The sequence below is a fragment of the Vulpes lagopus genome, chromosome 1 (assembly GCF_018345385.1).
Source record: "Vulpes lagopus strain Blue_001 chromosome 1, ASM1834538v1, whole genome shotgun sequence".
Classification (NCBI taxonomy): domain Eukaryota; kingdom Metazoa; phylum Chordata; class Mammalia; order Carnivora; family Canidae; genus Vulpes; species Vulpes lagopus.
Genome location: NC_054824.1, coordinates 172691682 through 172835860, shown reverse-complemented (window position 1 = coordinate 172835860; position 144179 = coordinate 172691682). Strand labels below are relative to the sequence as shown.

At 39.1% G+C, this 144179-nt stretch overlaps 4 protein-coding genes across 10 annotated transcripts; 2 read left to right on the top strand and 2 right to left on the bottom strand.

Moving 5' to 3' along the window:
- Positions 1 to 46467: 46467 nt before the first annotated feature.
- LOC121471401 (small ubiquitin-related modifier 2-like) lies at positions 46468 to 46809 on the top strand. Its single transcript, XM_041722145.1, is given in 1 exon segment — positions 46468 to 46809. A coding segment is annotated over 1 exon segment (288 nt). The 3' UTR covers positions 46756 to 46809.
- Positions 46810 to 59109: 12300 nt separating this feature from the next.
- On the bottom strand, positions 59110 to 95668 carry LOC121491472 (torsin-1A-interacting protein 2-like). 3 transcript variants are annotated; one of them, XM_041756439.1, is made up of 6 exons: positions 95547 to 95579; positions 82077 to 82183; positions 70669 to 70838; positions 68119 to 68637; positions 65685 to 65786; positions 59110 to 62800 (listed from the first exon to the last, which is right to left on the bottom strand). In XM_041756439.1, the coding sequence occupies exons 3-6, from the start codon at positions 70691 to 70693 to the stop codon at positions 62040 to 62042; spliced, it is 1407 nt and encodes a 468-aa protein (XP_041612373.1). In that variant the 5' UTR covers positions 70694 to 70838; positions 82077 to 82183; positions 95547 to 95579; the 3' UTR covers positions 59110 to 62039. The 3 variants fall into 3 exon arrangements, with proteins under 3 accessions (XP_041612373.1, XP_041612365.1, XP_041612354.1); XM_041756431.1 differs by lacking the exon at positions 82077 to 82183 and having other exon boundaries at positions 95547 to 95668; XM_041756420.1 differs by lacking the exons at positions 82077 to 82183; positions 95547 to 95579 and adding an exon at positions 81131 to 81259.
- LOC121491485 (torsin-1A-interacting protein 2) lies at positions 78831 to 81133 on the bottom strand. The gene has a single exon (XM_041756451.1). The coding sequence runs from the start codon at positions 80639 to 80641 to the stop codon at positions 80246 to 80248; it is 396 nt and encodes a 131-aa protein (XP_041612385.1). The 5' UTR covers positions 80642 to 81133; the 3' UTR covers positions 78831 to 80245.
- A 3761-nt stretch (positions 95669 to 99429) lies between the features above and the next one.
- TOR1AIP1 (torsin 1A interacting protein 1) lies at positions 99430 to 142490 on the top strand. 5 transcript variants are annotated; one of them, XM_041756375.1, is made up of 12 exons: positions 99435 to 100395; positions 102092 to 102169; positions 108005 to 108064; positions 108977 to 109021; positions 118440 to 118481; positions 119282 to 119368; positions 122053 to 122106; positions 125488 to 125529; positions 126122 to 126190; positions 136562 to 136606; positions 136971 to 137027; positions 140076 to 142490. In XM_041756375.1, exons 1-12 carry the CDS (start codon positions 99906 to 99908, stop codon positions 140861 to 140863), a joined length of 1857 nt encoding a protein of 618 aa, XP_041612309.1. In that variant the 5' UTR covers positions 99435 to 99905; the 3' UTR covers positions 140864 to 142490. The 5 variants fall into 5 exon arrangements, with proteins under 5 accessions (XP_041612335.1, XP_041612326.1, XP_041612345.1 ...); XM_041756392.1 differs by lacking the exon at positions 136562 to 136606 and having other exon boundaries at positions 99432 to 100395; XM_041756383.1 differs by lacking the exon at positions 108977 to 109021 and having other exon boundaries at positions 99433 to 100395.
- Positions 142491 to 144179: the final 1689 nt, after the last annotated feature.

Here is a 144179-nt window from a genome sequence, read left to right as displayed (position 1 = left end):
CTCAGATCACTCCTTCCATCCAAATATGCCTGCACTAGCTGCATCCCTTTCTCCTGCCACTGGAGGCAAAGTAATCCATTTTATTCCATGATCCTCTCATCCTTTGGGTACTGAAAATATCACTGAATTTGGAGGCAAAATGCCTTGTGCTGTAGTTTAAGAGTATAAGTTTTGGATCAGACCTCAGTTAGTGACCAAGCTTACTCCTTAAGTTGCAAAACAGGAATAAAAATATCTACCCTCTCAAAGTTTTGTCAGTACCAGGATTATTTGTATAAAGAATTTCTCATGACACCTAGCATGTAGCAAAGGCTAACAGGATTTTTTTTTTAATTCGTAACCTATGCTGGAACATCTGATAAAATAACTTCACAATCAACCAGCATTTATTATTTCACTCTATCAAGGAACGTTCCACAGTTGGGTTTCCATTACTGTTTACTTGTGCCTGTGTCTATTCCTACACTAGAGTGTGTATGTTCCTTGAAACTAAACTACAAGCATTTAGATTTTATGCCTGGTACTTGACACTCTGTGTCTGAAAAAAAAGTAGATGCTCAATAAATGTATATTGAGAGCGTGAGCAACAGGGTCTTACAGATTTTCACAAGTTGCTCCAGAGCCAGATAAATGTAGGTGGTCCTCCACCATCCTTTCCTTACAAAGCAAAGTGGGACACAGCTGCTTCACCTTCTCTACCCCACTAAGGTATGTCTAGATTGGGCTTCCTGAGAAAGTCAGTCTTCTAGATGCTTTACCCTCTCACAAACCCATACATCTTCCTGTCCACTATCTATTCCTCTTCCACAGACTGCATTCAGAGTCTCTCTTAGGAAAAAAATTGAACTACTCCTAAGCAACCTGGATGGGGGCCTTGTGGGTCATATCCACACTCCATGGATTCCATTCATTTGACTACAACAAGATCCCCAATTCATATTATCGGTTGCCTAGGTTCATCTCTTCTCAGGTAAGGCTAGAATTTTGTTTCTGTTCCTGCTAAGTCATTCAGTCAACATCTCAAGTTAGAGCATATTAGGGCAATGTACCTCTGGGAACCAAGTTTGCTGGTCAGTATGCTAGGTTGGGTGGGGAATATTATTTAATTAGTGTGCCGGACTCTGCAATTTTGCACTTCCACTACTAAGCTGCTTTGTGCACACATGCACATAGGCAAGCACACACACTATCACACAATCAAGAGCAAGAGGCTACAGTATTTTCTGAATTGATTTTTCAATATCAAGACTTTTTACTTTCAGTTGTTTGGGATTACGATGTTAATATTTATGAAACTTTGTAGTGAATTATTAATATACTTAGGAACATATAAGAAACTACAATCAATTCCCCAGGAATAACATGACACTGCATTTTATAAAACACAATTTACTGAGAAAATTTGAAATGAAAAGTCTTACATAAGGAAGGAGTGCCACAGTGTGGTTATAGCAGCTAATGTCATATAGACTTTTGTCCAAAGATTTTTTTTAAGCTAAGATAAAATTAGTTTGTTGCTATTAAAACTTCTCCTATATGCTATAAATTTAAGTCAACTATTAAAACCTGTTCATTGCTTAAAGATTCCCCTAAAATATACACATATAATTGCTAATATTATTATTAATAACAGGTCAGATGTCATGCTATTGGTAAATGGCTGAGCAGTATTAAAATTTATTTTTATCTGATTTCAGGTCCCATGTTTTAACAGTCGATAATCTAAGCTAAGCCCTCTATTACCTAAAAGACATCCCCTCTCCCAATAATTAATGATTCTGGATTCACAGGTCTATAGGATCAATTATAGTACATGCATATGTTTTTTTGAGGGATCGCACTAATACCTCACACAGGACTTACTAGTTTTCATGTACTTCAGTGACCTTATCACATAGAAGAGACGTATTTACAGTCATCTTCAAACAAGGAAAATGAAGCTCAAAATATTTAGGCACTAATGTTTATATGGAACTTAAGTGATTGAAATGGAACTAACCCCCTCGGCTTCCAGCTCCAGGCCAGGGCACCTGGATGATTAGGAGGACATGAGGGGTCAGAGGTCAAGAGGTCAGGAGACCAGGGCTGCCTGTCACATAACTAACTGTATAATGTGAAGCAAGTCCCTTATATTATTCCGTGAGTTTCTGGTTCCTTTTTTCTAAATAAAGAAATTATATTCACCTTGCCTATCTTTGGAAACTCTTGTCTCAACCAAATGAAATACAGCACATAAGAGTTTTCTACAGACTGTGAAGTACTACACATGTTAGTTGTTGGTTTTTTTTAATTTTCTTGTCACCACCAAAATATAAAGTGTAACTTTGTAATTTAACTTAAGCTAAAATGTCTACTTAAATTATTCATTCAAAATTAGGATTTTTATGCTAGTCTGAAAATACATAATCATCAAATCCTTATTGCTTTCCTCTCACTTAGGGCCTGGTGAAGACTCTGCACTACATACAACATATGTATTACAAACAGTAAACAGAATCTGTAGTTATAGGAGATAAGTTTTAAATACAATTTTATGGTAATTCTGATATTGGATAAACTTCCCAAAAATCCAAATGCAGTGCACAAATGAGATCAACATAGCTTACTTCTCACAGAACCTAACGTTATTTTTTTCAAGAGTATGAGCTGTTGAGGACAGCAGACACATCCTTTTTTATTTATTTGAGAGAGAGAAAGAGCAAGAGTATGAGGGAGAAGCAGCCCCTCTGCTGGAGCAGGGAGCCCAACGTGAGGCCCGATCCCATGACCCTGAGATCATGACCTGAACTGAAATCAAGAGTCTGCTGCTTAACCTACTGAGCCACCCAGGTACCCCAACATTATAATAAGTTTAGATTAGTTTCCCTTCTTAAAAGGCTAGAAGAGAAGAAGCCTATCTCTTTGGGAAAAGGTAACAACACTATTTCCTAAAAGGCTCTTGGTTGTAATGCCAAGGGATCTATTTCCTATACATTGTTCAGATCCCCTTCAATTTTTTAACAAGAAGCATTTGGTTTCATTCATAACATTAGTTATTAATTATAAAATGAGTTCAAGAAAGTTCTGCAATAAGATACATCTTTTTATGTTCATCATTGCCATAAAATACAGTGACTTTAAAACTAAAGAGGTTTTTCACATTCACAAAAAACATAAGAATTTCTAGGGGTCTGAAACTCTGTCATTAAGTTTTGCTTCAGCACTTGAATCTATGTGGGTATGGCCGGTATTGGAAATGTATGGAGAAAATAAGAAGACGATTTGATGGAATTTTTTTTTTTTTTTTTTGGCCAAATAACGTCTCATACAATGGACAGCAGAGTTTACACACAGCTAGGTAAGTTTAGCATTCATTCAGCAACAATCATTGGTTCCCTGCATGTGCCAGGCTCAGAAGTTCACAGTGAAGGGAGAGACAGATGAAATAAATAAACCCCTGGACGATGGGAAGGTACTATACTGGAGGTACAGGGAAGTGCAGGAGAGATGGTCTTCTCTGCCCTCAGGATGAAGGAGAGGGTGAAGTGTGAGAGCAGATAACACCTGAAAAAGCTAGGATTTTGAAGAAATTCCAGGTCCCAGGACAGCTATATAAAAGCACGGTTGAGAAAGTGTTGGAAATTGGGAGGGGATTTTTATCTAGTGTGTTAGGTAGATCATTCACGTCTCAGTTTTCATGATGACTTTCTCATTACTCCAATTTATTCCTGTGTATCTTTCAATTGCTTTGCAGCAGAAAACAAAAAGAATGCTTGAATCACTTTTTTTAAAAATATGTTACATTACTATAATTACATAATTTTATATGTGTGTTCCTAAGTGCAAGATGTGTCCTGAAGCTAACGTCATTGGAGAAATAGAACTGTATTTGCATTAAAAGACCGAGAAGTGTTGCTGTTGAACAATTTCTGGAGGAATGCTTCCACCTAGTGGTCAAATTGAGAAATTCACATACATATGAATATATTCATCAATAGACCATATAATACGGAGGAAATCACAGCACCTGTCACTAATATACCTATTGGGTGACCAAAGGAAAGAGCATGTTACATCAAATTTTTAAAATCATATGATGCCTCTATAAAAATTTCAGGTATAAAGGGATGCCTGGTGGCTCAGTGGTTGAGCATCTGCTTTTGGCTCAGGGTGTGTTTCCAGGGTCCTGGGGTTGAGTCCTGCATCAGGCTCCCTCTGCCTATGTCTTCTCCCTTCTCCCTCTGCCTGTGTCTCTGCCTCTGTCTGTCTTTTTCTGTCTCTAATGAATAAATACATTATTTATTTATTTATTCAGAGAGAGAGAGAGAGGCAGAGACACAGGCAGAGGGAGAAGCAGGCTCCATGCAGGAAGCCCAATGTGGGACTTGATCCCGGGTCCCCAGGATCACACCCCGGGCTGCAAGCAGCACTAGACCACTGCACCATCGGGGCTGCCCTGAATAAATAAATTCTTAAAAAACATTTCAGGTATGAAGACCACCACCATCAACACTAGATGATGCCTCATCTTTAGCCCACCATGATGCGGGGTGATCATGCTTGGGGAAATACTGACAATAATGGCCATAACAACAACGGATTTCCTTGAGTAGCAAAAACAAGAAAGAATTTTAAACTTATAGGACATTATCTTTATATTGCAGGTAAAAATTTGCTATGCATTTTTCAAGAGTACTACGTGGGTCAGTGCGGAGTCCTGCCTGCTGCCCAAGCCGTTTTGCCCACTGCTCACTACTGGTTACATACACACTCATTGCAGGTACGGATACTCCTTTGACAGTAACAACACTGCACCACTGTTCCAAAGTGGAACGCCACTTTCTGGTCCCAAGGTAAGTGACATCCTCTGCTTCCTTCACAGGTCACCAATCTGCTCACCTTATTGCAAATGAGGACTCATCAACATCACCACATCACCAAGCCCAATCCCTCCACTCCACCCCTTTTTTATCAGCATGATCTGCTCGCAGGAAACCTTCAACCAATGGAGAAACCAAATACTTAGGGAGCTGATAAAGCAACAGAAACCTCCACTTTGATCTCCACAAGAATCAACAATGATCATGAACAACACTCCCTAATAGATAAAGATTGGGCTGAGCTGCTAACTGGCTCTTGGGAGTATAACCCAGCATAGATACCAAGAAAGTAGGCACTGATTTTTACTTTTCCCGTATCCTACTGACAAGTGCAGCATTGGACACATGGCCGAGTCTCTGTGAAAATAACCTCAATTTAATTCCTGATTCACTTTGTATGCCAGCATTTTATCATAAAAGAGCAACAGCTGAATATGCAAAATGGGCAATTATTTCTTTAAATAGAAATAGGCAAAAAAGAATATTCATTTACTACACTCCTCATGTACTGCTTGATCCATATTCACCTTTAAGAAAAATAACAGTAGATCCATGGACATTATGTCCAGGCTTCAAAAGAACAGGAACACTTTGTAAGGCATATAAAGGACAAATAGGAAACTTAACATAGAACACATTTCATTATCATAGTGCATACCTCAGGCTTCATCTCACACCACAGATTTCTACCCAAGAATATGGGAGCCTACGTTAATAAAACCTCTCCCAGGCATGGTAACCCACAACAGTAGCCTGTGTCTTGAATTTTAATGTACAGGACCTTCCAGTCAGATATAGATCCTCAAATTCTGATCAGTTTTATCCACCTTCACTTATGCCCCATTTATAGCCTATGCCAAAAACAGATTGACTAAGAGGAAGGAGACCCTTACAGTTCTTTGTTGGAGTGAAAAGAGGTTTAATTGAAGAACCATGGCAGCCACTTTTTCTCAATTCTAAATCAATCAAATCACATTACCTTTTAAAAATCTTGAAACCAAACAATCTCAATTTAACACACAGCAATGCAGATTTGTCATCATTATGTACACAGATGGATAAAATTAGCAATTTATTACTACACATATTTCATGTGGAAGCAAATAGAGCAATGTGAATTTGGGTGCCCTTGTTTCCTAGCAATGTGCTCTAGCAACACGGGACTTTTACTTTTGCCCTGGCACCTGGACTTTAGCTCCCAGCTGGCTAAGCCACGTCTCCCAAGTACCAGCTCCTCTACGGTACACCTAACTGTATCTGGACTTAGTCCTTTCATCCCCGCTTGCCAAGTACAATAGTATGATTTAATCTAACTTCGATTTGGAGTATATTACTTCTTTATTGGCTAATTAAAAGACAGTATCCTGTATGCAAATAGCATGCGAAATCCACAGACTGCATCAGTGTTAAATATACTATTGCAAAGAAAATCTCTGAGCAATACTCGCTTGCCTAAACCAAACAGCCATCAGAGGTGACATGTATCTTTGTGTAAATTAAACCTTGTAATTAGGCAGATGTCAGGTATTCCCCTGAGCAGGCTCCTATGACCTGGCCTCACTCAACCTTGCCTTGTTCCAGGTCCCTGGCTACCCTGACCTGCACCACCTGGCACTGACAATCGACACCCGGTCAGGCACCGTGGCCAGTAGGGGCATTCCAGGCCTGTGAAGCTAGGGCGCATGCCCAACCACCAGTATTGCCTCCAGCATGGAAGAAGCCCACCCCACTCCCATGAGTACTCTGAGGAGGCCGCTGAAATGGGTAACAGTCAGTCCCCGTGTGTACTTACTGTTTGCTGGGGTCTCGGGCTTCTGCAGCAATGAAGACTCCCAACTGTCTCTTTTTAGAAGATAATGAAACGCAGCTCATGAAATCCAACCCCAGCAAGGCAATACAGATGCCCCCAGCTCTGCCTTTAAGGGAATATAGTTTACGTGTAGGTTAGGGGTGGGATTAGATAGACCTGAGGTACCTCCAAGACCCTCACCTGTGACCTGGCCTCACCCAACATTGCCCAGTTGCAGGTCCCTGGCTACACAGACCTGAGCCAGGGGTGCATGCACAGTTCTCACCTTGACAGCTGGCCTTCAGCTCTGAGGGGTCCTGCGGGCCCATGGAGCTCAGGCTATTCCCGACTACCTGCTTAGCCTCCAGGGTGAGCAGATCCCATCACCTGAAAATCTTTTTGAGGCAGCAAACAGTCCTCATTCTTCTCCAGCATTCAAGGTTCCCAGGTATCTGTTATCCAACGATACCCCAGCCAATCCTCCCAGCCCTGCCCTGGCATAGCAGTCCAGATTCTTCTAGCATTACTTTCAATAAAGAAGTATGTGCCTTAGTGTAGGTTGGGGCTTGGAATTAGTTTGATGCCATGGACACCAAGAGTCCAACTTGAGACCTGGATTCTCCGGATTTCGCCCATTTCCAGGTCTCTGACTTCCCTGAATTGAGCAGCCCACGCATGTGCATTAAGCACCCCATCGGCCCTCCTTGGGCTACCTGGATCCTCCAGGCCTGTGGAGCTCATGCAGGTCCCCAAGCAATGGCATAGCCTCCAGGGTGAAGGAAGACCAGCCACGAATATCATTCTGCAGTGGCAGCTTTTAAGAGAGAAAGAGTCCAAATTTAGACTGGCTACCTGCTGGGGTCCCAGCTCACCAGCTCCAGTGAGGCAGTCCTAGCAAGGCAATCCAGAAACCCCAGCTTTACCTCCAGGGGGAATGTGCATACTGCTGTGGGCACAGGCTGTGGGCCTCTAAGAACCCGCCCGGACCTCCAACCTTTCCCAACGCTTGCCCTATTTTAGGTCCCTCCCTAGCCTGACCTGCCTGGCACACACATTTGCAGTTTCCCTCATCAGCTAGCCTTGGGCTATGGGGGCACACCAGGCCTAAGGAGCTCCAGCTGACTCCAACCAACCTCCATCTAGAGCAAGCTCTCTCCAGAAAATCTTTCTGAGACAGCAACTTTAAATGGCCAATAGTCAATCCCCATTCAGAGAAGCTGCCTGATGGGCTCCCAGGCTTCTCCAGCAATCAGGGCTCCCCGGTCTTGTTCTCCAGCCATCCCACCCTGCCCGCCCAGACAAACCAGCGCAGATTCTCCAGCTCTGAATTCAGGGGAAATGTGCACATTTGTGTAGGTTAAGGCTTAACCATGAAACCCCAATAGGGTACTCCTGTGACCTGGCTATCCTGACACTTGCCTTTCCAGATCCCTTACTACCCTGACCTGCATGTGCAGTATAGTCCCTGAAGCTGCCCTTTGGTAGACCTGACCAGACACCAATTACCTGGATAGCCTCCAGTGTGGAGGGAACCCACCTTCCAAACTTTGCTGAGGCAACTACAAATGTGTGACAGCCAGCCCCACGTGGACTTGCTATCTGATGGTGTCCCAAGCTCCTCCAGGAACCAGGACTTTTGGAGCACCTGGGTGGCTCAGTCGGTGAAGCATCTGCCTTGGGCTCAAGTCATGATCCCAGGGTTCTGGGATCAAGTCCCATATCAGGCTCCGTGCTCAGCGTGGATCTGCTTCTCTCTTCCTCTCCCCCTTCCCCCTGCTTGTGATTTCTCTCTCTCTCTCTCTCTCTCTCTCTCTCTCTCTCAAATAAATAAATTAAATTTAAAAATGAACCAGGGTTTCTGATGTCTCCTAGTGGAGGATACCCTGTCCTGCCCACCTGGCCCCTGCCTAGAAAAGGAGTTTAAAAAACCTGCAATCAATCAATCAATCAATCAATCAATAACCGGCAGTACTTCCCGCAGGAAGCATATTCCACAGTGGGTCAGTAGGCCTTGAGACTAGGTGGACATGTGGTAACCCCCAAAAGCTCCTTCCTGTGACCCAGCCTTTCCCAATACTCAAACTTGTGAATGAAGATTCCAAAGTGCAGTTAGCATTGCTAAGAGAGTCAATCCAAACAGGGTCTGGGGGCCACTGAGGAAGGAGGTCCTATGCCCATCTCCTGTTTCAAATCTCAGAACACCATGAACCTTTAACTTTGGTCAATTGCAACTAGTCAGTTGCAACTCCATACCTTCTGGATCTCACCTTTTTGCTTTGGACTGAAATAGAGAAAATGTAACACTTGTTAGCTGAGGAGCCAACTGTGTATTAGTTTAACTCTGAAGACATCAGTCATTCTCTCAAAACAAACTATACTCCCTACACCTAGTTGGTGGCAATCTTTCAATATGGTCAATTCGTTGCCTCCCAGATTGCAATCCCTAAGACCCCAGATAAAAGTTTTGGTTGAGGGGCAGCCTGGGTGGCTCAGTGGTTTAGTGCTGCCTTTAGCCCAGGACACGATCCTGGAGACCTAGGATTGAGTCCCATGTCGGGCTCCCTGCATGGGGCCTGTTCTCCCTCTGCCTCTCTCTCATGAATAAATAAAGTTTTGGTTGTTTCACACCCTCTTCTTGGTCAACACCCTGTCCTAGGAATCTGCTACCCAAATCTCCAGCCGAGCATGTGCAGTACCCAACCCTTCAGCTGCTCTTGGCCTGCCAGGGCCCATCCCCACCAACCTACGTTACCTCAAGGGTGGAAGGAGCCCAACCCTGAACAATGAACATGGGTCAGAGGCACCAGCTGGATGGGCAATCATCTGCCTCCATGTGGAGTTGCTGTTTGCTGGGTTCCAAGGTGACTCCGGGGTCCGGGGTATCTCTGACCTGGTCCTACAAGGTATTAGATTACTCCAACTCTGTCTTTAGTGGTGATATGCACCATGGTATAGGTTAAGGTGTGAGATTGGGCAGATGCCAGGTACTCCTATAAAAATGAGTAAAGGAAACCTCATTAAAAACAGAATCAGAGGGGCAAACAGTCGGTTAAGTGCCCAACTCTTGATTTCAGCTTAGGTCATGATCTCAGGGTCATGAGATGGAACCCCTCATCAGGCTTTGCCTGAGCATGGAACCTGCTTAGAATTGTCTTTCTCCCTCTCCCTTTGCCCCTAACTGCAGCCACCCCCACTCCCACCTCTGTCTCTCTCTCTCTCTCTCTCAATCTCTCTCTCTCAAGAAAAAAAAAAAAAGGCAGAATCAGAAGCCCTGATGAGGGAGCCACCGTGTTCTTACAGATAAAAGGAAGGTAATTCTTGACAAGAGAGAACACTTGTCACATAGAAATTTATCTCCTCCTAAAAAAAAAAAAAAAAGAAAAAGAAATTTATCTCCTACTTTTAAGAAAAAAAGATCCCTCCCTGCCCCAGCAACAAGGCACTGACCACCATTTGCAGCCAATGGGACACCACACCTCAAATTCTTCTTCTCCAGTGAACTGTTATTTTAAAAACCTTCCACAATTTCTCCTAAAACAAAAGCTGACCTTCCTTTTGTCTCTTCATACTTGCCTGTGGTTGGCCATGGTTTGCTTGTCCCAAATTGCAGTTCCTCTGCTATTCCCAAATAAACTCAATTAGCTAGGAAAATAACTGGCTATTTTTTTTTTAAGATTTTATTTATTTATTTATTCATGAGAGACAGAGAGAGAGAGAGAGAGGCAGGGACACAGGCAGAGGGAGAAGCAGGCTCCATGCAGGGAGCCTGACATGGGACTTGATCCCCGGTCTCCAGGATCACACCCTGGGCTGAAGGCAGGTGCCAAACCGCTCAGCCACCCAGGCTGCCCTGGCTAGTTTATATTTAGGGTTGACATTAAATGGTGTATTCGAAATGAGATCCAGAGGAAACCCCCAACTCCAATGCTGGTGAGCAAACAGGTGCCCACAGAGATACCCACAGAGCCTGTTTGACTCACTGCTTGGAGTGTGAGGGCAAGTGAGCTTTTTAAGCTCTCAGGCTTTATTCAGGATGTTTCTTATGAATGTGTTCCCTCTTTTGTTTCTGTTTGTTGAAGCTGGCTGGTAAGTCACCCATCCCGTTCAAAAGGCAAGGGCGGGGAGGGGCAGGGGGCACATAATTCCCAGGGCTTTTGCATAGCTGTTGGGAAACAGGGCCCCCCATAGTTAAAGACATTTTAGGGACTCCAAAGGCAAAATGGGTTCCACCTGTTCCTGGACCAGGCTCTGGTGCTTTTCCGGAAAAATGGGTGAACTTCTGGATATTTAGAAATTATAATGACCCTTCTGGGGACCCCTTGTTTTAGATAAATTCATCCTAAGGAGCACTCTTAAGAGAGAGCATTCCAGACTTCTTAGAGACAATGAAATGCATTTTTTGATTGATATGTAGAATCTTCTAAAAGACAAAATGACTCTAACAGTTCTAAAAGAATCCTTAAAGCATGCAAACTTTGACCACAGAGCCCATAACCTTAACTTAGTCCATCTGCCAGAAATACAATTTAGATCCAACTTTTTTTTTCCTTTTGATTTATATACCTGAGACATGGTAAATGATGTGGGAAACAAAGGCAAAGAAAAATTAAATTTCCTTACCTACAGCCTATTGACAAGTCCTTGAAACAGAGTGACATTCCTCTAGGGACTCAGCGGCCTGGATGTTAATACTTTGCTAAGGGCAAGACAGTCTTAGCTGACCCTCCAGGATCCTGTAAGTGTTCCTTAACATATAAAAATTCCTTTGGAAACTTTCTCCCTAACCCCCCCCCCTCACCCCAAGACACATGTTAGCAAATATCCCCCAAGCGTCTCCTGACTGAGGGTTTACTAAACTAATACGATCTTTTCCTAACAAGACCTAACCCCCTCAGGATCCTGAAAACCTTGTTTCCAAAATATCTGGGAGGCTTATGCTCCCTAACCCCCTCTCAACTTGAGAATATATAATGGGCCACTCCTCATGACCCCAGTGCAGCTCTTTCTGCCCCGGAAGAAGTCCTGTCCCCGGTGCCTTAATAAAACCCCCATTTTGCTCCAAAGACATCTCAAGAATTCTTTCTTGGCCATCAGCTTCAAATCCTAGCATCCTTCCCACATCAGTTAACGTTTCTTTTTTTTTTTTTTTAATTTAAGATTTTATCTATTCATTTGAGAGAGAGCACAAGCTGAGGGAGGGGCAGAGGGACAAAAAGACTCCTCACTGAACACGGAACCCAATACAGGGCTTGATCCCAGGACCCTGAGATCAGGATGTGAGCCAGAATCAAGAGTCAGCCACTTAACCTACTGAACCACCCAGATGCCCCAACATAGTTAATAGTTTTAAACAAAAGCTATAAGATCTCTATGCCTACCTACATGTTGCATGTCTATACTATGTATGTTATAGGTACACAATATTTTTCTACCTCTAGATGATACGAAGTTTAATTATTAAATTAAATAAAATTGTAAGGAGCTCTAAGTAATTGTCTTAAAAAAAATTAAGACTTTATAGAAGTCAGGGCACCAGGGTGATTCAATCGGTTAAGAACTGCCTTAGGCTCAGGTCATGATCCCAGGGGCCCAGGCCTGACTCCCTTCTCAGTTGGGGCTCTGTTTCTGCCTCTCCCTCTGCCAATCCCCCCAGCTCGTGCTCATTCTCTGTCTCTTTCTCTCCCACAAAAATAAATAAATAAAATCTAAAAAAAAAAAAAATATATATATATATATATGTATATATATATATATATATAGGGATGCCTGGGTGCCTCAGTGGCTGAGCATCTGCCTTTGACTCAGGTCGTGATCTTGGAGTCCTGGAATCCAGTCCTGCATCAGGCTCCCTGCAGGGAGCCTGCTTCTCCCTCTGCCTATGTCTCTGCCTCTCTCTGTGTCTCTCATGAATAAATAAATAAAATCATTTTATAAATAAATAAATAAATAAATAAATAAATAAATCCTAAAAAAGAATTAAGAGAAATCAAATATACTCTAAAGAAATATAGAAACAAACCCAAATGTTTTTCAAGTTCATATGATCATAGACAATCTTTCATAAATAAACCTAAATTTTAAATGGTTGGTCTAATAAAAACAGGCATGTTTTCAGGGTTATTATATTAAGTTTATTACACTTAATGTAGATAAACAACTTTTTCTACCTGGGTTTACAAATCAAAGCTCATACTATATGTTACAAACTTTGTCAGTAAGAGAAATAAGGTGATGGTTAGCTGTTTAATGTATAATCCAAATATAATGATTAAAAGCAAATAATTTAAATAAATGTAAGTAAGATCACTGTTTATACTAAATTAAACTAAATAAAGGATATTTGTTAAATATCTAATTTATTTCCAAATAAGACAAACATTAAAGATTAACATAAGTTTATCTACTTTTGGCTTTGTCATGAGCACCCTATAAAGGCACACACACGAGTTGTGTCTTTCCACAATGTCAGCTTTCTTCATTCATAAAGCAAAGTTAATCACAATTGTAAAGCAGGTTCAGGAATCTGAAGTCAATGGCATTTCACCATGTGGGTAAACTTGGCTCCTTACCCGGCACACAGAGCAGAACCTAAGACAAGCCACACAACAAACAAGGCAACAGAAGGGTGTAGGAAGTTAATGAACCAAACGTGAAGTCCATCTGTGAGCTCACAGTCGAGGTGAGGCCTCAGTCTGGTCCGGGTCAGCTCTGGGCACTTACTGCTTCTAATGTACAAGTAGTGAAGGATCTCAGCTCTGTTCAGAGATCAATGGTGCAGAGCCTTTGGCCACAGCTGCCTTTTGTAAGTGGCCATAGAGGGGTCATGTCTGAGGATTCTGACAGTTTGCCATAAAAATCTTCCCCCTTTTAAAGGGATTGAATCAGTCTGGGACCCCCACAGGCCTCCTCTTTTTGTTCTGCTCGTTGTCAGTTCTGGGGTGTCACCAGCTGGTGCTGGTCTCTGTGATATCTCGTGGCAGCAGTGTCCCCATAACTGCTTGGGTCATTGCTTGACACAGGCTCCTGCTTGAACAGGCTCCTGCTTGACATGGGACACTCCATTTTGCTCTCTACAGGCATTTTAATTTTTACAGAGACCAAAAGAATTTGGATCTACTAATAAATATGTTTTGTGCCACACTAAAGAAAATTTGTTACAAGGAAAAAAAGTTTCAAAAAAATGTTTTAATTCCCTTATAAGTTTGCTAATGTATACTAATACATTATATAGGATGCTTATATATGGTAGTTCATAACTGCCTGCTTCCTAATTTTCACTTAAAAATAAAGATTAGAAATAGTTTTTAAAGTTAGAACAGTTGTGGTATGCCTGGGTGGCTCAGTGGTTGAGCATCTGCCTTCAGCTCAGGGCGTAATCCTGGGATTGAGTTCCAGGCTTCCTGCAGGGAGCCTGCTTCTCTCTCTGCCTGTCTCCACCTCTCTCTGTCTCTCATGAATAAATAAATAAAATATTTTTAAATTAATTAATTAATTTAATTAGCACAACTGAGAATACAAAATGAACCTTAAAAAATTGTCAGAACACTTAGAGTATTAAGCATAAGTTAACCCTGCACAAACTCTGCATTAATGCTGAAATAAAGTAAGCAAAGCAGCAGGTACCCCCTTGGAGAATGAGAAATGGTGGAACTCCTAGGAGAACTTTCTTCTGTTATGGAAAGATTTACTGTAACCTCTTATTTTGCAGACTGTAATCACAGACCATTGATGAATTATGGTATTTTTAAAAATAGAAAATACATGTATATGTAGATTATGAATAAAATATATCTTCAGTTTTATCTATTATAAATGGGTTTATTATCTATATATAAATTAAAGGGAATGGTTTCATATTACGCAAAATAGAATATACCTGTTTGTTAAGCTTTTGTTTCAATGTTGTTACGCATATGGTTTTACATATGTAGGTATATGATGGATCATAATATACTTTATGTTCTTACTGTGTAATGATTTAAGGCATTTGAAAGCCACTACTCTTATATCATAATCAATTAAGCAACAAAAGGATCTGTGTGGCCAGCTGAAATGGGGAATGCAAAGCAACCACCCTATCTGCCTTGTAGGTGCACAGTGATAAGAACTCAAGGTCAAGATATAATCATTCTGCTAGGCTCATACTTAGTTGCCTTGTCTTCAGATTTGCAGCCAGGAAACAAACATTACCTAAAAGAACTTTCCACATTTCTCACAACAACTTGCAAGGCTGAGAATTCTGGTGGCAGCTCTCCAGACACATATAGCTCTGCAATCAGCATAAAAGTTGTCCCATTTTGCAAATTTTTATTGAAGAGCAACCTCTTCAATAATAATGTGGGGATTCTATTGCCCCTGCCTGTTCTATCATTCCCAGTCCAATAGAACAAAGTGAGGATGAGACTATAAACAAAGTGAATCTCATAAGTAATTTCCATAAGCCATATGGTTTATCATAACTAGATTATGTTAAAGGAATTTATATTCATTTAATGTAATGCATAAGCAATTTTGCTGACCTTTAAGAGTAAATCAGTAATGACACTATAAAAACTGCCTCACATCATTTCTAGATATGCATCACAAGATATTGGACATGACATTTAAACTGATAAAAATGAAATTGTCAGCAGAAAGAGGAGAGAATCTTTTTTTAATGTGTAGTGGGGTGGGTTTTTTTTTTTCATTCATTTTTATTGGAGTTTGATTTGCCAACATTTAGTATAACACCCAGTGCTCATCCCATCAAGTGCCCTCCTCAGTGCCCATCACCCAGTCACCCCATCCCCTCACCCTCCTCCCCTTCTGTAACCCTTTGTTCGTTTCCCAGAGTTAGGAATCTCTCATGGTTTGTCTCCCTCTCTAATTTTTCCCACTCAGTTCCCCTCCCTTCCCTTATAATACCTTTCACTATTTCTTATATTCCCCGTATGAGTGAAACCATATGATGATTGTCCTCTGACTTACTTCACTCAGCATAATACCCTCCAGTTCCATCCACGTCGATGTAAAGGGTAGGTATTTGTCCTTTCTAATGGCTGAGTAATATTCCATTGCATATATAGACCACATAGAAAGACATCGTGGCTCCTTCCACAGTTTGGCTGTTGTGGACATTGCTGCTATGAACTTTGGGGTGCAGGTGTCCTGGTGCTTCACTACATCAGTATCTTTGGGGTAAATACCCAGTAGTACAATTGCTAGGTCATAGGGTAGCTCTATTTTTAACTCTTTGAGGAACCCACACACAGTTTTCCAGAGTGGCTGCACCAGTTTGCATCCCCTTGCACTGTTCCCCCTTCTCCACATCCTCTCCAACATTTGTTGTTTCCTGTCTTATTAATTTTCACCATTCTCACTGGTATAAAGTATCATTGTGGGATCATTGTGGTTTTAATCTGTATTTGCCTGATGGCAAGTGATGCAGAGCATTTTCTCATGTGCTTATTGGCCATGTGGATGCCTTCTTTGGTGAAATTTCTGTTCGTGTCTTCTGTGTAGTGGGGGTTTTATTTATATATTTATTTGTTTCTTTTATTTCTTTATATTTCTTTTTTTAAGATTTTATTTATTTATTCATGAGAGACACAGAGAGGGGCAGAGACATAGGCAGAGGGAGAAAAAGGCTTCATGCAGGAAGCCCGATGTGGGACTCGATCCCGGATCCTAGGATCACGCCCTGAGCCAAAGGCAGACGCTCAACTGCTGAGCCACCCAGGCATCCCTAGAACTGCACTTTCTAGGCATTCGCAGTTCAGCCCCTTTAGCATACAACTGGAGAGCTGGTGTCTGGCATCAGCCACTTACACAGACTCCAGTGTTGAGTGGGCCAACCATGAAACTCATCCTGAAGCCACATGGGCAAATTATGGAGAGTACATGTTTATAGCTAATTCCTGAGGGATCTGGGGCTTCTGCAATCTGGGGTCCCAGAAGCCTCTTATGAGATGATACCATGCCAGCCCTCCCTGCCACTTCAGCTCATTAATTCTAACTCTGCATTCAAGAAGAATATTGTCCATTGGTCAGGTTGGGGCTTAAGAATACTTATCTGCCTTGTCCCCTTGGGACATTCCTCTGACCCAGCCTCTCAAGACCATTGCCAGATTCTAGGTCCCTTCTACCCTGAACTGTGCCATACCTGCAAGGGCAGTTATCACCTTCAGCTTGCCTGAGTAGCAAAGGCGCTATAGGCAGTTAGAGCTGAGGCCTGTTCCCAACCTCCTGTTTAACCTCTAGGAAGGATGGAGGGTGGAGCCAACCCTCTGTAAATCTGAGATGGCAGCACTCAACTGGCAACAGTCAACCCCTATCTAGACTTGTGACTTGATGGGGTCTTGATTACTGGGTAAACCCAAGTTTCTCAGGTGTCTCTAAATGAAGAATACCAGCCAGCCACCCCACCCAGCCTCATCCTGTCAAAGCAGTCCAGATTCCTCCAGCTTTACATTTGTTGTATGTTCGTTGATATGATTTCAAATCTACTTATTTATGACAAAGACAAAGAAAAGGTTTTAGAAGTCGTTTTTGTAGAAGAATGAAGTAAGTTGTGCCAGGATGTCATCATCTCATTGTTCTCACCAATGAGAACTCAGTAGCTTAGCTGCTAGAGACCCCTAGGAGGGACTTATCAATAAAAACCTATGAAGAAACAAATGTGGCAAGACACTCATACTACAAATACTGAGAGTTGGTGAGAACTATCCAAGAGAGTTCACTGTGAGCAAGGCTGCCCTTTGCTGATTGAAAATAGCCCTCTAAGTTCTGGTCCAAGATGGCAACTCAGGAGGACCTTGATGTACCTCTTCCACAGACACACTGATCTATGCCTCCTCATAGAGTGATTCCTGAAGAACTGAGGGATGGCTGAAGAACTTGTGCCAACAAAAGGGAAAGAGACTGCATAAAGAACAGCAAGAGAGACAGAGAAATGATAATGAAGGGAACCCACACCCCGGATGCTGCAAACTACGGTGGGGAGGGATAGTACTAAGGGACCATAAGCAGATTGACCTCGCCAAGGGCACACAGAAAAAGGCATGGTTTAGAAGAGCAACTAGGTTATAAAGGATCCAGCCTTAGAATTCTGCCAAATGGTAGGAGAGCTACTGGGACTCTCTCAAGGTTGTAGGGGCCGGTGGACCCCACCCCACCTTGATAGTGTGCCCTAGCCAGCCTATCACCTCAGTGAGTCCTGGACCTTTAGCACACACCAGCCCAGCCAAGACGGCCCCAGCATGGCACACCCAGGACACTTCTGGTCAATGCTCACTACAGCTCCAGCCATCTTATCTAGGCAACAGAGGCACCGCAGAACACTCCAAGCATGTACCACTTTGGCTCCAGATGAAAGAATAAGACATAGTAAGAATAAGACATAATAAGAATAAAACCTAAGAAAAAAAAGTAAATGAAATGGAGCTAAGCAATGTACCTGATAAAGAGTTTAAAGTAATGATCATAAAGATACTCACTGGACTGGAGAGAAAAATGGGAGAATGCAGAACTTCAACAAAAAGATCAAAAATAGGGCAGCCTGGGTGATTCAGCAGTTTAGCACCTGCCTTCAGCCCAGGGCATGATCCTGGAGTCCCAGGATCGAGTCCCACATCAGGTTCCCAGCATGGAGCCTGCTTCTCCCTCTGCCTGTGTCTCTGACTCTCTCTCTCTCTCTCTCAAGAATAAATAAATAAAATCTTTAAAAAAAATCAAAAAATATAAAAAAGAACCAATTAGAATTGAAAAATAACTGAAATGAAAAATACACTAGAAGGAATCAACAGATTACCAGATGCAGAATGGAAATGCAATGGTAATGAAAAACACCCAAGCTGAAAAGCAAAAAAAAAAAAGGTAAAAATGAAGATAGGTTAAGGGATCTCTTGCACAATATCAAGCAAACAAACATTCACATTATGGAGGTCCCATAAGGAGAAGAGGAAGAGAATGGGACAAAAAAACGTATTTGAAGGAATAACAACTGAAAACTTCCTTAACCTGGGTGAAGGAAATAGACATCCCGGGTCAATAAGCACAAAGAGTTTCAAACAAGGTGAACCCAACGAGATCCAAACCACGACACCATAATATCAATTAAAATGTCAAAGATTAGAATGAATTTTAATCTTTAAAAAGCCCCTGAGTGGCTCAGTTGATTAGGCATCTGCCTTCAGCTCAGCTCATGATCTCAGGGTCCTAGGATTGGGCCCCACATCAGGCTCCCTGTTCAGCAGGGAGTCCACTTCTCCTTCTCTCTCTGCCCCTCCCCTGCTCCTTGTCTCTCTCAAATGAATAAATAAAATCTTTAAAAAGAAAAAAAAAAACTAAAGACAGACTAAAAAGAAAAAGCATGGGAAAAAAATTCCATGCAAATGAAGTGGAAAAAAGTCAGGGTAGCAATACTTATATCAAATAGAATTTTTTTTTAAGATTTATTTATTTACTTTGAGAGAGAGAGATCATGAGTGAGGAGGGGCAGAGAGAGAGAGGGAGAGAGAGAGAATCTCAAGAAGACTCTCTTCTGAGCAGGAAGCCTGTTGTGGGGCTTAATCTTATGACCCTGAGAGATCATGACCTGAACCAAAATCAAGAGATAGGCACTTAACCCACTGAGCCACCCAGGCACCCCTCAAATAGACTTTAAAACAAAGAGCATTACATAATGATAAAGGGATCAATCCAACAAGAGGCTATAACAATTGCAAACATGCCTCCAACATCAGAGCATCTAAATACATAAAACAAATATTAATAGATATAAAGAGAGAAATTAACAATAATACAATAATAGTAGGTGACTTTAATACCCACTAATGTCAACAGATAGATCATCCAGGCAGAAAATCAATAAAGAAATTGTGTCTTTAAATGACACATTAGACAAGATGGACTTAATAGGTATGTACAGAACATTCTGCCAAAAAACAGAATACACATTCAAGTGCACATGGAATGTTCTCTAAGATAAATCACATTAGACCACAAAAAAAGTCTCAATAAATTAAAGACTGAAATTATATCATGCATCTTATATAACCACCAACTGTATGAAACTAGAAACTAGAAAACAATCTCAAGAAAAAACTGTAAAAACACACTGGGAAGCAAAACCAACCAATGAGTCAACTAAGAATTTAAAGAGTAAATTAAAAAAAAATACCTTGAGACAAATTAAAATGAAAATACAATGTTCCAAAATCTTTAGGATGCAGTAAAAGCAGATCTAAAAGGGAAATTTATAGTGATATGGAGCTACCTTAGGAAATAAGAAAAACCTCAATTAAACAATCTAGCCTTATACCCAAAGGAAATAGAAAAAGAATAAAGAAAGTTCCAGTATGGTAAACAAAAGGAAATAATAAAGATCAGAGCAGAAATAAATGAAATAGAGAATAATAATAGTAATAGTAGTAGATCAATGAAACCAAGAGGTGGTTCATTGCAACAATAAACAAAATTGATAAGCTTTAGCCAGACTGATCAAGAAGAGAGGGGACCCAAATAAAATCAGAAATGAAAAAGAAGGGATGCATGGGTGGCTCAGTGGTTGAGCATCTGCCTTTGGCTCACAGTATGGTCTTGGAGTCCTGGGATCGAGTTTCATGCCCGGCTCCCTGCATGGAGCCTGCTTCTTCCTCTGCCTGTGTCTCTGCCTCTCTCTCTCTCTCTCTCTCTCTCTCTCTTTCTGTGTATGTCTCTCATGAACAAATAAATAAAATCTTTAAATGATTTTTATTTTTTAATTATTTATTTATTTATTCATGAGAAACAGAGAGAGAGAGAGGCAGAGACACAGGCAGAGGGAGAAGCAGGTTCCATGCAGGGAGCCCAACGTGGGACTCTATCCTGGGTCTCCAGGATCACGGCCTGGGCCCAAGGCAGGTGCTAAACCGCTGAGCCACCCGGGCCACCCTAAATAAAATCTTTAAAAAAAAAAGAAATGAAAGAGAAGTAACAATACCACAGAAATACAAAGGATTATAAAAGACTAGTGTAAAAAATTGTATGCTAGCAAATTAGACAACAAAGAAGAAATTGATAAATTCTTAGAAACATACAATCTTTTAAAACTGAATCAAGAATAGGGATGCCTGGCTGGCTCAGTCAGAAGAGCATACAATTCTTGGTCTCAGAGTCATGAGTTTGAGCCCCACATTGGGTGTAGAGATTACATAAATAAACAAATATTAAGACTGAATCAAGAAGAAATAGAAAATCTAAACAGACCAATTACTAGTAACAAAATTGAATCAGTAATCAAAAACTTCCCAACAAACAAAAGTTCAGGACAAGATGGATTCACAAATTCTACTAGACATTTAAAGAAGAGTTAATACCTATTCTTTTCAGACTATTGGAAGAAAAGCTTCCAAATACAGTCTACAAGGCCAGTGTTACCCTGAAACCAAAACCCAATAAAGACACTACATAAAAGAAAACTACAGGGATCCCTGGGTGGCGCAGTGGTTTAGTGCCTGCCTTTGGCCCAGGGCGCGTTCCTGGAGACTCGGGATCGAATCCCACGTCGGGCTCCCAATGCATGGAGCCTGCTTCTCCCTCTGCCTATGTCTCTGCCTCTCTCTCTCTCTCTGTGTGACTATCATAACTAAATTTAAAAATTTAAAGAAAAGAAAAAAGAAAACTACAGACCAACATCCCTAATGAACAGAGATGCGAAAATCCTCAACAAAACATTAACAAGGATCATTCATCACAATCACTTGGGACTTATTCCAAGCATACAAGAATGGTTCAGTATTTGCAAGTCAATCAGTATGATATACTGCATTAACAAAATGAAGGATAAAAACCATATGATTGGGACGCCTGGGTGGCTCAGCTGTTGAGCACTTGCCTTGAGCCCAGGGCGTGATCCTGGGGTCCCTGGATCCCAGGATCAAGTCCCGCATTGGGCTCCCTGCATGGAGCCTGCTTCTCCCTCTACCTATGTCTCTGCCTCTGTGTGTGTGTGTCTCTCATGAATAAATACATAAAATCTTTAAAAAACAAAAACAAAAACAAAAAAAACATGATCATTTAGGGGCACCTGGGTGGCTCAGTTAAGTATCTCAACTCTTGATTTTGGCTCAGGTCATGATCTCAGGATCAGGAGATATAGCTAACCCAAGTCAGGGTCTGCTTTCAGCATGGAGTCTGCTTGAGATTCTTTCTTCTTCTCCCTTTGCCCCTCCCCCCACTCATGCATGCTCTCAAATAAATAAATAAATAAATAAATAAATAAATAAATTTTTTTAAATCAAAAAAAAAAGACCACCCATATGATCATTTCAATATATGCAGAAAAACCATTTGACAAAGTACAACATCTATTCATGATAAAAACTCCCAACAATATAGCGTCAGAGGGAACATACCTCAACATATTAAATACCATATATGACAAACCTACAGCTAATGTCCTACTCAATGATGAAAAACTGAAAGCTTTTCCTCTAAGATCAAGAACAAGCAAGGATGTTCATTCTTGGTAATTTTGTTCCACATAGTACTAGAAATCCTAGCTACAACAATCATACAAGAAAAGGAAATAAAAGGCATCCAAATTGGTAAGGGAGAAGTTAAACTGTTGCTATTTGTAGATGACATAATACTATATATCAAAAGCCCTAAAGACACCACCAAAAAACCATTAGAAATAATACATGAATTAAGTAAAATTGCAGGAGTCAAAATTAATACACAAAAGTCAGTTGCATTTCCATACACTAATGAAGTAGCAGAAAGAGAAATTAAGAATACAATTCCATTTATGATTTCACCAAAGTAAAATACCGAAGAATAAACTTAACCAAGGAGGTGAAAGACCTGTACTCTGAAAACTATAAAATATGGATGAAAGAAATTGAAGACAACATAAATAAATGAAAAGATAAACCTGCTCATGGATGAGAAAAATACTGTTAAAATCTCCATAGTACCAAAAGTAATCTATAGCTTGCAATCTATATCAAAATACCAATAGCATTTTTCACAGAACTAGAACAAATAATCTTAAAATTGTATGGGACCAGAAAAGACCACAATAGCCAAAGCAATCTTAAAAAAGAAGAACAAAACTGGAGGTATCACAATAATCCCAGATTACAAGATATACCAGAGAACTGTAGTGATCAAAATAGTGTGGTACTGGCACAAAAACAAACACATGGATCAACAGAATAGGATAAACAGCCCAGAAATAAGCCCATGGTCATATGATCAGTTAATCTATGATAAAAGGAGGCAATAATATACATTGAAGAAATGACAGTCTTATCAATATATGATGCTGAGAAAATTGGACAACTACATCCAAAAAGGGAAATGGAATACTTATACCACACATAAAACAAACTCAAAATGAAAAAAAAAAAAAAAAACTCAAAATGGATTAAAGACATAAATGTATGAGGCCTGGGACTATAAAAATCTAAGAAGAAAATATAGGCAGTAATCTCTTTGACATCAACCTTAGCAAGATTTTTCTACATATGTGTCCTCAGGTAAGACAAACAAAAGCAAAAATAAACTATTGGAACTATATCAAAAAAAAAAAAAAAAAGCTCTTACACAGTGAAGGAAATCATCAACAAAACAAAAAGACAACCTAGTGAATGGCAGAAGATAGTTACAAATGATATCCGATAAGGGGTTAATATCCATAATATATAAAGAACTCATACAAATCAACACCAAAAAAATAAATAAACAACCTAATTAAAAAATGGGCAGAGACCTGAACAGACATTTTTCCAAAGAAGACTGTAGATGGCCAGCAGATCCATGAAAAGTTGTTCAACATCGCTAATTATCAGGAAAGTACAAATCAAAAGCACAATGAGATATATCACCGTACACCTGTCAGAATGACTAGAATCATAAAGACAAGTGTTGGCAAGGATGTGGAGAAAAAGCAACCCTCATTGCACTGTTGGTGGAAATATTAGGTTGGTATAAGTCCTGTGGAAAACAGTATGGAGGTCCCTCAAGAAATTAAAAATAGAAATACCATATGATCCAGTAATTCCACTACTTGGTATTTACACAAAGAAAACAAAACACTAATTCAAAAAGATAAAAAAAAAAAGATATGTGCACCCTTCATTTATTGCAGCATTGTTTACAGTAGCCAAGATATGGAAGCAACCCAAGTGTCCATCAATAGATGAATGAATAAAGAAGAGGAGATATATATACAATGTAACATCACTCAGCTATAAAAATGAATGAGATCTTGCCATTTGCAATGACATGGATGGACCTAGAGAGCGTTATGCTAAGTGAGATAAGACAGAGAATGACAAATACCATGTGACTTCCCTTGTATATGGAATCTAAAAAGAACAAATGCACAAAAACAACAACAACAAAATAGAAACAAACCTATAATTACAGAGAATTGATGGTTGCCAGAGCAGGGGAAAACAAATTTCTAGTTATACACTGAATAAACCATGGAGATGAAAGGTCCAGTATAGGGAATATAGTCAATGGAATTGGAATAGCATATGGTAACGATGGTGACTACACTCACAGTAAGCATAGTATGACTACAGATTGGTCAAATCAGTATGTGTACACCTAAAACTAATATAACATTGTGTATCAACTCTACTTCAACAAAAAAAAAAATAATAATAAATTAAAAATAAAATAGAAAATAGCTCTCCAAAATCCTTGGGGCACTTAGTATCTGCAGAGTAAAAGACAATTCTTTTACCAGCAATGGCAAAAACCATGCACTGTCCCTGTGAGGATCATCTTCCTTGTCAACACCAGTACCCTCATTCCCTAGCAATGTGTTCTAGCAACATGAGACTTTTTCACTGGCAGCGGGACTTCAACTCTCAGTTAGCTAATCCCTCTTTCCCAAGTACCAACTCATATAAAGTGATTTTTAAAAACACAAAATTTAGTCTTTTGTCCCCCAAGATATGACCAAGACTAAATTACAGTTTTAAGCTATCCCAAGAATGTGACTTTTTTTCAACTTGGCGCTTGCACTCACAACCCTGAGATCAAGACCTGAGCTGATATCTAGAGCCCAAACTGAGCCACCTAGGCACCCCAAGAATTGACCTTTTAAATGTCAGTCTGAAATTTGCTTATCAGCACCCAGTGAGGTACTCTGCATGAAAGTAAACTCTGCTGTTCCCTTTCCCACCAAAGATGTCCTGACCTGGCCTGAACATTCTTTTCTTTTGTTAATAGCTTCCTTAAACTCCTTCTTCCTATTTAAAAAAACAAAACAAAAAACTCATATTTTATACAACTCCTCCCAGCATCTCTCCTCTAGTTGCTAGATGGGATGTTGTCTGTACATGAATCACTTAATATAGACAATTAGATCTTCAAGTTTACTCAATTTAATTTTGTTTAACAAAAGATACAGCTCAACTGAATTTGGACTTTATTCTTTTCATTTCCCTTGCCTGAAACAATAGAGTAATTAATCTGTCATTCATTTGGAATATGTTATTTCTTTGTTGGCTTATTAAAAGGCATTATCCTTAATGCTATCGGCTTGTGAAATTCCACAGCAAACCTGTGTTGACTACATTTCTGGCAAAGACAAAATCTGAGCATTAATTTGCCTCCCAAAACAAAACATTTGGTGTTATCAGCAACCTAACCCAATGTAAATAATCAACATTGGTCAGTGCTGTGGGATATATCATACTTCATGCCAGGTATGAAATTATAAATATGAATGATAAATTATCTTAAATTTGTAATTGACCAAAACCTGCTAAAGCCCATTACTAGTTTGACAAACATTAAATTTAATATACTGTTTGCCATCTATAGCAACCTACTGAAATTATAAACAGCTTTTGAATAGATAAAACTAATAGAACTGTTATATAGTTTGGATGCTAACATTGGCCACAATAATTATCTTTTTTTAAATAAGACTAAATCAAATTTAAAGGCATACATACAGGGATCCCTGGGTGGCGCAGCGGTTTGGCGCCTGTCTTTGGCCCAGGGCGCGATCCTGGAGACCCGGGATCGAATCGGGCTCCCGGTGCATGGAGCCTGCTTCTCCCTCTGCCTGTGTCTCTGCCTCTCTCTCTCTCTCTCTCTCTGTGACTATCATAAATAAAAAAAAAAAAATTAAAAAAAAATAAATAAAGGCATACATACAGGAAATACACACGGACATGGAAATTCCAAAGACAGGCAAAATGAAGTATATATGTCATCTTGCATTAAGGAGAAGGGGTTAGGGGTCTGTGTCTTCAAAGGTCAGGAATGCAATCCTCAGAAAGAATTAAAGAGTAAATGGTAAATAAATGTTTGCTGGGTGACTCAGGAACAATGGAACAAAGGACCTTGATCAAACAGGCCTTGCCAGGACCCTCCCTGTCTACCACACCTACTTCATAATGTAATCTACAGTGATAGCTCTCTTCCTGAAGTAGGTCCTATATCTAATTTCTTTTCAGGCAGTCGTGGAAGTGATAGAGCTTTTCCTGAATCTGCTGGGATTTGGGATTTGATTGCTTTTTAACTCAAAATAATCTTCATGCCAAAGTGGCTCTCTTGGGTCAGCATACACTTGGGCCCTATAGTCCCTATTCCAAAACATCTTTGAAGTTTCATAAATAACCAATTGAGCTAATAGATTGCTTCATCTAGTTGAACCCAGAAATTGTCTTAATACTGCTTTACTGTATTAAAAACTATTTGGAACTTTCTATTAAGCATCTCTGAAGGAGTGCCAACTATACTGACTCCATCTTTGGCCCTCCATCTTGCTCGTGTTCACATGATGACCTTTCTTTGGGTTGTATGTTCTGGGCCCCTTGGAGATTAGTATACATACCTTAGAAACGTCCACCAAGGCCAGGATGAGAAAGCTTGCTTTGGCCTCCCATGAACTTGTTAGAGTTAACATAGTCTTCTCCCTTCCTGATGCACAGATGGTGCCACAAGATCTAATTAAAAGTTAGCTGTCAATTAGGTACATGCAAACCCTTTAATCTCACTACAATGCCCTTCTGCATGTCCCCTCCCTCTGTAAAATTGTTACTGAATGATCTATCACAGCCACTAACTTAGGAAACAAATGATAAGTCCTGGCATGTTGCCCTAGCCAACTGCTCCATCCTGGAGAATCCCAAAATTCTGGACAAATCAAAAGCATAGCTCCTGAATGAGTTTGCCAACAATGTTACTGAACAAACTCAGAAAAACTATCACAACAGAAGCCATTAACTCAAGAGACGAGGGTTTGGAAAAGAGAAAGGAAGAAATTTATTTTAGGTGCCAGCCACCAGGGCAGGTGTCAGGCTCAAGCCTTAACAACCAATGTCTCCACCAGCAAGATGGACACCTTGAGTTTTATAGAGAAAGGTTTGAGCAGGGGGGCTAGTATATGTAAGACAGCAGGTAGAGAGCATGTGATCATGAGTGGGGGTCAATGTACGTTTAGCCCATAATTGTGGGCAGGGAAGGGATCAGTCAGGGTGTGGTCTTCTAGGCATTCAACCATTGTTATCAGGGATTTTGTGGTCTGGTGGTTGGAATGAACCAGTCACTGCAAAACATCTTCATCAATGTCTTAAGAAAGTGTAATATGAAATATGCACAAGTGTAACATGAAATATGCACAATGGGCATGAGTTAAATAGTCTTCTCTATTTGTGGCTCTAATTATTAGGATCTATAGTTTAGCAAGAGGGCTCACTGACAAAATCTGTGGACTAAGGTCTGGACTTTGCTGAGAATAACTATGCAGCTGCCATGGATAGCCATCTGCCTGATTCCTTGTCAATAAGTTACCCTGAGTAAAACTCTGTGTAAACTCTATGGAGTCACCTGCTTTGTTTTCTGGTCTCAAAGTGCCTTCTCAGTTTAGGAGATCCATTACTTTCTCTCTTCTAACAATCTTCATTAGAAAACATATTTGGAATACTATTGTAAAAGGCAGGAGGGCAATACCAAATATGCCTCGCTCACTAATCCTACAAAATTACCCAAGAGGTGATTAGAGGTAGAAAAGACTATCTACGGAGCATCCCTGGGGATGCTTAGATTGGGGAAGATTAAAAGACTTCTGAGCATCCCTGGGGTCTAAAATGTACAAAGCACATACCTTCAATATTCTTTCAGTATCAAGTTCATTATTGGGCCTTCATGCCCATGTAATCAAAATGTGGGGGTTCTTCCTCCTATTAATCTGTCTCATGTCAATTTCCTAGACCAACTAGAAGAGCCGTGAAAAGTAGAGGAAAATTTGTCATCCCCCAAACCTGTAATCTGTGCTCCCCCAGCTTAATGAAGAGTACCCCAGCTAGCCCACCTGGCCCTGCCCTGGCAAGGCAGTTCAGATTCCTCCAACTTTGCCTTCAAGGGGACTACACATACTTGTCCAAATGCCATGAACCCCCATGATCCATTTGTGAGATTTAGCCTCTCCCTAAACTTGACCTGTTCCATGCCCCTGCCTACTATGACCTTCATGGTCCATGTATGCACCCTACTCACCCTATCAGCTGACCTTTGGCTGCCGTGGTACATGTGTGCATTTGCAGATCTGCAGAGCTCAAGCTGGTCCCCTACCAGCTGCATAGTCTTGTATGCCCACCCATGAAAATCACCGAGGCTGCAGCTTAAAACTGACAACAGTCCTAAATCCCAAAACTCCAACTTCCCTGGAAGAACCCTTCAACAACCAGCTGCCTGTTGTCACTTCCCTTTCCTCACAAGATCTGCAGAGAGCTCTTCAGTGAGATCTCCAGGACTGGGGAATACAAGTTATTTGTGTCAATGCTGAGTGTCAGGAAGTAAATCTGGCAGAACTGGGGTGGGGCAGTAAGGCTCATTTTGCTTTATCTTATAACTCCCCATTTTCCAGAGCTTTGTAATCAAGCTCTGCCACTTTCAGGCATTCCTATGTAATGTCCTTTGCACATGTATCCTGGACCCCTACTGCAAAGAATTCATGTCCTCTGGACTGCAGATCTTTTAAATAATAAAGCCCTTTTACCTCTGCTGTTAGACGATCCTACCGAATTTAGAGAAATTAGAAAGAGTGGTAGATAGTCACAACCCCACTCACAGATACTTAGATTGGCTGTTCAAAGGATGTCTTTCTCCCCTTAAAGCTTGATGATTTTACTCTGGTTATCATGCTGGCCCTGGAGAAAATTCCTTTCACAGAGGAAACATGACCAGAGCCTCTCCTCTCCCAGGCCATCTTCTGGAGAAATGAGATTGAGATTCCTCAATCTATCCATCAATCAATATCCAAAACAGTGTGGTTGGGTGGGTGGGGCAACCACTGAGTTCTTGGAAAATAGCTTGCAGGAAAGGGAGAAAAAAAAAAAGAATTAATAGCAACAATTGCTGCTTCGAATCTTTGGAAAGGCAAAAGCATGACTCTTGAGAGTAATTCAAGGCTCTCCCATAGCTCTCCCTACTTACCTCCAGACAAATGCAGATATTACAAGAATCCAGGTGACTGAAAGAGAGGTTGTCCTATGCCTTTTTAAAACAGAAAGTCTGGGCACCTGGGTGGCTCAGTGGTTGAGTGTCTGCCTTTGGCTCAGGTTGTGATCCCAGGGTCCTGAGATCAAGTCCCACACACAGAGTTCCCCACAGGGAATCTGCTTCTCCCTCTGCCTATGTCTCTGCCTCTCTCTGCTGTCTTTCATGAGTAAATAAATAAATAAATAAATAAATAAAGTAGGTAGGTAAATAAATAAATAAAAGTTCAAAAAGAAATTTCCCTAAACTTGGTCACCCTCAGAAAATTCATTTTTCTCCTGAGAGACAATTTCCCCTGAAATGACAATGTCAGCCCATCCTCAACTGCACTCTGGAACCCCCCCATTAACCTTAAAGTAGAGGATCAGGAATGGGATTTCTTAATTGACACAGATATAACTTTCTCTATCATCCTCTTGGAAAATTTATCTCTCTACCTGCTCCCTCTGATTCTATTCAAACTATTACAGTTTCCGGACAATCTTATTACCCCTGTCTCAACCCACCCCAACATCCTTAGGCCCCCTTAACACTCACCATGCCTTTCTAGTTTCCACCTGTTTATCAGCAAACCTTCCTGGCAGAGATTTGTTGTGCAAATTTAATGCCACTATAAATTGCAATGAGAAGAGTGTTATTTCCTTGCCATCAGACCAGGTTTTTACTGTGTTAAAAAGAAAACTGGCCTAAAATGACATAACTCAAGCCAAGTCCAAAAACCAAGACTTACTACCTAATTGAACTGCAGGTTCACACCCCAAGAATGTGAAACTTCTCGTCCATCAGCATGGAATTTCTCAGTCAATATCAGCATAGACCACATTCACTCTGCTCAAGGAGGACAACCTTTCCTAAACAATGCATTCTTTGCTATAAATTTCTTTCTTTCTTTCTTTCTTTCTTTCTTTCTTTCTTTCTTTCTTTCTTTCTTCTTTCTTTCTTTCTTTCTTTCTTTCTTTCTTTCTTTCTCTCTTTCTTTCTCTCTCTCTTTCTTTCTTTCTTTCTTTCTTTCTTTCTTTCTTTCTTTCTCTTTAAATGCCCTCTACAAAAAACAAACTTTCTTTTGTTTAACTCAATGGAGTGTCTCTCTGCTTACCAGATAGGATGCTGCCCAGTTCATGAGTTGATTAATAAAGCCAATTAGATCCTCAAATTTACTTTGTTGAATTTTTGTTATTTAACAACTGGAAGCTCACCCTAATCTAAAATCCTCTGAAGAGGATGAATCTTTAAAAGATATTCCAATTAGCCTCTGGGTACACATACAAATGGTGTTGGACTGCTAGTGAGACTTGGAAACAAATAAACCATTTCCATCCTTTGCTCAATACCCTGTCTCCAGAGATGCAAGGAATCAACCCAATAGATTCTATCTTGAAACAGGGGATCCTGTGTTGTGCCCAAGATTGTGAATCTGAGAAACCACCAAGGAGCCGACACCAATGCAAACACACGAGGGTTTATTTATAAGCTCGAGCTTGGGTCCAAGTATACCCGACACAGCAGACCAGGGACTTGGACCCCGAGGTGGGTTTCCGCTTGGTTTTTATAGGCTGGTCTAGGGGATCTTCAGAAGGGCTGGAGGAATTTCTCAAGTTCTGTTTACATTTTGATATGGGGCTTTCAAGGGCGTTGAGCTCTGTTCTTATTCTAATAGGGGCTTCCTGCCCTTGGCTTGGGCTCTGTTCTCATTCTAATAGGGGCTTCCTGCTCTTGGCTTGGGCTCTGTTCTCAATCTAATACGGGCTTTCTAGGACGTTAAGCTGCAAGCTCTTTTCTTCCTGTAACTGAAGTAAGGTAAAGTTCAGCTCTTATTCACAGGGGCCTGGGATGGCTGCACTTGTGATAATGCTGAACTCAAAGTGGAATGGCCTTAATTTTCTCAGCCTCCACATCCTGGTCTTTACTATCTCACCTTGTAATACCCCAATCCTTTTTTTTTTTTCCTAAATTTATTTATTTATTTATTTATTTATTTATTTATTTATTTATTTTTTATTTATTTGAGAGAGAGCAAGAGAGAGAGTGGTGAGCATGTGGAGGCCGAGAAAAATTAAGGCCATCCCACCTAAAGTTTAGCATTAGCACAAGTACAGCCATCTTAGACCCCTGTGAATAAGAGCTGAACTTTATGGGAAAAACTGCAGAATGTCCTCAATGTCCTCGGCAGGTAATCCCATATCAGAAAGACAACAGAGCTCAGAATTGCCCTCAGCAGAGAATCCCGTATCAGAAAGACAACAGAGCCCAAGCCCGTGGTAGAAAGTCCCATATTAGAATGAGAACAGAGCTCAATGTCCTTGAAAGCCCCACATCAGAATGTAAAACAGAACTTGAGAAATTCCTCCACTCCTTCTGAAAATCCCCTAGACCAGCCTATAAAAAACCCAGCTGTAAACCACTTCGGGGTCCAAGTCCCTGCTCCGCTGTGTAGGGTATACTTGGACCCAAGCTCGAGCTTGCTAATAAACCCTCATGCGCTTGCATCGGTGTTGACTCCTTGGCGGTTTCTCGGATTCACAATCTTGGGCACAACAAGCAAACTCCCAGCTGGGCAGGGAGCCTGATACAAGGCTCAATCCCAGGACCCCAAGATCATGACCTGAGCCAAAAGCAGACACTTAACCAACTGAGCCACCCAGGTGCCCCTGTAATACTGTAATCTTGCCAGTAAAGAAAGAAGGCAAATTTGTCTCCGGGGGGGGGGGGGGGGGGGGGGGGGGGGAACCAAATTTATCAATTTGTACAGGACGTAAGGGCCATATGCCCTTTGTAATTCCTCAGCACCCTGGGGTCCCAAATCTAGCTGTTATTCTTAGGTCAAGTCCTGTAATGCAGCCTGGTTTACTGTGAGTGACCTCTGCTCAGCTTTCTTCTCAATCCCATTGCACCCTGACTCACAGTTTCCTTTCACATTTCCATTTAAAGGGAGGTAATTGGGATGCCTGGGTGGCACAGTGGTTGAGCATCTGCCTTTGATTCAGGGTGTGATCCCAGAGTCACAGGATTGAGTCCGGCATCTGCCTCCTTGCATGGAGCCTGCTTCTCTCTCTGCCTATGTCTCTGCCTCTCTGTGTGTGTCTCTCATGAATAAATAAAATATTTTTTTTAAATAAATAAAAAATAAATAAAGGGAAGAAATTAACATGGACTTGAACACCTCAAGAATATTGTGAGTCTCCCTCAATATTTTCCCAAGTCCTTAAAGCCAACCCAGAGTTTGGGTCAACCTTTACCCAAGGCTCCATGTGGGTTCAATATGTTGATGACTTTTTGCTCTGTAATCAAACTAAGGAGAGAGCCCTTATAGTCCCTTCATCCTCTCAAGGGCACTCGGTAAATAAGGCCATAAAAGCTCCAGATCTAAACTTCCAGGGTGCAAAGAACTGTTAAGTACTTGGACATGAGACAGTCTCAGGGCATTTAAAAGCTGATTCCAAAACACCTTGAGTCGATGAGGTCCATCCCTCTTCCCAAAACAAAGAAAGCTACATAAAATTTTTAGGGACAACTGATTATTGTGGCCAAAGGATTCCTGATTTTGTAGTTCTGTATGCTCTTCTCCCAGATATCAGCCTGAAGCTATTTCCCGGCCCTGGGAGACATTAGCCTCCTTTGAAGCCTTAAAATCAATTCTGTCCACACCCCAGCTCTTGGCCTCCCTAATTTTGATAAGCCATTTCATGTATTCTGACCTGAAAAGAATCAAATTGCTGTCGGCCTTCTAGGACAAACTTTTGCCCCTCAGATATGACCTGTGGCATGTTTCTCATGCCAGTTAGACCCTGTGGCATCAGGTATGTCCCCACCCTTACACGTGGTGGACACAGCTGCTGATGCCCTGGGATAAAAGTAGAAAAATGTTCACCTTTAGCCCAGAAGGCTGATCTATGTCCTGCCTAGTTCCAGTAAGGATCAAATAGGTGCTGGCTGCTACCTTCTTAAAGGGTCTCATGACTGCCTGTGCATCTCACCAATACTTAATATCTGTCGTGCCCAAGATTACGAATCCGAGAAACCACCGAGGAGCCGACACCGATGCAAACAGCAAACACAGGAGGGTTTGTTTACAAGCTCGAGCTTGGGTCCAAGTATACCCGACACAGCGGAGCAGGGACTGGACCCCCAGGTGGGTTTCAGCTTAGTTTTTATAGGCTGGTCTAGGGGATCTTCAGAAGGGGTGGAGGAATTTCTCAAGTTCTGTTTACATTTTGATATGGGGCTTTCAAGGGCATTGAGCTCTGTTCTTATTCTAATAGGGGCTTTCTAGGACGTTAAGCTGTAAGCTGTTTTCTTCCTGTAACTGAAGTAAGGTAAAGTTCAGCTCTTATTCACAGGGGCCTGGGATGGCTGTACTTGTGATAACGCTGAACTTAAAGTGGAATGGCCTTAATTTTCTCGGCCTCCACAATATCGAGCTTAATGATAAGCACCAGAGAAATCTTGTGAAAGTAGTTTTATGAGTAGAAATTCAAGGAAGACACTTATGATCCAATACTCCCTGCTAATCCCCTCTCCCTTGAGCACTAAGCATATAACCACCAGCCTCACGCAAAGTTCAGCTCTTTCTGCCCATGATCCTAGCCCCAAGCTATAATAAAAGGCCTTTTTTTTTTTTTTAACCAAAAAGTTCTCAAGAATTCTTTCTTGACCCTTCACTTCCAGCCTGACTTCAGTTGCCACCTTGATTGACAAAGCCAGGACTCTTACATTTATGCTCCCTCATCTCCAGTTAAATTCCCCATACTGTGTCTGCTCACTTATAAGCTCACAAGACATAGCACCCCTCTACACAGTATTAGAAAGAAAACCACAATACCCAAATGCCATCTCTTAAGGCAAATCCCCAAATCAGGAGACTTGCATAATCTAATTGCAATTTCAATCTTCCCCCAGAAATGTAAGCTTAACAGGTCAATCAAGAATTCCTCCAGCAGCACCAGTGAGTCTGCCACATGGGCCCTTTCCATCCCCCAAAGGAAGACAAAGCAATCTGCTGAAGACCCCTTGTTCTTCCCCCTAAGGGAAAGCAACCATGCCTGGAACATTTCTTTTAGTAACTTTCTTGTCCCGCACTTTTTCTAAAAAAACCTTCCATCTTGTACCATTCCTCAGAGCTCTCTTCTGCTTGCTAGATGGGATGTGCCAAATTCATAAATCATATAATAAAGACAATTAGGTCTTCAAATTTACTCAGCTGCATTTTGCCCTTTTAACAGATTTGGTGACAGCATCGAGACCTGAGGCGAACTTCTGATGGCATTCGGGGATAATGAGAGACACATAAGAAGCACCCCCAAAACCCTTGTGAGTCCACTGTCTTCTCGCCCTTTCCAACAACGCCTCTCTGATTCAGCTCCGTTTTTGGCAATTAATCTATCTATCTAATTGGCTTTCCAGTCCAGGGTTAATGGGTCAGTCTAGATTGACAGGGGCTGTAAGAGAGCACCAGTCCTTAGCCCCTTGGTTCAGTCCACAGTTCCACTTTGGAATCTTTTGTCCAATTTCCCATCTGCAGTCTCCCAGAAGGGAGTCTGCTGATTTAGTCCGAATTGGGAATTGCTGGTGGTCCCCATGGCCTTCTCTTGGCCAGTCCGCAGTCACCTGTTTTGATTACTGCTGGTATGCTGGTATGTTTGTATGGTTTTGTGTAAACAAAGGCTATTACTAGCTGGGATCTTGGAAGCCAAAAAGCCACAAAAATGGGTTGGACACAGGTTAAACATGTAGGAGCTCTTTGACGGCTTGCCACCTCAAGAAAAGTCTCATGTTAGATTGAGTTTGTCACAGGAGGATTAGATTGACACTAGGTCATCCACCAACCTCAAGAAAACTTCCATACGACAAGGTACACTGTAAACCATGCACAATCCCCAGCTTCACAGCAGCTGTTTTAGTTTTAGTTTGGCTCCAAGAAAGCCAAAGACCTAGCTAAAGGAAATGGGAATCTTTATATCCGGAAGTGAGCATACTACCTTCTGGCACACCTGTTTGTTTTATGTCTAAGAACTACAGCCCTGGAACCTGCAGATAACCAGCAAAATAGAAAAATTGTACTTAACATGGCATTGCAATGGCCATTATGGGGAACATTCCAATTAGATAAGATAATTTAAAAAGTGCCCTTGAAAGCCAAGATTCCCAAATTAAGCAGAATGGGATATGTTTTAACTGGCAAGCAGAAGCCTCCAAAAGGTTTCAAAATCCCAGAACAGTTTCATTAAAAGATTCATTGCAAAAAGTGAATGAGAAAGAGAAAGGATTCCTAAACAAGACTGCAAGACTGACATAACTCTCACTACTCGCCTCTGTTCTTGAGTAGAGTTACAGGATTTCCCTCTCCTTTGTGCCCGCCATTCTTAGTCACACTGCTTCGAAGAATGAAGAAGTAAGCCAGACAGAGTGGTGCACAGCAAAGCAAGGTATACTGATCAATAAGTAAGTTCATTGAATGATAGGAGAACAAAGCTCTCAAAGAGGGAGGGGAACTGATAGAGTTGCCACCAGAGTTCCTAAATCCAGTAGAAACTGGGCTTGTTGACGGGCTGTTCTAATCTGATTAACCCTCCATGCCCCTGTCATCCAATCAGGTTTTTGTCATCTATCCATCACGTGGGAAAGGTTGGAGGGCATCTTCCAGGTGTAAAATCCTTTTAAGGGTGGTTTCCTCTTGGGGCAGGATTGGGAGTAGGGGGTTGACCCTGTCTGCCTGCCTCTTCATCAGTACTCATCCCAGGGGTCCGGTCTGGATTGCCTTTCCACTCTGAAGAGACTGTTAAAGTTACCATTGATTGATTTATAAGTAGGCTTCATGCCCAGCATGGAGCCCAATGTGGGGCTTGAACTCATGACCCTGAGAGTGACTGTTGGATGCTTCACTGACTGAGCTACCCAGGTGTCCCTAAAGTTACCTTTTAAAATCAGATCATGAGAAGAAAAAAAGAGAAAGGAGAAAAGTAATTAATTCATTAACTAAAATAAGACCCCTCAGGCTACAGGTGATCTTCAGGTCTCTGTCACTCCTTGGTCAAGTTAAAAACTTTTTTAAATCTCAGGAGGATTCTCAAGAGTGTGTGGGGATTTTTTTGTCTTGTTTTGGTTTGGTTTTTATTTTTAAGTAATCTCCATACCCATCATGGGGCTCAAACATACCACCCATAGACCAAGAGTCACATGCTGTACTGACTGAGCCAGCCAGGCACCCTTAGCTCTTTCCTTCTTGCTTGCCTCATTTTACACCCTAAGAACATGGCTTGGCTTTCTGCCTGCCTGGGACAAGTTCTATCTGTGACTACCTTTGGGAATGACTCTAGACCTTACAAAGATAGTATCTTTTACACTCTCTTTAAGGACATCTCTTTGGTCCATGAGGTTGCTTAATCCTGCCGGAAATATTTACTATTTGTCCTGGTTGAAAACCTGATAAGACATTTTAAAGGATTTAATAATTCTATCATCAGTAATCTGGCCAAATTGGAAACTGATATTCCGAGCCTTACAGGAAATTTTTTAGGTCTTCTTCTCTAAACTGTATATACCCAGAGGCAAAGAAGGCATTTTCATAGGTGGATGAGTATGTCAGTCCTTTGATACCATTTAGGTGGCAACCTGGTTCTTTGAGGAGTTAAAAAATAGTTGTCCTTTTTTATAAATCTAGTCTTCCCTGGACCAGAGGTGTGGTTCCAGAAACAATTCAAAGACCACAAGTACTTTTTACAGATTCAAAAACCTACCCCCCCCCCTTGTTTTTTGTTTTTTTGTTTTTTGTTTTTTATCTCAAAAAGCTTATAAGTGTAAAAATTCTGGTCCTAAGGGAACACAAGTCCTTCTAGGAAAAACTTGCCTTTTTTCCCCTGTACCTTTAAAATGTAAATGTGCAATTTTCCACCTGGTATTCTCTAGGAACTCTATCTAGTCCATCTCTTTCAAATGCAAATTACAGAGAAGTAATTCTTATTAAGAAAAAAACAAACAAGGGGGATAAGTCTTTTGGAACTTGACTTGCCAAGGACAAATACGAATCTTAAGTGTCTTCTCTACAAATGAAAAAAATAACACTGTTACTTTAACATAAGTTCCAAAGATCCCCAAAGAGAAAAAGTCTGTGGATTATTAATTCTTGTGCAAGCTCTTCTGAAGTCACAAACACATATAATCCTACTTTAACACATGCCACTTTAAAAATCCAATCTATTTTCAAGTTCTTTGTCCAATGTACGTATTTTTGTCATGACAACCCCACAAAATAGGTGGTGCTACACCCATTTCTCATGTAAAAAAAAATGAAGTATAGGAAATTTAAATAACTTGCTCCAATCTGCATGGCTGGTAAGAAACAGAGTCAGGACTCTAATTATTCATTGTCAGCAAAACCACCTTATCTTCTGCCAATTTTTGTTCCATTGTATATCCTGAACTCTATAATGATTGTTTCAAGATGCTATTTGAATAAAAACATGCTATTTCAGAACATTAGGTAGTGTATATTAAGACAAAGTTTTCAAAGTTTTCCAAGCTCAGCTTTAAAAAAAAGCTTTTTTAAGCTTCAGCCATCTAAACAGATAACCTTAACTGATTCCATCTACCAGAAAAACAAACTCAGACCCAGTAACTAGTAAATTTTGTGCCTATTTCAATATGGCAATAATTTTAAAACAGAAGCTGTAAGCTCTCTATATCTGTATTTTCATCTATGTCTATCTATATGCAGCGTAGTTACGTGGTATTTTCTACCTCTAGATGGTATTGCTAAAATTAATTTGTAAAAGAGCTCTATTTAGTTGATTTGGAGGCAAATGCTTATAAGGATTGGGCATTCTAAAACTCTCAGAGGGATGCCTGGGTGGCTCAGTTGGCTAAGTGTCTGACTTTTGATTTTGGCTCAGGTCCTGATAGCAGGGTCCTGGGATGGAGCCAAATAGCAGGCTCCCCACTGAGTGGGGAGTCTGCTTGAGATTCTTTCTCTCCCTCTTCCTCTGCCCCTCCCTCATTCACAGGCTAGCATGTGCCCTCTCTCTCTCTAAAAATAAATAAATATTTTTTAAAAATTAAACTCTCAAAAAGATAGAAACTAACCCAAATATTTTCCAAGCTCATGCGATCTGGAAAAATATTTGATATAAAAGCTCATTTAAGGTTGACAGCTTAATTAAACAAACATGTCTTTAGAGTTCCCACCATTAAATATAAAACTTTTATTCTACTTGAGTTTACTAGCCAACTGGATTCTTACAAGATCTGTCCACGAATAAAAACAATAGCCCAGGGTAATGGCTGACTTTGTTTAATAAAGTTTTTGTGGGTAATCCAAACATAATCGTTAAGAACAAGTAAATTAAATTTAAAAAGTTAGGTAAGTTTTTAAAGCAGTTTTCCTAAATCTTTTTGGTAACCAGAAACATTAAAGTTGTGCTAAGTTAAATGGTGAGTTATGTTACATTCATTAAATATGTAGACTGCAGAGGCCACTTTTAGGTAATAGGCTTGAGCAATGGAAACGTGAGCAAGGCGGACCAAGTGACCACCTGGCTGATGCAAACAAGCTCATTAAGTCAGAGAGGGTAACTGACCAATGAGCTGCTTATAACCAGCATAGTTACTTAAAAAGAGAAAATTCTATAGGGCCCATACTCCCTCCCTCCACCCTGTACTTATAGCCCCTCACCACCAAAGACAGTCTCTCCTTTGCTATCCTGCCTCCACTCCTTTATGGTGTACTCTATAAACTTCTATCTCTTTTGTTCAGGGGTGAGTGAATTCTTTAACTGCCTGTGCCAAGGCTCCCATCCAATCAGGATGCCCCACATAGATCACTTCCAAATAAGACAAAATACTAAAATATGAATTACCAAGCATAGGTTTATCAACTTTTGGCTTATTTCAAAGAAACTAAAATATATTTGGATGTGTTAATGATACATGGGAAAAATTTTAAAAACATGTACTTCGAAAAATTTTTCAATGTATACATATGTTAGAAAAATGTTTTAAATGCTGTAAACCATATGACAGTTTACAACTGCTTCTTAGCTTTCACTAGATATTAAGTTTTTGAAGGGTTAAGAATTCTAATTAGTATGTATAATTAAAGCTACTAAAAAGAAATAATAAAGGAATCATTTCTGTATGCCAGAAAAGCAAGTTGTGTTTTCAGAAGGGGCAGTCGGGGAGCCCAGGTATGAGAAATGGAGATACATTTTTTGGAAAATGAATTTTTTTTAAAAAAGGAATTTTAATGTGTGGTCAAACTGCTTAAGATTAAAATAAATTGATTTTTTAAATGAGTTTTAATATCAAAAGTAAGCTGGTACACAATTAGAATTTGATTTTCTGTCTGTTGAAAGAACAAAGTTTTCTTGGACTTTTGGTCTGCTTTTGATAAGACTGTAAAGATTTCTTTACCTTTTAAGTTTATTCATGATCTGTGATCCTATTTGGATAAATACTTTAAAACCTTTTGTAGGGATCCCTGGGTGGCGCAGCGGTTTGGCGCCTGCCTTTGGCCCAGGGCGCGATCCTGGAGACCCGGGATCGAATCCCACATCGGGCTCCCGGTGCATGGAGCCTGCTTCTCCCTCCGCCTGTGTCTCTGCCTCTCTCTCTCTCTCTCTGTGACTATCATAAATAAAAAAAAAAAAAAAAAAAAAACCTTTTGTTGATCTTTTTGACCATCTTCCCAAAGTCAAATTCTAAATGAAGTCTTTTTTACCTGCAATATTCCAAGGGATCTGCTTGTAGGGACCAAGGGCAGGTCATCCAAAATGTGCCACTTGAAAATATTGATTACTTTAAATAAAAGTTGTTTAGGAGGCAGCTCATACAAAGACACTCAGATCCTCCTCCATCCCCCTGAAAACAGGAGACTAAACTCATATATGAAAAGTATATTCCTGGGACACCTGGGTGGCCCAGTTGGTTAAGTGTCTGCCTTCAGCTCAGGTCATGATCTCAGGGTCCTGGGATTGAACCTTGGGTTGGGCTCCCTCTTAAGAAGGGAACCTCCTTCTCCCTCTCCCTCTGCCTCTCCCCCTGCTTGCTCTCTCTCTCTCTCAAATAAATAAATAAAACCTTTAAAAAAATACAGTCCTTGTACTAAGAAGTAAAAAGACATCCTTCTTACCAGAGATAGGGACTTTAAAGCCAAGAAAGCTATAAAAACAAAACAAAACAAAAAAAAACACTTCATTATCTTTTTTCTAATTTCCTACCTCAACCCAAATTCTGCCTAGAATTACCTACTTAATAAAAGCTTCCAGACACCTGTTTTCTTTATCCAGTCAGTTCCTCACAAATTTATTGTCTCTTTGTCTAAAATGTATAAAAATTGCCTATCTTGATCATATCTTTAGTTCTCAATTTCATTATCAGGACTCTCTGGACATGTAATAAAAGTTTGGTTCTTCCTCCTGTTAATCTGTCTAAATATATTTCTTAGTCCAACTGAAAGAACTTGAAGAGCATGGAAAGAATTTTTCCTTCCCTACATGTTAAACTAATTATATATATATATATAATTGTTCAGGGGTGAGTGAATTCTTTAACTGCCTGTGCCAAGGCTCCCATCCAATCAGGATGCCCCACATAGATCACTTCCAAATAAGACAAAATACTAAAATATGAATTACCAAGCATAGGTTTATCAACTTTTGTTTTTTTGGTTTTTTTTTTTATTTTTTTTTTTAATTTTTTATTTATTTATGATAGTCACAGAGAGAGAGAGAGAGAGGCAGAGACACAGGTGGAGGGAGAAGCAGGCTCCATGCACCGGGAGCCCGATGTGGGATTCGATCCCGGGTCTCCAGGATCGCGCCCTGGGCCAAAGGCAGGCGCCAAACCGCTGCGCCACCCAGGGATCCCGGTTTATCAACTTTTGGCTTGATATATATATATATATATATATATATATATATATATATATATATATAAAAAATGAGAGAGAGACTAATATATATATATGACCTCTCATTCCAGACTTTTGCCATCCCAGTGTCCTTGTAACAGTCCACTTCTAAATTGGAGAAATTAAAGTGGGTAAAAAAATAGATACAAATTAAACAAACATTTGAGGCTATGGGAACCCCAAGATGGCCACTTGGTTCTTCCCAGCTCCCTGGCAAATACCATTTTTCAGTTTTTGCATTACTTTACCCACTGCAGGGCATTTAAGGTGAACTCAAATTATGAATTGACATTAGGAGAGAGACTTCTGTAAAACTGCAAAAATGTCTTATCTGCCTGGCCCATAGTCCTGTAAATCTGGTTTTTGCTTGTTCCCAGAGGCTTCAAACCTCCTCCCTTGGGGCCCCTAAAATACCTGCAGCTGGACTTCATTCGTCACCACTCAGTATGGGTTACAATATGTTCCTGTTACAATATGTGTGTTTTCTAGATAGATTAAAGCTTTCCCCTGATGCAAGGCTGATGCCCCCACAGTAGCAAAAAAGAAAAAAACCTTAAAAAGTCTATTTCTCACTTGGAGAAAGATCTCCTGTGATCTAAGCACTCACTCCACTGGAAAAATCATATGAACCTTCACAAAAACCCTGCAAACTTCTTGAAATCCTATCAATGTACAGCCTTCTGCTGACACTTATTGTCTCATGCTAGCATGACCAGCAACCATTCCAAATGTCTTTACTCAAGCCTGTCATCCATGGATCAAAGAAGCCCCCCTGGATCCCAATTCAAAGGATCCTGTTGGTCACAGTCTGGAGTCTGGTGACTGGGGATTCTAGAAACATCATCAAAGGAAGACAGTCTTGAAGCCCACAAGGAAGGGACCTTACAACGTGCTCCTGACCACTGACACTGCTGCAAAATGACAAGATGCTGGAGACCTCTAAGTCAAATCGATGAGGAAGAGAGGTAGCTCACATCAAGGTAGACTGCTTCCAAGGTAGGTCCAAGATGACACATCAAGACTTCATACATTATTTTTTTAATTAGTAATTATTATTATTGTTTATATTTTTATTTTTTATTTATATTTTTAAATCTTCATACTTTAAACATAAAACTCATTCTTTTTTCTTTTCCTTTCTTTTACCCTGACATTGCCCTGGAAAGATAATGCCCTCACCTATATCTCTCAAGCCATTGCTAGGAGGTAGAGAGGGGGGCGAAAGTGGGTAACCTTTGGAATTTAAAACCTTTTATTTTAGCCTAGGAGAAAATCTAACTGTGCCCCTAACTTTTCACAAGCAAAGTAAGATATCTCATTGGTCAGCTACCCTAAGTTTACACTGTTTAGTTAAAAAGGACCTACCAGGAGACTTTCCCGATTCAGGATTCACTCCTTTTGGTAGGTCCTTATATCCCCTGGTTAAAAATAAATGTAGGTGAGGCTATGATCAAGAACTTCTCCTTAACTCCTAAAATTGTTGCCAACTCTACTGCTAGGGCAGTAGCAGCCCAACAAAGATCCTTAGGCTCTCTAGCTGAAGTTGCATCCCTCATAACAGAATAGTCCTGATTATCTTTTAGCTGAGCAAGGAGGTATCTGTTCTGTGGCCAGGAAGTGCTGTGCCTGGATTAACGCTTCAGGGGAAGTTAAAACTCAATTACACAAAGTCACAGAACAAGTCACTTGGTCTAAAAAGGTTACTCCTTCTGTAGAGAGCAAAACGGAGTCTCTCGTGTCAAGCAGGAGCCTGTGTCAAGCAATGACCCAAGCAGTTATGGGACCCAAAATTTTACCCAATCTGCATTTTGCACTAACAAGTTCCCATGGTCCAAGAGCAGATATCAACCAATTCAAACATTCACCTGGTTACTCTACAAAATGCAGAGCCACTAACAGAAAATAAACTATACTTAAATTGTAATAGCTTATTCTGGAGTGGGTATTCCTGACAACGAAGCCCTAATATGGAAATAATTTCCAAGCCAGGTGTACAAATGAAGGGTTGGCACTCCTGATAAACTGCCAGTGATGGATGTGCTGGAATTTCTGAGGCTATCTAACCTCAAGCAGTTGAGTCGTAGGGACCACCCTGGTCCACACCATTCAATAAGACATGGTTTACAGATTGGTCAGTCCCCCTAATACCACATGGAGTACACTGGCATGCTGTGGCCTCAAGGCTACTCATGGTCTGCTCAGGAGAAACAGCACAATATGCTGAAATAACAGCCATAAAATTGGCTACCAATCTGTTAAGGAGAATCAAAATGAAGTATTTATTTTCTTTTTAATTAAAGATTTTTATTTGCTTATTCATGAGAGACACAGAGAGAGAGGCAGAGACATAGGCAGAGGGAGAAGCAGGCTCCCTCTGGGGAGCTGGATGCGGAACTCCAACCCAGGACCCCGGGTTCATGACCTGGGCCAAAGGCAGACATTTAGGTGCCCCCTGAAGTATTTCTTTTCTTAGACTCATGGGCAATCACTAAGGAAATAACCCCTTTGGTCAAGAACATCATCAGAAAACAACTGGAAAATAGGAAATAGGAAAATCTGAAGTAAGGACATATGGCAGAAAGTACTACTAACTGACATCTCCATTTTCTTCACACAAGTCTCTGCACATCAGAAGAATAAGTCTGAAGTAACCAAATGTAATAACCAGGCAGACAAACTTATTATGAAAACTAGCACGGTGAAGATTCCTGAAATTTATGTTTAAAAAACACATTGAAAAAATAAATAAATAAATAAATAAATAAATAAATAAATAAATAAACATTGATATGTGTCTGAAGAAAACAATTAAAAATATAATTATAAATAAGGGCGCCTGAGTGGCTCAGCTACTAAGCATCCAGCTCTTGATTTCTTGGAAAGCTTAGTGAATTCCAGCACTAATTAATCTTAATTAATACCCCAGAATCAAAATTAAAAGGAAAAGTGTAGATTATTACTTATTAGTGGCATGTGCTACTAATAAAACCTACTGGAAGACCAGAGGAAAAAGTTTATTACATCAATTAAAGAAAATAATATGATGCCACTATAAAAATTTCAGGCATGAAAAAACATCTTTTATAGTAGGTGCCCAATATTTAGCCTAGCATGATTCAGGGCAATTATGCTTGAGCTATAATAACAACAGATTTTCTTGAGTGGCAAGAACAATGAGAAAGAATTAAAGATGTATAAACACTACCTTTGTTTGTCACGCATGAATCTGCTATGTATCTTTTTTTCTTTTTAAAAAAAATTTATTAAAAAAAAAGCATGAGCAGCGGGGAGGAGCAGGAGGAGAGGGAGAAGCAGACTTCTTGCTGAGCAGGAAGCCTGACTCAGGTCCAACCCCAGGACCCTGAGATCATGACCTGAGCCATAGGCAGACGCTTCATTGACTGAGCCACCTAGGCGCCCCTCTGCTATGCATTTTTAACTCTTAATATTCCTAAGCAGGTCAGTACAGCATGCTGCCTATCGCTCACTATTAGATACCATACCCAGTGCAGCTACAGATACTCTAACGGGGCAGCAATAGCAGTGCACCACTGTTCCAAAGTGAAACCCCACCTTCTGGTCCAAATACAAGTCCACTGTCTGTGACATCCTCTACTTTCTCCACAGATCACCATCCCAGTCACCTTATTACAGATGAGGACTCGTCAGCATCAGCAATGTCACCGGCATCACCAAGCCCAACCTTTCCACTCCACCCTTCTTTATGAGCATCATCTACTTGCTGGAAACCTTCAATCAGGGGAGAAACCAAATACTTGGGGAAGCTGATTGAGCAATGGAAACCTCCACTTTAATCTCGAAGAATCAACAATGATCCTGAACAAGGAAAAAATCCTACTGAATTAGCATTACAGGCATCCACAGAATAAGAATTAGCACTAATTAGTTAATCTAAATGAATTCCCCAGAATCTAAATGAAAAGAAAAAGGTTTTTTGTGGTTTTCTTGTATTTTTGTTTTTGTTTTTTAGAGAGAGGGAGAGAGAGTGCATGAGTGGAGAGGGGCAGAAGGAGAGAGAATTGTAAGCAGGTTCCAGGCTCAGCATGGAGTCCATCACAGGGCTTGATCTCAGGACCTGAGGTCATGATCTGAGCTGAAATCAAGAGTCAGAGGCTTAACCGACTGAGCCACCCAAGTGCCCCCAAAAGGGAAAGGACTGATTTAAAAAACATAATGATAGATATGGTCCTGGGGAAATTATAGCACCTGCTACTATAGCACCCCTAAAGGCTTCAGATGTAAAGGATAAAGATTGGCCTGAACTACTAACTGACTTTGATATTATAACCCAACCTATATACCAAGAAGACGAGGTGATGACTTTTGTTCTTCTCCCTTATCTTACCGAATCAAGTGCAGCATTGCACACATGGGAAGAGACTCCATGAGAATGACCCCAATTTAATTCCTCATTTACTCCGTATTCTAGCGTTTCATTATAAAAGCAGCTGCTGATTATGCAGAATGGGCAATTAGATCTTTAAATATAAATATGCCAAAAAATGGATCATTTACTACATTCCCAACTTATATTCTTTAATCCTTATCTACCTATTAGAAAAATAAGAATAGATCCTCAGTCACTATATCCAGACTTTAAAAGAACAGAGACACCTTGTAAAGTGTACGGAGGACATATAGGAACTTAGCCTAGAACACATATCTTTGTCTGCCATGGTACACATCAGGCTTCTCACATCACAGAGTTCTACCCTAAGAGTATGGGAACCTATGTTAATAAAACTTCTCCCCATTGTATCGGAACCTACAGTGGTAGCCTATACTTTGAAATTTAATATAGAGGACTTTGAAGCCAGATATAGATCCCCAAATTCTGCTCAGTTTTATCTACCTTTGTTTATGTCCAATTTGCAATCTATGATAAAACCAGATTCACTAAAAAGAAAGAAACACTTATAGTTCCTTATTGGACTAGTAGGAGGCTTAATTGGAGGAACAATAACAGCCACTTTTTCTTGCTTTCAAATTGGTCAAATCACATTAGATTTTGAAAAATTTGAAACCACACAGTCTCAGTTGAACACACATGCATGGCAACTTTGTCAACATTGTGTACACAGATGGATAAAATCAACAGTATATTACAATACGTAAATGAATTTCACATGGAAGTAAATAGAGCATGGAAATTTGACATAAAGCAGTTGAAGAAAATGCTAAAAATAATGAAACACTAAAAAAATGCCACAAAATGTGTTTCTCTAAGTGTAGATTGTCAATGTTGAAGTTAAGATTGGTTGATATGTGAAATCTTAGAAAAGCTATAATCTCAGGGCAGTATTGGTCTCCTGAGATAATAGACAAGTCAATGCTTGTGTGCTCATTCGGTGTGGACCTGGTACCTCTTTTGTGAAGCGGCAGCTGAGGAGACCCCGGCACTCGTCATGGCCAATGAAAAGCCCAAGGAAGGAGTGAAGACTGAGGACAACGATCATATTAATTTGAAGGTGGCGGGGCAGGATGGTTCTGTGGTGCAGTTTAAGATTAAGAGGCATACACCACTTAGTAAACTAACGAAAGCCTATTGTGAATGACAGGGTTTGTCAATGAGGTAGATCAGATTCCGATTTGATGGGCAGCCAATCAATGAAACAGACACACCTGCACAGTTGGCAATGGAGGATGAAGATACAATTGAGGTGTTCCAGCAGCAGACAGGAGGTGTCTACTAAAAAGGGAACCTGCTACTTTACTCCAGAACTCTGTTCCTCCAGACCAAGAAGACATTCTCAGATAGAGAGCCGTGATTTGGTTCCACCACATCCTGACTACTACAGTATAGTTTTCTCTATTCTTTCACTTCCCCTTCCCCATTCCTTTATTGTACATAAAGTAACTGTGTATGTGCACAAGTATATTGCATTTTTTTTTGACTAAATGGCCAAAGGTATGTTTTGATCGACATCAAATGGAGATGGGATGGGGGAAAATACTGCTTCTGTGAAAATACCCCCTCTCTCCATTAGTGGCATGCTCAGTCAGCTCTTATCTTTATATTCCAGTAAGTTATTTTGCTCTCACTGTTTAACAAAAAAAAACAAAAACAAAAGAACAACATAAAAATCCTTGCATACCTTGTTCGATTGGAGAATTTTAATGTTTTTCATTTATCATTGTAAAACCAAGGACAGTTTTTTTAATAATAAATTTATTTTTTATTGGTGTTCAATTTGCCAACATACAGAATAACACCCAGTGCTCATCCTGTCAAGTGCCCCCCTCAGTGCCTGTCACCCATTCACCCCCACCCCCTGCCCCCAAGGACAGTTTTATAACTTTTTTGTATGTAGCTGTTACATGTAGGGCAATCTGTCTTTAAGTAGGGATAAATTACTCTAAAAGAAATGAATCCTAGATAGTTTTCCCTTCAAGTCAAGCGTCTTGTTGTTTAAAATGAAAAAAAAAATAGACAAGTCAAACAGAAGTAGAGTAGATACCACACATTCCTAGTGGTTGTGATTCCTTAGGAAACTGTGAAATCAGATATTGACACCTGAAGTATGAAACAGGACACTGGGTACCACACTTCTGCAGTTCCCCAGTATCAAGAGGGAGAGTAGTCGATAGGCCACAGGAAGCTGTCTTATGACAGAAGGAAAACACGCTCCTACGGATATGTTGTTGGAATGGAACCCAAATACCTTTACTACTGCTGAACCTTTGGACAGACATACTTATGATACAAGGACATGTGATTATGGCCTTGGTGCCTCCTCTACCAATTATATATAACATAGGAAACTGGACCAGGATAGTATGCGCTGAACCAAATCTCATGGTAGCCTAATGGAGTCAGAGAAAAATAAGAAATGCAACGTGATAGGGTGTGTAAAAATAGAACAAGTAATGATGTGTCAATAGAAGGAGAAAGATATTCGAGGTCAATGGAAGATAAAGCAACTATTAAAATAACCAGAGAAATATTTCACATTAGATGTCCTAAAATTAATCTAATAAATATAGGGCACCTGGCCGGCTCAGGCAGTGGAGTATGTGACTCTTGACCTTGGAGTCGTGAGCTTGAGTTTCACATTGGATATGGAGATTAAGAAAGAAAGGAAGGGGGCAGCCCAGGTTGCCCAGCGGTTAGTGCCGCCTTCAGCCCAGGGCATGATCCTGGGGTCCTGGGATCGAGTCCCACGTCAGGCTCCCTGCATGGAACCTGCTTCTCCCTCTGCCTGTGTCTCTGCCTCTCTCTCTCTCCTCTCTGTGTTTCTCATGAAAAGATAAATAAAATCTTAAAAAAAAAAAAAAAAAGAAAGGAAGGAAGGAAGGAAAGACAAAAGAAAGATGTTTTGTTTAATAAAATCTAATAACCGTAAATCATACATTAGAAGTAAAATTGTCTGATATTGATCAAGGAAATTTTCAACTTTCCTTTTAAATATTTATTCTAGCGAGAAGCACTATGCGCCCTTGCACGTGAGCGTGGGGGGAGGTGCAGAGGAAGATAGACTCCATGCTGAGTGCTGAGTGTGGAGCCCAACACAGGGCTTCATCCCATGACAGTGAGATCAGGACCTGAGCTGAAACCAAGAGTCAAATCAACTGTGCCACCCAGGTGCCCCAGAAATTTTCAATCTTTGATGTTTGTGGGCCCTGCTCCTGGGCTCCCAAAGAAGTTATACTTCAACATTTAACAAGTCCAAATGACTTGGCAAAACCTCAGAGCATGTGCTCTAATGTCTGCTGGAGCATACATTGTACATCTACTTCATTAAGGAAAGTAACCGAAAAAGGAGCATTCTGAACACAAAAGATAAGAAAAAGGAAGAAACATCCTTGGTTTCCATAAAATTAAGGTCATTCAGCCCTGCCTATACTAGAAACTTATGGTGTGCAACTTTATGAAATGTCTAATGATTTGTAAGTATTTATGTAAAAAATGTGTATAACCCTACCCCAAATGTTCCTTTCCTGGATCTTCTTGAAGACTGTGTATCCTGAGCAGCAGCTGTTTTAACTTGGACTCCAACAAAACTCTTTTTTTTTTTTTTTTTAAATTCTAAAAGGTTTGTTCATTTTGTATCAACCATACAAAAACGAAGTAAGATGTGTCAGGATGTCATCATCTCCTCTGTCCACATGGATAAGAGCTGCTGCTCAGCTGCTGAGTGGCTCTGCTGGAGTTTGTCAAAAACAGAAGAAGATGTCACAGTGATGAGGGGACACTAAGACTGCAAATACGGAGTTTGTGAGGATGATCGACAGTGTTTGGTATGAGCAAGGCTACAATTTGCTGACCTGAAATAACAACCTGAAAACCATGGGGCACTTAGATCCTGCAGCAATAAAGGCGGCTCTTTTACCAGCAGTGGTAAAAGCCGTGTTGCGGCTCCTGGAAGATTCTCTTTCCCATCAATACTAGCATCCCTCTTCTCTAGCACCGTGGCCCATGCTCCATCAATGCAGGACTTCTACTTTTGCACTGGCAGCTGGAAGTCAGTTCCCAGTTGACCAAGCTGGCTTCCCCCAATGCCAACTCATATAAAGGCACACCTCAGTTAAAGTGGGACTCTATTCCTTTCAACTCCCCTTTCCTGGAATGATTGTATGATTAATCTACCATTGGTCTGGATTATGTCTTTATGGTCTATTAAAAGACATCCTATATGCTTGTGAAATTCATAAATCCACTGTATCGTGTTAAACACATTGTTGACAAAGGCAGACTCAGTCTGAGCATTCATTTGCCTTCCCCTCCAAAAAAAAGTCTTCAGGAGGAATATGTGCATGTGTATTTAGGGCCCAGAATTACCCAGATGCCCGGTGCCACCAACTGCTTCAGTGGTTTGACCTCACTCCACACTTTTCCTATAATAGGCTTCTGCTACTATGATCTGCGAGGTCCATTCATGTACTGAATGTGCTTCCTCTGCTGGCCAAGGGCAGTCAGTTCCTCCAAGCCTGTGGAGCTTGGACGGTCCCCCACCCTGGGCATAACCTCCAGGATAAGAGAGCACACCCCCAAAAAATCTTTCTGAGGTGGCACCTTTAAACTGGTGGCAGTCCCTGTCTGGACTGGCTGACTGATGGGGTCCCAGGCTTACCAATAATCAAGATGTCCAGGTGTCCTTTATTTTTTTTTAATTTTGTTTGCTTATTAGAGAGCAAGAGAGCAGGCAGGAGAAAAGAGAGAAAATCTGAAGCAGACTCCTCTGTGAGCATGGAGCTCGACTCCACGACCCTGAGAACATAACCTGAGCCAAGATCAAGAGTCAGACACTCAACCAGCTGAGCTACCCAGATGCCCCTAGACTCCCAGATATCTTTTGCTGAAGACTAAAGAGCCCATGAGGCTCCACCCTGGCCATGTGGTCCAGATACGTCTAGCTCAGCCTTCAGAAAAAGATATGAGCATTTGCACGGGTTAGGGTTTGGAATTAAGCAGATGTCGCAGGTGACCAAAAGCCCACTTTGAGCCCTAGACTTTCCTCACACGTCCTCAGTTCCAAAATCCTGCCTTCCCTCACCTGCATAGCCTACATATGAGCAATACGCATCCCATTAACCAGGTTTGGGCAGCCAAGGCCCTCAAGCCTATGGAACTCAGACAGTCTTGAACCCTCTGCAGAGCCTCTATGGCAGAGGAAGCCCACCCACTGAAATCTTTCTAAGGCAACAGCTTTCAAGTAGTGGCAGTCAGGCCCCATGTGGCCTGGCTGCTTCATAGGGGTCCTGGGCTTCTGCTGCAATCAAGGCTATAGGTGTCTCTTACTGAAGGACAGTCCCCTACCAGCCCTCAGAATGCAGTGTTGACCAGGCAGGCCAGACTCCCCGACTCTGCCTTCACTGCGGTATGGCACATTTGTGTCGATGAAGGTTTGGGATTTGGCCAGGGTCCCCAAAGCCCCATCCTGTGAATCTGCCTTGCCTGACAATGCCCTGTTCTAGATCCCTGGCTATCCTGACCTGTGCAAACTGTGTATGCATATTCCACTTGTGTCATCCAGCCTTGGGACACAGGCGGCCCTCGGCCCTGTGGCACTACACCTGGACTCCAGTGACCTGGTCAGCTTCAAGTTATAGGGAGCCCACCCCTTGAAATATTTTTAAGGCAACAGCTTTAAACTGGTGACAGTCAGTCCCCATATGAACTAACCACTTGATGGAGTCCCAGGGTTCTCCAGCAATCAGTTTCCATGTGTCTCTTATCAGAGAGTACCCCAGCCGTCCTGTCCCCTCACCCTGTCAGGACAGTCCAGATTCCTCCAGCACTGCCTCAGGGGAATATGCACACACTTGTGTAGGTTAAGCCTTGGAATTAATAAGATGCCCTGTACTCCCAATACCCGCTCTTGTGACCCAGCCTCCCCCAACATTGCTCTGTCCCAGGTCACAGGCTGCATTGCCCATACCCTGTCATGTACAGTCCATACCCTGTCAGCATTTCTCTGGTGGCCAAGGCTCTCTGGCCTCTGGAGCTCAGGCAGGATGCCCGCCATCTGAATAGACTACAGGGTAGAGGAAGCTCACCTTAAGGCAACCACTCTGAGCCCATGGCTGCAAAAGGGCAACAGTCAGTCCCCCTGTGGACTTGATGCCTGATGGGGTTCCAGGGTCCTCTAAAACCCAGGATTCTCAGGGGTCCCCACATGGAAAATACAATTGCCTGCCAGTCTAGGCCCTGCATGGCTCTGTTGAGAAATCTCTAGCTCTGCCTTCAAGGGAAATATCCCACCTTGTGCGTCAGGCCAATGCCTTCTCCCCTCAACAGCCTCCTCCTCTGACCTGGCCTCACCCAACACTGCCCTGCTCCAGGCCACTAACTCCATTGTGGAGTACACATGTACGTTATACACCTGCTAAGTTGGCCTTGGGCTGACCCAGCGCTCCCAGCTTATGAAAGCACCACCAGGCCCCAACCAGCTGCTTGGCCTGTGGTGGGAAGTAGCTTATCTTTGGAAAATTTCTCCTAGCAAATAGCTGCAAATGGAAGACAGTAAATCTCCATATGGACTTGCTGCCTGATGGGGTCCCAGGCTTCACAAGGAACCAGGACTCCCAGCTATCTCCCAATCAAGAGATACTTTGTCCTGCCTGCCCAGCCCCTCCTTCAAAAGGGAGTTGTAAAACCTTCAGCTCTGCCTTTGGAGGAATAGTCCACAATGGTAGGTGAGCCTTGTGACTAGGCCCACGTTCTGGACCTGCACAAGCCTCTCCTAGACCTCAGCCTCTCCCACTGCTTGCTCTGCTCTAGGTCCCTGGCAAGTGTGACTTGCATGTCCCCTCACCCACCACTGGCCAGCTGGGGCCCCAGCACAACCATGTGCATTGCCTCAAGGGTGGAAGTAGACCACCCCTCTCAACACCAGACCGGAGCTCCCCTGAAATGGGCTACAGACAGGCCCCCGGAGGACTGGCTACCTGATAGGGACCAGGCTGCAGTGGCAGTCAGGCTCCCAGGTGTCTCTTATTGGTGGATACCCCAGCCAGCCCACCAGATCCAGCCCTGGCAAGGCAGCCCAGATGAGCCCACCTCTGCTTTCAGGGGAATGTATCCATTTGTGTAGGTGATGGATTAGAATTAGGAAGATAGGGCAGCCTGGGTGGCTCAGCGGTTTAGCGCTGCCTTCAGCCCGGGGTGTGATCCTGGAGACCTGGGATCGAGTCCCACATCAGGCTCCCTGCATGGCAGGGAGCTCCCTGCCTCTTTCTCTCTCTCTCTCTTTCTCTCTCTCTCTCTCTCCCGCCCTCCCTCCCTCATAAATAAATACAATCTTAAAAAAAAAAAAAAAAAGAATTAGGAAGATGCCAGCTACCCCACCCACAGCAATGCCTGTCCAGACCTCTCCCAACATTTCACTGTTCCAGACTCCTGGCTCTCTGACCTTCGAGGTTTACTCATATGCAGTCTGATAACTCGCAATGGGCCTCTCCAGGACCTCATCCATCTGACTGGCCTCGGGGCACAGAAAGCCCACCACCTGAAAATCTTTGCAAGGTGGCAGATTTAAAGCAGCCGTAATCAATACCTACTTAGGCTGGCTGATGAAGTGAGGCCCCAACACCAAGTAGGGTTCCCAGGATGCTCAGATTGCAAGGTGCCTTAGCGCTCCTGCCCTGCCACTTAGGCCAGCAGTTCAGATCCTTCCAGCTCTGCCTCCAGAGGGAATATACACGTTGGTGTAGAGTGAGACTTGGAATCAGGCAGATACCAGGTACTTCCAATAACCTGGTCCTGTGACCAAGCCTCTCCCAGCATTCACCCTATTCCAGGGCTTTGGGAACCCTGACCTGTGTGTCCCGTGCATGCACAGTTCAAATTCACTAGCCACTCTCAGGCAAACGGGGCTCTCTACACCTGTGGAGCAGGGCCCATCCCCAACCAAGTGCCTAGCCACAGGGATGGATAGACCCCTCCCCCCCCACCTACCCCTTGCATCATGGTGGCAGCCCCTGAAATGGATGATAATCAGTGTCACATAGCCTTACTGTCTGCTGGGGTCCCTGGCTTCTGCAGCAACCAGGGCTCCCAAGTGTCTCTTATGGGAGGTTACCCCATAAGGGCAGCTCAGAAGGCTCCAGTTAGGTTGGTAGGTTAGGGCTGGGCATCAAGCAGTTGCCCTGCCACCCCAAGAGTGATCTTGCCCTGTTCAGATCCTTAGCTACCCTGATCTGCATCTTCAGCATATGTACAGTACACACACCTGTAAGCTGGCCTAGGCAACCCAGCCCTGCAAGCCTGTGCGCTCCAGCTAGGCCTCAATCACCTGCAAAGCTTCCTGCATGGAAGTAGTCCACCTCAAAAAACTGCTCTGGCATGGCAGCAGCCAAAAAATGGATAATAGGCCACATGCAGTTTTCCTGCTTGATGTGGTCCCTGGCTTCATAGGGAACCAGGACTCCCACGTGACTCCTAATCGATGGATACCCTGTCCCACCTGGCCAGCCTTTTCCTCAGAAGGAAGTTGAAAAACCTCCAGCTGTGACTCCGGGTTTGGGGGATGGGAGGGCAAGGGGCCATATTCCACAATGGTAGGCAAGCCTTGCAATGAGGCCAAAGTTCTAAACCCCTAAGGGCCCTTTCTCATGACCCAGCCTCTCCTGACCTGTCCCAGGTCCCTGACAATGATGATCTACTCATCCTATGCACGCATAGTTCATATCATGTCGGCCACCCTTGGGCAGCTGGGGCCCTCTAGGCCTGTGGAGCTAGAGCCCATCCCCAACTACCTGCATAGCCTCAAGGATGGAGGGAGCGCACCTGCCCGCTCAGGACATGGCTCTGGGGTAGCTGCTGAAACGAGCAAGTCAGTGCCCACGTGGACTTACTGTCCGCTGGGTTCCCGGGCTTCTGCAGAATCAGGGCTCCCAGGTATCTCTTATTGGAGGCTACCCTGGCCAACTGTTGATCCAACCTTGGCAAGGCATTACAGATGACTCCAGTTAGGCATTCAGTGGTAATACCCACATTTGCATGGGTTAGGGCTTGGAATCCAGCAGTTGCCTTGTAAGCTCAAGAGCCTGCTCTTAATACCTGAATTCTCCTCACACTGCCAGGTCTTGTTGGCACACCGACCCTTGCATCCACGCATGTGCATATGCATACTGTCTGCTGGCCTTTGGCAGCCTTAATGCTCCAGGCCTGTGGAGCTTTGGCCAGGCCCCAACCAACTGCATTGCCTCTAGGGGGGTAAGGAGCCCACCCAAAACCTCTCCGAGTTGGAGCATTACACTGGCAACAGTGAGCACTTATCTATTAGACTCTATTATGCCTTTTGGGGACTGGGCTGAGCAGTCATCAAGGTTCACAGGTGTCCCTTAGGAAGGGCACCCAGGCCATCCTGTGCTGCCAAACCCTGGAAAGGCAGCCCAGATTCCTTAAGCTCTGCCTTCAGGGGTAATATGTGAATTTGTGAGTTGAGGCTTGCAATATTCCCAACAGCCCCCTCTTGTTACCAGGCTTCTCCCAACGTCCTGTCAAGGGCCAGCGCATCCCTGACCTGTGTGGCCCACACAGGGGCAGTCTTGAGCAAGTGGGAGCCCTTCCTGGTCTGTGGAGCTCAGACTGGTCCCCAGCCAAGTATGTAACATTCTGGTTGGAGGGAGACTATTCTTCAAAAATCTTTGTGAGGAGGCAGCTTTACACTGGCAACGTCTGTCCTCCTTCACACTGGCTACATGCTGGAGTCCCTGGCTTTTACAGCTCTACAGGCTCCAGATGGCTCTTAGTGAAGGAGACCCCCAGTGAGTCAGCCAGGACCAATCCTGGTAAGGCAGCCCAGATTCCTGCAGTTTTACCTTCAAGGAAAATATGCCCATTTGTATCTGTTAGAGCTTGGAAACAGGAAGATGCCATGGACCCCCAAGAGCCTGCTCTGGACCCTAGATTCTCCTGACGTTGCCCAGTCCTGGTCCCTGGATTCTCTGATCTGTATGATCTGCATGTGTAGAGTATACACCCCATTAGCCACCCTTAGGCATCCTGGGTCTCTAGGCCTATGGAGCCACCACCCATCCCTAACCACCTCCATGTAGTTTCAGGGGTAGAGTGAGCCCACCCACCATTTAGCATTCTGAGAGAGCTGCTGAAATGGGTGAGCCTGTCCCTTTTGGACTTACTGTCTGCTGGTGTCCCAGGCTTCTGCCACAATCAAGGCTCCCAAGTGTCTCTTTACTGGAGGATACACAGACCAGCCCCTGGCAAAGCAGTCCAGGATCCCCAGGGGAGCTTTGTGGGGGAATATGCACATCTGTGTAGGTTAGGGTGTGGAATTAGCCAGATGTCTGGGATATATGAAACCCCACTGCCAAGCCTGGCCTAACCCTACACTTGGCGTGTGCCAGGTACCTGGCTACCCTGACTGCCATGGACTGTGCATGCAGAGTAGGAGGCTTGTCAGCCAAACTTGGGCAGCCAGAACTCTCCAGGACTGTGGAGTTCAGGCCCATCCCTAGCCACCCGCATAGCCTCAAGGGTGGAGGGATCCCACCTGAAAATCGCTGAGGCATCAGCTAAAACGTGTGACAGTCCCCTCGTGGACTGGCTGGCTGTTGGGGTCCTGGGCCTCTGCTGTAATCAAGGCTCTCAGATGTCTCTTATTGGAAGATACCCTGGCCAGGCCTTGAAATCTGGCCCTGGCAAGGCGATCCACACTTTTCTAGCTTTGCCTTCAGCAGGAATATGCACATTCATATAGAGATCAGTTAGATGCCATGGATCCCCAAGAGATCCCTCTTGAGATATGGTTCTCCTGACATTGCCCAATTCCAGGTTCTTGGCTGCCCTAATCAGTGCAGACCCTATCAACAGTCCTTCCCAACCATCTGCATGGCCTCCAGAGCAGAGGGAGCACCCCTCAAAACTTGAGGGGACAGCTTTAAACTGGCAACAGTCCCCATTTGGACTGGATGCCTAATGGTATCCTGGGTTTCTCCAGGAATCCAAGATCCCAGGTGCCTCTCAGTGAAGGCTATCCCAGCCAGTTTGCTCATCCCACTTGGTAAGGCAGTCCAGGTTTCTCTAGCTTTGCCTTTGGGACAATATGTATGTTACTGTAGGTTAAGGCTTAGAATTAGGGAGAGGCCTTGTAGCTCTCAACAACCCACTCTGAGCAACCATCACTCGGCACTGTGGATGGGCGGTGGCCCTTGCATGCACAGTTCACACCCCTATAGCCTGCCTGGGGCAGTGAAGGCCCTCCTGCCCCGTGGAGCACCGGTTGGTCTCTGACCATCTGTATTGCCTCCATGGTGGAGGGACCCCACCCCCTAAAATCTTTCTTAGGTTGTTGCTTCAAACTGGAGAAAGTCCCCATTTGCTGGCTGCCTGATGTGGTTTCAGGTTTCTCCAGCAATCCAGGCTCGCATGTATCTCTTATGGGGGATACCAAGGCCAGCCATCAGGCCTGCCTTATTAAGGCAGTATTAATTTCTCCAGCTTTCCCTTCAGGGCAAAATGTGCATTTGCATAGGTTAGGATTTACAATTAGACAGATGCCATGAGGCCCCAAGAGCCTGCACTGTAGACCTGGCCTTTTCTACACTTGCCAGTTACAAGTTGCATGGCCTCCTTGACCTGCACAGCTCATACAGTACACACTGTTGGCCAAGTTCCGGCAGCTAGAGCTCCTAAGCTTGTGGAGTTTGGGCCCATCCCCCACCACCCCCTTTAAACTGGTAACATGAAGTCCTCATTTTGACTGCCTGCTTGACGAGATCCAGGGCTTATCAGGCATCTAGGCTCCCAGGCATCTCTTAAGTGGAGGATATCCCAGCTGGCATGCCTGGGCCTGTCCTGGCAAGATGGTTCAGGTTCTTTTCAGTTTTGCCTCCACGGGGAATATGCATATTTGTCAAGGTTAGGGCTTGAAGTAAGGCAAATGCCATAAGCCCCCATGGTGCATTTGTGAAATCTGGCTTCTCCCTACACTTGGCCTGTTCCATGCCCCTGTCTACAATTACTTGCATGACCCATGTATGCATCCTACACACCCTGTCAGCTGACCTCTGGCAGCCATGGTCCTGCAGGCCTGTAGAGCTCAGGCTGGTCCCCAACCACCTGCAAAGCCTACTATGGCAGGAGCCCACCCATGAAAATCATTGAGGCTGCTGCTCAAATCTGGCAACAGTCAATCCTCGTGTTGAAGTGCGGCCCCATGTGGTCCCCGACTTCTATAGCAACCAAGCCCCTCAGGTGAATATATTGCCAGGCCACCTCTGCAGGCCTTGCCCTGGCAACAAAATCCCAATATATCCAGCTCTGCGTTAAGAGCAAATAGATGCCTTTGTGCAGGTTAAGTTTTGAATTAGGCAGATGTATCCCTAGTAGCCTGCTCCTGTCATGTGGCCTCTAAGGACCCTTGCCCTGTCCTAGGTCCCTAGCTAAATTGCAGTTGGCACATGGGCAGTCCCAGTCAGCAAGCACCCCCTCAGGCCCTGGGATGTTGATGCCCTCAAGGCCTTGGTGCTCTGTCTGGACCTCAACCACTTTAATGGCCTCCAGGGTAAAGGGAGCCTACCCTCCAAAACTCTTGAGGCAGTACCTTCAAACTGAGGACAGTCCCTATTTGGACCAGCTCCTCAATGGAACCCCAAGCTTTCCCACCAATGAAGCCTCCTACGTGTCTCTTACTGTAAGATATCCTGGCCAGCTAGCCTGGCCCTGCCATGGCAAGGCACCACAAATTCCTCTAGCTTGGTCTTCATGGGAATGTATATATTACGCAAGTTAAAGTTTGGGATTTGGCAGATGCCCCAAGGGCCTGCTCCTGTGATGCAAACTCTTCAGACACTTGTCTTGTTCCAGGTCTCTGGCTACCCTTATATGATCTATGCACACATAACCTGCACCCACGCCGTCATCAAGTGATGTGCTTTACGGGCTCTGCAGGCCTGTAGAACTCTTACCAATCTCCCAACAGTTGCAGAAGCTCATTGTGGAAAGAGCCCATCCCTGGGAATTTTTCTGTGGCAGCAGCTTCTAATGGGTGCCAGTCAGTCCCTATTTTGGCTGGTGGCATGATGGGATAGCAGACTTCTCTGGCAATCAGGGCTACCAAGTGATTTACTTATTGGTGATTATGACAAAAGAAATGATAGAAGATATTTAAAAACAGTTTCTTCATCTTGCTATTTCTAAATACTTCTCTACAAATAAACTATGTGTGGTTATGTTTTATTCTCATTAAATGATAACTCTAATGGGATATGTTTTCTATTTAACATTAGTTTTTGAAACGTTAGACATCTACATAAGCTACGTAAAAATTTTGGTCAGGTACATGCAAATATAGTCCCAGTGAAGATCACCTTGCTGTATTATTATCACTTTCACATACTCTGCTTGTTATGTTTTATTTTATTATTTATTTATTTATTTATTTTTGCTTGTTATATTTGAACATCAGTTCTCATTATGCTTTTAATGGATAAAAGTGTAACTCAAACAATTAAAAACTGTGAAAGTGTCTAATGTTTTTACATTGCAGCAGCTAGCACTTTCAACCAGGTCATTAGCTGGAGGATGATAGGTCACAGGCCTGCTGAGCCCAACCATAAAGCTTGGAGGCTTTCAAACAAAATACATTTAAGCTATTTTATTGATTTAAAAGATACAAAAAGAAACAACAGCATTAATTCTTTTAGCCATAGGAATCCCCTGAAACTTCTCTGCCAACTCTTCAAAACTAACTGAGAAACTTAAAACTACCTCACAGGAGAAAAAGAAAACTCCAAAGTCCAGTGTCTGGACTGATTCTACACCAGTGTCTGATTCTATACCAGTTTCTTCTGGAACTCTGATATCATTCAGGATGCAACTTATATTAATGTAGAATGTAATTACAATTTTTCTGTGATAATAATTAAACAGTTATATATGGTATCATGTATGATATCCTATGCCCATGAGTCACTATTCTAAAAAAAAAAACTAAACTGCAAAAGTAATGAAAGATGAAATCCCAGATACGCAAAAGAAAATCTGGAAACTTGAAAAAAAAATAACTGAATAGAAATTAATGTTAAGCATACATTAGATAATACATTTTAATTATTTGTACATTTAAAAAATATAAAGTTTTATGCTTTAAAAATAATCATTTTATTCATGAATAGACCCAAAACTAATAAACTGCTTCTTTTTAATATAAGTTTTGAAATAGTGGATAGAAAACTGACAACAGTTTCAGCTGATTGCACTTATACATGAAAGGAAAAGTGTTTTTTTTAACAAAGGCTAAACATTAAAAGAAAAAGTGCCAGTTTACAATCTTTTTCTAAATTATATTGAAAGGAAATGATGAAAAATCATATTCAACTGAATGAAGAAACAAAAATGTTTTTTTCATCTGTGATCTGAAACACTGGTAGATTGGGTATGCACATTTTATACTGGTTCTTCATAGATCTGAGGTAGCACAGGTCAGCAGGCCAACAGAACAAGTCTACAAGGCACCATTGGTTTTGTGTGACAGAATGTTAGCTGGCACCTGAGATCTAGAAATACAGGAAAAAATTCAAATACGGTATATACATTTTTCTTCAATTTCCTCTGATTCTGTATTGGATTGATACTGATATTATATTTACTATGCTCTGTCCTTTTGTTCAGGCAGGTATTTACTCAAATCTATTTGAAAGATTCCTTCACAAAGTCACAAACGAAAACAGTTCTTTTAGGTATGCCCTACACTCAACTGACCACCACTTAAGGCCTTGGATAGAACAGATGTATGTGTCTTTCCTGTGACAGATATTTTCCAATAGATTCTTCCCCCATGTCTTTATAATCTCTTTTTAGGTATCAGTAAAGATCCCTGTATCTTCCCAATGTTTCCAAAAAGCTTTTCATGTTTTAATCATGTGACTTCTTTAAAGCAAAGAAGTCACATGATTAAAACATAAAAAGCTTTTTGGAAACACGGGAAAGATACACACACACACACACACACATAATATACATACATATTCTGCTCTCACAGCAGCAGAGAAGCCAAAACCTAGTTGAGATATTCCAAGATCATGGTGATGGTTCCACGTCATGGAACAAACCCTTTATACAATTTTACTAGAGTTCTGCCTTCAGAGCTGCAATGCAAATTAACAACTACTGTCTCCATCAACACTGTTCTCAATCTTTCTCATAATCACAGAACACGGTCCAACATTTACTATTGGTCATTAAAACCTCTTAGAATCTATTCACCATGTCTGCTTCCTTTTAGGAAGTATAGTGTCTCTTGGATTTCTTTAATTGTTAACCTACTGGTGTTTTCAGCTATCTGCATTTATATGTTCCATCACTGTGTAACAAGTAGATAGCATGGTGAAGTTATGCTACTGTACCCAGATAAAATCTATTCAATTAGTTATTAAAATCTGTTCTGCTTAAATTAAATGGCACTCAAACTCTCATCCTAGACAATTATAAAATTCCATTCAGGGGAGACAGAAATGATGATTAACAAAAATTAACAAAAACATCAGAAATATACTCAGCAAATACCAGTTTATACATTCTGCTGTTCATCTTTATGTCTTTATCTTTTATAAATAGCATGTCTGTATAATAAACCTATTATTTCATCTTCCAACTCATAAGTTTTAATATATTATTTTCCTCCCCTTATTCCTATCTTCTAAGACTTTTTTCACTTAATCAATGATTCTCAAATTTCATTATCAGAACTCTTTGCTCCAATTAAATCTTATGGAGACTCCCACTATATAGAGCAGTCAAAAGCAGAACTGCTCTGATAAAAAGGGGAGGGTTGTCAGTAGACACAGCTTAGAAACCACTGCTCTAAAGCATTCAAGAAAGCTGAAGTAAAGATATGGTCCATTGGAATTGCTTCATTTCCAATGATTATAAATAATTTCCTCCTTGCTTCCAAAATTTAAGAACATTTCTTGAGGATAGTTGCTTTTACACCTCAGCCCATTAACGGAATAAAAGCACAGTGCCTTACATATAGCTAAGTATTTGAATTCACGTTTCTTTTCATACTGTTAAAAATGCAAATTAGTATAAGATATAATCCCATGACTAGGTTATTAAAATCAGTTTAAAAAATACTTAACATGATAGAAAAAAACATTTTTTTTAATTACCATTGCTTCACAAAATTGTAATTACTCTAGTCCAAGTCCAAACACTAGCCAAAGGCTCCTTAGACTCTGAAACAAAAATCACTGTAGTCATTCTGAGAAGATTTTATCTCCCGTGCAATGATTCTGTTGCTATATTTTTAGATTTAAATTAAAAAAAGAGCCTCAGTTACATTTTTATGCATATTTTAAACCTGATTTACTTGAAAGGCCAGGAAAAAAAAAAGTCAAGTTTTGTCAAGCTTAGAAAGATTTTACAAAAGGTAAAAAAATGAATTTTTTTTCTCTAAAATAAGCTCATTTGTGCTTTCCAGGCTTTTCATCAACCTCCTTCCACAGAAACAGGTTTTTAAACTGACTTTTTAATAACTCCATGTCTTCAAAAACCAATTCTGTTCTTAACTTATAAAAGGCACCCCTGTTCTTCTATGCTCTTCACAGGCTGGACAGGCAGCACCAGGTGTGAAATGCGGCTCCAGAGCCCGCTCAATTTGTCAGAGTCCATGTGGTTGAAGGAGCGAGGAGTGTCAGAGTTGGTAAACCTGGCCCAGAGTAAATCTCTAACTTTTTCTTCAGTTTCCCTGGGGCCAACACTTGCTTCTAATGTTTTTTCCTCTAGGAGAACAGTCAGGACTAGGGCCACATCTTTGAAGGCAGCATTCTCATGGTCACAATACTTATAGAAGATCAAGGTAGAACCTGCAGGAAGGGATTCAAAGTGGTGTACCACGGCAGCCTTCTGGCCATTCTCAAATCCCGAGCTCAGCTCCACATCAACCAAGTGCTTGACTGTGTCACTGTCCTGAAAGGTTCTTCCAGTCCCATCAATTTGAATGGCAGAGACTTTCTGGAAGGAGGTGTAGGCATCTGCCACGAGGTGGCTCAGGCACTTGAGGGTCTCTCTTCCCTCTTGAGCTGCTGTAAATATGATGGTGGCTGGCTCAGTAGGGTTTGAAGCATTGAGGTGCTTCTGGAGAAATTTACGTCCTCTCTGCCATAAGAAGGAACTCTGGCCTGGAAATTTATCCTTCAATTGGCTGAACTGAACCAAAAAGGCCTCCAAAGCTGGATTTTTGGGCACTTGCTGGGCTGGAGAGGAATAGAAGCTATTAACACAACTTAGCAAAAAAAGTGTCATAACCAGGAAGCCAAAAAAGATGGAGCCTGTCAGAGAATGGGAAAATAAAACACAAAATTAGAACATAGATCAGAAAATAAACCTGGGGAAAGCTTAAAACGAGTTAGATTTTACTAGTTGTGGTGAGTTTGTCTATATCCTTTAAAGTTTGAGATATTAATTAAGGTCCACCAGAAATACTTCTTCTCTATTGTCTTAATTATTTGAAGTTACAGTATTTTTGTTAAAAGGTAAAAGCTAAGTTTATGTATTTGTTGCTGTAACTAATAATGTGATTTAGAAATAAACTATTGCAATAGTCTTTCACCTTCTCAAAGTACCTAATACCTACAATGGGCCATTTTTTCTGAAAGGGTCAAAATGTAAAAAATGCCATTTGAGAAGTTAATACTCTGTAATAAAAAAGCAGTTTTAGTTTCTTATTTATGGAAAGCCCTTCCTCCTATGGGAATTCCCATTTTTGTTAAGGATGGCAAAATATCTGCCAGACCCCTAAAGGAAAATCCTTAAAACTCTATTGCTCTCTTTTACTATTACTTATTACCAAACGTTTGAAAAAATACATTTAAAAAAAGTCACAATAATTAGACAAAAAAGAAATAAAAGGCTTCCAAATTGGTAAGAAGTAAAACTTTCACTATTTGCAGAAGAAACAATACTCTATACAGAAAACCCTAAAGATACTACCAAAAACTACCAGAACTCATAATTGAATTCAGTAAAGTTGCTGGATACAAAATCAATGTGCAGAAATCTGTTATATTTGTGTATACTAATAAGCAGCAGAAACAGAAATCAAGAAAACAATCCCATTGACACACCAAAAATAAGAAGATACTTTGGAATAAACCTAACCAAAGCAGTGAAAGATCTATACTCTGAAAACTAAAGAACACTGATGCAAGAAACTGAAGATGACACAAAGAAATGGAAAGACATTCCATGCTCACAGACTGGAAGAACAAATATCATAAAAATGGCTACACTACCCAAAGTATTCTACAGATTTAATGCAACCCCTAACAAAATATCAACACTATTTTTTACAGAACTAGAACAACTCATCCTAAAATATATATGGAACCACAAAAGACCCTGAATTGCCAAAGCAATTTTGAAACAGAAAAGCAAAGCTAGAGGTATTATAATTCCAGACTTCCAGGTATATTACAAAGTGGTAGTAATCAACCAGTATCATACTGGCACAAAAACAGACACACAGATCAATGGAACACAAAAGAAAACCCAGAAATAAACCCATGACTATATGGCCAATTAGTCTTTGAAAAAGCAGGAAACAAAAATTCACTGGGAAAAAGTCTCTTCAACAAATGGCTGGGAAAACTGGACAGCTACATGCAAAAGAATGAAACTAGATCACTTTCTTACCATACATAAAAACACATTCAAAATGGATTAAAGACTGGGCAGCCTGGGTGGCTTAGTGGGTTCAGTGCTGCCTTCAGCCCAGGGAGTGATCCTGGAGACCCGGGATCGAGTCTCATGTTGGGCTCCCTGCATGGAGCCTGCTTCTCCCTCTGCCTATGTCTCTGCCTCTCTCTTTCTCTTTCTCTCTCATGAATAAATAAATAATAAAATCTTAAAAAAAAAAAAGAATTAAAGACCTAAATGTGAGACCTAAAACCATAAAGCCATAAAATCCTAGAAAACAACACAGGTAGTAAGGCCTCTGACATCAACTAGAACAACATTTTTCTAGATAGGTCTCCTGAAGCAAGGGAAATAAAAGCAAAAATAAACTATTGGGATTACATCAAAATAAAAAGCTTCGGCACAGCAAAGGAAACAATCAACAAAACTAAAAGGCAATCTACTGAATGGGAGAAGATATATGCAAATGACATATCTGATAAAGGGTTTGTATCAAAAATTTATAAAGACCTTACACAAATCAACACACCCAAAAAACAAATAAATTAAACAATGGACAGAAGAAATGAACAGATACTTCTGTTCATGTCAAAGAAGACATTTGGATGGCCAACAGACACTTGCTCAACACCATTCCTCATCAGAGAAATGCAAATCAAACTACAAATAGGTTATCTATCACCTCCCACCTATCACAATGGCTAAATCAATAACACAAGAAACAATACGTGCTGGTAGCTTGTGAAGAAAGGAGAACCTTCCTGCACCATTGGTGGGAATGCAAACTGTTGCAGCCACTGTGAAAAACAATATGGAAGTTCCTCAAAAAGTTAAAAATATAACTACCCTACCATCCAGTAATTGTGCTACTGGGTATTTACACAAAAAATACAAAAACACTAAGAAAGATATACGCAGCCCTATGTTTACTGCAACATTATTTACAACAGCGAAATTATAGAAGCAGCCCAAGTGTCCATCAGTAGATGAATGCATAAAGAAAATGTGGTGTACACACACACACACACAAACATACACTGGAATATTAACCAACAAAATATGAAATCTTGCCATTTGAAACACAGATGGAGCTAAAGAATATAATGCTAAGTAAGTCAGTCAGAGAAAGACAATATATGATTTCAGTCACACGTGGAATTTAAGAAACAAGACAAATGAGTAAGGGAGAAAAAAGAGACAAACCAAGATCATAGACTCCTAACTACAGAGAACAAATTGATGGTTACCAGAAGGGAGAGGGCAGGGAGCTGGGTGAAACAGGTGATGGGGATTAAGGAGCGCACTTGTGATGAGCACAGGGTGATGTATGGAATTGCTGAATCACTACATTGCACAGCTGAAACTAATATAACACCATGTATTAACTCTACTGGAATTAAAACCATACAATACAAAACAATGTTAAAACTGCTTAAACCTGCTAGTTTTCTAGGTGCTTTCTCTGAGGATTTCTGAATGTAAATCAACATTATAAAATAAGACCAATTTTGTTCTCACCATAATTCAAAAACTTCTTTGTATTCATCTTTCTTACGGTATCCAGTGCATTCTCTTTGTTTTCTTCCAATTCTTGTGTTTCTTGCTGATGACTTTCAGCTTCTAGGGGGCAAAGGAACATTATTTTTAGACAATACACTAATGGGGTATCATATACTTTAAACCTCTTACCAAAGACTTACTAGACTGAGAGGATTACTATACTTTGTAAAAATCTTCTTATACAAAGCTAACTTTTTTCCTGTCTTTTCCTTAAGGCTATTACTTTTATTCTACCTAGAAGAATAAAATGAAGTAGTGAAATTCATGTAAGGTTACTGTTGCTAAATTCACTATTTCCCACTGGCCCTTACATCAAGGACAAAGCAACAAGCATCCTAATATTGCAGCCAAACCTATCTACAATGTGTCTTGACAATGTACAAAATTAAAAAGGGACTAAGGAAGTGTTAGCTAGGGGTACCTGGCTGGCTCAGTCAGTAGAGCATGCAACTCTTGATCTCAGGGTCATGAGTTCAAGCCCTATACTTGGCATAGACCTTACTTCGAATAAATAAATGACAGCTATTTAAAAAATAAATAAAGCACACATAATAAAATGTTTAAAAAAAAAAAAGCATTAGCTGTACGCTAGACTCAACATCATAAGGCAAAGACACTCTAATTCCAGAGTTCAAGTTATGTGACTCCTCAAGACCCCAAGTATACAAATAGCAGAGACTCTAAGTTTAGAGATAAGAGAGATTACTGTACAGTTACAAAACAGCTTACAAAAGCAAGTTTGAACCTCTCAGTGAAGGAAGGATAAAAAGCAAGGAATACCAAGTTAAGAAAACTTATGAGCTACATAAAAATGTAGGTAGGGTGAGACATCCATCTTAAAAAATGTGTGAGTGAAAAGGAGGGCACTCTAAGTCACTCTACAGTCAAGGTGTGTGCTTACTGGAAAAATAACTCAAAACGGTATACGCTATTAACATAAAGAAGTAAAATCATCTCCATCTATAAAGGATTGTGTATTTAGTCATATCACACCCCCCAAAAATAGGAATTTAAACTATCATATCACAGAATATTAAAGGATCTTTAATATCACCCACTGTGGCTCCACCTTATCTATCATGGCAAAAGGTCCAGGGACATTAAGGGCTTTGCCCAAGGTCACATAAAGAGATGTAGCTAAACTGAGATTAGAACAAGGTTTCTCATCTGCTAGATCAGCATTCCATTATATTAAGTTACTGCCCACAGCTTGCACTTTTAAAATTGTATTTTCTTCCTCTATTCAGTGAATCTGTATACTGGTAAAAATATGATAGAATAGTCCATACAAATCACATTCATTCATTTCATGTAACAACTATTCATAAAGTTGCTTCTCTATGCCAGGTGCCACAGAAACACAATGAATGACAGAGACATAGTCATTGCTTTCAGTGAAGTTAGACTATTCTAATGATTAGTGAATGAAACATATATTTGAAAAAAAAAGAAAAGAAACATATATTTGAGATCAGTCACTGATTTATAGCAAAACAGGAACTTCCTTCCAGCCCTTAGTCAAGTCCCTGATGAACAGAAAGTCTTAGATTTTATATCCCGTTGCACTTGGCAAATAGGCATTTAGAATGAGTTCTTCCAAGTACTTATAAAATACAAACCCATACATGCAATTATAGAGAGAGAGAGAGCTGGGAGAGACCAGCTAGTTATCTCTTATCCAGCTTTTTCATTCTATAAATAGGAAACTGAAGTAACAGAAGTTAAGACACTTGCCTAAGGTCACCCAAGTTAGCAAGTGGTAGGGCCACAACTAGAATCCACGTCTCTTTTGAGTTCCAGTTAAGGACTTAACCACTATAACTATTATCTTCATAAGGGAAGATAGGATGCTTATTCACCTTAATAGACAAGTGGGGAAAATTATGTAAAGAGAAATTAACCGATTCACTTAAAGTCCTATAAAATATGACTGAGTTAAGGGCACTGGACCACTGATGCTGGTTTTTAAATATACCCATCTCTAGATTTATGTGGCATTTAGTTTTTAAAAAGAAAAAATATTTTAAAAATGTTAAGTAAAACATTCTTTGTTTGCTCCAAACAAAGAAAAAGCCAGAAGTGAAGTTTTAAAAAGTCATGCACCTCCTCCTTTTTAAAATTGTACATTACTACAAACAATAAGTAAATACAAATATTATTTAAAAATGTGTTGGAAAAAAATAATGTGTTGGAAGCTACCTAAGTGGTGTAATGAGCTAGTCTAGCAGATGAAAAACCTCACTCTAATCTCAGCTGAGTCATATCTCTTTAAGTGACCTTGGGCAAGGCCCTAAGGCCTTGATCCTATGAAGAGAAATTCTCTAAAAAGAAGGACCCTGACCTATGCTTGTAATAGAGCAATACAAAACAGAAGTCCAATGGGCTCTCTCACCTGGTGCCAGCAGTCGCCTCCTCACTGTACTCTGGCTCTCTGGTGCTGCAGGGGAATAAGCAGGGCTCTGGGTACCCTGAGGGTCTATGGCAGGTGGCTCCTGTGACACTCCAGGTCCGCTGTTCACTTCCTCAGGCAGGGCTGCAGAGCTGCTCCAGAAGAGTGCATCTTCTCTTCCTACCTTGTCATTTGGAGAACAGGTGGGTTCTGGATCCAAGGGTTTTTCACTTAGACTTTCCAAAGAGAGTTGATGTCCTTCTTCTTCATCCTGAAAACTCTGGTTGTTCTCATGTTCTGTTTTATCCTTTGGATAGTTCTCATAATTTGTTTCATCTGGACTTTCTGATTGATCATCTGCGTCTGTACTTCCTGGACCTACTGTTTCTACCTCTTGGTGAACTTTGTTAAGATCAGAGGCAAGGTCAGGGGTCTGAGCTTCTTTGGTGGTACTTGCTGGGACTGTGATCTCCTGTGCCTGAGAACTTATTGGCGGGTCATTTTTCAAATCCTTTTGAGAGACTATTGAGATAAAAATTTATAATTTTTATTGAAAAAAAATCCCAATTCTTTTTGTATTTTAACAAGATCCCTGATAAATAATAAGTAATATGTGTATAGATTTTTATGGTTTATAAGGCATTCTTCTTAAACATTATTTCTCTTGGTTTTCAGTAAAGCTGATTAAGACAAATTTATGTGTTAATAAATTTAACAAATAATACTAATTTAAAACTACTTTGAATGACAGAACCAATTTTTGATTGTATTAAATATATCCTCTTCCCTAATAAAATAATGAATCTAGGCAGTAATTGTCAACAGCAACTAAAACCACTATAAAAAAGCTGGTGAGAAATTTTATAATGAATCAATCAGATTGATAAAACTGTTGAACTGATCAATTGTAACATCACAGAAAGAGGGAAAACCAGACATTATTAACCTCCCAATTCAATGCAATGGGAAGTACATTATACCACCTATGAAGTATTCTTGCCAAACAACTGGTCAATCTGATCAAGATTCTAGAGCTATCAGTTTCCATGAACTATACAAAGGAATACATTAAATCATGCCTCAGACATATAATTGGTAAAACCTAGAATGTGAGAAATTCAAAGGGACAAGAGACTTTGGTTCCTTAATAACAGCAAAAAATAAAAACTAATGGCAATGAAAAGAAAAATAAAAGAGAGGTTTCCAACGTATTAAGAGAAACTTAAAGACATCAAATATATCAACAAAATGCAATGTGTGACCACACTGTTTAGATCTAATGTTGAACAAATTGTTGAAATATTTATGAGATAATCAGAATTTGAATGCCAGATATATACTATGGAATTACTGTTCATCTTTTAAGTACAATATATTGTGATAATTTTTTAAAACATCCTTTTAGAGACAAGTATCACATATTTATGGCTAAATTACATGTCTAGAATTTTCTTCAATTCAAGATTATGAGTGAAGGAAGGGAGACTACGGATGAAACAATATGTTGACAGCAGATGAAGCCATTTTATGGGTACATGAGATTCATTTCATTTCCTTCTATACTATCATGAATGTTTGACTTTTTCTATAATAAAGCTTTAAAAGAGAGCAACCTAAAAGATCAATCAAATGCAGTGAGTGGCCCACTATAAAGAAAAAAAAAAAGCAAAACCCTAACTGTGGAGGAAAAAAACATTAGGGAGGACAAAAAAGATTTGAGACAAGTGGAAAAATGTGCATTCTGATTAAATATAATATTAAAAAAACAGTATCAATATTTTTTCAGGTGTGATGCTATTTGATTACTTTAAAAAAATATCTATCTTTAAGAGATGTAAAGTATCTAACAACAAAATGATTTAATGCCTTCTTGCCTGCCTGGAATATTTAAATGCAAATCCAAGGCATTAAATCTAACTTTCAATTATAACCTATGTTATGTTGAAGTCACTATACTGTACACTTGAAACTAGTATTACATTGTATTTTAATGAACTAGAATTTAAATAAAAACTTTAAAAAAAAGGAATTAAATGTTGAGTACGTGGGAATTCATTATAGTGCTCTCCTATATATTTTAAAATATCCTTAAATAAAAGGTTTAAGTAAATATGCTCTCTTCTGAAATATATATTTCCTATTCTGCCTATTTTATATCTCCTACATATATACACAAGATGAAAAATTTAAATTTCATTTTTCCCTATAATTCAAAGATCTCTAAATAGATGGCACATTAGTCTTTATTTTTAAAAATATAGCTCTAAAAATTGGTCCCTAAGATGCATATATTTTTTCAATACTACAGGTATTGAATTAATACTACTGGAGTCTCTAAAACATTAATCTTCCTTACAATTTGAATCTGACATAATGGTGGACTTCAGTAAATACAAAAGAGTAAGAATAATCATAACAAACTAATCAATTAAGCTAGCTTCTTTTTTTACTTCCAAACTTCAAGCTTCTGTCATTTGAGGTCTTCTCTTAGCACAGCTCTAGATTCCTACAGCACAAATATGGAAAAATCTGTGCTGTACAGACTAGTCTTACCCTCTGCAGGATCCCTGTCAGCCATGTTTGTGGTCTAGCTCTTCAGACTTTGGGATACTTTTTGTTAGTGTCTGGTTTTTCTTGTGAAGAGGTCTTGTTTTCTTCTTGTCCCAAGTCCCAACAGACTCATGCTTCCCGCGGACCCAGGAAATAAGGCATATATACAGTGACTAAAATAAAATGAAAAAAATTAAATGATTTTTTAATTCATACATGGAAGAAATGCCAATTTCAGGTTTAGTTACTCAATCTATTTAGTTTGAGTAATAGTTCCTGTTTGAAACTTTTCTAGTGAAAAAGAAATGTTTTCTGGCTTTGCTGAGGATCTTCAAATCCTTGACTACAAATAGAAAAAACGCTTCAGATTATTAATCTTGCATGGATGCCATAATCTAATACATTCCATTGTGTTGAAAGGATGGAAAATGCCAAATGACCAGAATCTTAAAGACAACGTCTTTGAAAATGGAATAAAAAGTAAGGAGTAAAAATCTAAGTCATTGATTAATTAATTACTACAGATTTCCTTTATCTCAATTTCTGTCCCATATAAATCTCTCATCCTACCAGCAGCTTCCACTTATCATGACTAAGTAACAATGAACAGGGAGTATAGTACATCTACAAACTAAGGTAGCTGCCTTGGTATCAGAAGGAAACACACATTTGGAGTTTCATCACTGCCGTCTTACTGTGGTTTCCCGTATTCTTTCTAGATGTCTTCAAGGCCTTTCCATGTAGTGTTCAAAAAAGACTAATGTACAAATTATTATGAACTACATACAAAAGGAATCAAAGTCAGAGGCAATTAATAATAAAACATTCTATCATTTTACATATAGTTAAATCATATTTTTTGTCAGGAACAATAATACCTAAAGTTACTTAACTTTCCTTATCTGTAAAAATGATTGAGGACTGCTATGAGTATTAAATACAAAAGTATATGTGAAAGAGGTTTGGAAAAGGTCATTATTTTTGATAGCCTCATTGAGAGGCTAGCCAACTAACTTTGTCTTTTTCATAGCACTCTTCTGGAAAATTTAATTTTACAAGTTAAAAATGTTAATCCCAAATGCCAGGCTTAATGCCTAATGTAAAGGAAGAACTCCCTATTTAAATTTAAAAGAATATGAGTAAATAAACATATGTATGAATGTATAGAGTGGTGCCAATTATAAATGTGAAGAGAAGTTAAAAACAGGGCTCCTTCTGCTGGTATGAACATTCAGGAACAGGTCTAAGATTTGGAGAGTTTCTGGTCACTCTTTTATCTTCTTCAATCTCCTGAGAAAGGACTTCCAACACTCCTTTGCATTACCATATGTTCCAATGAGGGTTTCTCTCCTATCCTAGTTTATGATAGAAAATTAAAAAGTCCCCAGTCTTTTTCAGATCTCTTAATACAATCTTTTTCTGCCAGCCAAAACCAAGAAAACAATAGGTACAACTTTCCTATGCACCAGTGACAAAAATTTTAGAAAGCAAGGGTACTATTCATAATAACTATAAGGAATCTCATAATAAAAACTAAAATGTACCTGGTAATAAATCTAACAATAGATATGCAACAACTTTAGAGTGGGGTGAATTTTATGGTATGTAAATAATACCTCAGTAAAGCTGTATTTTTAAAAAAAAGAACTTTAGGAAGAAAAGAATAAAACTTTATTGAAGGATTTAAAAAAAGACCTAAGTAGGGGATCCCTGGGTGGCTCAGCAGTTTAGCGCCTGCCTTTGGCCCAGGGCATGATCCTGGGGTCCCGGGATCGAGTCCCACATAGGGCTTCCTGCATGGAGCCTGCTTCTCCCTCTGCCTGTGTCTCTGCCTCTCTCTTTCTCTCTCCCTGTCTCTCATGAATAAATAAATAAAATCTCTAAAAAAAAATAAAAATAAAAATGAATTTAAAAGACCTAAGTAGAGATATATGTCATGTGCAGAGACAGTAAGACTCTAAACCACTGATGTCAATTCCCTCCACATTAATCTATAGATTCATTGTAAACTGAAACAAAATTGCAAGAGAATTTTTTTATTGTTGTAGGTTTCTTTCTTTTTTTTTTTTTTAAATTTTATTTATTTATGATAGTCACAGAGAGAGAGAGAGAGAGAGAGAGAGAGAGAGGCAGAGACATAGGCAGAGGGAGAAGCAGGCTCCATGCACCGGGAGCCCGATGTGGGATTCGATCCCGGGTCTCCAGGATCGCGCCCTAGGCCAAAGGCAGGTGCCAAACCGCTGCGCCACCCAGGGATCCCTTGTTGTAGGTTTCTTAAGAGAATGGACAAGCTAACCCTAAAATTCACAAAGAGCAGTAAAGGATTAAAAGAGTTAAGATAATTCTAAAGGAAAAATAAAAATACAATTCTGAAGGAGAGGAGCTATCTTTGCCAGATATATTAAGACATTATAAACTTATAATAAATAAAAACAATAGGGCAATGGTACAAGAACAAAATATGCAGAAAGAGAGCCAGGAAATATATGCACACACACATAAAGGAAACCAGCTAAGTGACCAAAGGGCAAGAATGGATTAATGAGTGGTTTGAGGACAGGTGACAATTCAAATGGAGAAAAAAATCAGATTTCTACCTGCCACCTGACACAAAAATCAATTCCAGATTAAAGACCTAAGTGTAAAGAGCAAAACTTTCAATTTTTAGAAGAACATATTAAATATCTCTACAATCTCAAAGTTTTCTTAAATAACATATAAAATACACAAACCATAAGTGGAAAATTTGACAAATGTGATCACATTTTTAAAATGTTAATTTCTATAAAAATCAAAGTTAAAACTGACTAAAAAAAATATCAGCAACACATACAATCAGCAAGGGATTAATATCCAAAATACATAAAGACTCCCCAAACCAGTAAGAGGCAGTTAATACCATGAAAAAGTGGGCAAAGGAGTTTAAGAGTTCTAACAAACTATGAAAACAAAGAGGAAACCTAATGGTCTAATGAATCAATAAGAAGAATGGTCAATGAAATGCAAAACAAATTAATGATGACATACAATAGCATTTTACAACCACTGATTGGCAAAAATTTATAAGTCGGGCAATACCAACTGTTGGTGAGGATTTGGATATACAGAGTTCTTAAGCCCCACCAGCAATAAGGTAAACTGTTACTACAACTTTGTAGAGCAATACAGCAATATCTGGTGAAGTTAAGATATTCATGTTCCACAAATTGTTAATGGTACATTTAGATATATGCCTTAGAGAAACTTTCCCTCCAGCACCCACCGATGTTTGTGGCAGCATTGTTTAAAATGAGGAAAAAATGAGAAAACCACCTAAATGTCAATTAATAGGGAAGTGGATTTTTTAAAATTGTGGCATATTCTTACCATGTAATATATATGGCAACTAAATGAATTACATTATCTCAAAAATCTGTAAAAGGACAATTATTAGAAATTTTATATACAATTTAAGAAACAAATTTATACTATAGTGATTCAAAAGAAGTGAAAATGGCATAAATATGAACTACTGATACAAACCACAACATCAACAGATCTAAAAAGGGTAAGTGAAAAAAGTCACACATAGAGGACCATGCTAAATGATCCCATTTATATGAAGTTCTAGAACAGGCAAATAGCTATTTGTGGTCTATGGTGACAGAAAACATCAGTGGTTCCTGGGGGAAGGTAGTACAGACTGGAAATGGTCATGAGCAAGCCTTTTAGGGTTAGGAAAGTATTTCATATCTTTATTGAGGTGGTGGTTACATCTGTCATCAAACTTAAAATCTGTACATTTTATTGCAGATAGAATATCCTCAATAAACTTTATTTCCAACAAATAGAACTGAATGCTTTCAAAAATTATTACTTGCTAACTAGGTAGGATGCAGCCAATAAACACTCTGCAAAAGGAACCATCACATAATTTCTATCATCTTCCAAATGTTCAGTATACACCTTTCTTGTCATGAGACACACATTCCTGTAGCCCATTTCATTCAGGCCTTTTGTAACACATCCCTGTTTATAGCTGAAATGGTATTCCCTCAAGGCTACCAGAAAGAAGTGATATGAACACGGAGGTTCTTGACACATCCTCACAAGAAGTCACTTGGTGGGGTAGCTGGGAGATCTTGAGGCCACTATTCCCGAAGCAGGTCAACCTTTTGATCAGTGTCCAATCCACACGAGGAAATGTGTACATTAGGAGCCTCTGGATTGCTTAATGGAAGTGAGGTAGAGCCTCATCCTGATGGAAAATGGGAATGTTGGAGAATGTTTTGCAGCTGTAGGAAAACCATTCCATAATCTTGTCCAAAGAAAGGTTACTTTTGATGGTATCTTTTGTAAAAAAAAGCTCTGATGAAGACCCATGTGCTTCAGGAGACACAAAAGACGTTTACTTTCAGCAAATCCCTTGAAGTTTAATTGTGAAATGTTGGTTTTCAGTGCCCCATATAGGAGGTTATGATTCATTTTGCCACTTAAGTAAAACACAGACTCATCACTGGTAGCTATTTGTACTTCCCTGTGACTCTGAAACCTGTAAAAAATTCATTATTTTGCTTTAACAGTTTCCATATGAGGGCTTTAAACAAGTTAAAGCAATAGTTTTATTCTTCCTTTACAGAGAATGTACCAGGCAGTATGCTGAGGGATGCCTTCCTCATTTTCCATATCCTGGGATTTCTCTAGAGACACAAATTTGCCTCCCTAACTTCCTCTGCCGAGGTGATTGCTTTGTGCTCTTTTAAGATGTATCCTTTCTGTTCCTTCTCACTGTACCAATGACCACGCTTTGACAACTTGGTATGTGTGTTCACTGACTGGTACATTGCCTGACCTTTGCATGGCAGCAATACAACCAAGGTTAGCAGACTCCAACATACAAAATTAAGTGTCATAAGGGGAACTCTACAAATCAGTGAATATTATATCTTTACGTGTGTTACTGATATGTTACTGGGTGATAAAATTTTGAAAGCAGTTAATTCTTTTATTGCTTTGCACCATTGTTTAAATACATATAAAATAGGGCAGCCCCGGTGGTGCAGCGGTTTAGCGCCACCTGCAGCCCAGGGCGTGATCCTGGAGACCCTGGATCAAGTCCCACGTGTCAGGCTCTCTGCGTGGAGCCTCCTTCTCCCTCTGCCTGTGTGTCTCTGCCTCCCTCTCTCTCTCTGTCTCTATGAATAAAATCTTTAAAAAAAAATACTATAAAAAATTAAACACATGAACAGAAAGGATACACACTGACTTCCATCTGGTGCTTGCTTTTGCTAATGGAAAGACAGGAGTAGAAATAAGGACAAGTATCTTAAAAAAAAAAAAACTGAGGCAAATGTAGCAAAATGTTAATGTATTTTAGATCTAGGTGCCTGGTAAATGTTATTTTTGGACTATCTATATGTTTGGTGTAAACTATTTTAAATGAGTAATAAAATATATCAGCCTCTGTGAGGAAGAGTAAGAATCAAAAGGCAAGGCCTGTAATGCTAATTCGTTGAGCTCACGAACAATAAATTTGTCATAGAGGCATGCTTCAACCAAAGCCTCCCATGCGTTTGTCACAACCAGCCGGGAGGAGACAGAACAAGAAAAAGCTGCCCATAAGAACAAAATCAGGGCTGGATGAGCAGCAGGCCTTTAATCAACCTCTACTTATCCTGAAAACCTCTGGTCCTACCATGGGGACCAGGTAGGAGGGAGGGAGAGGATGGAGACCTAGAAGACGTGGGTAAGACAGAAGAGGCAGGGATCAGGAAGCACTGGAATCAGCAACATTAAATGGTAAATTTTTTTGAAGGATTTATTTTAGAGAGAGGGAGAGTGAGAGCAAGCATGAACATGAGTGGGGAAAGGGTAGGGGGGAAGACAGAGAGAGAGAATCCCAACGTGGAGCTCGATCTCATGACTCCAGGATCATGACCCAAGCCAAAAACCAAAAGTTGGGACACTTAACTGACTGAGCCACCCAGGCACCACTAAGTGGTAAATTAAAAAAAAAAAGGGGGGGGGCAGTTTAGCAGCTAAGAAGGACAAAAGACAATCAGTCAATCCAGTATCAGGCAACTGAGATATAAATGCCATCGTGACAAATATATGGCGGTCAGGGCCCAATTAAGTACATACATCTTTTTTCTATTTTTAAACATTTTTATTTTAGTGAATGGTGTCATTTTAGGCTCTAGAGATAAAAAGTAGATACTCTGGCCCTCAAACAACTTATAATTCTGCTGTAGAAACAACATACAAAGTGTACACCACAAAAATAATATAGGTAACATTTACTGAGCGCCTTGTTTATGCCAAGCAGCATCCAAAGCACTTTATGTATTAACTCATTTAATCTTCACAAGTCTTATGATGACTGGACCATTAATATTCTTAGTATTTTACAGACAAGGAAACTGACATACACAGAGGTTAAGAATCCTATCCGAAAACACACTAGTAAAGGCAGAGTCAGGATCTGAACTCAATCTGACTGTGGCATCCAAGCTTTTAACCATGACACTAAAAAAAGAAAAAAGCCTATAATAAACATATTGCAAAGTGCCCTGAATCTAGTTCTGAATTGTAACTCTGGTACGTATAACCTCGTTGAATCTACATGTATCCTTCAACTTTTCTCAAACTGCTTATTTTGGTTTTCTGGAAAGTCTCAGGTAATATAATAAATTACAAGTAGCCTCTGGACAGACAGAGGTTAAAATGCCCAAAGTCATTTTCCAGAATTCAAAGCAAACACAGGTCAGCTAGCTGCAAGGCCATTATTTATTCTGTACAATAAGCAGTTTTCAAGTTGTGTTCTCAGGATTCCATGGAGAATCAAAGGCTGTCAGGAAAGACAAAAGATACAGAAGGGTTATGGCTCATCTCACTCTCACAGATATGTGTATCATGCTGATTGCCACATACTCTTTGGATTCCATGGAATTCTTTTTTGCCGGCCTGTTTGCCTGGGCTTCTTTCTCCTCCTATCACTTAGAGATGAGTCAGTCACCCCCAACCCAAGGTTAGCCTTCTCTTTAATAGATTATTTCCTTCCCAGGCTACCTCAGCACATGTCTCTTAACCTTTCACTCCCCGGTCGGCCATAAAATAACCCAAAATAGTTATAAAAGTCATTTTTAAAATGGCCACCAATATATATAAATAATAGTATCAACTCTGACATATGGAAGATTAATATGGCTCACATAATCTAAAATAGTGGATAACCCTCCAAATCATTTGTTATGAGACCTAATTTTAGGAATATATTTGTAGTTTAAAGTTCAATATCATAATTATGAATTGGGAGCATTCTAGAATATTTTAAGCCAAGTCAAGTCATATAAAAAGATCTAAGCTGAAGAGCTACAAAATTCTCTAAATTTTCTTCCTTGCTCAACTTTATGAACTCTGTCACATGAGGTCATTTCTGAGAGCTGACCATGTAACAGGTGTGTGATACTATAAGGCAAAGTATTCTTAATGTAATACTTAATATTTTTTATTCCTCTCTTGCCCACATACTCACACATAGCTTCTAATGACACCACACAGAACTACAACAGTCCTAATTATTTTAATGAGAAAAATGTGACTTGAGTTATAATCTGAAATAACCACAGTGACCTACCTGCATGTCTGACATGTAACCTCTTTATGTTACCAACAACTACAATAACTATCACTACCCTGCAGTATGAGTACTCAGTTCCCATCCTCTTAAGCCAGAGAACTAACACCATGGAGGTGCTGCGACTGTACTTCTCAAAGTAGCCACGAACAACTTGTGTAAGGATTTCCTGCACCACTATCTACAAATGCAGATTCCCAGGCTTTAAGGATTTAAAGGAACCACAATTTCTGTAAGATCAAGAAATTTGCATATTTTGACAAGCTCATCCAGGTACTGATTTGGATATCAACAGTACAAATCCATTTACTTTTTCTTTACTACTTAAAGGAGAGACTGGTTAAAACAATCTTTGGTTAAAACAGTTTGCTTATACTTAAAATTACACATGCAGAGTGTTTATCAGTATGTGTTTGAAAAAACTTAGGGACCAATAATATTGATCAAAAGCAGTACCTCTAAATAAATTTTCACTTTTTAGAAAGAGCTTTAGGATAGTAAAGGAGTTCTTAACCAAGGATTAATGATAAACTAACTAGTCTTCACTCAATTTAGCAGTCCACACAGTTTATTCAGCAATGTAACAGAAGAGAACTTCCATTGTGATAGACATAAGGCAGATACAGGGTATATTTCTAGAGTACATCCTTTACACAGACAAACAAATAACTTTAGGTTTCACATCATGTGGCAGGCATGATTTGTTGCATACCAACAGCCATTTATTCCACCCTTCCTAAAAGAGCCCTATTTTATTAGGGGAGACAATGTGCCCTACCCAGGCACTGCTAACCCCAACTCCCAAAGAAGTTCTCAGGCTTGTGAACCAGTACTTCTAATGAGATATAAGAAGAAATCTCTGAGGGACTTCTGAGACAGACTTTTTCCCAAATAAAAGACACAGGCTTGAAAAGGAAAAGCTTTTGCTTCCTACTTCCAGCGTTTGATTGGGAATGAAATGTCTGGAACAGCAACAGCCACACTCTACTCACTGAGCAAACAACTGTAAGAACAGAAGCCACCATGATAAGGATCCCAGAGGGAAAAACAGAAAGAGCCTGGGACCTTAGGAGCATTGCTGAGCTACTACACAAGCACTGGATTATCTTGTATCTTAAGTGGAATTTAAAAATTGTTCAGTGGCCTCTGAAATGCTTTTAACAGATGTTAGTTCTAAGTTTCTCCTATACTCTAGTTCTATGATTCTCATCAACAAGTGAAGGGGAGAATGCAATCAATGTCCAGCAAGACATTCTTAGTTTTCAGAAAGATGCTTCCTCTAGATTGTTCATAGTATCTATGAGTCAACCTTGAAAACTCCTTTGTCACCTATCTCACAGTACAAGTACTTTTCTATTTCCAGGGGAGGACATTCTAAGTTCAGTCACCACGAAGACAGGATAGCCTTTGCTTATGCAGAGCCAAGTAAGTAAAGATAGTGGCATTTCTGCATGTTTGTGTGTATCCTGTGTAGGTGTTACCACTGGTTAAAATGTAAGAGATGGAATTTATAACAATGTAATTTCTTATTAAAATATCTAGCTCTCAAAAAAAAAATATCTAGCTCTCTTACTGGAATAATCTATAATCAAGCTACAAGAATGCTTTCCTACAGAAGTTATCACTGAAGTATCATTATGGTACACAAAGTATAGGGCCTCTCCTCCAGGACTATCCTGTCATATGTCTGTAATAAGGCTGTGGGGCTTTTTAGGATGAGTAAGCTAGTTCCAAAACATAGGGAACATGGATTAGACTGGTTCTAGATGAACAGTCTGGCTGGAATACTGATTAAATTCATGCTGAACAAAATATGTGTAGACGATGGGAGCAGATCCAACAATTTAAGCAATTCCCCAAGGTAGTGACAGTCTAAATCAGATTTAGAAAGGAGTCATTTTTCCATTCTTCCTTGGGCTACTAGTACCAACTCTAGAGTGTCCATGATTTTGACTATTTAAGAAGTTATTTGTTTTGGCCAAGTTTTTTATTCAAGGTTTTGTCTGTTCTGGTCAAGATTAACTGCAATGCAGGGTTAAAGCCAGCTACTCTAGAGTCATGTATCCTTTTTCGAACCAGTGGAGGACCCAGAAGGAATGGGTGGCAAGCTTTTTCAAAGGTCCATCTAGTAAGATTTTGGGGAGCCCACTCAAGTGGGAAAGACCAAGGAAGAACAAGGCTTCTATTAGCAGGATTATCAGGGTAACACTCAGGGCAATAATCAGCTCTGTTAATACGGTCCAAGAATACTTGGTAACATTCATTTTCAACAAGTTCAGTTTGGTACAACCAATGGCCTAGTTCTAAACTAGGGAACCACTGTTGTCCACAGTCCGGGCAATGTGAATTATCTGAGAACATCTGGCCCTAGAGAGATAGCACAGAAAGCAATGTAACAGTAAAAGGCAACAATGACAAAGAGAGATACCCAAATAACCAGGCCTATTACAGGTCTGGGTTAGCAATTTCTCAGTCCAACCAACAATACTTGGTGACCGGAGTTAAATGTGGCTTGCACCTCCGTGCAATTCTTCGTTGTCTATTCTTCACTCAATTGCAACTCAGTCTCTGAACTCAGGGACCAATCCGGTCTATAATGTTATCAGTCACTTACTAGCAGCACAGAGCTCAGAACAGCTCCTTCAAATCCCAGCTTCTCAAAAAAAGATACGGCTCTAGTCTAAATTGGTTATGTTTTCTTGTGTGTTATCAGCTGGTGGTGTCATGCAGAGGCACTTGGCTTACTCTGCTTTGCTGGTAAGTTATTATGTCTGCTTGGTGAAACAGAGGAGCTGGTGGGTCCAATAGGTCTTTTGTGGGCGCTGGCACTTGCCGTTGTAATACACGTACCCAAGTCTTAAGGCCTTGGTACTTTACAGCGACGTAGGGGGTCAGGAAAACCTGGTAGAGTCTTCTTGAGCGTGGATCCAATGAAGTCTTTCTTGGGAGGACCTTAATCAGGACCCAGTCACAAAGAAGTAGCTGATGCTGAGTTGGTTGAAGGGTCTGGGAATGCTTCACATACCTGTAAATGATAAAACTTCAGACGACTCACATGGGCTTTGAGTTGCTCACAGTATTATTAGAGACATGCATTTGGAAATCATTTGGGCCAGTCAAGGTGGATGAGAACTGTCTTGTAGGTTTCTCTATGACAATTTCATATGGGCTCACACTAATTTATCCATTGAGAATTATTCTTATGCTTATTTTGGGCACTCTGAAGGGTTTTAGTTCACTTAAGATTCATACTAGTTTAATATTTTTAGGTTTATATTTCTTTTTTCTTACCCTTTTGCACTTTAGTAATAATACAGTCTATATAATTATGTTTAATTAGTAAAAATTTTGAGATTGTGTATCTTTTCTGTGAAATGGGTACCATATATGGTATTCCTGTAATGTGTGCAATAACAACAGTGACAGTTTTTCTATAATAGACTTCAATTCAACCAGGAAAACGCTTACAAAATCATCAGGAAACATTCTTGATAGCTAACTCTAGGAAGTTGGGAGAAAATCCTTTTTAAGGCTGAAAAAGAAACCAAGGGGCATCTCTCATTACCTACATCTATCTTTATAGGTTTATGAACATTATATATTTAAGAAGGCAAGTAAGGTATACAGTCTTGAACAACAGTTCTGAGTAATTCTTAGAAAATCAGTTGGAATTCGCAGATACTATCACCATTTTTATACTCCTTCAGGACACTGAATAAATAATGTGATGTACTAGAATGTATGGAACTACATAACCACTTAGGGAGTGGTTAACATATCAGAATACAACATATACCTTGCTTTTCTCCAGTGTTCTTTTTGTGCGTTCTGAGGCTTGATCCTGTGAGAGCACGTAGAGACACTGGGGAAGGCGTGAGTGCTAAAACTGTATAAAGATTTGGCCTGAAAAGCAGAGGAGTGACAGCCTTAGTTGTGGTCAGCCAAAGCATTTTCCTTACAGACTATCAACAGATAGCTATGATTTTCAGACTTTAAAATGACAAGTTTAAAAGGCAATCAAGAGCCTCTAACAGTGCTGCAACACTGGGCTACTGTGTTGAGGTGATGATGAACTCTGGATGAGGTGAGATAGGGTCAGTGTGGATACACTGAAGTATTTTTTGAGGCTAGGTAACAATGTACCAGTGCAGGCTACCAACTCAGCTCCTCAGGCAGTTAACAGAAGGTACACCAGGGGTCCTGACTCAATAACCTTTACAGTGACAACACAGGGCATAACAGATTTCTCTGTGGGTCCACTGGTAAGAGTCATTGGAGTAAAAGTTTCAGTTGTTGAATTGGGAAATCTTGCATTTTAGTACATAGACAATATGTACTAAATATGATGAATAAAACCCACATAACCGTGGAGTTCAACATAAAAGTTAGTAGTAAAGTTATATAGCTAAGTCTAACATTGAAAAGATAAACAGGGACGCCTGGGTGGCTCAGAGGTTGAGCATCTGCCTTCAGCTCAGGGCATGACATTGACAGGCTCCCGGCTGCTTCTCCCTCTGCCTGTGTGTCTGCCTCTCTGTGTGTCTCTCATGAATAAATAAATAAATCTTAAAAAAAAAAAAGAAAAGATAAACAATTTTGGATTTCTAGAGTAAGAGGGGATACACAATTGAAATCACAAGATAATATTTCACATCCACCAGACTGGCAAAAATTAACAAGTTTGACAAAGGGGGCCGTACATACTCTAGGCAAAACCACTCCTCCCCCAGGATTCCATTATCTCCAATGGCCGTCTCAAGAGGGAGCCCTAAAGCTCCAAATACTCAAAATAAATCCACTCTTTCCCCAACCTTCATTTCTCCAACATGGACAGTCAACAAAGCTTTAGAGCTCCAAGTATTACTGAACCAAGAGAACTCTGGTGTTCCTTATGTTTCAGACAAGACAGCCCTTCCCCTGGTCCCCTAAGCCACTATCAGCAAGAGTCACAAGAGGACCCCCAAGCGCTAAGCGCTCAGAATAAGATTACTTAACACCAGCCTCCTTGTCCATTCCTTAGTCTTAATCACTAATAGATGAGTGAAGAGGGCCTCCTGAAAATGCTGCCGGCAAGATTCTCAAATTCCACTCCCTCCCCCACTTACAGCTTCACTATAATTATAGCTTGAAAGCATCAGAACCAACCAATCTCATCATACCTGTACCTCTGTTTATCTTGACCACTAAAACGAAGCCCAAGGATTCCTGGTTGTACTTCATCCCTTTAATTTCTAATTCCCATATGGATCCAAGAGCAGCCGAGGTAACATCCCCTTCTCCTTGCCTTATATTTTCCATTTTGATATATTAAATATCTCAGCAATTTGTCTCTACTAAAATATACATATACACTCTTTGAGACCAGGGCATTTTGTTTATTTACTGCTGTAACATGCCCAATAAACAGAAATAGTAAGAACAAAAAAGTAACTTGATTCTTTATACAGTAAGAGCATAAATTAGTATAACCACTTTTGGAATTAATTTGGCATTGCCTAGAAAAGCTAAAGACATGCATTTTCTATAACTCAGTAATTCCACTCCCTAGAAAATTTGCACATTTGTGTTTAAACATATGAATGAAAATATTCATGGTAGTACTATGTGCAGTAACCGCTAAAATGGTCATGAATGGTAAAATGGATAAATAAATGGAGGTACAGGCATACCTTGTTTCATTGCACTTTCCTTTACCGTGCTGCTCAAATACTGCATTTTTATCAGTACCATTTTTCCAACAGCATTTGCTCACCTCGTGTCTCTGTGTTATTTTGTTAATTCTCATAACATTTCAAACTTTGCCATTATTAATTATATTTGTTATGGTAATCTATGATCAGTGATCTTTGATGTTACGACATATTATTTAAGGTGTCAGAAACCATGCCAATATAAGACTGTGAATAAATGTAGTTAGGACTGCTCCACTGACTGGCTGTTCCCTCATCTCTTTGCCTATTGAAATTAAGCCAGTTAAAAACCCTACAATGGCCCCTAAATGTCCAAGGGATAGGAAGAGTTGCATGTCTCTCACTTTAAATCAAAAACTAGAAATTAGGACACCTGAGTGGCTCAGTCCATTAAGACTCTGTCTTCAGCTCAGGTCATCATTCCAGGGTCCTGGATCGAGCCCCACCCACATCATGCTCTTGTCCCACAGGGAGTCTGCTTCTCCCTCTGTCCCTCTCCCCACTTGTTCCCTCTCCTCTCTCTCTCAAATAAATACAATCTTAAAAAAAAAAAAAAGCTAGAAATGATTAAGCTAAGTACGAAAGGCATGTCCAAAGCTCAAAGGCTAAAAACAAGGCCTCTTGTACCAACCAGCAGAGTTGTGAAGGAAAAGTTCTCGAGGGAAATTAAAAATGCTATTCCAGTGAACACACAAATGATAATAAAGTGAAACAGCCTTATTGCTGATATGGAGAAAGTTTAAAAGGTCTGGAATGAAGATCAAACCAGCCACAACCTGGCCTAATCCAGAGCAAAATCTTCACTCTCTTGAATTCTATGCAGGCTGAGAGATATGAAGAAGCTGCAGAAGAAAAGTCTGAAGCTAACAGAGGTTGGCTCCTGAGGTTTAGGGAAAGAAGCTGCAAAGTGAATCAGCAAGTGCCGGTGTAGAAGCTGCAGCAAGAAATCCAGATTTAGCTAACTTACTAAATGAAGGTAATTACACTAACAATAGATTTGCAATGTAGATTAAAGCAGCCTTCTACTGGAATAATGCCATCTGGGACTTCCAGAGCTAGATAAGAGAAATCAATGCCTGGCAGACTCTTTACAGGCTACTGTGGCGGTGACTTTAAAGAGAAGGCTTTTTTAACCATTCCAAAAATTCTAGGGCCCTTATGAATGATGCTAAATCTACTCTGCCTATGCTCTATAAATGGAACAAAGCCTGGATGACACCACATCTGTTTACAACATGGTTTACTGAATATTTTAAGCCCACTGTTGAGACCTACCATCCAGGAAGAGGTTTCTTTCAAAATATTACTGCTCATTAACAATGCATCTATCTGGTCACCCAAGAGCTCTGAGGGAGATAAATGTTGCTTTTGTGCCTGCTAACACAATGTCCATTCTGCAGCCCATGAATCAAGGAGTAATTTAGATTTCCAAGTCTTATTATTTCAGAAATATGGCTATACCTGCTATAGAGAATGATTCCTCTGATGGACTTGGACAAAAGTAAACTGAAAACGTTCAGGAAATGATTCACCATTTTAGATGCCATTAAGAACATTCCTGATTCACAGGAAGAGGCTGATATCAACATTAACAAGATTCTGGAAGAAACTGATTCCAATCCTCATAGAATACTGACAGGATCAAGATTGCATTGGAGGAAATAAACTACAGATGTGGTGGAAATCGCAAGACAATCAGAATTAGGAGTAAAGCCTAAAGATGTGAGTGAATTTCTATAATTGCATAATAGAACTTTAATGAATGAAGAGTTGGTTCTTACGGATGAGTAGTTTCTTGAGATGGAATCTATTCCTGGTGAAGATGCTATGAAGATTGTTGAAATGATAATAAATTACAGTATTACATACATACATTTTGTTGAAAAAGCAGTGACAGGGCTTAAGACGACTGACTCCAATTTTACTCACAGAACTGTGGGTAAAATGCTATCAAACGCCATCACATGCTACAAAGAAATCATTCACGAAAGGGCCAACTGATACAGCACACTTCACTAATGTCTTATTTTAGGAAATTGCCACAGCCACCCCAGCCTTCAGCAACCACCACTCTGAACAGTCAGCAGTCATCAACATCGAGCTAAGACGTCCCCACCAGTAAAAAGATTATGACTCACTAAAAACTCAAATGGTTAGCATTTTTTAACAATAAGTTATTTTTTAATGTATGTACATTTTTAAAAAACATAATACTAATTCCATAATTAATGTACTACAGTATAGCATAAACACAACTTTTATATGCACTGGAAACCAAAAAATTGACTTGATTCCCTTTATTGAGATACCTGCTTTACTGTAGTGGTGGGGGAAAAAACCTATCTCCAAAGTATGCCTGTAATGCTGTACAATGGAATACTGCACATACACAGATAAAAACTAGCAGAACACCCCCTACACACACACACACTTACAGGGTTTCCATTTATGTAAAGCTTCAATATGTTATTTAGAAATAAATATTCAATAAAACTAAAAAGAAAATCTTTACCTTTGATGGGAGAGGAAGGGGCTAGGATTGGGGAGGGCATACAAAGCATTTCGAAGATAATATTTTTGGGGGGATGGGGTAATTGGGTGATAGACACTAAGGAGGGCATGTGATATAATGAGCATTGTGTATTATAGAAGACTGAAGACCACTGAACTCAACTTCTGAAGCTAATATTACACTGTATGTTAACTGAATTTAAATTTTAAAAATTAAAAATAAAAGATAGTATTTTTTTAGCTCAGTGGAGGTACAAGGTTCACTGTACACAGAATCTATATTCAATGTTATAATTTTTAAAAAGAGTAGAGTAGAAGTAGCATTGGGCTAGAAAAAGATATTAGGGGCGCCTGTGTAGCTCAGTTGGTTAAGCATCTGCCTTCAGCTCAGGCCATGATCCCAAGGTCCTGGCACTGAGCCCCTCATTGGGCTCCCTGCTCAGTGGGGAGGCTGCTTCTTCCTCTGCTTCTTCTCTCTGCTTATGTGTGTGTGTGTGTGTGTGTGTGTGTGTAAAAATAAAATAAAATAAGATAAAAATAAAATAATAAAATAAAATAAAATAAAATAAATAAAATAAATGAAATAAAATTAAAATTAAAATAAAAAAATAAATAAAATAAAATAGAGATAGAGAAAAGAAAAGTAAAGAAAAGAAAAAGAAAAAGAAAAAAAGAAAGAAATTTTGATTTTAGCAAAACCAAAATTTCACATTGTGGACAAGAAGAGCAGCAGCAGTTACTTTGCCCAGAGAATGACTAATACATGGAGGAAAAAAGAGCCCTACAGAAGGATAAAGACCTTTGTTTTCTCGTAAAATTGTTAGCAACTATCTCTTCATAGAAATAAAAGAAGCTTACCTAATGCTGGTATGAAAAAGTTTATCTATACATATTCCCATAAAGGCATGCATCTATGTGCAAGGATTTTATTTCATATGGTGCCTTTGTGCTAAATTAGAAAAAGGAACCCTTCCTCCAAGTCAGTTGTAGGCCAGAGAACCTCACTTGCCCAGGTATTCCATAGTAATTCTTGTCTGTGAGATAATAATGCTTACTAATAATAACTACCAAGTACCACTATCTGTTCTAAGCACTTTACCTGTATTAACTCACATAATCCTTAAAACGATCAATTTTATAGCTTAGGAAACAGAGGTTGAGCAACTTGCAAAGGTCACACAGGTCACTGCAGACAAATCAGTATCTGAATCCAGGTAGACTGGTTCCCAGAGCTTATACTCCTAGCAACTATAAGATACTGCCTCTTTGAAGCAGCAACAGTTAAGCTTTGGAGAGCCCCTCCACAAGCTGTTTGCTACTCTTCAAGGGTGTGTATGTTCTGAGGTGGGGGTGCAGAAAATCCCCTACAATTTTTCACTTCCACACAAAAAGATCTAGGATGGGTTGAGGAAGTCCTGAACTCCTTGAAATTACATCAGAATTTTTTATGTACATACGTGTTTTTTTCTGGAAAGAGAATAGATACTTTTAGACTCCCAAAGGAATTTGAAGTAATTCAAAACCATTAGGTTTTTAATGGTTCCTAATAATTTTACTACTACATGCTATTTTTATTCCAGCACACCCCTCCCTCCTCAGATCTTATTTTGGAAGGATATCTAAACAACCAGCATTCTTCTAATAATTTCATTTTCTCACATTTCTTTTTACTAATCAGATGTCTGCCAATAAAGCTTCTAACAAAGTTGATAATGATTGTTACCAGCTCTGGTTTTAGAAATTTTCAGTATTTTTAATTACAGATGAATATTCAAAATACTTATATTATAAAGTTGGAAAAGATTTAGATATTCTGGATTATTTCCTTCCTGAACTCCATTGTTAGCTTAAATTAAAAGCAGTTGATTTAAAGTAAATATATGATTACTATTAGGCTTGTAAAAATGCTGAAAATACCTTAAGAATCACTGTTTCTCTACTGATTATTAAATGTAATTGTTCAAGTTACTGAGGAAACCAACCATGTACTAGGCCCAATGCCAAGTACTATGAATACATAGAGAAAATCTTACAAGACTTCCAGATGTCCAGGGAATCCAGACTGGAAACAATGCTTTGGGGTAAAGGCTAAAGGCTTTCAGATGGATATTAAAAGACTGCAATGTAGAGTTCATATGAAATTCTGGAAGGCCCATAGAAGTAGTAAGGTTTTCAAACCTTTTAACCAGCAATAATGGGTAAAAGCCAAAGTTTAAAGAGTTTCTATACTGCACAAATGGCTATACAAAAGGAAAACACCAATCAGGTTTTTTTGTGTGTAAGAAATACAGTAAACTTAAGATTTTTCCTGAGACTTCATTAGGAGAAAATTTAGAAAACAGCACTTTAACTGCAAATGAAAATGCAACTCTAATTCACTGAAATTTATATCTACTAATAATGGCAGTTTAATACACACTGAATAATTACCCTCTCTAAATATTGATTCTATTTCATTCTTTGTTATTTCCTGAATGAATGTTGGTAAGCGAGCTCAAATCTGCCTTTGAGAGACAAAAATTCTCTTGTTCGTTGTATAGTAGGATAATGTAAGTCTCAAGACTGAGCAGGATTGGGGTGACTTCTCCAAGCAAACATATCCCTTAGAATTCAGCCTCAGCTAACTCCTCATATGACATATAAAATCAAAAGACAGATACACAGAAAATATATAAATGCTTTAAACCCTGAGTTCCCATTTTAAATATTTTCTTCCATGGAGTATTACATTCTAAGGCTAACCAATAATCAAAAATGTCAATTTTTGGTATAAGACAGTTTCTCTGATAAGTTTCATACACAAAGTCAAACCTTTCATGTTTCATATTTTTAACTAGCTTGGAATTTATATGACAGAAGATTAAGGAATGTGGGAATAAACAGGAATCTTCTTTTTAAATTCATATAATCTAAAATAATTTTGTCAAAAAATATTATCAAAATAAATTATTCTTAGAAAGTCTTCAGACTATTTTTGTGAGAAATATTTCTAATTTAGCAGGCAGTGAGAGAAGACACATGGATTACAATCTTCAGCATGACTTACCATATACACTGTTCCCTCTTATGAAGAACATATGAGCCAAACAACAACAACAAAAATGATCCTAAGTTAGAAAACAGCTGCTGAATGTTCTCTTCTCACTCCAGGAACTGACAGACAAAACAGGTGTTTGTAAGGATTGCTAGCATACTGTAAAAGGGAACAACTGCTTTAGACATTATTTGTACATTTCAATTGACCTTGCCCTAATAGACCAAAAGCCATAGTTCCAATTCTGTCTACAGTTTCAATTTCAAACACCAGCAATAAGCCCTTTAAGGTTAATACACCACTTTCAACAGTGGGACCCAGCGCCAAGCTCAGGAACACCTATACTTATACCAGCTATTTGTGTCTGTTTAAAACTAAGTTTCTAAGTCTTGCCCACTCCTCTGCACTGTATTTGGGATAATATGCCAGTATTATTTTCGCAATTTCCCACTGTTTTCTAGTATTTTCTACTAACTGGTACTTCCATAGTTTTGAAAGGAGTTTGAAAAAGTACTAAAATAGGAACAAAAAGTATTCCAATTACTTCCCTTAGGGAGCTGTTTCTTAAATAGGGACCAAACACTTGCAACAGTTCAGATTTTAAACATATTTTCCAAGTACAGAAACTCTTCCTTTCCTTCTTACACTTATCTCTCTTAGACCCTCGCAACTCCCGTGACTTGTAACTCAGGTTTAGGTTGATCAAGTAGAGGCAGTAAGTAATGCAAGAAAGAAGAGTTTGCTAAGATTTGGGTAGCACTAATGGATTCCCAGTTTTAGCTCAATTCCCCTAATCACCTTTAATATCTAATCAAGTCAATACATTTTTATTAAACTTTTTATTTTGAACTAATTTTTAAAGATTTATTTTTAAGTAATCCCTAAACCCAATATGGGACTTTTACTCTAAACCCTAAGATCAAGAGTCACATGCTCCACTGACTAAGGCAGCCAGACACCCCAATGATAGACTTAAAAAAAAAAAAAGATTTTACTTTTAAATACTCTACATGCAACTGGGGCTCAAGCTCAACAACTCCAAGATCAAGAGCTGCATGGGATCCCTGGGTGGCGCAGCGGTTTGGCACCTGCCTTTGGCCCAGGGCGCGATACTGGAGACCCGGGATCGAATCCCACGTCAGGCTCCTGGTGCATGGAGCCTGCTTCTCCCTCTGCCTATGTCTCTACCTCTCTCTCTCTCTCTCTCTCTCTCTATCATAAATAAATAATAAAATAAAATAAAAAAAAATAAAAAGAGCTGCAGGCTCTACCAACTGAGCCAGCCAGGCGCTCCTTGAACAAATTTTAAACTTACAGAAAAGTCACAAAAATATTGCAAAGTGGGGATCCCTGGATGGCTCAGCGGTTTAGTGCCTGTCTTTGGCCCAGGGCATGGTCCTGGAGACCCGGGATCGAGTCCCGCATCGGGCTCCCTGCGTGGAGCCTGCTTCTCTCTCTGCCTGTGTCTCTGCCTCTCTCTCTCTCTCTCATGAATAAATAAAATCTTAAAAATATATATATATTGCAAAGTGTTCTCTTATGACCTTTATCCAGTTTCTCCTAAAGTTAACATCCTGTAAAATTACACTACAATTATAAAAAACAAGAACCTGGGGGACTTGGATGGCTCAGGTGGTTAAGCATCTAATTCTTGGTTTTAGCTCAGGTCATGACCTCAGGGTCCTAAGATGGAGCCATGTAACAGGCTCTGCGCTCAGTAAGCAGTCCGGTTGTCTTTCTCCCTCTGCTCCTCCCCACCCCACCGTGTGCACGGTGCTCTCTCTCATAGCAAAATAAAATATTTTTAAAAGTGGGGGGGAGGGGGATCCCTGGGTGGCTCAGCGGTTTGGCGCCTGCCTTTGTCCCGGGGCGTGATCCTGGAGTCCTGGGATTGAGTCCTGCATCGGGCTCCCTGCATGGAGTCTTCTTCTCCCTCTGCCTGTCTGTCTTTCATAAATGAATAAAAAACAAAACTTTAAAAAAAATTGAAAAAAAAATAAAAGTAGGGGGGCGGTGTAAGGGACACCTGGGTGGCTCAGCAGTTATGCGTCTGCCTTCGGCTCGGGTCATGATCGCAGGGTCCTGGCCTTGGCCCATGTCTCGTCAGCTCTGGGAGACTGTTTCTCCCTCTCCCTGGCTCATAATCTCTCTCTCGTGCTCTCTCAAATAATAAAAATCTTTAAAAAAACACACAAGAAACTAACACTGGTACAAATCAGTTAGCTAAACTACAGACTGTTCAAATTTGACCAGTTTCGGGATGCCTAAGTGGCTCATTGGTTGAGCAACTGCCTTTGCCTCAGGTCGTGATCTTGGGGTCCTGGGATTGAGTCCCACATCAGGCTCCCTATGTCTCTGCCTCTGTGTCTCTCATGAATAAATTAAATCTTTAAAAAATATTTCACCAGTTTCTCCAATAATATCCTTTTTCTGTTCCAGATCCAATCTGGAATTTCATATTGCATTTAGCTAATAATTCTCCCGAGTCTCGAAACGGTGACAGTCTCTTGGTCTTTATGGTTTCTTGTCTTTTGTAAAAAAAAAAAAAAAAACTTTCAAAAACAATGGTCACTTATTTTGTAGAAAGATCCTCAATTTGGGTTTATATAATGTTTCCTCATGATTAGAAAGATAAACATTGCATTTTTGCCAAGAGTAACACCACAGAAATGACACTGTATCCTTCTAACTGCATCATATCACTGAGTTCAGGATGTCCATGCTCTTCTACTGGTGATGTTAGCCTCAATCATTGGGTTAATATGGTATCTCGCCTGTCAAGTTACTATTTTTCCTTTGACCTAGTAATTATCTTGAGAGATGTTTTCAAACCATGCAAATATCCTGATTCTCCTCAAACTTTCACCCACTAGCATTACAGGTGGATTTTGTCTGCAATAATTATGACAGTGCTGTTTGCCTAACAATGATTTTCTACTTCTTGCTTTTTATTCCTTCACTGGAATTCCTCAATAAGAAAGAATTGTCCCTGGGCGCGTGGGTGACTCAGTTGGGTAAGCATTTGCCTTCAGTTCAGGTTATGATCCCAGGGTCACAGGACTGAGTTCCATATCTGGATCCCTGCTCAGCAGGGAGTCCGCATCGCCCTCTGCCCCTCCCCCACTCATGCTCCACCTTTCTTGTGCTCTAATAAATAAAGTCTTAAAAAAAAGTGTGCCTTCTTCCCTGTTTGTTTATTCAACTCTATCCATTCCACAAGGATACTTACTTTGTCCTATGGGTTAAAATCTGATTCATTTTGTTGCTTAAGTTGTTACAACTTTGGCCATTAGGAGCACCTTCAGGTTGTCCTTTCAACAAGCCCCCAAACTTTTTTGGGCATTTCCTTAATTTCAAGCACTACAAGATGTCCCAGGCTTCCTGTTCCAGACCTGAAGTCAACTATGTCTCAAAAAAAAAAAAAAAAAAAAAAAAAATTCCTGGGTCCTTTTATCAAAGGATAGTGTTTGAAAACCAACAATCTGGACAGCTGCTACTACTACTACTATTTGTTTTGCTAAACTCACTAACATTCACTATTTTCTTATAAAAATTTCTTTGACATGGCTACAAATACTGTCATACTTTTATACAAAGAAGTTGTAAGTCAGCTTCCAGTATCAATTCCTGCCTACACATATGACCTAACATTCATACAGTGAAGCTGCAAAAATAAACCCCTTGCAGCACTGTTCTCTAAAGTCAAACTGTTATGCCTGAACTCTTCTCTATGCCTTGGTTTTCTTAACTCCCCAAAGCACTAACACTACTAGATGAAAGAGGCACTGTGAGGGTTAAAGAGTTAATGTGCCACATTTGCCATTATGAGGGCACAAAAGAAACCCTCAAAAACTATTATTATTTGAACTATTAAATAAAAGTGCCACTGGAGATTTTATTTTTCAGAATGGGGAGAGCAAGTGGAAACTGTGCTAAAGGACAGTTCGGCTGTTTCTTCACTAGTAGATCAGAATAAAGGTAGACCCAGACAGCTCTATTTATATAAATAAAACAGAACTCTCAGAAATTAACAACCAATATTTTATATTTTACTTTTTGCAAAAAGGTTACTACATTTACATTACATTCCTATGGTCAAGGGCTAAATGAGAGTATATTTTATTTACTTTTTTAAGATTTCATTTATTCATGAGAGACACACAGAGAGAGGCAGAAACACACAGAAGGAGAAGCAGGCTCCTCGCCAGGGAGCCCAATGCAGGACTCAATCCCTGGACCTAGGATCACGCCCTGAGCTGAAGGCATAAGCTCAACCGCTGAACCACCCAGGCAGCTCACCTGAGAGTATATTTAAAAAAAAAAAAAAAAAAAAAATTGATCTGTTGAGGTAGTGGGATTATAGGGGAATTTTCTTCCTTTCTATTCTGATTACCAAAATCATGAACCAACTCCTTTAGTGTTAGTAAAGAGAAAAGTAGCCCAATTAGTAATAATAGTTCCCATCCACTGAGTTCTTAAACTATCCCACTTAATACTCCAAATAACCCAAAGAATCCCCACTTTGCAGATGAGGGAAAGAGCTCAGAGCAATAAAGCAATCTGCCCAACTCACACAGTGACAGAGAGGAATTCAAACTCAGCTCTGACTCCAAATTCTGTACTTATGACCAATGTCGGGAACATCATTCTTTATTCACAAAAAATCTGATTTGCTATGTAAAACTTACGATAAAGTATAGTCACTATGCAGACCTTTCTGTTGTGGGATACAGCAGTAATCATAAGATGTAGAATACTAAGGAAATTTTAACACAATTAAAAATTCTAAATGCAAAATGAAAAACAGCAGAAAGCAGTTAAGGCTTCTCTGAGCAAACTTCCCTTCAGGAAATTCAAGGGGTAGTTCAGATGTGGATTTGCTTTAACATGTCTTCTTAGGCAAGAACAAATTATATACAGGACACGTTATTAAAATACCCAATAATCCTCAATTTACCTAAATGTACCTAAATTTGTTTACTCTATTCGTGAGTATCTCTATGCCAGTACGGAAGATAAGTGAAAGAGTTTCAATGAGTCACTCATGGTTATGTGATGAACCAGCAGTAAAAGTGGTAATCAAGCTGTGGACTCTGCCTTCAGCATAATGAACATTACTGAGGAGAGGATCTCACTTAAAAGTTTCTGTAGCAAATTTCAGCTTTCAAGCCGTTGTAATCCACACTCAGACGCTTCCAAGAACATTTTTAGTTCTACCATGAAGTTCCGTTTTTCATTACATGATTTTTCCACTGGCCATGTATATGCTAATCATGTGCTTAAAAAATAAAACTGATAAATATGGATAGATTCCATGGCCCTACTTCTTTTCTCTGCCACGGCCCCAATTCTTAAGAAAAAGAAAAAAAAAATAGACGAGTAAAGAATTTCTCATACGGATCCCAAAAAAATGTTTTAAAACCTAGAGACAGGTAAAACCAAAACAAAGGCAGTACGTACAACCGGATTAAGGTAACCTCTGTAACTATGTGTAAGGTCCAACAAGTACTATGCACTTTCTCGAAGGAACAGAAAAAGGGGTAAACTTTCTCAACGGAAATGAAATACAACCAAGAATATATACACGATACGTAAGCAAAACAGTAATCGTAGGATCTTAACAAAACTTCAAACCGCCCTTTTTAGCACCGTTAGGCTGAAGGGGGTGGGGGTGATAACAATTTTCTAAGGATGAAGACGAACGAGGAGATGCCGGAGGCACGCAGGTGGGGGGTGTAAGCGCCACCTGCACTGGCCGATTTCCAGTTTACATTGAGCCTTACAGGAATTCTGCTTCTCAAAGTCCGAACCACACATTTATTCCCACCTTACTCTATTTTAACGTTTATAAGATTTGATTTCTCTTCTTTTGCTCCAAAGCAAAAATATGCCCCCAAACTGCTCCGATCAAGGTTTTTTGCGGTAGGGAGGTGGGGGTGGGGAGGGATCGTTTAGGAAAAACCTTTCCTAAGAAGCTATCAGACCGAATATTAGCACTTGGAAAAGTTGTATATGCATCTTCCTTACTTACAAATTCTAGCAGGGCCTTAAACGGTCAACTGTCAACGTCAGGGGAGCCCCGCGGGGTTCCTCCGGCTCCGCGACGCCAGGCTGCACCCCTCCTCGGACGCGGCGGATCCAACGTCGTCCCGGGCCCCGCCCACGTGACACGACCTCCGCGGGGAGGGGAGGAGCACGGCATGCCGGGACTGGTAGTCGGCCCGCCCGCCCCCCCCCCCCCCCCCGGCGCGCGCCCCCAGCGCCCCCCCCCCGCCCCCAGCCACCTGCCCGAGCGCCGCCCAGGGGCGTGGGGAGCGCGCTCCCGCCGAGCGGCCGGCCGGCCGGGGCCCGGTTTCCCCGCAGTCCCACGGGAGGGCGCGCATCTCTGCCAAGACAGCCGCCAACCCCAGGCCTTAAAAATGCAGAGGCTGCAACAACCCGTGGAAGCCACTCCGCGAGGCGCACGACCCACTGAAGGCAAGCACCGGTCGGACGTGACTTGGAACCCGGCCTCTCCCTTTACTAGGTGTGTCCTCAAACGAGCTGCTTAATCTGAACCGCAGTTTGCTCGTGTCAAATGGGAACAAGGCTCCTACATAGATACCTCATAAGGTTATTGTGAGTAAAGGTGCTAATTAACGTATGTAACGGTGTAGCTGCTAAATGACAGTAGTAAATGCTGAGTAACAAATTGCTATTTAATTCTATAAATGTGAAGATTGAGAGATGACAAGGAATTTACCCTAGAAGACACGATCAATGGGTCAGGGGCAGTCAAGTCTAAAATTCCTGTTCTACAACTCAAAACACAGAAGAAAATCTCTCTTAAAGCTTACTTTTTTTTTTTTTTTTTTTTTTTTTTTTGCATCTGTAGAAGGCATTTATTCTGAGAATCTAAAAATCTGGACAAAGAATATTGAACTTTTTAGAAAAAGCCTACATGGGGTTTCATGGTTTCTTCCTAATACATTAACAAACCTAGTAAGGAGAAAAGAAAAACTTTTAAAACAGTATCTCTCCAGTTTGTCTGCAGTTATGTGACTTAAAATATTCCTGTTCAAAAATAAATAAAATATTCCTGTTCTATTGAGGTAAAAGCTGCAAACTTTGGTAAAGTTAGAAAAATTAACAAATCATTCCAAAAAACACAAAACCGAAGGAGAAAAAAAAATAAAAAACATGAAACAAAGACACAACCAAACCCTAAGTTATAGCTTTCTTGGTACATATACAATTACTACAAAAAAAATTCATTTAAAAAAGTACTTAAAAAAAAAAATTCCCTCTTATAATTCTCAGTTGGTGAGCTGACGATTTAATTGAAAGGATCCACAGAAATGCAATCACCCCCACTCATTCACCCGGAGTGTCTCCTGGAGTGGATTTGCACGCAGAAGGGAGAGGGAAGAGAGGTCCAAGTTCCAGGCTCTTTCCAGTTTTGCTTTGAGGGCTGTCGCCCTGTATGTGCCTCTCCTCTGCTCACTGGAGGAACTCAGCCATAAGCCCTAGGGAGCAGAGAAGTAACTCCCCACCAACCCTGGGGGCCTCTTTGAGAGGGAACTTTCTCAGAGTGGCCCACTCTTGTGGTTGCCCCAATTCCTGTGGCCAGAAGAACCAAGTGCTATGGGCCACGCTGCCTCAGCAGGGTTGGGCCTGATAAGGCTGTGGGGTTCCCAACTTTGGCCTCACTTCTACACATCTCTCTCCTTCCTGAGAAAGGCACTTAGGTATCATACCAGATCCTTAAGGCCCAGCAGCTACCTCCTTGGGATAGAAGTGGAATTTTATAGGTTTTTCAATTAATAAATATTAAAAACAAAAAAAATGACCAATACCCTATTTTACTTAAATTTTTATCTGACTCCCGTAGAATGTAAACTCCAAGGCCGGGAGGGTCATCTTTTGCTCTATTCTTTCACTGCCATACCCCCAGCACATACAACAGGGTCTATCTAGTACACATCAGACGCTCAAATATTTATTCAGTTAATGATTCTTCAGGTAGTGGTGATTTCTGGTGCCTTCATTTCCCAATCATTCTCTTTCCGCCAAAGTCATAGGATATGGGAACACTCCTAGAAGCTGTTTAATTGACTGTAATTTTGAATTCAACAAAGAATAAGTGGAAGAATTATATACTATACCCCATTCACTTCGTTGAATTTAACTTTTGTTAATTTTGGTGTAACATTTCCAGCTAGACGCTTTCATTTGTACTTTGTACACTTTCACAGTCTTTAAAAGATTTTTCCCATCGCTTGTGAGAATGGGGAAAAACGGAGGTGGCTACTATTCCTTTAGTTTACTTTTAGTATTTTAATCATCTTTAACTTATTAAAAATAACAATGTTGTCCTTCTAAGATATAAAGTTCTTTCCCTGTCTGATCAGAAATGTGATTATGCACAATGAACTGATGGATGCTTTCCCAGTAAGTAACTGAATTTCTGCTTACTCTAAACAAAAAAATCAAATACAGAAATCACGTTATTTTAAAATAGGATGTTTTCTTTAAAAATAGGGTGCATTCGAAATCCAGTGTCAGGGCAGCCCAGGTGGCTCACTGGTTTAGCGCCACCTTCAGCCCAGGGCATGATCCTGGAGACCCGGGATTGAGTCCCACGTCGGGCTCCCTGCATGGAGCCTGCTTCTCCCTCCGCCTGTGTCTCTGCCTCCCCCTCTCTCTCTGTGTGTGTCTCTATGAATAAATAAAATCGAAAAAAAAGAAATCCAGTGTCACCAACACTGGATTTCTAGACCTAGGCACAACAGCTAGGTATATAAATTGATGCCAGCCATTTAATCTCAATTTTTTGTATAGGTCTTTCCCTAATAAATGGCAAATTCCCTAAGGGTAAAGAATACGTATTAATTTAATGTATACATCTATCGAACACCTATTCTGTGCCAACATAGGTATAGGTATTGGACTCTCTTACCTGTCTTGTCTTGTGATCCACTTAATTCCTCTGTATTTTTCAAATTCCCAAACTAATTGTCTAACACCCAGAGCTCATGCCTCTTCCCGGTACTGATGACCTGCAAGCCTCTTACGCTATTGGCTACGAATCCACTGCCTCCAACGTCACGTCTTTGGGGCCACCCTTAAGAGTTTAGAAAACATCTACAGCAGAAAATCTGGTTTGACAAGAGTTTAGCTTTACCTCAAAGTTAAAGTGATCAAGGCTGGTATTTGTAACGTTGCTAGGTGTGGGAGGCAGGAATGGCAGCGCTAGAATTATGCATTCTTATTACCTAAAGAGGGGGGGGGGAACCCTAAGCAATATATAGGTGTTAAAGTCATCGTGCCTCTGATTTCAAGATTCCTCATTTATTTCTTGGGAAAGCCAAACCCGTAAGTTTCCTTCCCGAGCCTTTGCAAGATTCCTGTGTATCGCAGTGAACTGACTATTCACAATAATACATCATCTTCTCTGCTCAGAAACACGTAGTAGAACCGCTTGTCCTTTCTTTTAAAAGATGTCCCCAAAAACCGGAGTTCCGCAAGTTTGTAGCCCAGCTTCTATACACACACACACACACACACACAAAAAAAAAACTGCACCGGTGAATGTTTTAAAGAGGTCCCTTAACATGCGCTAATAGCGTTCATAACGTGCACTTTGCACATCCGCACTACAAAGGTTCACATCCTTTAATGATATTATGAGGCTTTTATGATGTTTAAGAGTGAGTCACAGTATCATGCACCTGATAAATCGTTAAAGAAAGGCCGGGCATCACTCGGTGCACCGATCGTCGCAGCAGTTTCTCCGAGAAGAACTAAATCCCACAATTTCTTTCCACCACCCCCACCCGCCTCCCCCCAGGAAAAGACAGCATTGGCAGAAGTGATCTTCGCAGGATGACTCCTATAGAAACACTCGGAAAGGCAGGGCTAAGGCAGCGGTCAAATCAGAACGACTCCGGGGCGGCGAGGGCGCCAAGCTGGGCACCCGACTCCGGCTCGGCCTGCCTTCCCCGGGGGCTCGGGGGGCGGGGGGCAGCGGCGGCCGCGAGGCGCTGGGGCCGGGGAGGCAATCCGCGCAGCCGGCTGTCCCCTCCCCCCAGGCCAAGGACAGCGACGTCGTCCTCCCGCTTCTCCTCCTCTTTGGTGCCTTCAGCCAGGAGGCGGGAGTGACCCGCAGCAGCTGACCCGGCATCGGCACTGCCTCTCCCACAGCCCTCAGGACAAGCCATGGGCCCAGAGGCGGCTTCGCAGCACGGCAGCGACGACGCAGGCGGCGGCCCCGGCGCCTCTCAACTGCCTCCCTGACCGCCGCCACCACATCCTCGCAACAGCCGTCGCCACCAACGCCAGGAGAACCGACCGACGCGCCCCCCCGCTCCGCAAACCACCTTCGCGATCGCCTCAAGCTACGTCAACAACTATGGCGGGCGACGGGCGGCGGGCGGAGCTGGGGAGGGAAGGCTGGCGGATGTACGTCACACCCCGCGCCCCCCTACGGGAGGGAAGGCGCCGGCTCGCCCCGCAAAATGGCGGCGGCAGCGACGCGCCTGCGTACGGAACTCCTTCGCCGTCGCGCCACGGCCGGCGGGAAGTGAGGTTCTCGGAAGAGCCGCCAGAAGTGTACGGCGACTTCGAGCCCCCGGTGGCCAAAGAAAAGTCCCCGGGGAGAAGACGGCTCCCGCTAGAAGAGTTCCGGCCTGAGTCTGCGAAAGGGGAAGTGCGAGGAAGCGCCTACTACCTTCGGTCCCGGCAGCGGAGGCAGCCGCGACTGCAGGGAGCCGAGGAGATGAACACGCGAAGGGCGACCCGCCTGCAGGAGCAGCAGCAGCAGCAGCAGCAGCAGCAGCAGCAGCAGTCACCGTCTCCGGTGACGACCAGGAGAGGGTTACGGGACTTTCATCCGTCTGAAGGTGAGCGAGGCCGCCGGAGGGAACAGTCTCCGCGGCGAGCCGGGGAGCGAGCGCAGCGCGCGGGCGCGGGCGGGGCGTGTGCGCGTGCGCCCCGGCGCAGCCCCTCGCCGCGCGGCGCATCCCCGCCGGGGCGCTCGGGGCTCGGGGCTCGGGGCGCGGGGGGCTCCCCGACCGACCGCAGGCGGGGCGGGGCGGGGACGCAGGCGGGAGGGCTGGAGAGGCTCGGGGGCGCGACCTGAGCGGCGAGCTCCGCGCATCCCCGGGCCCCGACCTGCGGGGGAGGAGGGGGCTCCGGCTCGCCTCTTTCCGCAGGCCTTCGCGGGGGGGCGGGGGGCGGCGGCTGGGGGGCCAGCGGGGCAGGGAAACGCTTCAGGCTCGCTTTCACTTCGGTTCCCTCCGTTCTGCGGATGTTGCTACCAAAGCCACTTCCATTTCCTCTAACTCTCAGAGGCCACGAGTGATGCTTCTCGGGTGGCCTCCCAGGCTTTTCTCCATCGCTACGGAGGTCGGGGGGAGGAGGAGGGAGAAATTGGGTGAGCGCGCCGGTTTTTAAATGGACTTGAGACCCCACCCGAATACTTCTACCGAGGCGGGGGTAGGTAAGGCGAGTTATCCTGAACTTGAAGATCCCTAATGCCTGATAAACTTGAGCTGATCGCTCTTTCTCAAGCAGGGTGGTCTCTGCAAAAATTCGCCACGTGTTTTTTGTTTTTTGTTTTTTTTTTTTTTTTGCCGGGGGGGGGGGGGGCTTCGATGCAACCTCATTGGTTACTTAGCTTGACCAAGGAAGATTCTGAGTTAGTTTTCCTCTAAATGGGCCGAAAGGATGTTGGCAAAGTGAGCGTGTAGATTTAGGTGAGGCACAGGTGCAGCAACTCCCTTGAGCCATCCTCTCCCGCCCACTTCCCTGCCCCCTGTCTGAATCACGGGTGTAGTTTCGTGGGAGGCCCATGTAAGGCACCAATGAGGTAAAAATCCGGAGGGGTTTGAATCACAAAGTGATTGCATCCTTAGTGGTAGACCATGGAGAGATAGGAAGAAGGAAGTGGATCTTCGGCTCACAGCAGAGCTGTAGGCAACGCTCGTATCTGCTGACCCATGCAGCGCTGACACATCCGAAGATGCCTTGATTTTGAAAACTTTATTTTAAAGAAAATGTTAAGTTAATATGGGGTGGAGCTTACTCCAGACATTTTAGCCTATGTGTATGTTCTCTCTTTTAGAATTGGAGACTTACTGAGGGCAAAGATCCCATCCCATTTGAAGTTGATTCCATGTCCTTCAGTATCTGAAGAGCGCTTTGCCCACGATAGGCAACAAATAGGTTACATTGTATTGACTCTGGCACGGAGCCTCGTGCTGTTATAGAAGCTGACTTTTTTAATACATAAAGGATTTACTTCTGTTTTAGTAAATCTATAAGGATCTTAAACATTTTGCACACTTCTGCTTTCTTCGACGTTTCTGAAACTCTGGACCATCTTTTAAATTTCTAAATTAATATGGTTTTATTATAAAGCATCAAAGGTGAATAGTTTGTTTTTAGATTTTTAAGAGTAGTAGTTTTGGTGGACCTAATTACACATTTCTAAAGAATTACTTGCCTTTCTGTTCATATATTGCTGTTAGGGCGCATAATCTGGACCCAAATGTCAATCTGTTTTGAATTTTGACATATGTAATGTCTGTTCTTTAGAGGATGAACCATCTACACAAACTATTTTAAGCCAAGCAGTCCCGAAGAAAACTATCCAGAGAATACAAGAAACTCCAGGTAAGAAAAGCGATTTTGTTTTTTGCCTTATCTGCCAGCTTTTTTTTTTTTTTTTTTTTTAAGATCTTTATTTATTTATTCATGAGAGATACAGAGAGAGAGGCAGAGACACAGGCAGAGAGAGAGGCAGGCTCCTGGTGGGGAGCATGATGCGGGACTGGATCCCGGGACTCCGGGATCACACACTGGGCGGAAGGCAGATGCTCATCCACTGAGCCACGCAGGTGTCCCAGCTGCTCTTTTTTATGTACACATTATAGCCTGATTCATCAAGGGTCCCAAATCATAACTTACCCAGATTTCCAGTGAATCTTTTCTATAGATTGTTTATTGAATTAAGCCATACAGGCATATGTCAAGAAAAGATGGGGTGAATACTTGATAGCTATGAATTACCAGCCACTTTGTATAAGGTAATTCATTCACATAACTCTGCAGGATAGATGTACTCATTTTATAGGTGAGAAACCTGGAGCTCAGAGAAGCTAAGACTCTTCCTTACCATTACATTATATGTGATGGAACCAAAATTCAGACCCAGGTTTGTCTTCTCCAAAGCCTTTTCATTTTCCCCAAGTACCTCATTGTCATTATCCTGTATAATAATTAGCTACTCAGTGAAGTTCATTAGTGTGGTGTGCATGAACATGCCACATTACCTGCTATTTAAAATGGATTAAGTCGGGGGTGCCTGGCTGGCTCAGCATGAGACTCTTGATCTCAGGGTCATGGTGCCTACTTAAAAATAAAATAAAATGGATTAAGTAACCTGGAAAGTCAAATCATGAGATGATATGGTCAGTGTTTCTTTTTTTTTTTTTTTTTTTTTTTTAAATTTTTTTTTTATTTATTTATGATAGTCACAGAGAGAGAGAGAGAGAGAGGGGCAGAGACACAGACAGAGGGAGAAACAGGCTCCATGCACCGGGAGCCTGACGTGGGATTCGATCCCGGGTCTCCAGGATCGTGCCCTGGGTCAAAGGCAGACGCCAAACCGCTGCACCACCCAGGGATCCCGATATGGTCAGTGTTTCATGAGATCTGAAATGTCATCAGTTGTAAGATCCACCATTATTGTTTTACATAACACCTAGAAGGAAGAAATGCTGCCAATTAAACTGTAATATGCCATAGATGGTATGATGCATCCCAATTTCAGAGATGTTAAAGTGTAAAAATATTCATATCTAAGTATCAATGTAACAGAGAAGTAGGCTACATTGATAGTTACTTGCATTTTAAAATTGTTTAAACTATTTTGAAAAGTAGGGGAAAGGATTTAGTTCAGTTATTAATGCTTATTATCCTTTGGTTTTCAGTTCCACTAATTCATTTATTTATGATTTCATTTATTTATTCATGAGAGATACACAGAAAGAGGCAGAGATACAGGCAGAGGGAGAAGCAGACTCCTCGCAAGGAGCCCAGTGTGGGACTTGATCCCGAGACTGGGACCACACGCAGATGCTCAACCAGCCACTGAGCCACCAAGGCATCCATTCCTTTATTTTCAAATTGTTTTTTTTTTGTTTTTGTTTTTTTTTTTTGATGCTAGGGAAGTCCCACAACCATAAATAATGGTAGCTATGAAACTGACTATTGCTAACTTTTTTTTTTTTTTTTTTTAACTCCTATCTTGACTTGTTTCCTTATCCATTGCTTCTGATAAGATTATGCTTTGGGGCACCTGGGTAGTTCAGTCAGTTTAGCATCAGACTGTTCAGGTCATGATCTCAGGGTCCTAGGACCGACCACTGCATTGGGTTCTCCACTCAGTGTGGCATCTGCTTGAGAATCTCTCTTTGCTTATCTTCCTGTGCATGTGCTCTCTCTTTCTCTCTCAAATAAATCTTTAAAAATAAGATTATGCTTTATAATTTGACCTATTCTGTTCTCAATTTATAAGATTCAAGTTTAATTCCAAATAAATACACCCTTTATATTTAATGCCTGTGTTACTGTGTTAAGATTATAAACTCTCTTAGAAAAGTGCTTTGAGTAATAAATACTGAAATTAGATTTTTCCAGCCATTTAGAAAAACCATATTCTTGAGGTTTTTATTTATAGTAGATTTAATTGCGTATCTCTTATACCTAGAGAAGCAAACTTTTCTTCTTTAAAATATAGAGTAAACATATATAAAAATTATGGTATTAAATAAGTTGACATAAAGATTGTTGAGGGCCAGCCTGTAGACTGTTATAAAAGTATGATATATATCTTCAGCATTCTTTTGAGGTTCACATTTAAGAATTGCTAATGAGGTACACAGGGACATAATATTGTGCAAAGAGCACTGAACTTTGGTTGAGTTATCCAGCTACCTTGAGCCTCAGGCCTTTATATGATTTCTCCTGCCTAACCCACAATGCCACTGCAGAAATGATACAGTGTATGCAAAATCACTGTACACAGGAAAACATACAGGTATGAGGGTTTTTTCCCCTCCTCATGGGACATTACAAGAAATGTGAAGTTAATCAAATTTTGATGAAAGCATTTCTTTTTCTCAAGAAGCTTATGTTATAATTGGAAATGGAAAAGACAAAACATTACCCAATGTAGATTGATGAAAACCATGCATAAATTATCTGGAATATATCAGTAGTTCCCTGTGAACTAGAAATAAGGATAGGTGCGTCTTTGAGAGATTTGGGATACCAAGAACTCAATGTTTTAAAATATCATGTTGTATCTAGTACTTGGCATGCTCCCATCTCATGCCATTTAATAAAGGAGAAAGAGTTAAAGAAATTATTGAATAAATGCTTGTAATGTCTGTCTAGCAGAGGAATTATGATAATGAAGTATTTTTAAAAGATTTTATTTCTTTATTTATAGAGAAGGGGGAGGGGCAGAGGGAGAGGGACAAGCAGACTCCCTGCTGAGTGGGGAGCCCAACGAAGGGCTTGATCCCAGGATCATGACCCAAGCTAAAATCAAGAGTCAGATGTTCAACCAGCCAAGCCACCCAGGCACCCAGGAGTCAGTCTTTGATGGAGGACTGCTTTAAGTACAAGTTTAAGTATAGGCCCTTCCTCTTTACAGAATCATAGACTTTCAGTTTAACTTTGGTGTTCAAAGTACTGCTATAATTATATAGAGGATCATTGATTGGTCTGAGAGAAATTTGTCCAAAGATGCTCTTAAGAATAACTCCTTAAGGAGATAAAATGAGTGGGAAATATCAGAGAGGGTGACAGAACATGAGAGACTCCTCTAACTCTGGGAAACGAACAAGGGGTAGTGGAAGGGGAAGTAGGTGGGGGGTTGGGGTGACTGGGCACTGAGGGGGGCATTTGACAGGATGAGCACTGGGTGTTATGCTATATGCTGGCAAATTGAACTCCAATAAAAAAATATACAAAAAAAAAAAGAATAACACCCTAGAGCAGGACGTGTAGGTAGTTCAGTCGGTTAACCATTCAACTCCTGGTTTCAGCTTGGATGACTCTTGGGTAATGAGATCAAGCCCTGAGTAGGGCTCCCTCCTCATCAGGGAGTCTGCTTGAAGATTCTCTCTCTGCCCCTTCCCTCACTTGTATGTATGTGCGCGCTCTCTCTCTAAAATAAATAAATGAATCTTAAAAAAGAATAAAGACTTAAACCAAGGGGCCACCTTGTAAAACAACCTTGTAAAGACAACTACATCATTGTCATCCTGTTTTTATAAGTCATGGTAAATGTTGATTATATTAGTTTAGAAGAGGGATACAGTTTGAACTCTTGTTCAAAGTTCCAAAATTGAAATATTTTCACATTAAAATAGCCTTTGGGTTGTTCATTCAGTTCAGTCCATGTATATTTACATAACTGTTCTGTGATCAGATTCATTCCTTTCTGGAAATCATGAACCTAATTTTACAATATGAAATTACATTAGGAGAATTTCATTCACTTCTCCTTAAGTTAAATAAATATTTTTGTTCTAACAGATGTGGTATCTATGTAAGTAATCATAGATAAATATTTTTGAATGCCTACTATTTTGTCACAAACAGTTGACTCTTTGGAGCATTCATTCATTCTCCAGATATTTATTGAGCACCTACTTTATGCCAGTCCCCATGCTAGATGCTGGGGTTGCAGTGGTGAGCAAAAGCAGACAAGGGACGAAGATTGCTACAAAATAAGGGTGCTTGCTATTTTATTCTTTAATACCTCTGTTTGGTACTCTGTCTCCTTCAAGTATCTAATATAAGGCTATGTACATCATGGTGCATATAGAAAATGCTTCTTAAAAGATGGAACTGAAATTGTAATTGGTGTGTATAGATTAAGTTGAGCTTTAGGTTTTAACTGAACCTGAAAAAGGGTGGGAATACAGAAGAGGAAACAAGGACAGTTGAAATGATGGAATTATGAACGTGTACAAGATTTATTTTTAAAGCTATTTCTATAAGTTCTAAATACCTGATGCATGAAACACTAGCAACTAAGATATTTTGTAAAATCTTAGAGCTGAAAGATTCAGGGAAGTCATCTACTCAAAGTTTCCATCAGTGCAGGGTGTCCTTTTGTTATCCACTCATTATAGTGCCTGACATTTTCAGTGAAATGGAGATCATTCCCTCACTATCTGTTCTATTTTGGAGATAACAACAATAATTTATTCGTTCCAGGCATTAAGGAGGGCACATGATGAGATGAGCACTGGGTGTTATAGTATATGTTGGCAAATTGAATTTAAATAAAATTTTTAAAAATTATTTAATGAACTAAAATCTACTTTGCTATAACTTTCCCTTGTTGATCTTCTGCTTTTTTTGAGCTACATAAAATCAATTTAATTGCTTTTCTACATCTCTTTTAAGATGCATAGAAACATGCTCAGTAAGTATTTTTTGAATAAATGAGTGGCTGGCCCTTCAAACTTTCTCACCTAGATACTTTAATTTTTTTTTTTTTTTTTTTAATTTATGATAGTCACACAGAGAGAGAGAGAGAGAGTCAGAGACATAGGCAGAGGGAGAAGCAGGCTCCATGCACCGGGAGCCTGATGTGGGATTTGATCCCAGGTCTCTAGGATCGCGCCCTGGGCCAAAGGCAGGCTCTAAACCGCTGCGCCACCCAGGGATCCCTCACCTAGATACTTTAAAGGGGACATGGGGTTAAGTCAGTTTTATAAAAACAGACGTAAGACTGCTTATGTTATGGAGGGGACCAGTGATAGCCAGTTCAGAATGGTTTTCACAGTTATACAGAGGCAAACAGAATGTTTTTTTATAGAGACAAATGAAATAAACATAATCCAAATTTAAATATATATCAGACTTTATGTTGTTTGAAGCTCTTTGAGAAAACACACCTTGGTTTACTAGGTTAGCATTTTATATAATGGTATTGGCTTCCCCATTAACCCTATGCCATTGAACCATAGACAGTCTAAAATAAATCTTGGCTAATGTTAACATTTTATTTAAAATTAGAGTTTGCATTTCTTGAGTACATACAAGATTAAATAGTTGGAGGGACTATATTAACTCTCAGGAAATTACCCCCCAAATTAAAATATGCCAGGAATAATCTGTAGTGAGAGTAAGCCCCAAATGGAATAAATTTGAGTTGGTGCTACAGTGCAAATTTTGGTTCTTAATTGGGAAATTCAGAAAAGTTTTATTTGGTATTCTTTTCTTTTTATATAAATATTGTCTGTTAGAGAAAACTGCATATTTTTCCACCATGTTCATAAATTTTTTTGTGGCACTGTTATATTCCCATACTTAACATAATGAAAGGCTCAGAAAAAATCTTTGTTGGATAAATAGATGATTGTATAATTTAGTATGTTTGACATTTCATATTTTTAAAAATGTTTTCTTTTCCTATATTAGTGGTGAGTGAAGATCCTGTAATCAGCCTGCGTAGACCCCCTCTAAGAAGTCCAAGATCTGGTAAGAGATTGTTTTGTCTATTGGTTTGTTTCATAAATATATTCTATTTTTAAATAGGTTAGTACATGTACTCATATGGTTCAAAATTTTTAAGTTATAAATATGCAGTGAAAGTCTCCCTGGCCCCTTTATCCTTTACCCACTCAGTGTGCTCATCAGAGGCAACCAATGTTTTCAATTTCTTAGGTATTTTTTTAGAGCTATTCTATGGCGATACAAGGAAATTCATGTATCAATGATATTTTCCTTTCTTTTTAACACAAATGTTAGCCCAATAAACACTCTTTTCTGCACCTTCCTGTTGTCTGTTTCTATTTTTACTTAACATACTAACACATCTTTCCATATACGTGTATAAAGGGCTTCTTCATTCTTTTCAAGAGGTTGTTCTTATATGTTGCTATGATTCCTTTTGTTAGCATGATGATTTTAAACTAGGATCAGGGACTTTTTACTCTTCCCAGCGTAATGCTACTAAAAAAAAAAATCAAGACTGAGGCTTTATAGCTCAGGGCTATAAAATTGATCAAAATCATTTACATTTCTTTTTGACTACAACTTCTAAAAAATGTTGCTCTTAAGTTGATTTTGTGACTATGAATGAAAACTAGTAAAATTATTCCAAGCAATCTACTTCTGCTTCATTTTCAGGTTTATTAGCCCATAAGGGTGCTTTATCGTGGAACTGAAAAAGAACCTTATTTATCTTCACATTAGATTTCTACTCAATCCTTTCCTTCAAGAAAGAATTAAAATGGTTTTTTTTTTTTAATGGATGGATAACTGTTCTTTTAAGTATTATAATGATAAAGATCTGTTAAGGTTTTAATGAAGAACCTGTGGTAAAAAAAAAAACCATATGAATGCATTTCCTTTTAAGCTCTAATCATTTTCTTGCTATCTCTCTTGCAGATTCGGCATACAAAACAAATGGAAATACTAAAATGAGCGAATTAGGTTTGTTTCTCTCTAATTCATTTAGGTTCTTTTTGAGGATTTTGATTATCAGAATACAAGAATGTACACATTCTGTCATGGGCTTGAGAATATTATGTTGTTCATTATCTCAGCTTGTGGGACACTGTCCCTATGGCCATGATTTTTCTTAATCACCCTGCTTTTTATTCTATCTGAAATTATGTCTTTTGTTATATTATTTAAACTTACATATGTATATGTAATAACAAATGCATTTTAATTTTTATTAGACTTTTTAAAATTCACACTCCTGAGAGGAAAGGGGATATCAGCTTATACATTCACATTTTTTCTTAATTTAGAAAGTGAATTTGAGATGTTTTTCTTAGGAAGTTCAGTGTCCTTTGCCACATTTGTTGAACTGGTTTAAATGGTTTCCAGTGTTTGCCTCATGTTGGATGTGAGATACCAAGATCCATGGCTTTAAGTGAACCTACATTTTTTGTGGTTGGACTTGGTTTTAAGTTACAGTATTTTTCTATATTTAGAGATGACTCAAAAGGAAGGAAGCTTCCTTTTTTTTTAAATAATGAATTGCAACTTCTTTGAAATTCATCTTTCATTTAAGTTCAGGCTGTTTCTTAGAGACTTCAGGATTTAGTGTCTGGCTACTGAAAATGATCCTTACAGCATGCAACTCATGTGTAACTCATAGCCACCAGAATTTTTCAAGTTCTCTATTTAAAAACTTCAAAAATTTTTAAGTGGTAGTATCTTAATTGGAAGAGAAGTTGGAGCTGAAATAATCTAGCACTTTTCCTTTCTGTGCTAGGTTTAGAAATTATAAGTACTTTATAATAAGAACTAACTTTTTAAAAATTGCCTTCTGGTTTAAAAAAAAATTCTACAGGGTTAATAGAAAATGGCATCCTCTGATTCTTTTTCATAGTAATGTTAGTACCTATTAGAGGATTAAAAATGGCTATTCATGAGCTTGAATACTGCTGATAATCTCCAGCTATTCTTTATACTCTCCTTCCTGCTGCCCCATACTGACTCTGTCCTCAAAAGCATGATTGGCATTTAATAATCCTAAAGGTGTCTATACAGGGGATCAGCCTCTGAGTAAAATCTGACCCTGCAGTCCTGTTTTTGTATAGCCCATGAACTAAGAAAAGAGACCCCATGTGGCTTGCAAAGCCTCAAATATTTACTATTTGGCCCTTTATGGAAAAAGTTTACCACTCCCTGGTTTATAACGGTGGCAGAAATAAAGACAGCAAATCACCCAAAGTGTCATTTGTTTGTTTTAAGAGTAAATTTTAGAGAGTTACATACTTGCCTGGACATAGATTTATTGTAGCACTATACACACACACACACACACACACACACACACACACACACCTTGTACCTGTATGGATAGCACAAGAAGACTGTCCCTAGAGACTGTCATGGAGACATAACGACTCTTATATTCTCTCATCTTCTCTGAGAAAGCATGAGAGCCTCACTTATGAAATCTTCCTATATTTGTCAATAGGCAAAACACAAAATAAGCAAAGTTTTATTTCCTTGAATATCCTTCACTTCTCACACCAACACATTCACTAAGTCTCTAGGAATAGAAATTCTCTAATAATTTGTATTAGAGACCTGGAACTTTGTATTTTCCTTAAAAACTGTGGCCAAGCAAAAGAAAGGGGTACACTTAGTGGTTTGTTTCACCAGAAGAGATAGTTGTAGGTGATCTGTTCTTACAGCAAATGCATAGGACTTCTGAAAGTACCTTTTCCTAATTGGTTGAGATAATTGGGAAAGTAGTACCTCCTCAGCAGCTCCTTTAATTATTGCCATCTGTCTACTAAGTGCCACAGCTTTTATATTCTTTTTATTCCTCTTGGACCCACTTTATTTGGAAATGGGGTGGGAAAGACTCTAGGCCTGCTGGGCCTGCAGCACTGCTTGCACCTGGCTGATCTGCTAGTCAACACTAGAGCCTGCCATACCACTCTAGGCAGCTCTACATAGTACCACAGGCAGCTCATGTCACCTAAGACCAGGGGGCTGATGGTCTATAGCTCCATCAGCAACAGCTGATTGAGAGTGACCTCTTTGGTCTTGGCCATGAACACAGCTTTCTTGGAGCTCTTGTGATCCTGTAGGAATGGCATCCTTTTGTGAACCAGGTAATAGGTAAAGTCAGTGGCCAGTATGTCTGGACCGATTGATGCCATGTTCTCACAGGGAATCTGGGGGACACAAGTGCAGGGGAGTGGTGAGTCCTGAGGACCCTGGATGGTGAAGCTGCCAGCCTGAGGCCCAGGCTCTACCCCTCTTAACCAGGACATCCCCAGCCTTGGGCAGATGTACTCTAAGTACATCTTACCCAGCCTATTCTCCCTGCTTTGCCACAACTTTTATAATATTTTAATTTTTTTTTATTAAAGATTTACTGCTCCAAACAAGAGTTTAATTTCCTAAAGCTTCTGTATGAGCATAGGGAATAATAATACCTTAAAAAAAATAAGTGTTTTAGCCATCTACATGTAGAAGCCAAGGAGTTTAATATAAAGGAAGATGAATACAAAAGAGGGAAGTGAAATTAAAACTTCCATATCATCCTATATGCTGCTGATTCATCATAGATTGTATTTAAATATATATTCTTTGCAGCTTAGGTTAAAAGGATGAGAATGGAATGTTTAAAACCTTGCATGAAACCTAATTACTAAACACTGATTCCACACTATTTTCTTGAGTTGTTAAGTAATGTTGTCATGGTATGAGAAATATTAACAAAAGCCCTAACTTAAGAGTTTTTATTCTGATACCAAAATCTATTCGTTTATTAGATACACATTTATTTTTAACAACTTTATATATATATATATATATCAACTATAAATATATATTTGAAATCAGTGACTGTCCTAAATGCTTAGAACCATAAAGATCCATAACATTTTTTTTCTAGCTCTTACAGCACATGATCTAATACAAAAGAAAAGTTAGAAAAATTATTGTAATGTTGTGTTAAAATGGCGGTATGTATATGTGATAGCCTGGAGAAGTGCCCTACTCTGCAGGAGAGGTTGGGAAGGTTTCATGGAGGAAATGGCATTTGACTTGAGTTTTGAAGAATGAGTAGCAAGCAGAATGGGGAAAGAGATTTGCAAATACTTGTAAATGTCTTGTAATAGACATCTTCAGAGTTTGTATAATATGAGAAACTCCTTTGCATTAGAGTCAACAGTCTCTAATTAGCTATCTCTAACTCTGAGATATCTTATGCTAAATGACTTTAGGATGACATTCTAATAGTAGAGTTGGAATTCTTGACCTAAAATGAAAACCATGTTTTAAAAAATGTGAATATAGGCAAGACAATGGGTAGACTGACATGATGATGGTTATTATCAAATCAAATAATCCTATGAGATTTATTTTTATTTAGAACATCCAATCCATAAGATAACATTGTATTATGAATGAAGCACAATGATATTAGTGATACTATCAAACCTTGTTTCACATTATTGTCTTGAATATATTGATAAATATTGTTAGAAACATAAAACTCTAAAGAAAGGACCTTAAAGATTAGAATCAAAGCTTTTAAAAGTGTTCAAAAATAGATAAAATCCATGATTTATTGAATACTTAATAAGTGTATAAAAAATAAATGGGGAGCTCCCTTGTGTAAGTTAATGAAAAAAATAATTCTTAAATTCTCCCCCAAGCTAATTAGATAACACATACATAAACAAAGGAAACTGAACTTTAAGCAACTTGTATATGAGGGATTAATTATTAGATGAATTGTCTCTGAACAAATTGACCTGGAGTTTAAAAAGTATCCAGAAATAAATTAGGGTCTAAAAGGGAGAGATAACGGCACTATTCATTTTTTTGCTGGTAGCTCAATGAAGGAATATACAGATTCTAAAATCAATTCAGCTTTAAATTTTGCTATACCAAGTAATTTTTAAATTATATAAAATGTAATGCCCACTATAAATGTAACTTTAGCAAAGCTGCTGTTTTAAATGAGTTATACTTAGAAATTATTGGAACCTCAGAAGAATTCAGCCTTCTTCCTTTTCTTCATCAATTTATTTTAAAAATTATTGAGATTTCTGGTTTCCCTCCCGTCCACATGTAAGAAGCTTGGAAGTCACCATGCCAGCCTAATAACAGATAAACACAACTGAAAAATCAAAAACTTTTTGGATATGTGAGAAAGGAGAGAACACAGGACGAACCCCTGCCTCCTAGAGTAGAGAGACAAATACAGGTTATCATGGCTTCCCAAGAGCAAAGGCTCAGTGAGACCTCTGCAGGAACCAGTTCTGTGGTGGGAGAACCTGAACTGTAACTTATTGCAGGGTGCTCAGTGTGGAGAAGTTAGAGTTAAAAATGCCTAGGGAACCCGGTTGTCACAGAGTCCCTACTGTACTGTGAGATTTACCTCTAGGAACTTGACCAAATCATGCTTTGGAGAGGAGAAGGGGGGAAAGGAATCATTTTTAAATATGCCAGAGCACTCTGTTCTTAACAAGGCTTGCCTTCAGGGTAGTCTAGTTAACCAGAGCCTGACCTACTGAAGTATCATCAAAGCCCAACTGACTTGGGAGAAGGAAAATACCCTACTCCATGCCACTCTAGACAACCTGTCTCACCTAAGGAGGAAAGAAAAATATTGAAAACCACTTGTGAAGTTCACAGTTCAGAGACATAAACTCATTGAAAGAATTACAGGACTGTGGAGCCCTTTCCCTCCCCTAGACAGCATACACAGATTGACAATGTAAACAAATAGAAATCCTAAGAATCAAATAGTAGAGATCAAAAAAAAAAAAACAAAAACAAAAAAAAAACACTGACATACTAGATTGGACATGGCTGAGAAAAAAATTTCTGTGCGAGGGGGCATACTGATAGAATATTAAAATAAATGCTAATATGTGATAGAGATGTTAACTCTAATGCTGTTGTGGTAAGATGGTATATAAATGTATCAAGTCAACATGTAATATACAAACTTACACAATATTATGTGTCAATTATATCTTAATTGTAAAAAGTAGAATTTCCAACCAAAAAGCAGAGGAAACTAGGACTGAAAAAAACAACATCCAAGTATACCACTATAAAATGTGTGACATACACTTAAATGGGAGTGCCAGAAGAAGAAAAAAAGGAATAGAAGAAATATGTGAAACAATAATGACTAAGAGTTTCCCCAAGTTAATGTTCACACCAAATTACAGATTCAGGAAGCTCAGAAAACACAAAGCAAAATAAATGCAAAAGCAACAACAACAAAAACCCACCTTAGTATTTACCATTTTCAAACTACAGAAAATCAGAGATAAAGAAAACCTAAAAGAAGCTAGAGGAAGAAAACACCTTACCTATAAAGGAACAAAGATAAGAATTACATTCTTCTCTTTAGAAACCATATAAGCAAGAAGAGATGGAGTAAATGATTTTAAATGTTGAGAGAAAAAAAGCTGGGATTCTCTATTTTGCAAGATCATCTTTCAAAGGATAAAGCCTTTAGCCAGGCTGACTAAGGAAAAAAAGAAAAACTAAGAAAGATAAATTACTACAGATAGAAGCAGAGGAAATACTTCCTAACTCATTCTGTGAGGCCAGCATTCCCCTAATACCTAAACCAGACAAATACAAGAAAACAAAACTACAGATCAATATCTCATGAACACAGCGGGAATGATCTTCCACAAGATATTAGCGAAATGAATCCAAATTAGGGGCACCTGGCTGGTTCAGTCAGTAGAGCATGCAAACTTTAATCTGGAGGTTGTGAATTCTAGCTCCAAATTGGGTGTAGAGATTACTTGAATTTAAAAAAAAATAAATCTTAAAACACACACTACAGCCAAGTAGGATTTGTCCCTAGTATGCAAAGCTGGTTCAACATTTGAAAATTTATCACATCAACAGACTAAAAAAGAAAAATCACATGATCATATTGATAGATGCAGAAAAAGCATTGATAGAATCCAACTCCCATTCATGATAAAAGCTCTCAGTATACTAGGAATAGAGGGAATCATCCTTAACTTTAAAATGCTACAAAAAATCTTACAGCTAACATAATGGTGAGAAACTGGAAGCTTCTGTATTAGTATCAGTGCTAAAAAGAAATAAGCTATCAAGCCATGAAAAGACCTGAAGGAACCCAAATGCATATTTAGGCTTAGATGTCCCTGCTTACCACTCCTTATCAACATTGTTTTTTTTTTTTAATTTTTTTTAAATTTTTACTTATTTATGATAGTCACAGAGAGAGAGAGAGAGGCAGGCTCCATGCACCGGGAGCCTGATAGGGGATTCGGTCCCGGGTCTCCAGGATCGCGCCCTGGGCCAAAGGCAGGCGCCAAACCGCTGCGCCACCCAGGGATCCCTCCTTATCAACATTGTGCAGGAAATTCTAACTAATGCAGTTAAGACAAAAGGAAACCAAAAGTATACAGGTTGGGAAGGAAGAAATAAAACTATCGTTTTTCACTGGTAACATGATTATCAATGTAGAAAATCGAACAGAATGGACAAAAAATAGAAACTAACAATTATAGCAAGGTCAAAGGATGCAAGGTTAATATACCAAAGCTAATCACTGTCCTACATAATAGCAATGAACAAGAAAATTTTGAAATTAAAAACAATACAATTTACAAAGCATCCCCTGCCCTGGGAGTAAAATATTTAAGTATGAATCTAAGAAGATATGTACAAGATGTATATAAGAAAAACTACAAAACTGATGAAGTAAAAGAATTTACTAAAAAAAAAAAAAAAAAGGAGAGCTATTCCACATTAATGGATGTGAAGATTGTTGTCAAGATGTCAGTTCTTGTCAACTTAATGTATAGATACAGTGCATTTCCAATCAAGATCCCAATAACTTATCTTGTGGATAGTGAAAAATTTAAGTTTATAGAGAGAATTGAAAGATCCAGAATAGCCAACACAGTATTGAAGAACAAAGTAGGAGGGTTCAACCTCAAGACGTACTATAAAGCTCCAGTAATTGAGATAGTGTGGTATGGGTAAAAGAATAGACCAATTGATCAATAGAATATAATACAGAACCCATAAATAGACCCATGTGTGGTCAACTGATACTTGACAAAGGAGCAAAGGCAATACAATGGAGGCAAAAATAGTCTTAAATGGCACTAGAACAAGTGGATCTACATGCAACAAGTGAATCTAGAGACAGATCTTAAACCCTTTACAACAATTAACTCAAAATGTATCACAGACCTAAATATAAATTTTTTAAAAATTAGGAAACTCCTGGAAGATAATGGGAGAAAACCTAAAGGACTTTGGGTATGGTGATACCTCTTTAGATATAAACCAAAAGCACAACCCGTGAAAGAATTGGTAAGCTGAACTTCATTGAAGTTATAAACTTCTGCTCTGCAAAAGACAATGATGAGAGAATAACACAAGCCACAGACAGAGCAAATAAAGGACAATTATCCAAAATATACAAAGCACTCTTAGAATTCAATGATAAAATCTGATTTGAAAATGAACCAAAGACTCAACAGACACCTCAACAACAGATACACAGATGGCAAATAAACATATGACAGATGTTCTACATTATACATCATCAGGGAAGAGCAGTTTAAAACAAAATACCACTACACACCTATTAGAATAGCCAAAATCCAGAAAAATGGTAGCACCAAATGCTAACAAGAATGTAGAATAACAGGAACTCATTCATTGCTAGTTGTAATATAAAATGGTACAAACACATTGACGACAGTTGGATGATTTCGTACAAAACTAAGCACATTCTTACCATACAATCCAGCAATTACACTGCTTAATATTTACCCAAAGGAGTTGAAAATTTAATGTTCACACAAAAGGCTGAAAACACGTTTATAGCAGCTTTATTCATAATTGCCAAAACTTGAAAGCAACCAAAATGAATTTCAGTAGGTGACTGGATAAAACTAGCACCTCCAGACAATGGAGTATTATTCAGTGCTGAAAAGAAATGATCAAGCCATGAAAAGACATTCAGGAACATATCTGGGATTCTGGAAAAGGCAAAACTATTGAGATAGTAAAAAGATTAATGGTCGTCAAGGGTTTGAGGGTGGTGGTAGTGACAGGGAAAGGATGAATAAGATAGAGCACAGAGGATTTTTAGAGCATGAAAATATGATACCATGGATACATGTCATTATACATTTGTCTAAGCCCACAGAATGTGCAACACCAAGAGTGAGCTATAATGTAAATTAGTGTCTTTGGGTGATAATGATGTGTAAATGTAGGTCCATCAGTGATACCACTGTCAAACAAATAATACCACTCTGGTGGGGATGTTGATAATGGAGGCTATGCATGTGTGAGGCAGGGACCATAAATCTACCTTTTCCTCAATTTTGCTGTGAATCTTAAATTGCTCCAATCCAAAAAAAAATAATTATCATTGCTGACTATATGCCATTATAAACAAGACTGATGCAGTAGTAGATAAGTAGTAGACTAGAAATTAGAAGAAGCTTTGTTCAAATCTTTTTTTTTATTATTTTTTTTTATCACTTGTTCTGGTACCCTTAGAAAAGTCACTTAGTATCTCTGAGCCTTATCTAGGAGACTATTCCTTGTGACGTTATGGGAATCATATGGCAGACATGAAGATTTTTTTTTTAAACTAGCAGTGTACAAATATCAAGGGCTTAACTATTAAGATATTAAGATAATGACTTAAGAGGTAACCATTGATTCTTAATAAGGAACCATCTTGTGTGTGCTATGGGATTAATTATAGGAATGAAGAAAGTAAACTGCTGTACAAAAGAGAAGTACAATAATAGTTGTATGCTTAGAAAACTCCAAAAAAGGGAGTGATACCTTTTTGTACGAATGGAAATATCCATGAAAAAATTTTAAGAGAATAGTACTAAGGCAAGTTTGACTTTGACTTTGAGTGTAGGAATCTAGCAAATAGAATGAGAATACAGCAAACCTATAGAGACTGGAATATTTGTTAACAGAGAATTTAATGTTTTCTGCAAACAGGTCACATTTTATGTATGTATGTATGTATGTATTAATTGGAGTTCAATTTGCCAACATATAGCAGAACTCACCGAGTGCTCATCCCATTGCCCCCCTCAGTGAACAGGTTATGTTTTAGAGTACAAATGGAATCTGTGGCTGAAGGAAGAATAAACTCTTCCTAATTCTAGTTTATGTCAGACTTATTTCTGAAATAACCTAGAGGGAAATAATATATATTTCTTAAGGTTTAATAGAAAAAAAAATTTAGTCTGTCTTTATGTTCACTTTCCTAAATTACATGCACAAATTACAAGGTACAAACAAGTACCTTGTTTATGGTTGAGCCTTAGCTTTTGATATTATGTATGATATGTCTGCTTTTCTTTTCTAGAAGCCACCAGTGTCCAACAGAAGGTCAATTTTTCTGAAGGAGGTATTTTCTTTTAAAATATTCTAAATCTTTTTTTTCCCCATTAACATGAGCAATTTTGACAGGTACTTCAGAGAGAGGAGAAAATGTGTTTTTCTTCAGAAAAACAAAAATCCATGCCTGCCTGAACTCATAATTGGGCAGGTGAAATAGGATAGAGTGAGTGATGATAACCTTTTTATGAATTTCAAGGATCTTTTTTCTGAGTTACTAGTTAGTAAAGCTAATAAACGATTCTGGCGTATTCTGGCCTTTGATTATGGTATTAATCATTTTTTCCAAATTCTCATAATCAGTCTATGAATAGCACAATAAAATCTAGTCCCTTTTAAAGCCCACCATAATCTAAGGGTGACCTGCATACTGAAATGTTTGTATATGGGTGTGTGTATACCTCCTCCTTTCCAAAACACAGATGGACACATGTAAGCACATGTGTGTGCATATACTAGTCTTGTCTGAATTTACATGCAACATGTAGTTCCCTCCATAAGGTAAAATTTTTCCGCTATTTAACGCTCATTTGTTTAGTCTTCAACTCTACAATAAAGGCTCGATATAATGTTGTAGATACTACTCTGAATATTTGTTTGAGATAGAATTATGTGCTTCAGAGAACAGTAATAAGCTCAGTTTTAGCTTATATGAAAATTTGTGATCCAGAATAGTAAACATAATAAATAGCAATTCTATATCTGATAATTGAGAGGCTTCATTTTAATGTTTAATTACTTGTTTTTTAATCTAGATCCTCAGAGAATTAGAATAGACTATATACTAGTGTCTTATTTACTTCTTTTTAGGAGAAACTGAACAGGATGATCAAGACAGCTCTGACAGTGATATTACTACTAATAAGGTCAGATCCAGGGATTCTCTTGATTCTGCAGGTAACTTTGCTTTATATACATATGACTATATCTTAGGAGCTGTCTTTTTAGTTAAAATATAAAGGTATTTTGTGAATATGCTTTTTAAAATACTGCAAAGTATTTTCCTTATAACGACTTTTTAAAAAGCTGTATACTTTTTAAGTATTTATTAAAATTACTGATTCCATATGTGCATCTGATTAGTACTGTAATGCCATGTAATATCTAAACAAGTCACTCTTTAGCCTACTTGGATTATGTATGGAATATAAGATATTTTGGGGGCTTAAAAGAAGAGAGTTATTTGTAGTTTTTTAAAAAAAATTATAGAGAGGGGCACCTGCGTGGCTCAGTCAGTAAGCGTCTGACTTTAGCTCAGGTCATGATCCCAGGGTCCTGGAATTGAGCCCCATGTTGGGTTCCTTCCTTAGTAGAAAGTCTACTTGTCCCTCTCCCTCTGCCTGTCCCCCTCCTTGTGTACTGATGTGCATGCATATATGCATGCTCACTCTTTCTCTCTCAAATAAAATCTTTTTTAAAAATTTAAAAATCTTGGAGAAACTGATCTCATTGGCAGTTATACTCATTACACTATTAGGAATGTTAGTTAGCTTTTAGGAAGTTTTTATATACCTAGATAATTGCTTTTACCCCTGGATTGTCCAGATTAACCCCAGATTAGTAATAAACATTTGATTATTCATGTGAATCTGTGTTTTATTAAAGGGAAGAGTTGACTGAAGAGAAAAAAAAAACCAATTAAGGCTTAAGAGGATGCTGAACCAATTTGTAAACTCTGTCAATTATGAATAATTTTAAATTTTAGTCCTATGAAAGAGTAATTCTCCACTTTAGCCTCACCACTTTTTGAGAATTTCCATAATTCCTGTTTTACTTCATCATTCCATTTTAAAAATAAGCTCAAAGCTGCTTTATGGGCATTGAGTATTCTTTATATTTCCCACCCTTCCTCATTTTCCCCCATTCTTTCTTGATACAGAAATCCCAAAGAAGATATGCACCATTTTAGCATAGTGGTTAAGAACATGGGATCTTGAGGCAGAATCGCTGGGTTTCACCCCTCTACTACTAGGTTTGTGCCTTCAGGCCATTACTTAACTTCTGTTCCTCAGTTTCCTCATTTGGGTTCTTAAGAGGTTAAATTAATTCACATGTGCAAGCACCTAGAAAGTACCTGTCATGTAGAAAACACTTAAATTAAGTGTTCTTATTAGTTTTGGTATTATGTATACACAAAGCTCTAAAAATGAGAGACTGATTAAGCCATTCATATAGCCAATAGTTTAATGCCATTGCTACCAGCTTATAGCTCTTTGAAACTACATAAACCACAGGTTCTGTGATCCCTTTAGAATTCTAATAAATTTTCTTTTTTAAAAGATTTTATTTATTTATCCGTGAGAGATACAGAGAGAGGCAGAGACATAGGCAGACGGAGAAGGAGGCTCACTGCAAGGAGCCTGATGCAGGACTCAATCCCAGGACCCTGGGATCACGACCTGAACTGAAGGCAGATACTCAACCACTAAGCAACCCAGGCGCCCCTAAAATTCTATTAAATTCTTAGTGAAGCACACACCTGCATGCAGAAGAAAACTCTAAAGAACAAAAAGAGGAGCATGTTAAGAAGAATATAAATCTTCCTAGATTATTTTCTGGACTAATTATCGGTGAAGAGGTACAAGAAGAAACAAGTAAAAGGGAAAAAAAGAGAGAGAGAAAGAGAGAGAGAGAGAGACGCAAACCAAGAAACAGACTCTTAACTATAGAGAACAAACTGATAGTTGCAGGGGGGTGGGGGGTGGGAATGAGTGAAACAGGTGATGGGGATTAAGGGGTATACTTGATGTGATGAACACTTGGGATTGTATGGAAGTACTGAGTACCTTAATTCTACCCCTAAACTAATATTGTACTGTATATTGACTAATTGGAATTTAAATAAAAACAAAACAAAACAAAAAATCCATTGCAATGCAGGAAGAAAATATTAGAATTTCATGTATATCTATATTCTATTTCATCCACTTAAGATGTCTATTTTTGTTTTATAATAAATGCAACACATCAGTTAATATATTTCAGTAGTACATGTATATAATACGTTTTAGAGATGGATGTTCAAATTTTTTTAGTAATAGGAATATGGTAACAAAAATATTTAGCTACCACCCCTGAATATGTCAAATCCTTCTGCTTCCAAGGTAACAGTCTGATCACTTTTGAACAGATTTAGTTATGATTTCCATTTTTATATGAAAACAAGTTTTTAAAGAAGAGTAGACTAAAATATATAATATATTGACCACTTACAGGAAAAGTTGAGGCAAATGGATATTAATGATTTCAAGAAGATCCATTATGAACTTTAAAAATGTTCCTCAACTCAAAGCTTTTATTATCTCCCTTACCTCATGCTATGTTCTATGTCTTACATTTTTTTCTTTAGAAAGTCATTAGGGAAAAGAGATAATTAAATAGTTCATTTTTTAGGTACAACATAACTCTTTAGAAACTTTTTAAAAATAAATTGTGCCCCCAAGTGTTGAATTCCCTGGAGTTTTATGGAATACTTTTGCTCTTTTGATTACACATTGTTCTCTTATAAAAATATGCATTTAAAAAGTATAGTATACTTTATAGTGTACTATGTCTATTTTTGTTTTTTTGTTGTTTTTTAGATCAAACCACCAGATTATCAAGTCAATATGCAGAATCTTGGCAGTCATCACAAAGTAAGTAAAACCATGTCTTAAACTCTTAAAAGTCTGTGTGTGTGGTCAAATTATTTATTTATTTATTTATTTATTTATTTATTTATTTATTTATTTTTATTATCATTTTTTAAATTTATGATAGTCACACACAGAGAGAGAGAGAGAGGCAGAGACATAGGCAGAGGGAGAAGCAGCCTCCATGCACCGGGAGCCCGACGTGGGATTCGATCTCGGGTCTCCAGGATCGCGCCCTGGGCCAAAGGCAGGCACTAAACTGCTGTGCCACCCAGGGATCCCCAAATTTTTTATTTTTTGAAGATTCTGTTTTCCTATTTAACATGAAGTGTTGAAAAAGAGGTATAGTGAATAAAACTCATCCAGCATCTTGAATTTGCTTCATCCCTGTACGCAAGCTTGAATTTGAACTTAAAAATTAAGAATCTGGGCAGCCCGGGTGGCTCAATGGTTTAGCACTGCCTTCAGCCCAGGGTGTGATCCTGGAGACCCGAGATTGAGTCCCACATTTGGCTGCCTGCGTAGAGCCTGCTTCTCCCTCTGTCTGTGTCTCTGCTTCTCTCTCTCTCTCTCTCTCTCTCTCTGTTTCTCATGAATAAATAAATAAAATCTTTAAAAAATAAAAATTAAAAAGAATCTGCATTCCATGACTGGTTGAATGTCCCTTGCTTCTCATATAAATTTGTTAATGTTTTTAGTTTAATTTAATGTAGTTTGAGCCTATTTACATGGACATATTCTAATAAGGATATAAAATTTTATATATAGTATGATTTGAGCTCTAATACGAAAGTTTGGAAGATTGGACGTACCTGGGTGGCTCAGTCAGGTAAACATCTGCCTTGGGCTCAGGTCATGATCCTAGGGTCCTGAGATGGATCCCCACATCAGGCTCCCTGCTCAGTGGGGAGCCTGCTTTTTCCCCTCCTCCCCACTTGTGCACTCTGGCTTGTGTTCTCTGTCACTATCTCTGTCTCTCTCTCTCAAATAAATAAATAAAATCTTTTAAAAAAAAAAAAAGCTTGGAAGGTTGAATAAATAAATAATAAACCAAGGTACAGTAAAAAGTTAATGGTAAGCTAGGTAATAGGTATATAAAAATCTTACAGCCTTGCTTACAGTCTTGAAAATTCTCACAATATGTTGAGAAAATATAACAAAAGGTTGGAAAGTAATGTATTAAAGTGCTAATAACAATGATTTGTTTAGGATGGTAGAATAATTGGTGACATTTTCCTTCTGTATTTGGCTGATTATCTACAGTGGATATGTATTTCTTAGGTTAAGCAGAAATGATACAGTTTTTTCTTTTTCATTTTTAAATCAAGTCCCAGGGATCCCTGGGTGGCTCGGCAGTTTAGCATCTGCCCAGGGCCTGATCCTGGAGTCCCGGGATCAAGTCCCACATCGGGCTCCCAGCAGGAAGCCTGCTTCTCCCTCTGCCTGTGTCTCTGCCTCTCTCTGTGTCTATCATGAGTAAATAAATAGAATGTTAATCTAAAATAAATAAATAAATCAAGTCCCAGAATTTGAGTTAATTATTAATCAACCTAAAATATCCTTGTATATGAAATATACAGGGACTTTTGTTCTTTCCACCTCACCTTTTTTGAAATATGAGATTGTTTTTAAAGAAAAAGTCTTTAGAAATCTGTTTTGTAATCATTGTGTTTATAGAATTCCACTCTATTTCACTTTATCTATATTTAGTTTTTAGAAGGTTCTGGGTTTGAACTTAAAACTGTGATAAAAGCCACTGAGACACAAAAATAAATCTTGTGGAAAATTACTTGCTGAATCATCTTATATGTTTGCCTTTTGTTATTCTAAATCTTTGATTTTTGGAAGCTCTTAAAAGTATCTCGCTATATAAATTATGCTACATGCATACAGTGGAATAATTTTTAGTTATGAAAAATGAGTACTTTGTTATACTAATGAATAGATGATCAAGATATATGTCCTCAAATCTAAGATGCCATTATTTTATGTATCACTAGAAAAACCATCTAGTTAAACTATGACATATCTTTGATTATAAGATACAGCCCTAAGTCAGAGGTGTTTTTTTAAAAAGTATTTCTTGGGGTGCCTGGGTGGCTCAGTCTGTTAAGGGTCTAATCTTGGTTTTGGCTCAGGTCATGATCTCAGGTTTGTGGGATCAAGCCCCCTGTTGGGCTCTGTACTCAGCAGAGTTTATTTGATGTTCTTTTCTTTTCCCTCTCCTTCCCCTTCTGCACTTCCCTGCCACAGGTACACATGCACTCTCAAATAAATAAAATATTTTTTTAGAAAAAGTACTTATTTAAAAGCAACGAAACACATTTTAAGAAGCATGTATCTACTTTTTTAAAAAGTACTTTGTTGATAGAGACTGAGAACAAATCTGAAAGAATATTCTTATGTCTTATTTACCATGGTATTCCTGCATGTAGTAGGCACTCAATAGATATTTATGAATTTTTAAGTCATATATTTCTAGAACGATGAATTTCTTTTCTTTTTTTTTTAAAGATTTTTATTTTTATTTATTTATTCATGAGAGACAGAGAGAGAGAGAGAGGCAGAGACACAGGCAGAGGGAGAAGCAGGCTCCATGCAGGGAGCCCGACGTGGGACTCGATCCCGGGTCTCCAGGATCCCGCCCTGGGCTGAAGGCGTCGCTAAACCGCTGAGCCACCCAGGCTGCCCCAAACGTTGTATTTCTTTTACAACAAGCATATATTACATTTGTATACAGAAGAAAAATTGAAAATTTATAGTGACACTTGTACCGATGGGTAGAAATAACTTTAGGGCAGATTTGATTTACTTTGCTATAATTGTTTGAAATTCATTTCTAATCATCCCATTGTATTCCTTTTACAGTTGTCCTTAGATATCATTTCAAAAGAAAAAGTAGCATCTTTCATAACAACTTTGAAATGTCCGCAATATTGCTTACATAGAATATATTAACATATATGACACCCTGAGTTTATATCTTATCCCTACTACCTCTAGATATGTAATCTTGGGCAAGTGATCAATTTCAGTGTCCTTATTTATAAAATAGGAATAATGGTATCAATCACATAAAGTGTGAGAATTAAGTAAAATTATACTTCATACCTGGTAAGCATTCAGTACATACAACTATTATTTTGATGGAATTGATCCTAAAATTGACTTATTATCCAATACTTGGATGGATACTTTGAAGTTTAGAAAAGAGAAAAAAATGAATATAATGCATATGTTTGGGACTGCTGAAAGAAAGGTCTGATTTTTGTGGAGATTTTTTTGGTTTATAGTATCCATAGTATACAAGTAAAATGTCTGTGCAGTATCATCACTGTTCTTATTTCCAAGTATTGTATGAGCCTATCTCTTTTTTTCTTGTAGGTCGAAACTTCAAAACTTTTGATAAGCAAACTTCTGTGCTAAGTAAGTGATTGGTTGTCTGTTCTTTTATCAGTCAAGCAATTTTGACTTTGTCAAATTTAGATTTGAATAATTGAATTGGATTGAATTGAATTGGATTGAATAGAATTTAAGTTTATTTTGCCCTTTTTGCCTTTTAATCCCACCACACATTGGTACCAAACATGTAATTATTCTGTGATATGGAAATGTGTTTATGACTTTTACCTAAAGTAACTTATTTGCAAGAATAAATGTTTGGTCTTTTTTCTTCTTAAATAATATTGAAATTAAGTTCAAGTATTATTGAACTCAGTCATTCTCAGACCAGAACAAAGGACTTGTACATAGTTTTGTCTATTAGATGACTGTATTTTTATTTGCTGCCTGTTTTGCTGTAAGTAGTGGCTCATCCTTTACTGGTGTGATCCTTTAATATTAACATTATCTTTTACTTCTGAACCTATTGCTTTTGTTGTTTTCCCCAACTTTGTTTTGCCTTTCTGATAGAATTACCTTGTAAGTTTGTATGGTATATATTTTCAAGGTTTATAACCTTGAAAACCTTGAAACCTTGAAAATATATATATATATATGATATATGTATTTGTTTCAGGCTCAGCATATCCAAAAAAACCTCAGGAATGGTTTGAACCAACCACAAGAATAAGAACTACGACGCAAAGTAAGTTGATAAATCTTTACCTGTTACTGAAGTAATATAGTTTATTTGCTGTTTTTCTTTATTATTCAACATACAAAAATATTTAGTTTTTGAGATAGGCATTTAGATTGTGATTTCATTAATAAAGAACAGCTATGATTACTATTTATTTCCTTCTGCTTGGAGTAGCAGGAGATGGTCTGACTGTAAAGTGTAAATAGTGGTGTGAGAAAGCCAGTGAATGGGGATCCCTGGGTGGCTCAGCGGTTTGGCGCCTGCCTTTGGCCCAGGGCGCGATCCTGGACCCCGGGATTGAGTCCCGTGTCGGGCTCCCTGCATGGAGCCTGCTTCTCCCTCCTCCTGTGTCTCTGCCTCTCTCTCTCTCTCTCTCATAAATAAATAAATAAATCTTTAAAAAGAGAAAGAAAAGAAAGCCAGTGAATGATGGGTATAGACTTCACAAGTTGTCAGTTCTGTCTAGCAGCAGTCAGTCCATACATAAAGAAATTCTACTCTGTTGACAGTACCTATTTTTTTTTGTAGCAGACTTGTTTACCCACTTAGAGCAACTCTGCTTGCCCACTATATTAAGTCATAAAGTATGAAATCTACAAATAGTATATTCATGTTTAGGGTGGATTAAATGTCACAGAATTTAAGAAATATCATAGATAGATGTGGTGAAGTAATCATGCTTTGAATTCAGTATCTATCATAATTTCTGTAGCTGTGTCCACAATAAATTTTGACTCTGTTTAAAAAAAAAACTAAGTCACCCTTAACCTTTATCCCTTCTTTACTCATCTAATCACAATAAATATCAAGATCATTAGGTATTCCCTTTTATTTAGATAATATAAAAATCCCCATCACATATCTCTTGCTCAAGAAGTGACTAACTGTAGGGAGATACCTGGCTGGTTCAGTCAGTAGAGCTTGTGACTCCATCTCAGGGTTGTGAGTTCAAACTCCATGTTGGATGTAGAGATTACTTAAAAATAAAACCTTAACAAAAAAAGGGGGGGGGGGCGGAATGACAGACTGTAATAGGACAAGATTACTTTGTGGTAAACAAATCTCTATAGCTTTATTTTTCCATCAGCAAAGTAGTGATGGTCACAATTCATTCATTTTCCACCAGTGAAGTTTTTTCCCACATGTGAGTTCTTCAGCTGTCTAAAACTGAAATAACATTCTGTCGTTGCTTTTTTTGTTGGCTGTCATTCTTATTTATTTATTTATTTATTTATTGTTCAATTTGCCAACATAGAGCGTAACACCCAGTGCTCATCCCATCAAGTGCCCCCCTCGGTGCCCATCACCCAGTTACCCCAATCCCCGCCCACCTCCCTTGCCACTACCCCTTGTTCATTTCCTAGAGTTAGGTGTCTCTCATTGTTGGCTGTCATTCTTTTTTTTTTTTTTTTTTTTTTTTTTTTGGCTGTCATTCTTAATGGTTGTATGTACCTTGCTATCAGAAAACCATTTCTTCTTACACTTTGCTCTTTCTGACCTATTGTAATTAGGAAGGCAAATATTAATTATTTAGCTTACTAGGATTATATTTATAAAAAGTATCAAAAATTAAAGCCAGCTGGGTGGCTCAGTTGATTAAGTGTCTGAGTCTTGACTTTGACTCAGGTCATGATCCTCAGGGTTGTAAGATTGAGCCCCAAGTCAGGCTCTAGGCTGGGTGTGCAACCTGCTTAAGATTTTATCTCTCTTTGCCCCCTACCTCTGCACTGTTCTCTCCCTCCTTCCATTTCTCGAAAAAAAAAAAAATTTAAAACTTACTTTGTAGATCTGAGAAATACACTCTCAGAAGCAAAAATGGATGAGTTTAAGTATATATACTATGAAAAGCTCAGAGACTTTTTATTTCTTAGTTCTTAACTATATATTCTGGGTAATTAATAACAGATAAATTTCTTCCAGATTAGTGAAGTATAGTACACATTGTTACCAAAAAATGTTTTTATCATTTTTATTTCCTCTGATAAGACACTGCAAATGCAAAGAGAAGGGAAAATAATTATAATAAAGATCTGATTGGAATGTAGAAATAGATAAATTGACAGCTAAGTCTTAGTACTTTATCTGTTTGCATCCCTATTTTGTCTTAGTGCACTTATTAAGACTTAAATAACTGTATACTGATTAATAGCCATCTACCATATAGAGAGAACTTTGAGAGTTATATAGAAATTACATACCAGAAATTTGCACAGTAAGGTGCAGATAACAGAATTTTTTAGACCTTTAACCACATGAGGACTAAGATAAAACAGTGAGGGGATCCCTGGGTAGCTCAGCAGTTTAGCGCCGCGTTCGGCCCAGGACATGATCTTGGAGTCCCGGGATCGAGTCCCGCGTCGGGCTGCCAGCATGGAGCCTGCTTCTCCCTCCTCCTGTGTTTCTGCCTCTCTCTTTCTCTCTATATATCTATCATGAATGAATGAATGAATGAATGAATGAATGAATGAATAAATAAATCTTTAAAAAAAAAGATAAAAACAGTGAACAGTGAAAAAATATTTTCAATAAAAGTGGAAGACTGCAGTGTTGTCATACAGCCTTATAGATTTATTTTCCTTTTTCTTTTCTTTTCTTTTCTTTCTTTCTTTCTTTCTTTCTTTCTTTCTTCTTTCTTTCTTTCTTTCTTTCTTTCTTTCTTTCTTTCTTTCTTTTTTCTTTTCTTTCTTTCTTGATTTTATTCATGAGAGGCAGAAAGACAGAGACATAGGCTGAGGGAGAAGCAGGCTCCCTTTGAGGAGCCAGATGTGGGGCTTGATCCCATGACCCTGGGATCAAAGGCTCAACCACTGAGCCACCCATTGCTCCTAGATTCCTTTCAATCCAAAATCATCTAAAAAATTGTTTGCTTGGCATTCTGAATTTCATAGTTCATTAAAGTTACATTTCTGCTTCCTTTAGTGAGAAAAAAATTCAGTTTTAGATTTAAGTGTTCAAGAATCTGGGATTTAAAAAAAAAATCTGGGATTTTAGGTCCTTATTGTCACCCAATGTTAGCACCAGTTCCCTGGTAGACAGATTCCAGTTTGGGTTTCTGCCTGTGTCCTAACCTTTTGGGGAAGATGGTACGACTGTCTATTTTTCCTATTTTCCAGGTGATGAAACAATGAGTATAGGGAAGAATTTCTGTGGAGAGGTCAGACTTCTGAGTCAGTGCTTCAGTATACATGTTTTGGAACCTGTCTCTAACAGTAGTGCAGAGACATGAAAAAGAGTTTGGAGTTAGGAACTCCAGTCCAACTCTTCTACTTAGTAATTGAGTAATCTTGGTAAAGCCACTTATCCTTTGTGAACATCAATTTTCTTACCTTTAAAGTAGGGACAGTAGTTTCCTATACTTAGGTTATTCTAATTAGCTTATTGTATATTTGAACACAATTTGTAAGGTCTAAATAACAAATGAATAACCATTGGTATTATCTATCGTTCACAATATTTTGTGTAATGATCAATGATAACAACTATAAAGGATTCATGCCATCCGCTCGCTCTTGACTTTTACAGAGTAATTGTTACCGTTACTCTTCAGACTAGAAAACCTCGAGCTTTATCTTTTAAAAAGTGGTGTGTGTGTGTGTGTGTGTGTTTAAGGAATTTGTCATTATTTCTAATAATATTTTTAATAAGAGAGATAGAAATTATCTCTTAGAGAATGCTCACCTGAGCAATTTATAGCCTGTTAAGTTTGTTTGTAGTCTGTGAATTTTATAAATATTACATGTTATATAATAACTTATTGAGCTATTATTCATCATTAAAATCAACATAGAAGAACACTTACCAGAATTTTCATATATTATCTCATTTGATCTTTGCAACAAGGAGTAAGCTATTATCTTGATGGATTTTTTTTCTAAGATAATTTTTCATATGGTCTTTCACTGTAGGTTCCTCTACTTGCCATGCTCATATAATAACTTTTTTAGTCCTTTTATTGAGGTATGATTGGCATACATTTAAAGTATACAACTCGATGTGTTTGGAGATCAGTATGCATCTTAAAAACCATAACACAATCAATGCCATAAGTGTATCACCTCCAAAAGTTTCCTCCCACCCTATTTATTTATTCATTGATTGATTGATTGAGTGTGTGTGTGTGTGTGTGTGTGTGTGTATGATAAGAGCACTTAACATAAGTTCTGTAGGGATCCCTGGGTGGCACAGCGGTTTAGTGCCTGCCTTTGGCCCAGGGCGCAATCCTGGAGATCCGGGATCGAATCCCACGTCAGGCTCCCGGTGCATGGAGCCTGCTTCTCCCTCTGCCTGTGTCTCTCTGCCTCTCTCTCTCTCTCTCTGTGTGACTATCATAAATAAATAAAAATTAAAAAAATAATAATAATAAGTTCTGTATTTGTAAATACACAGTAAAGTGTTGTTAGCTATAGGTCCTATAATTTATAGTAGATTTCTAGGACTTTTTCATCTTGTATAACTGAAACTTTGTACCCTTTAATACCTCCTCATTTCTCCCTTCTCCCTCAACCACCATTCTACTCTCTGCTTCTGTGAATTGACTATTTTAGATTCTGCACAAAGTGAGTTGTCTGTCAGGACCTACAACTCTATTGTCTTATATGATGCAAAACATTGTAGATTTTATATGTATTATTAACGCTTGACATTAAAGTGTTAATTGATAATTAACTTGATAATGTGAAAAAGGAGTATTTATTTATTTATAGGTATAATGATTCATGAATTGATAATGAAGAAGCAGCAGTATGATTGTTTTATGGTAGCCTAGGATAGTTGATTTGATCGCTTCATAGTAGCCTAACCTATACACTAATAAATGGATCATTATAAAGTTTCCATAGCATACAGTATTATAGTCATATTCATGATACAGTATTGGGAATGTTGTTACTTTTTAAAAAACATTTACCTGTAATGATAAGCTGAGAGACAGTTTCTCTGGTTACTAAAGATAAAGGTATACAGTATCCTATTTCCTTAAAAGCAAAGTAATGAAACAGTAAGAAAACTGACATTATTAATTTTATATTAAACATCACTCATATGCCTATATAAGGATAGGCTATCCTCTTCTATATGTAAGTCTTGCACACAATGCTCTACACAATGAATACTTGGAAGAGAAGATGATAACACAAAAACATCTCCTACAATTCTTGCCATACAAGTATTAGATTTTTCACACTGATACAACAGATAGTTCATTAACTGTACAGCATGATGGTTATTTACTGTTCATTAAGTGGGAGTGCATGGTCATAAAGGTCTTCAACTTTGTCTTCTTTGTATTGAGTAGGCTGAGGAAGAAGAGGAAGGGTTGGTCTTGCTGTCTTAAGGGTGGCAGAGGCTGAAAAGATGGAGAATGTGGAAGGGGAGGCACGTTCCAAAATACGTGATTTCTGTCTGACTTTTTTTTACCTTCTCATGTATCTGAAAAATGTGTCTATATGGTACCAACTGTCTTCCACCATTTCCTTTAGTTTCAGTGCCTCTATCATGAACGGGTCCATGTTGTAAAAGAAGTTGAAGGCAGTCTTAAATAATTGGAGTCCTTCTGCCAGATTATCTAGTGTCAGTTTTTTTTTTTCTGGCACTGCTTCTTCTAGGTCTTCTTCCTCAGTTCAGGAGCACTCATCTCTATCAAGTCATCTTCTCTTAATTCCTCTGGTATGTCTATTTGCTCTTGAGTTTCTCTTAGATCCACATTATTTTTTTTAATTCCAGTATAATTAGCATACAGTGTTATATTAGTTTCACATGTACAGTATAGTGTGACTCAGCAGTTACTCCGAGCTTATCGAGGTAATACTCTTAATCCCCTTCACCTGTTTCACCCATCCTCCTACCCATCTCCCCTCTGATAACCATCAGTTTGTTCTCTATATTTAAGAGTCTGTTTTTTGTTTGTCCTTTTTCTTTTGTTCGCTTTCTTTGTTAAATTCCACATATGAGGGCAGCCCTGGTGGCTCAGCAATTTAGTGCCACCTTCAGCCCAGGGCATGATCTGGAGAACTGGGGTCAAGTCCCACGTCGGGCTTCCTGCATGGAGCCTGCTTTTCCCTCTGGCTTTGTCTCTGTCTCTCTCTCTGTGTGTGTCTCTCATGAATAAATAAAATCTTTAAAAAAAAAAAAAAAAGTTCCACATATGAGTGAAGTTATATGATAGTGGTCTTTCTCTGACTTATTTCATTTAGCATTATACCCTCTAGATTCATCCATGTTGTGCACATGGCAAGATTTCATTTGTTTTTATACACACACACAGACACCACATCTTTTTTTTTTTAATTTTTATTTATTTATGATAGGCACACAGTGAGAGAGAGAGAGAGGCAGAGACGCAGGCAGAGGGAGAAGCAGGCTCCATGCACCGGGAGCCCGACGTGGGATTCGATCCCAGGTCTCTCCAGGATCGTGCCCTGGGCCAAAGGCAGGCGCTAAACAGCTGCGCCACCCAGGAATCCCAACACCACATCTTCTTTATCCATTCATCTATCAATGGACACAGACTACTTCTATAACTTGGCTATTGTAAATAATCCTTTAATGAATATAGGGTTGCATGTATCTTTTCAAATTTGTATTTTCATATTCTTTGGGTAAATGCCCACTAGTGGAATTACTAGATCATGGGGTGGTTCAATTTTTAATTTTTGGAGGAACCTCCATATTGTTTTCCACAGTGGCTGCACCAGTTTGTATCTGTTTCCTACCAAATGTTTCCTACCATACAACAAGATTATTTTTCTCTACATCTATGCCAATAATTGTTTATTGTTGATTTTCACAATTCTGACAGATATGAGGTAATATCTCATTATGGTTTTAATTTGCATTTTCTCAATGATGAGTGATATTGAGCATCTTTTCTTGTGTCTGTTTGCATCTGTATGTCCTCTTTGTAGAAATGCCTGGTTCACGTCTTCTGCCCATTTTTAATTGTATGATTTGTTTTTGTGTGTGTTGAGTTGTAGAAGTTCTTTCTATATTTTAGATATTAACCCTTTATCAAATATGTCATCTGCAAATATTTTCTCCTATTTTGTAAGTTGTCTTTTAGTTTTCTTGATTATTTCCTTTGCTGTGCCAAAGCTTTTCATTTTGATGGAGTCCCAATAATTTATTTTTGCTTTTGTTTCCCTTGCCTCAATAAACAGATCTAAAAAAAATGTTGCTACAAAAAAAAAAAAATGTTGCTACAGCTGATGTCAAAGACATTACTACTTGTGCTCTTTTTTAGGATTTTATGGTTTCAGCTCTTACAGTTAAGTCCTTAATTGATTTTGAGTTTATTTTTGTGTATGGTATAAGAACGTGGTACAGTTTGATTCTTTGGCATGTAGCTGTCCGGTTTTCCCGGCATTATTTGTTGAAGAGACTGTCTTCTTCCCATTGCATGTTCTTGCCTTTGTCAAAGATTGACTATATAATCATGAGTTTATTTCTGAGCTCTTTATTCTGTTCCATTGATCTATATGTCTGTTTTTGTGTCAGTTCCATACTGTTTTGGTTACTATAGCTTTGTAGCATATTTGAATCTAAGATCCCTATCTTGAAACCCCTCACCCCCTCCCTGGTTTGCCATATTCACGCTCTCTCATGATTTCCTTGATTGGCTCTGTTGTAAATCCTGTGAGGTCATATGTATCTGGACACCATTTTCTCCAGCAGGAATTTATTGTTTGAGGTTTGATGGCTTTTTCTGTAAAAACTATGGCCTTATTAAAGTATACACTACCATTAATTTTATGCAATTATTATTTAATACTGCATCTTTATGTTTGTTTACATTTCTTTCAGCTGTGAATGGCACCGTATACAATAGGTGTGTGTAAATTCTGATAAATTTTAACTTTCTGTAATTTGTGTGTATTTTTTGGTAACAAATGATAAAATAGTATCTACATATATTGTATGCATTCATGAAATACCTAGCTTTTTCTTAATGGCTTAAAATATCTCTAGGCTATGTAATTCAACTTTTGAGTTTTTTCAAATTGTTGCAAATCTTCAAAAAAAATTGTATTTTTTGTATTTATTTTTAAAAATCCACATATAAGTGGACCTGCACAGTTCAAACCTATATTGTTCAAGGATTAACTGTATATACCACATTTTCTTTATCCATTCATCCATCAGGGAACATTTAGGTTGCTTCCATGTCTTGGCTATTGTGAATATTACTGCAGTGAGCATGGGCATACAGATATCTCTTCAAGATCCTGATTTCATTTCCTTTGGCTATATATTCAAAAGTAGGTTTGCTGTATCATATGGTAGTTTCATTCTTCAGTTTCTGAGGAGCTTTCATATACTTTTCCATAGTGGCTGTAACAATTATATTCCTACCTACAGTCTACAAGGGCTCCCTTTCTCCACATCCTCTGTACATACCTTGCTCTTGCTTTTTGGATAATAGCCATCCTAACAGGTGTGAGGTGTGATTTTAATATCATATATAGGAAATCATTGCCAAGGCCAGTGTCAGGAAGCCTTTTCTCTGTTTTTTTCTGAGAGTTTTATGGTTTTGTTTTTTGTTGTTGTTGTTATTGTTGTTTTTTAAGTTTTATTTATTTAAGCAATCTCCACACCCGTTATGGGTCTTGAACTCATGATCCCAAGATCAATTGTCACACTCTCCTTCAACTGAGTTGCCCAGGCAACCCCCCCAACCCCCGTAGTTTTGGTTCTTGTGTTTAAGTCTTAAATCTATTTTGAGTTGACTTTTTGTGTATGATATGAGTCCAGTTTCATTCTTTTGCTTGTGAATATCCAGTTTTCCCAGCAGCATTAATTCAAGAGATTGTCCTTTCCCCATTGTTTATTCTTGGTACCCTTGTCGAATATCAATTGACCATATCTGCATGGATTTATTTCTGGACTCTGTTCTCTTCTGTTGGTCTCTGTCTGTTTTTATGCCAGTACGATACTGTTTTGATTAATCTAGCTTTATAATGTATTTTGAAGTCAAAGTGTAATGCCCCCCATCTCTGTTCTTCTTATTCAAAATTTCTTTGACTATTTGGAGTCTTTTGTGTTTCCTACGAATTTTAAGATTGTTTTCTATTTCTGTAAAAAATGCCATTGGAATTTTCATCGGTATTGTATTGAATCTTTAGATTGCTTTGGGTACAATAGACATTATAAGAATATTAATTCTCCAATCTGTGAACATGAGTATCTTTCCATTTACTTATGTCAGCTTTAATTTTTTTAGTGTTTTATAGTTTTCAGTGTACAAGTCTTTCACCTCCTTGGTTAAGTTTATTACTAAGTATTTTATTCTTTTTGATACTACTGTAAATGGGATTATTTTCTTAATTTTTTAAACTTTAAAATTTAAACTGTTCTCTGGGTTATGTAAATATTATATTTGCTATATAATTATATAACTAATATTATAAATATATATAGTTCTATTGTAGTTAGGTGTTACATAAAGTTATTTCACTTGATCTTTATATAATAATATATATTGCAATATTATCATGTTATTATAGTTAATGTTATTATATTATAATAATATATATTATTTCATTTGATCTTTGCAACCATAGAGGAAGGTATTCAGGATAAAACATCACTTGATGGAATTTGTTTGTTTTAGTACTAGAGTTGTTAGCTTTGGTGGCCTAACTTAGAAGTTCCCTTTTTTTTTTTTTTTTTTTACTTAGAAATTTCTAAGTGACGTAATTTCCTAGGATAAACAAGTAATTGTAAAACAATATGCCTTTAGAGTGAAGGTTGGTGTCATTTTTGTTTCATTTAAAGTTTTTTTTGTCATATGACCAAGAATAAGGCTATTTCTATATTTTAGCAGTGCTAATTTTATACCTCCAGTTTAATCCAGTGTTTCTCAAATGAAAGCTCTTGGTAAACACCAGGAAGGTCATTTATATATACGTAAGTTATAAAACTCCAGGCAAATGATAGATGGCAGTATTGTTAAATATAGGTCATATGAGTCAGTAACTTAGCCTCTCCACCTTCAAAACCATGTCCTTCTATTTCTTCTCTCTTTATGTTAAAATCTATGCTCATGTCAAGAAGGATGGAAGAGAAAAGGAAAGAGGATAGTTTTTGTTTGCTATCATTGCTAAAAACAATGATAGAAGTGGAGTTTTGATGGAGTCATGAGAAAATTATTTTTGAAATCTGTTGTTTAACCACAAACCTAAATAAAACAGATTGTTGAAATGGTGAAAGTTTTTAATATAATTTTTAAAATATTACTGATATTTGAAATGATCAGAGGCACCAGAGTAAATATTTGAGTCAGTCTGAGGTAGAGAATAGTGAGGATTAAGATTGCATTTACCTTAAAACCACTTATCCAGGTAACTCATAATCCATATTTTGTCCTTTTTTCCCCTCTTGCAGCATCATCACCAGGCAAGAGTCCAAAACATGGCAGTTTTTCAGATGGTATAACATGTTTTATTTTCTTTTAGTTGTACTTCTTTTCTTTGGTCTCAACTTTGTGCCATAAGTTTCACTACTTCCATTAAATAATTTGAGTCAAATACTTTAAGGCTTTTTCATAAAACAAATGTATGAAGAGTATCCTTTATACTCTTGACACCATGGCATGCTGTGAATAATTATGACAGAAATAACTCTTGAGTCTCAAGGAGCTGTCAGTCTAATGGGCACTTAGATCTGCTTTTTCTTCCGTTTCTGTCTGATTTCTGCCTTATATTCTCTTGGTGGAATTTGTATTTTCTTCCTCTGTTGGAAATACTTAACTTCTGAACCAGAAATTGATAGTCTTTATTACTCCTATCATTAGATGACAGCATTCAGAAATCAGAGCTTGGAAACAGGTCTCCGTCAACCTCCAGCCAACGTAAGTTTGTTCAGTTTTTATTAAGTGAGTTTTTAAAATTGGTCATTCTTAATTGTTTTAATTTTTTTGACAGCAAAAAACAAAAAGAGTGCTATCTGAAGAATTGTATTTTAAGCACTTAAGAGGAAAAAGTACATATTTTACTAGCAGTGAAATTCTTTAAGGACAAACTATATGAAACAATATCTGGTTTTCCCCTTCACTTACTTATCCGTAAGTCCAAAAGTAAGTCAATAAGCAGAACTACTAATACTAATAACCAGGCGAACCTTGCTGAGTCAAAAGAAAGATGGCACATAACATGATGTAATAGGATTACCATGTGTTTGAGAGTCCGCAGACCTGTATTTGGATTAGATTGGACCACTTAACATAACCTCCTGTTAGAGCCTTGCAGCAAGTTTCTGTAATTCTCTAAGCCTATATATTATCCTGAGTGAATAAGAAGAAAATAACTTCCACTTTCTACTAGCAAAATTAATAAGTACCTTAAAGAGCTTTTAAAAAAAAAAATATGGGCTATACCTATCCATATTTACCTAGAAATTAAAGTTGAAAAATTGTAAAAATACCTATTTACTTTTAAATAATTTAGTAAGAATAGTGACAAATTGCTTGTATTTTCTAATCTCTTTAGTGTCTGGCTTAATAAAACAGAGCTGGATTCTCATATCTGCTTCTGTATTCATCCTGTTACAGTATATAGTTTTGGTTGTGGTATATGTAAAACTCTAGCTTTATACAGATAATGTAGTTTTTAACAGTCTAAAGATAATTTTGGATATTCTCTTTTGATACTGTCCAAAATTCAACAAGTTACTTAAAATGTAAGATCTGAAACTATATTAATGAACTTTTTGTGTTTTGTTACATTAAAATTCAGTGGTATTTCTTGTACTTTGAATGGAATATCATGCACTGATCATTTGGAAAATACTGGTTCACTAAGTTATGTAGATCTTCCAAATGTTGACATATTTGTAATATAGTATAAAAGATCACATTTGTTGATATCACCACCAATCTCAAAACAAAACGTCTTTAAGGATTTGGGAGCTGTCAAGCTTATAGTGGCGGATACAATATTTCCATAATCCTAATTTTTACTTTAAACTCTGAATTTTAGGGGCACCTGGGTGGCTCAGTGGTTGAATGTGCCTTTGGCTCAGGTCGTGATCCCGGGGTTCCAGGATTGAGTACCGCATCGGGCTCCCTGCATGGAGTCTGCTTCTCCCTCTGCCTGTGTCTCTGCCTCTCTCTCTCTGTGTCTCTCATGAATAAATAAATAAAATCTTTTTTTAAAGTTTTTTAAAAAATTATAAATTTTATAATTGACAAAAAATATTGTCAGTTGTTTTCCTAGAAACAACAGACTCATTTTGTTCATTTTCAAGAAAACGTCTGCCAAATACTCAAGTCTGACTAACCATAGTTTGTCACTTGTTAAAAGTACTAGTTCAGCTCGACTCAGTTGCACAAAATTCTTTTCCTTGAGAAAACTACTGTACTGTGCTAGGCTTCAGAAGTGCTTTATGTATATTTCCCAGTTCTTCATATATTCCATTTGAGATTTGTAAGGGCTGAATTTTAATAAGATGAATAATTTTAACTGCTTGATGAAGCAGTTTCACTGATAACTTTAAATTCTTGGCTGTGAATACAAAGACTACATTAGCACTGTCCTGTGATTCTAAGGCATCAGTTGCTTTTCCCACCATGGCTTTGCACCATCAATCCAATGCAATGAAAATGATAGGAAAAATTCAGTAAATCTTAGTGTTATAAGAATAGTTTTAACTTCAAGGACCCTCTTGGAAGGATCTTGAGGCACCCACCAATCACACTTTGAGAACTATTCCTCGAAAAGGTCCATAGTACAGGGCAGCCCTGGTGGCTTAGCGGTTTAGCGCCACCTTCGGCCCGGGGCGTGATTCTGGAGACATGGGATCCAGTCCCATGTCAAGCTCCCTGCATGGAGCCTGCTTCTCCCTCTTCCTGTGTCTCTGCCTCTCTCTCTCTCTCTCTCTCTCTCTGTGTCTCTCATGAATAAATAAATAAAATATTTAAAAAATAAAAATAAAAAATTCTAACTCTTTTTTTTTTAAAGTCCATAGTACAAATAAAATAGAGAGTATAAAAGTATTATTGTTGCTATCCTACTAAATGAAGTGGTACATGAAAAAGTGCTTATAAACTGAAAAGCACTAGATAAATGTAAATTGATATCATTATTGCCAATAATAATTAGAGATGAGTTGCGAGCTTGATTTTATTAGTGTTAGCTTGCATTCCACAGAAGAATGGACATCAGTGCAACTAAAGGGACAGCTACCTCCATATATTATATGGATAATGTTCACTTAGAGTGCATCCTTTTTTAATCCCTCTGTATACTTCAGAAACACTCTACCTTGGATAATAACCTGTATGAATTCTGAATGTCTAAATTAAAAAATATTTTATCGGGCAGCCCTGGTGGCCCAGCAGTTTAGCGCCGCCTTCAGCCCAGGCCTGATCCTGGAGACCCAAGATCGAGTCCTGCGTCGGGCTCCCTGCATGGATCCTGCTTCTCCCTCTGCCCGTGTGTCTGCCTCTCTCTCTCTCTCTGTCTCTCTCTGTGTGCCTCTCATAAATAATTAAATAAAATAAAAAATAAATATTTTATCAATTGACCTTTTTATTGTTTACCTCCCAGATACTAGCAGTGGTAATAATAGTTTTGCTTTATAGATTATATATTATTTCTGACTTGCTTTGACATTTCATACATTTAAATTCTACTTTTCCCTCTAAGGTTTTTTATCATCTTGCCATTGAAGAGATACATACACCTAAAACCTATGGATGTGAAATTTTCTTAAATACATGTGAAGAACATTTCTTTAAGATAGTAAATTACCAGCTCCACTCTTTAAATTCCTTCCTCTCTTATCTAATATTTCTGAAGATTAATACTGATTTTAAAAGTCAATTGTTCTTGAATCTACGAAAATGGTATTTGAATCTGTTTGTTTGTTTGTTTGTTTGTTTGTTTGTTTTCCTGAGCAGAAGTGACTGGACAACCCAAAAGTGCATCTTTTATCAAGATAAAGTGGTGGTGGCTAGCTGTTCTGATAGCTGCTTTTGTTCTTGGGAGTTTTTTGTACACTCCTACTCCTGAGGTAGAAACCACTGCTGTTCAAGAATTCCAGAACCAGATGAGACAACTTATGAATAAGTATCAAGGTCAAGATGAGAAACTGTGGAGAAGGAGCCTTACATTCCTTGAAAAACATCTTAATAGCTCCCAACCTCGGCCTCAGCCTGCCATCTTGCTGCTCACTGCTGCTCGAGATGCTGAAGAAGCACTTAGGTGTCTGAGCGAACAAATTGCAGATGCCTACTCTTCTTTCCGTAGTGTCCGTGCCATCCGGATTGATGGGGCGGGCAAAGCTACTCAAGACAGCGATATTGTCAAACAAGAGGTAGATTGGGAACTGAGCAATGGCTTCAAGAATGGCCAGAATGCAGCTGTGGTACACCGCTTTGAGTCACTGCCTGCAGGCTCTACTTTGATCTTTTATAAATATTGTGACCATGAAAATGCAGCCTTCAAAGATGTAGCCTTAGTCCTGACTGTCTTGTTGGAGGAAGACACACTGGGAACCAGTCTAGGCCTAAAGGAAATTGAGGAAAAAGTGAGAGATTTTCTCAAAGTCAAGTTCACCAACTCTGACACACCCAACTCCTACAAACATATGGACCCAGACAAATTAAGTGGACTCTGGAGCCGTATTTCTCACTTGGTCCTGCCTGTCCAACCTGAAAATGCCCTGAAAAGTGGCATCTGCTTATAAAGAGTGACAAAGGACAAAAATCATGTCTCAAGTTCTAAAAATTTTTCAGACTTTCTAACCAGCGACAGGATTCAGGGCTCTTTTTGAAAGAACTGTTTGTTTTTTTAAAGGAAGTTCTTATGTAAACATGGAATATCTAAATCATTTATTCAACCTCGTTATCTGTTACTTGAGAGAATCATTTCCCTGTTTCCACTGAGATCTGTGTTAATGGTCTCTGAGGACTGTAAATCATATGCAGTCCCATAGAGGATCTGTTTAGATTCGGGGTTTGAGTCATTATTGCTATGGTATGACCAGACCAGGGTTGGGGGGTATTGGGCTCCTTCCTATGAATCCTCTCCATTTTTTTAAGTTAGATTTTTCAAGAGTTTGGTTAGTAAGACAGCTCTCTAAATACAGCCATGGGTTTTCCCATTTTGTTTTCTTTTACATCATTTAGGTGCAGATTCCTTACCTTCCCCCTAACAGGAACAAGAGTAATAAAAGGTCATCTGAGTGTGTGTTTGGATTTTTTTTCTTTGTTTTTGGAGGTCTGGAGAAGGAGTCAAGGGAAGAGAGAAATTGTGGAATGAGGAGGAAAGGGGGAAGAAGTCTTCAAGATGAAATTTAAAATAAGCCACTGAGACTTAGGTCACTCGAGCATAGCCATATGAACTCTATTCTCAGTGAATTCTATTGGGATTTGTTTTTCACATGTTCTTGTTTTCCTTTAAGAAATTTTTGGTCCTCCCAAGGATTTTGAAGCATGTATATTATAAGGTTTAACATATTTGTTCATTTGACTCTTAAGGGTGTGGTCAATTCAGAGCATTTTATTTTGGACATATCCTAAAGCCTTTGTTTTAAATTCAGAAATATAGTTGCCAGAATTGGTAAACCATTGGTTAACCAGCTTTCCTGGACTGTCAAAGAAGGATTTGATTTTCTATGTGCAGTTTTAAGGTCCTTTAATGACGCTCTTATGACAAATGTAAAGATTTACTGTGCACATGATGAATCTTATTAAGAGTGTCTCAAGCCAAAAAGAAAGTGAACTTTACCATATGTGAAGAATGTTGAAATGTACTATTGTGCATTCTTGTACTACTGTTGCATTTCAAGTGTCACCTTGCTTCTGTAACTAAGCTTTCTCATTTATCGATTGCTTGGTTTTTCTTAATATCTTAAGATTCCAGATCCACCTTGTTTTGTTTTGTTTTTATTGTCTACAAACCTTCAAGTGAAAATACTGGTTTTAAAATACTAGAGGCAGTCATTGGCTTTATCATTTACCTTTTGAGGATCCCATGCCTGATAGTGTGGAGTGTGGTCTGGTTTCTTCCAACTAGGACAACCAGTATTCATAAATTGATACCCTTTATTGAAACTTGCTCCTGACTATCAGGAGTCAGGCCATCTGATTTATAGATGATTCTAAAACAAGAGTTTTTGAAAAAGCTTATTTTATACACATATATTATATGGAGAAACAAATGTTTTTATTAAATGTTTCACTGACCAAAATAATTTTAAAGAAATAAATGTTACTTATATCTTTCAGGAAAAATAATTGTAGCAGGTGATCTGTAAATGACTTTAGAAGCTTATTTTAGTAATTTAAATAAATTCACTTTCTTGGTTTGTATTCGGTGTGTTGTAAACTTAATGATTCATAGTCCTTTTTTTCCCAGTTAATCCTAGAATTTTCTTTACACTTGAACAATTCTAGTAACTTCTGAGAAAAACAAGGGCCAAAGAATTGGAGCCATTCACAAGTATATTGGTTAAAAATATAATTACCACGCTTTTCTGTTTCATGCAGGTATTTTGAATTATTATATTGGAATTAATTTAGATTTTCTTGACTTGGCAAAAGAATCTATCTACAGCATTGTTTCTCAAATTTTTCCTTCTCACCTCGCTAAAGAGCCTTTTTAGATGTTTTTTCCCTAATTGTACTCCCTTGAAATTCTAATACCACACATATACTATATATCTGTTTACTATATATCTTTTTGTCCTTTAAACATAAGAAGAATAAGATTTTTTGCTTTCTAAGAACCGATATTTGTCCCCACCTAGAACACATGCTCAAGAACATCTGTATTGTATCTATTTGCCTTTTTTTTTAAGATTTTATTTATTTATGAGAGAGATCACGAGCAGTGGAGAGGGGTAAGGAAAAGAAGACTCCCCTCTGAGCAGGGAGCCCAATGCGGGACTTGATCCCACAACCCTGGAATCGTAACCTAAGCCAAAGTCAGACAGTTAACCAACTGAGCCACTCAGGCACCCAAGAACATCTGTATTTTTTATCACTGCTGCCTGAAACATTCTATTTTCTGTTTATGTTATTATCCTTTTGAAAGGGAAAATTTAAGTAGTCATGAGCTTGAAAATAGAAACTAGGGTTTATAGAAATTAGGTATATTGTAACTTTAGGTGGTAACACTGGTCCAGGGAAAACCACAAGGCAGTACTAGTCTTATAGATTTCTAGAAACTTAATTTGCTTCCCTTCTTCTAATGACATATTTAGGGAAGTTTTCTAAACCTCCCATTCTCAAAACAAAGATTGGAAGTAAACTTGATTTTCATTCTATGAAGAGAACTGTAACTTGTTTGCATGGTTCATGCCATTAGTTAATACCTAAAGGTATAAAATCCAGTTTCCCTCTGATCTTAGGTCTTTGGAAAGTGGCTTTATTATTTTATTTTAAAGATTTCATTAAAAATAATAAAGATTTCTTTTATTCATGAAAGACACAGAAAGAGGCAAAGACATAAGCAGAGAGAGAAGCAAGCTCCATGCAGGGAATCCTATGTGGAACTCAATCCCTGGATTCTAGGATCATGCCCTGAGCTGAAGGCAGACGCTCAACGGCTGAGCCACGCAGGCGTTCCGGAAAGTGGCCTTTATGTTGGCGATGTAAGGAAGCATTTCTATTGAATGGATAATGGATTATCCTGCTATATTGTCTTCATCAAGGTCATAGAGTAAGATTTTATGAGGATTCTACTGGCATTAGCCACCTGGGAAGAAGATAATAGTCCTGAGTAGGAAAACAAGGTAAGAATGTTGCCATCAGCTAAAAGAAAACTGCAATGAAGATCTTTCTTTGGCCTGGATTCAGAAAAGTCCTGGGTGCTTGTAGGCTTCTGGGGATTGTAGGGAAGATAGCCTGTCACCTGAGCAGAAATAGGCAGAAACCCCTCACCACTGACATATTGTGCCGTCGTCTTTTGCACATTCTTAGATACTTCTGGAATATTTCCTCCTTTCTTGCCCCCCCCTTCCCCAGTTTTATGCTTTGCTAATTCTTATTTGTCTATTC

What these genes read in the sequence shown, in the direction of transcription:
- LOC121491472 (XM_041756431.1), bottom strand. Translation starts at nt 70,693, where the DNA reads ATGGCTGACAGGGATCCTGCAGAGG. An exon ending in GAGGCGACTGCTGGCACCAG is followed by an intron (nt 65,787 to 68,118) that starts GTGAGAGAGCCC and finishes TTTGCCCCCTAG; the next exon opens with AAGCTGAAAGTCATCAGCAA. An exon ending in AAAGAAGTTTTTGAATTATG is followed by an intron (nt 62,801 to 65,684) that starts GTGAGAACAAAA and finishes ATTCTCTGACAG; the next exon opens with GCTCCATCTTTTTTGGCTTC.
- LOC121491485 (XM_041756451.1), bottom strand. Translation starts at nt 80,641, where the DNA reads ATGTTCTCAGATAATTCACATTGCCCGGACTGTGGACAACAGTGGTTC.
- TOR1AIP1 (XM_041756375.1), top strand. Translation starts at nt 99,906, where the DNA reads ATGGCGGGCGACGGGCGGCGGGCGGAGCTGGGGAGGGAAGGCTGGCGG. An exon ending in GAGAATACAAGAAACTCCAG is followed by an intron (nt 102,170 to 108,004) that starts GTAAGAAAAGCG and finishes TTCCTATATTAG; the next exon opens with TGGTGAGTGAAGATCCTGTA. An exon ending in TACTAAAATGAGCGAATTAG is followed by an intron (nt 109,022 to 118,439) that starts GTTTGTTTCTCT and finishes TTTCTTTTCTAG; the next exon opens with AAGCCACCAGTGTCCAACAG.